The 139320-nt window shown below is 40.0% G+C and overlaps 17 protein-coding genes and 2 long non-coding RNA genes across 28 annotated transcripts in view; 7 read left to right on the top strand and 12 right to left on the bottom strand.

Moving 5' to 3' along the window:
* Positions 1–3318, top strand: part of LOC116916220 (THO complex subunit 2) — a 7091-nt gene extending 3773 nt beyond the window's left edge. Inside the window, 13 exon segments of the mRNA XM_032921438.2 lie at positions 1–157; positions 223–391; positions 394–641; positions 705–857; positions 918–1017; positions 1080–1194; positions 1253–1394; positions 1451–1532; positions 1592–1635; positions 2628–2744; positions 2822–2885; positions 2954–3021; positions 3085–3318. The exon segment at positions 1–157 is cut by the window's left edge and continues 302 nt beyond it. Of these exon segments, the coding sequence (XP_032777329.2) occupies positions 1–157; positions 223–391; positions 394–641; positions 705–857; positions 918–1017; positions 1080–1194; positions 1253–1394; positions 1451–1532; positions 1592–1635; positions 2628–2744; positions 2822–2885; positions 2954–3021; positions 3085–3180 (1555 nt within the window). The 3' untranslated portion in view covers positions 3181–3318.
* Positions 3319–4232: 914 nt separating this feature from the next.
* Positions 4233–6835, bottom strand: LOC116916222 (60S ribosomal protein L23). Of its 2 annotated transcripts, XM_032921441.2 has the most exons (6): positions 6721–6835; positions 6505–6588; positions 6305–6433; positions 4823–6075; positions 4554–4712; positions 4233–4489 (listed from the first exon to the last, which is right to left on the bottom strand). In XM_032921441.2, exons 1-4 carry the CDS (start codon positions 6731–6733, stop codon positions 5879–5881), a joined length of 423 nt encoding a protein of 140 aa, XP_032777332.1. In that variant the 5' UTR covers positions 6734–6835; the 3' UTR covers positions 4233–4489; positions 4554–4712; positions 4823–5878. The 2 variants fall into 2 exon arrangements, with proteins under 2 accessions (XP_032777332.1, XP_045025465.1); XM_045169530.1 differs by lacking the exons at positions 6305–6433; positions 6505–6588; positions 6721–6835 and having other exon boundaries at positions 4823–5870.
* A 33001-nt stretch (positions 6836–39836) lies between these two features.
* LOC116916224 (homeobox protein engrailed-2b) lies at positions 39837–45919 on the top strand. Its single transcript, XM_032921443.2, has 2 exons — positions 39837–40918; positions 44958–45919. Exons 1-2 carry the CDS (start codon positions 40012–40014, stop codon positions 45317–45319), a joined length of 1269 nt encoding a protein of 422 aa, XP_032777334.1. The 5' UTR covers positions 39837–40011; the 3' UTR covers positions 45320–45919.
* Positions 45920–51394: 5475 nt separating this feature from the next.
* LOC116916223 (segmentation polarity homeobox protein engrailed) lies at positions 51395–60475 on the bottom strand. The gene is given in 6 exon segments (XM_032921442.2): positions 51395–52009; positions 54156–54161; positions 58679–58850; positions 59235–59325; positions 59327–59757; positions 59759–60475. Coding segments are annotated over 6 exon segments (1584 nt in total). The 5' UTR covers positions 60299–60475; the 3' UTR covers positions 51395–51665.
* Positions 60476–68151: 7676 nt separating this feature from the next.
* On the bottom strand, positions 68152–70404 carry LOC116916420. The gene is made up of 4 exons (XM_032921667.2): positions 70307–70404; positions 69698–69841; positions 68681–69619; positions 68152–68613 (listed from the first exon to the last, which is right to left on the bottom strand). The coding sequence occupies exons 1-4, from the start codon at positions 70319–70321 to the stop codon at positions 68254–68256; spliced, it is 1458 nt and encodes a 485-aa protein (XP_032777558.1). The 5' UTR covers positions 70322–70404; the 3' UTR covers positions 68152–68253.
* Positions 70405–71039: 635 nt separating this feature from the next.
* On the bottom strand, positions 71040–73945 carry LOC116916417 (U3 small nucleolar RNA-associated protein 14 homolog A). 2 transcript variants are annotated; one of them, XM_045169861.1, is made up of 9 exons: positions 73624–73945; positions 73512–73566; positions 73344–73469; positions 73115–73270; positions 72973–73044; positions 72775–72920; positions 72514–72715; positions 71530–72459; positions 71040–71465 (listed from the first exon to the last, which is right to left on the bottom strand). In XM_045169861.1, the coding sequence occupies exons 1-9, from the start codon at positions 73758–73760 to the stop codon at positions 71106–71108; spliced, it is 2184 nt and encodes a 727-aa protein (XP_045025796.1). In that variant the 5' UTR covers positions 73761–73945; the 3' UTR covers positions 71040–71105. The 2 variants fall into 2 exon arrangements, with proteins under 2 accessions (XP_045025796.1, XP_032777554.2); XM_032921663.2 differs by having other exon boundaries at positions 73344–73566; positions 73624–73943.
* A 175-nt stretch (positions 73946–74120) lies between these two features.
* LOC116916415 (ubiquitin carboxyl-terminal hydrolase 16) lies at positions 74121–76971 on the top strand. Its single transcript, XM_045169863.1, has 6 exons — positions 74121–74275; positions 74347–74514; positions 74578–74911; positions 74977–75154; positions 75214–75738; positions 75854–76971. The coding sequence occupies exons 2-6, from the start codon at positions 74353–74355 to the stop codon at positions 76872–76874; spliced, it is 2220 nt and encodes a 739-aa protein (XP_045025798.1). The 5' UTR covers positions 74121–74275; positions 74347–74352; the 3' UTR covers positions 76875–76971.
* A 1-nt stretch (position 76972) lies between these two features.
* On the bottom strand, positions 76973–80217 carry LOC116916414 (GPI ethanolamine phosphate transferase 2). The gene is given in 11 exon segments (XM_032921660.2): positions 76973–77260; positions 77322–77400; positions 77465–77717; positions 77793–78247; positions 78306–78566; positions 78637–78735; positions 78737–79110; positions 79172–79207; positions 79210–79390; positions 79450–79855; positions 79924–80217. Coding segments are annotated over 11 exon segments (2559 nt in total). The 5' UTR covers positions 80079–80217; the 3' UTR covers positions 76973–77000.
* A 279-nt stretch (positions 80218–80496) lies between these two features.
* LOC116916421 (sine oculis-binding protein homolog) lies at positions 80497–85275 on the bottom strand. Of its 4 annotated transcripts, XM_032921670.2 has the most exons (6): positions 85138–85275; positions 85038–85052; positions 84408–84968; positions 84255–84332; positions 81809–81935; positions 80497–81743 (listed from the first exon to the last, which is right to left on the bottom strand). In XM_032921670.2, exons 4-6 carry the CDS (start codon positions 84276–84278, stop codon positions 80626–80628), a joined length of 1269 nt encoding a protein of 422 aa, XP_032777561.2. In that variant the 5' UTR covers positions 84279–84332; positions 84408–84968; positions 85038–85052; positions 85138–85275; the 3' UTR covers positions 80497–80625. The 4 variants fall into 4 exon arrangements, with proteins under 4 accessions (XP_032777561.2, XP_032777560.2, XP_032777562.2 ...); XM_032921669.2 differs by having other exon boundaries at positions 85038–85179; XM_032921671.2 differs by having other exon boundaries at positions 84408–84639; positions 85038–85176.
* Positions 85276–85620: 345 nt separating this feature from the next.
* Positions 85621–86768, bottom strand: LOC116916425 (ATP-dependent Clp protease proteolytic subunit, mitochondrial). The gene is made up of 5 exons (XM_032921674.2): positions 86607–86768; positions 86407–86550; positions 86254–86345; positions 85997–86189; positions 85621–85939 (listed from the first exon to the last, which is right to left on the bottom strand). The coding sequence occupies exons 1-5, from the start codon at positions 86637–86639 to the stop codon at positions 85688–85690; spliced, it is 714 nt and encodes a 237-aa protein (XP_032777565.2). The 5' UTR covers positions 86640–86768; the 3' UTR covers positions 85621–85687.
* Positions 86769–86808: 40 nt separating this feature from the next.
* On the top strand, positions 86809–88228 carry LOC116916423 (citramalyl-CoA lyase, mitochondrial). Its single transcript, XM_032921673.2, has 5 exons — positions 86809–86984; positions 87067–87195; positions 87261–87645; positions 87702–87814; positions 87894–88228. Exons 1-5 carry the CDS (start codon positions 86946–86948, stop codon positions 88167–88169), a joined length of 942 nt encoding a protein of 313 aa, XP_032777564.2. The 5' UTR covers positions 86809–86945; the 3' UTR covers positions 88170–88228.
* Positions 88191–89861, bottom strand: LOC116916422 (reticulon-4-interacting protein 1, mitochondrial). Its single transcript, XM_032921672.2, is given in 6 exon segments — positions 88191–88390; positions 88475–88748; positions 88809–88921; positions 88982–89272; positions 89274–89407; positions 89469–89861. Coding segments are annotated over 6 exon segments (1182 nt in total). The 5' UTR covers positions 89734–89861; the 3' UTR covers positions 88191–88285.
* A 299-nt stretch (positions 89862–90160) lies between these two features.
* Positions 90161–92354, top strand: LOC116916419 (glutamyl-tRNA(Gln) amidotransferase subunit A, mitochondrial). Its single transcript, XM_032921666.2, is given in 9 exon segments — positions 90161–90401; positions 90473–90665; positions 90731–90907; positions 90971–91146; positions 91227–91382; positions 91529–91581; positions 91642–91764; positions 91766–91866; positions 91936–92354. Coding segments are annotated over 9 exon segments (1506 nt in total). The 5' UTR covers positions 90161–90241; the 3' UTR covers positions 92303–92354.
* Positions 92355–92361: 7 nt separating this feature from the next.
* On the bottom strand, positions 92362–97364 carry LOC116916413 (DNA-directed RNA polymerase III subunit RPC2). Its single transcript, XM_032921659.2, has 19 exons — positions 97048–97364; positions 96775–96981; positions 96460–96708; positions 96229–96396; positions 96002–96159; positions 95832–95940; positions 95478–95777; positions 95249–95414; positions 95145–95179; positions 94861–95023; positions 94648–94801; positions 94077–94588; positions 93831–94012; positions 93671–93771; positions 93456–93607; positions 93215–93396; positions 93035–93148; positions 92806–92969; positions 92362–92724 (listed from the first exon to the last, which is right to left on the bottom strand). Exons 1-19 carry the CDS (start codon positions 97114–97116, stop codon positions 92505–92507), a joined length of 3405 nt encoding a protein of 1134 aa, XP_032777550.1. The 5' UTR covers positions 97117–97364; the 3' UTR covers positions 92362–92504.
* A 798-nt stretch (positions 97365–98162) lies between these two features.
* Positions 98163–100934, bottom strand: LOC123470125. 3 transcript variants are annotated; one of them, XR_006643631.1, is made up of 3 exons: positions 99163–100920; positions 98948–99016; positions 98163–98857 (listed from the first exon to the last, which is right to left on the bottom strand). It is a non-coding gene; the product is annotated as an uncharacterized LOC123470125 (long non-coding RNA). The 3 variants fall into 3 exon arrangements; XR_006643632.1 differs by having other exon boundaries at positions 99200–100920; XR_006643630.1 differs by having other exon boundaries at positions 98948–100934.
* A 1126-nt stretch (positions 100935–102060) lies between these two features.
* Positions 102061–103480, top strand: LOC116916426. The gene is made up of 4 exons (XM_032921675.2): positions 102061–102218; positions 102511–102936; positions 103006–103091; positions 103166–103480. The coding sequence occupies exons 1-4, from the start codon at positions 102201–102203 to the stop codon at positions 103302–103304; spliced, it is 669 nt and encodes a 222-aa protein (XP_032777566.2). The 5' UTR covers positions 102061–102200; the 3' UTR covers positions 103305–103480.
* Positions 103481–103491: 11 nt separating this feature from the next.
* LOC116916418 (eukaryotic translation initiation factor 2 subunit 3) lies at positions 103492–105912 on the bottom strand. The gene is made up of 10 exons (XM_032921664.2): positions 105848–105912; positions 105573–105714; positions 105347–105410; positions 105086–105279; positions 104885–105023; positions 104666–104824; positions 104372–104601; positions 104162–104306; positions 103756–104098; positions 103492–103676 (listed from the first exon to the last, which is right to left on the bottom strand). Exons 1-10 carry the CDS (start codon positions 105895–105897, stop codon positions 103619–103621), a joined length of 1524 nt encoding a protein of 507 aa, XP_032777555.1. The 5' UTR covers positions 105898–105912; the 3' UTR covers positions 103492–103618.
* A 13715-nt stretch (positions 105913–119627) lies between these two features.
* Positions 119628–122491, bottom strand: LOC116916957. 3 transcript variants are annotated; one of them, XR_006643761.1, is made up of 4 exons: positions 120912–122491; positions 120725–120853; positions 120521–120601; positions 119628–120447 (listed from the first exon to the last, which is right to left on the bottom strand). It is a non-coding gene; the product is annotated as an uncharacterized LOC116916957 (long non-coding RNA). The 3 variants fall into 3 exon arrangements; XR_006643760.1 differs by having other exon boundaries at positions 119628–120601; positions 120912–121423; XR_004390957.2 differs by lacking the exon at positions 120521–120601 and having other exon boundaries at positions 119628–120519; positions 120912–121421.
* Positions 122492–125114: 2623 nt separating this feature from the next.
* Positions 125115–130419, top strand: LOC116916946 (toll-like receptor Tollo). Its single transcript, XM_045170066.1, is given in 2 exon segments — positions 125115–129310; positions 129312–130419. Coding segments are annotated over 2 exon segments (4194 nt in total). The 5' UTR covers positions 125115–125617; the 3' UTR covers positions 129813–130419.
* Positions 130420–139320: the final 8901 nt, after the last annotated feature.

Genomic DNA, 139320 nt, shown 5'->3' with positions numbered 1-139320 from the left:
CATGGCAAGATTGACGCAAGAAAAGGACGGCTGGTTTCTTTGTCGAGCTGCCAAATTAGCAAAGACGGAAACAATCACGCAGTTCTTACAACTGTGTCTGTTTCCTCGCTGCGTTTTTACCGCTATCGATGCCTTATTTTGCGCCCGCTTTGTACAGGTATTATTGCATTTTGTTATCTTTACTTTTTTGTTTGCTTCATCTATGTTTTCTTTGCTCTGCAGCTTATGCACAATTTGAAAACTCCCAATTTTTCAACTCTGATTTGCTACGATCGCATTTTTTGTGATATCACATACACAGTGACCTCCTGTACAGAGAACGAAGCAAATCGTTATGGTCGTTTCTTGTGTGCCATGCTTGAGACAGTAATGCATTGGCACTCCAGCAAAAAATATTTGACGAAGAATGTGCCAACTACCCAGGATTCGTCACCAAATTCCGTGTTGGCAATCAGCCCTCTGAAACAAATGATCACGTTGACTTTGAAAACTATCGACACGTCGTTCACAAATGGCATCATAAAATTGCCAAGGCACTGGTTGTTTGTCTTGAATCGAAAGATTACGTCCAAATTCGTAATGCACTGATCGTGCTGATACGCATCTTGCCATTCTTCCCGGTGATTACACCTCTAGGATCGGTAATATCGCTAAAACTTCCCACGTATGATTATAGCATAAAGTAACGATGTGATTATAAATAGGTGATTGATCGGCATGTTGAATCGGTGCGCAATGAGCAAAAGGACAAAAGACAAGATTTGTCAGCAATGGCGATTTCCTACAGCGGGCAGTTGAAGAATAAAAAAGCATCAATGATTCCGGAATACGACTTCCATCTTGTGAACAGGAAACCTGTAAGCTTACAGAAAAAAAAAATCATATTAAAATACATGTCATTTTTCCGGTTTTAAAAGGTTACCAAAACGGCTCCCCAAAGTGCTCATCCACCTGCTGGAACCACAAATGCGGTTACACAACCCGAAAATGGAGTTTCGAAACATGATGGAGTAAATGGTATGATTCGAAACGGTTCGTTTACGTAACATTCAACCTTAACCAACACTTATGCGCCATAGGAGTGGATAAAACGTCGACCAACCCACAGGACACTCCTTCCTCTACCCAAAGCGAATCCCAATCGAGTACCCCTGTGACCGCCGGCATCAACAAGGAGATGAAAAAGGAACTTCGGTAACTCATTTAATTCTTTACTAATTGAATATATATTTAACTTGATTGTGACCGTTAGAGAGACGAATAAAGTGAAAGAAAAAGAAAAGGACAGGCACAAAGATGTGATTGAGAAGAGAGAGGAAACCAGCGACCGAAGCAGAGAGAAGAGGACCAAAGAACGCAAAGAAGATAGAGAAGATAGGCCACATTCGGGCAAGGTAATAAGAGCATGCTCACACGTTATTGATACCATTTTAAACTTTGATGATACTAGGTTGATCGTGAGGATGAATGGACGGAGCGTGACAGAGAAAGTTACAACGGATCTAACGTTGAAGCTACCGATCCCGACCGAGGTATGATGTTTTTAAAATATAAATTTAACCAACAATTTTACGCTAATTGGTTTTTCTAGTAGATACCAAACGCCGGAAGACGGATGCTAATTTAACCACCAAGGTTAGTATCAAGGCGGCCGACCTTGACCTTTGACTTCAGTCTACGTCTTCGTTCTTCTCAAGCTGTCACTCAACGAAAAAAAAAAATCATATATATAAAAAAAAAAAAATCATAAGCTGCGCCCGCACACCGTGTCTGCGACTTCTCCCCTGGCCGAGCGAGTGAGGCCCATTCGCTCACAGTAAACCAATCCGTCCACGTAGCGTGAAATGCGGGACAAGATCAAACCCAGTGTAGGCCACTCAGTCACATTGTCATCACGGAAGACATTCAATCGTAGAAGCTGTCTCGGAATCCCTTAATTTAAAAAAATCATATTTGCCTGTTAATATCCTCGGAATGTCGGTGAATCGTAATGCGCTCCTTCATCCATGGAATAACTCATGTGCTTGTAAGACCGGAAGCCTTGATTTTCGCAAGGATCACACTTAAGTCCGGGTTGCTGTGCAGTCACGTCTGTTACAATTTCGACATCGCGGTGGAGTTGATCTTGTCTAAGCAGTTGCATCTACTGTTGCATACGGATCAACAGCAGCTTCTTCGGCACATATGACACTAACCGAGAACGTCCCATCGCCATCAAGGCAGAGCCAAGCAAACAATGATTTTGTTTTGGATGAAAAAAACTGGTCGACCGATCACCCGACCTGCACGGATATTTGGACTGTGATGTCGAATGCCCTCAGTGTCTTCTTGTGGCGCACATCCCCTCACATGCTCGGTGCTGGGGTAAGTTACGACCCAAATGATATTGGTAGGAGATCGTTGATGGGGACAGCGACAGAGACGAAAATGGAGCTGCTGCGAAAAGGGGAAAGTGTCCCGGATTTGTTGTGCATTCTCGGCGTATCAGGCGTAAGGCAAAAATGTCTTCCTCTCCAATGTGTGAATATGAATATCACCTCGCATGCATTTTACCGTTCATGAAACCCCCTTGTTTCCCAAAGATGCGTACAATTTGGTAGATTTAACACCACTAGTTGTCGTTGCAGAGTCGACCTTCTTCTCCTGAACGGGAACGCCGCCTAGAAAAGGCCGAGCGCAAGGAACGACGTAATGTTCAAGAAACGGAAGAAGAACGTCGTGAAAGAAAAGGCGAACGTAAAAGAGTATGTGTAGTTATTAATAATTGTTTTGTTTATTTTTTATTATTTTTTTTTAAATGTACGATTATTTAATTTGTAAGGATCGACTGCTGGAGGATGCTTTAATGGATGTGAAACGTCGCAAAGAGGATGAACGAGAAAAAGGTATTTCAATTTACATTGTCCATGTTATTTAATTCCCTGTTTCATGATGGTTCTTTGTCATTTGATAGTGCGATCTCCACGACACGGAAACGGAAGTCCCTCGGATGGAAACGGGGACAGAAGAGGACACAACAGGGTATAACAGCAAGTTTTTGTTTTAAAAGTATTTATGTCAGTATAGTTTATTCTTTGTATGTAGGAATCGCCTCTTTCACGCGAAGCTTCGGATCGATCATTTGAACGCGCAGATAGACCAGAACGAGCCCGTCGTTCCACGGACAGTAAACGAAGATGAGAAACGAGAAGTTAAAAACTGAAGCGTCTGCTCATTTTTTTCATTTAAATTCTGTTTTTAGGGAATTGAATTTGTCATGTTAGATTCTTTCTTTATTGATTTCCTTGAGGCCTAGACAATACAATTCATTTCATCGTACTAGTGTGTAAATAAATCCACGTTCGTGGGTCACCTCTTTAATAGAAATTTCTTATTAGTATGGTTACACTTGTTTTAAGTACGAGATTGCAGTTGGAGTGCACTAACTGAACTAACACTAAAACAGCAATAGAAAAAATGATGTAGTATTGATATATAAAGACTTTGAATTCGAATAATTCAAAATTATAAGTCCCACGATCCACGAAATCTAAGTCGATTTTCGTGATCCTGGGCATTTTCTATCTATTAAACCGTAAATATGTTTAGATATTTACAGGTTTTTTAGAAAATAAGAGAGAAATGAACGGAAAAATCGGGCTTATTTTTGTCTGGCTTAAAAATTGTGACTTGGAAGTTGGAATTCAAGGGAACTTGACCTATTCTAACCAAATTTGAACGTTCGCTGGGTCTGAATACAATATTAGTTTTTTTGTGATTCTTGTTTAATTTTGAATTTAATTCATGTATTTTTTTCATGGCCTACTTTAATCACGGCACATCAGCTGGCTATCTCCCCGTTGCCTAAAATGAACTGAAATCGCTCCGCTCATACGATGACGTATCGTAGCCAGAGGGTCGTTGTACCTTTCAAACTATTCCACATTCCACGGGTTCTCTCCACCGATTAAAATTTTCTTAAATTTTGCCTTGCTTTTGACGACGTATGCCCGTATGTACTGTTCCTACCCCCAATTGAAATAGGCCATGATTTTTATAGCTAGATTTGAGTCATATGCTTCGGCCGATTTCTGACCAATGACAAGATACTTCACGATGTGACATTACACAATAAAGGACCAAAGGAGTGAATTGTAATTTTTTTTTCAATTGTTTTGGCAAGTTTGACTGAAGTCATGTTACTTGCCACGAAATTGGACAGAGTGCATAACAGATAACACCGTACACATTGCTCAGGAAACGACGTGACGCCAATTTAGACTTTTATTGTTTAGATTAATATTTACAATTACATATATATGCATAGAGAAACAACGGGAGGGCAAATCTCGATTGGTGAAATCTGTATAGGTTAGATCATTTTTGACATTGTACTTTGCAACGACAATCAAGGTCGGATCATGGCTGGTGTATGTTTTGAAACCGGTGAACAGCTGCAACCCACCTTCACGATTAAGGTTTCAGGTTCAGTCCAAGAAGAATCATCCTCCTGCGCAAAAGTGAGTGTTATATTAGTATTGAACATCATCAGAGTATATGTGGCTTCATACTACCTTCCAAAAAACCACTTCCATTTCGGTCACGAGCTGCGTGCATTTGGATCCCTGTTTTCCGCATTTGTTGCAGTGGAGGCATTCCAGTTCATAAAACATTGATGGGATTCGGTTATCCAGTTTATTCTCTTTGACAGCGAATGGACATACAGTCAATGACTGCAATGTAGCAAAAAAAGAGAAAGGTTAGACTTTTTTAAAGACATTGCTCCAAGATATATAGCACAAATATAACCACGAGCCGGGATGGTAAGGTTTGAAGTACTTACATTGCCAAGTTCCCGAATCCTGTCGACTGAACTCTCTATTTTCGTTGCATTGCTCTTTGTGGCCATATGTGTCTTATGAGGAAAATGGATTTTATTCGAACGGATAATGTTACATCTTGACGGTAAGGGAAGTATACAGATAGAGGAAGCAATTAGTAAAATTACGAAGGAATATAGTCGCCACATTTCGGACTTGCTTCAGTAAAACTAAAATGGTAACTGGATGATTGTCGTGGAAAGATGCTCGTTTTTATAGCAATACCGGAAAACAAATTATCTTCGTAGCTCTACAGGGTCTTTACATCCTAGATTGGTAGGTGGAAAAGCCCCTACCAATTTATATCCCCGTGTACACTCAGTTTCAAACGAAGTTTCCCGTTTCCCCCGCAGGGGTTTTCTTATCACGCAGGAAGCACGGTGATGGCTTCATTTAGCGATGCGTTTTTCTGCTTATTTAAATATATAGATTTTAATTGACGATGGAGTTTCTATAATAATTTACAATTTCCAACAATTCTCATGTCATTAAAATACTTGCCAATTCTTGACAACTTACTGTAAATATTACAAAACGACACTTAAGCTTTTCAAGGGAAGATTTCGGACTTAGCCTAAATTCTCTATTACTTAGTACTGCAATTTTTTTTTCATAACATTCTCACATCCCAATGGACCATGGAGAAAAGAACGCAATGTTCTGTCACACTTCATCCTCTTTCAACCATGAATCCAGAACTTCACCCGGTTTACCTGTATGTCGTAAAGTTCTGTAGCACTTACTCGCAAAGAGCACGCCAAATCGATGCAAAGCACTCCTGTCACCCATTACACATGACAATCTATAGTTTATATCTATAATAAAAATTACAGAGCTCTAAACTCAGATCAAATCTTCTTGATCACTGGAACTGAACATCTAACCATTGTCAAGTGAACTAAACTAAGTTGTTGCTTGTGCCTGAGAAGTGAGTAAAGCATAGCATTTTTTGAGGATGAACTGTATTGCTGCTCATTAAGCCAGATGTTGAAAGGGAGTACAGAGCACAATACTAATGTTCAAGCAATGCTGCTGGAGTTGGAAGCAATCCTAGGCCACAGGTCAGCACACTCCTTTGCAACAGGTCCGGTGATAGCTGACCCTTTCATTTCGCCTTTGTTGTTCACTATCACCCCTGCATTGTCTTCAAAGTATATAAACACTCCATCCTTCCTCCTAAAAGGCTTCCTTTGCCGCACAACCACTGCTTGCATTACTGAAAGATAGTGAAACTAAAATTAGTTCAATTTCCTCTTGATTCAATAATGTTCTACACAAAAAATTGAAGTGTGAATGCCGACAGGTCAAGCAGCTTCATGAGAAAAAGCCCTGAGTTTCAGACATTCTTTATTCTACCCTCTCAAGTTATTGAATAGCAGACAAACCACCACCCATTTTAACTGCACGAGGGTTAACATAATGAAACAAGTTTTCTAGTAAATTACCTTTCTTCCTCAGCTCAGGTTTACCCTTCTTCACTGTGGCAACAAACATGTCTCCAACACCAGCAGCAGGCAAGCGGTTAAGACGACCTTTAACACCATAAACTGCAATGACGTACAGGTTCTTTGCGCCTGATAATTAAACAAAATTAGTATACCAACGAATACTTTAATGAAGAAACATAGAAATGAGTAATAATAACCTGTATTGTCTGCGCAGTTCATGACGGCTCCCACGGGGAGACCGAGAGAGATGCGGAATTTTCCACCCGCGGTACCACCACGTCCTTGTCAAAACGATTCAGAATAATTGCAATTACACATTCTCAACAAACAGATCACATTGAAAATATACACGATAACTAATAAAATCAACGGATGTTTCAGATTAATGTCGATGAATTGACAGAAGAGCATACCTCGCTTAGACATCTTGTTGGCCGAAAATGAAAGAGTCTGGAATTGAGAGTCGACACGAAAAGAAGCAGTCGAAAAGATGGCACAGCGGTGTCAGATGTAATTATTCAGCATTACTTTTCAAAAACATTTTACAAATTACGATTCTTTCACAAATAAGAAATTATGTTTAACAGATTCAGAAATTTTCTCTAGAAAAATATACATATTCAATTTAAAGTAAGTTATCTGAAATATTATTACTTAAATTAATGGAATTGATTGTGTATGCGAAATAACATGTTAATAGGAAAGCTAGATGCCGCTACACGTTAGGTTCTAGACTCATTCTCGCTAGATGGCATTGTCGAAAGATTTTATTCACAAATTCTCTCCTCATAAAGCTTTTGAGTATTCTAGTTCTTCCTTTTTTCCGTTAAGCGGAATGACTTGCAGAGTCGTATTCTTTCATTTCAAAGAAAGGCAATTCCCTAAAAGTTTATTGGACAACTGTAGAAAAATAAAAGAAAAAAAGGCTGTCAGCACCGTAATCTAAGAATAACAAGTACAAATCGTTCCCATCTTGTTTGGGCGTGTGTATTTATTAGTCTCTGCAATACAAAGAAGGATGTCTATTCTAGGTAGGTGGCAATCAGAATGATGAAACTACCAAAAACAGACACAGCAAAGAAGCTACAAAAGGTCATTGCCTAACAGGAAAAAAAATGGGAAGGAAGCGCCCCACTCACAACAAATGGAGAACCATCTGTTTTGTCTCGCACCCATTACACCACTTCCACTTCATCACCTCTATAGGAGGAAATAACAAGCTAGCCACGGCGTTGGCATGCTTTTTCTTTGATTACATTTCGCTTGCTTTCTCTTTCTCTTGTATGTTTCCTCACCACACATTTGTTGCGACAAGGTGTTTATGTACATGAAACTTCTTGTTTCGGAAGTGGCCGACCGCAACCGTATAGCAGCAAGCCGATGAACAAACCCAACGGTTGTAATCATCTGTTGTAGTTGACTGGTTCGTGGTGACAGTCGTGCCAACACAAAGGTCAAATCTGAGCCTATCTATTTCCAGCAGTTCTTTTATATCTGCTGCTTTGCCTCGAATAAGCATCAAAACGCTTTTACAAAAATCGCTTGTGATGCTTTTCACTCTGTTTGATTCCTCCTCTATCGCAATAATAAAAGCGATTGATACAACAAGGCACAAAGTAAATCTGCACCGTGGTTTTCAATCATCACCCACGGCAACTTCCCCCATACACAAAAAGGGATGATAATTTTAAAAAATAAAATTCCAACCTTTAGGCACGTATGAAAACGAGAATCAATTCATGAGCGGCTTTTGTGTGCGCATTCAGATAAAGATCCCGCTTTTTTTTTTTCCTTCTTTCGCATGCGTGACAATAAATCAGTAAGCCGTAGAACGAGGAGGGGACGAGATAGATGTTGTTGTTGTTGATATCAGAGGGGACGGAGAAATTGAAATTCAATGATTTCTGACCTTTGGCTTTTATGCTCGTGTTACCAATGACCAGAGCGGCCGATATGGGCTCTATTTTGGTGGCTTGTGACTATCATTGCCGAATCATCAACGAGATTCGATCGATCAGAGCCCATTCTGGCCAGCCTGTCGGCGCAGCACTCGCCAGATTAAAAACACTTATTTCCTTCGAGTCATTCCCTATTGGACGTCACATGTTTCCAGTGCACCATGTTGAATGATACTTCTTTTATTTTTATATATATATATTTTTTTTTAGGGGGGGCAATAAAAAAATACAGTACAGAGAATTATTTCTTTCTCGCTTAAAAGAGGAACTGTTTAACATTTGAACGGAAACGTTTATCTGTTAGGCCTAAAGTAAGTTTAGATCGGTTTCCTCTAATGACAATTAAAGGTTTTTGTTGAGACAGTCAGTACACTTAACTTTATTTAGTTTCAAGACGGTTTACGAGTCAACTGAACGATTGTGGTCACTGGAAGAGGTGGCGGACCGCAGGCAAGTTTATATATACGTTAAAATGGTTTTTTTTTTATTATTATTATTTTCTTCCGCTTGGTAAATAGCATAACAATACATTATGGCTTAGAGTACTATTTTCCGCGTTGATGTTTATAATAAAATGTGTATTGACTTGTCGAGCTGGCACTTGGACACCGCCACAGCAACATCTTCTTTTGAGGCAGATTTGCATTTTTTGGGGACAGATGGTGGTTCCCGCATCCTGCATCGCCTTTGCCTGTGCTAGTTCTTCTTTCACAAAAACAGCTTATTATACATGTTTTAGAACTTGGATTACAGATAACTAGCATCATTACCCAACGTAAGAATAACCTTTGTCGCAAACAAATTATAAACAAACAAGAATAACTAATTATTCCGGGCGTCTAGTATTCATCGTCACCCCGAATTCTCTTGTCATCATTGCATATAATCTTGTAAAAGTAGAACAAAAACCAAGAACCGGATGTCGGTAATATGAGAGCGATTGAAATGCCTATACATCTGTATAGGGCCTATATAATAGATTTAATCTACCAAAATGTTATACGTTGTATCCGTAACGGCTCTAGAATAAAGCGTACACACACAAGCCAAGAGCTAAATACACATGACCATAGGCTGCCGAGTGATAGGGCGTTGGGGCGAGATGAATCTATTTGTTGGTACTACACACGTCGAAATATAGAGGCGATACAAACCGCCGAGCCAATGAGAAAACGAGTCAAACGGCCAACAAACAGCCGTGCCAACAAGAATAGCTCACGGTGGAAATATAGCCGTGAATCCATCATTTGCATATGTAGGCCTTATACGTCTATCGAGCACTGGCGCATGCACGTCATGACATCACGATGAGGCCATAAGAATGGACGGGGGGGCCCGCCTCGCCCACAGCACGGTTTCAACATCAGCTGCATGCAGCACCATCGAGTCAAATAAATGCAACAACAACAACAACAACAAACCACACACGGCGATGAATCGGCCACAGACAACAAGAAAATAACGAAGCCAGCATGGACGCATCAGCGCAGTGAGGCAAGGGAGAGACAGATGAATGTATTAACATATACGATACGCCTATTGTTGGCTGCTGTGATTACATATTCTGGCGTTTGCGTGATCATCGCCCCCCTTCACATTATTTTCAGAGAACCGAGGGGAGTCGCAGCAGCAGGAGCAGCAAGCGAACTCACGTTGCACGCATCTCTGCCTCTTTTTTTGTTTTGTTTTTTTTTGCTTTTTCTATATCCTCCCCATCTACTTATATAGCAAAGGCCAGGGCATGGGCGCCCTGTTGTTGCATTATGCATCCACTGAGAAAATGAAATAAATACATAGATGGCGTGTGAACATAGCTGATTGGTTCCTGGTCTCTAAATCTCTTGACTGCCACGAGTATTATACCTCCGAGCTATCTGCATAATGCGTCAAATCTTTCAAGAGCTTTATTTTAACAAGTAAACTAAAAAATAAAAAAGCCCTACTCGACAAGAAAATAGTTTTGTACTATATCGGCCATGTAATGTAAGCCAACGATGATCCACTTGTGCGAGCCTCAAAGAAGAAAAAGACGATGCGCACAGTTGATGTATTTATATGAAAACTGCTGTCTGACGCCTACAATAATGTAGCCAGACTTTTAGCAATTTAGGAAAGGAAAAGCGAGTGTATGAGCATTGTGAAAATTCGAAAAGTTCCCTTATTTGTTTGTCCAGCCAATTAGCAGTAAATCAAAAATAAAGTGAAAAGCATGTGAATCGCAAACCGCTAGCTCGAAATAGATTTCGAATAATAACCCCACCTGGTGCCCGCCGGTGCTGTTGGTAATAATATAACGCACCATCGTGTGCATCGGCTTGGCTTGCGTTCTCTTCGTTTCGCTACAGAGCGTCGCGACGCCATATATTATACGGCCTATATATTTTCCCGCTAAATGTTATCAATACAAATTTAGTCAGTATATATATCCGCTGGAATCCATTATACGGGCTTAGATTGTCACGCATCTCACGCGCCAGCTATTCTATAAATGCGCAGCACTTTCACCAACGCGCAAAGTGGTTTTCGGGCTGTTGATCCAATTTTCTCGGAAGGCATAAAGAAGACAACAAGCGCTTATGTCCTCCTTGGTTTTTGTTTTCTTGTTTCGTTTGTTTTGTTTGGTTCTTTTGATTTGATTTGTCTTGTTATTTTTGTATTCACTTCTCTCGATTGCCAGCTGCTGATTATAATTGAAACGCATGCGAGTCGGGCTGACAGCTCGTTTTTCCATCGACTTCGTAAAGGCTCCCTCCCATCGGCCAAGTTTTCTTGCCGTCATCCCATTTTTAGAAACGAGATATACATATACTAAATCGGTATGAAATTGGATGACCCAAGATGGCCCCAGCTGATTGGCTATTGGCCCGCGGGATTTTTTTTCTCCTATCACGCACGCCGTCAGACATTCCTTTTTCGAATTGTATATTATACTGTAAGGGATGAACGTGCACCGGACGGTTTCGACCAGACAAGGTAAGGTATGTGCCTATACCGAGAACAAGTCTATGTACATATTTACGCGTCACGGAATAATAAAAAAAAAAGAGGAAAAGAGAAAGAACACAAATTAATAAAACAAGACGAAAATGGGAAAAGAGGAGAGACGAGTATGATTGGCTGACGAGATGGGCTTATTAAGTCGTGAAGAATAATAAACTCATAAGTTTTACAACGTTCGCTATATAGTGTTCGGTGCTATCTTTCTGTATACCTAGACATGTAGAATATATAAAGATACGAAAATGCAGCGTGATGTGCAGCTGCAAATTGCACAATACAGACAAGGTGTTCCCAACTGCTGCGGGCAGCCGGATTTCAAATTTTTTTTTTTCGGAATTTTTTGGCGTGATATAACAGACGAAAAAACAGCGCCAACGTATCATTGTGTTTCAGTTCAAATTGTTTTCACGAAGGAAATTGACACGCAGTTGATCGCCAAAAGGCAAAAATCAAGTTGATTTAATAGTTAGCTATATTAGTTAGTTATATACACGATATATACGATGGTTATTCAATTTTCTATATAATATACAGTATACAGCATGTTTGAATACGCCGGCTAAAGTTATATTCTAACCCTACTCAATTTTTTATTCGTCCGCATTTGACAGACGACGGATGAGACCCTCCCCATTTTTAAAGAGAAACGTTTTGCTGTACATTACAACCGTCAACGATTTTCAGATTTGGTTACCTCTAAACGAAAAGGTGAAATGCGTCCTCGGCACACGCACAAACAAGTACAATCGGATGGGTTAATAGAAATAAATGAAAGAATATTATTTGGTAAATCTATCCATGAGCTGACGCGTATATCAGCCCGTTCCTATGGCCATCCACAAATGGGGACAGAAGGGAGGGACACACACAAAAAATGTCGCTCTGATACGGTTTGTCATTAGTTGGCATAGACATGTCCCATTTGTACACGTCGGTTTGATCGATAGTCGGACCTGCCGACGCTCGCCGCCGCCGCAATGTTGAAAATGTTTTCTGTGTCACTCGCTCAACTTGTTTTTTTTCCTCGTGCCGGCATAAATGCCGTCTACATGCCAACGAGCATTTTATATATAAAAAAAAAAAAGATTTTTCTTGTATACCCGGTAATTACATGCGCACATGAAACACTCGCGGCATTTCCTTGTTCCGTTTATCATTAAGGAAATCAATTTTTTTTTTCTTCATATTTTGACGCGGTATAAGAAACGATTTTTAGAAGAAGAAAAACACATTAAAAAAACAATGCATTGGGGGTATATATACGGACAAGATATGAAGACGCTGAAGTTGATTGAACTGTCGGGTTTCGTATACGAGAAAAAAATTTTCTCCGAAGAAAAATGGCTGTAGAAGAAAAAGGGGGAAAACAAAATTTCCGAGTTGGTGGTGGGGGGGTTCCGAGACTCTCAAACGAGCCGGAGCAGCACACAAAGAAGACTTGTTTCCTTATATATATTCACTTAAAGGTGTTGTAAGGAGGAAGAAATATCTAAAAAAGAAAGATGGAGGGAAAAGAAAAACGAAGAAAAGTTTCAACATCTTTACAAAAATGTTCGTATAAGGGCGACCTCATTCATTACATGCACTAGAGCTGTCTAAACGCGGGCAAAAGAGCGCGGTCTCCCTTCATCTTGCGAGCCTTGTTTCTTCCTTTTTTTTTAACCTTCGGTTTTTCACCAAAAAAAATTGAGGTGGGCCCACCTACTGCTATGCGCAGTACATCCAAGGCTGGAACCCCCCCTCTCTTTCACAGCACACAGACGGATACATTTAGAGATTTTTTTTTAGTGAGCCGAGTTTGGAATATCTTGATGGGCCACCCACATTGTTGGTCCCTTATTATTGTTTAGGAAGAAAAATATAAGGAAAAGGCTGGAACGCCGAGATGTTGGATGATGATGAGGCGTGTTCCTTGTACATATCTGCCGACGAAACAATCGGGCCCAGACGATCGCTGAAGCTATATATTTTATTCTTGGTCGGACCGACGTAGCCCATGATGATGATGGTGTCCTTCTCTTTCTTCTTCGGATATATCGAGTCACGGAACACCCTGCGGCCCTTTATATTTTTCACGTCTGCCAGATGATCAGCCTCACATATATATACACGAGTCTATATATAATCGAACCGTCTTTTTTCTTTTTCTTAAATCCTTTTTTTCAACAAGTTGATATTAACAAATTTAGATTCTTGTCTGTATAATCAAGGTTTAGCTTAAAGACTTTTTGATATCAGTATTACAGGTGAGCATTTTTGCCAGTCGTTCTGCTTCCTGGAATTTTTTTTGGCTGTGTGCTGATTAAAAAGTTCATCAAGTTCATGGCTCCCGAACATGTATGTATACCAACTCAATTAACTGGGACTGAAAATAAGAATTGTTTAGAAACGATGATGATGATACATTTTTTCTTTGTTTGTGGAGATGGAGATGGGGGGGTTCCTTTTCATTTTGAAAGGGAAGGCAAAGATGGCCGTTGTGCGCTAGATGATTGGTCGAGAGCGCAACTATAGGCTTACGTGTAGCATAAATTAGTTACGGGTTGGGGGAGCCATCAGGGCGCTCTTTTCTCTCTCCCAACCATCATTTCCTAATGATGTTGTAGGGGGCAGCACGTAATTAGGGTGGGTCGGTTGTTTGCTACGAAAAAAATAAATACGTGGAAGGTACACATCGCAGCACGGAGGGTGGAGGGAGAAGCGAAAACAACAAAATAGGGGCATGAAAGGTAAAAAAAAAAAAAAAATCCCGTAATATACAGAATAAATAAATAAATAAAAACACGAGACCTAAAAGGCCGAGCTGAAAAAAAAAAACGTGGACGGAATAATAAAGTAGAGTTCATAAACCAATCATGGAAGAGCTGCCGTTGCTGTCCTGAAAACATAGACAGAGAAAATGAGAGCCACTTATCTCTTTTCGTCTGTATATAGTTTTAGTCTTGCCAGCAACGCAATCATCTATATAGGATTCTAAAATAACTGGCTCGTTTATTTTAATCTTTTTCTTTTTCGAGAATAAAACGAAACGAACAGTCGGTCTTATGTTTTTTCATTCTGACATTACTATTTATATCTCTGTTTTTTTGTTTTGTTTTGTTTTTACCTTTCCTTTTTCGAGTGCTGTTGTCCGCCATCTATCTAATGATCTGAACGAATAGAGAGGACTGTTGTTCTCTCGATGCCGGCTGCCGCGGCCGTGTTATCATCATCAGTGGCAGCAACAAGAAAATAACAAGAAGAATAGATTCAAAAAAGCCTAGGGAAAAGAGTCTTTGCCTTTTCTTGTCGAGCGCTACACTGATGTATAAACGAGACAAAACAAAAAATTTTCTTCGTTTTCTTTCTTTCTTTTTATTTCTGTCTCAATACGCAAATGGAAAATAATCTAACGTTTACATTAGCGCATAGTTCGGGCATTGAAATTTATTTCTTTTACGTATATTATATATACTGTAGTTCCAAGTAATGTACTGTATATAAGAAACGAACAAAAGCTATTGCGCTGCACGGTCATTTATTCTTGCTATCTTGTTCAGACAAAAAAAAAAATAATCATTTCTATTAATCAAGTTTATATTCACAGGGTTCTACGATTATATAGTCGCATAGTTTCGAAACACTTAGACAGTGTGTCTGCAATAAAAACTTTTGGATGGGCCGATTCAAACCACAAGGGCGTAATTTACCAAACAAAACGTCTTTCCATAAAGAAAGTCCTGACTTTTCCTGTTTTTATACATTTCCCAGACAAAGAGGGAGAAAGAAAAATTTGTTCCAACCGTTTCACTTGTTATAACAACTATCGTTTCATTTCGAAAAAAAAAAATAAATACAAAAATGCAGTAATTAAAGTAAATACACTGCCTCCAACGCATTGCGTTCGCTCCTCCAAGGCATCACTATATATAAGAGAATTGCAAATTGGCTGGTCATCATGTCCTTCTCGTTTTACCTTTTACTTGATTTTCCAGCACTGTTCTTTCTATATAACGCAACACAATTGCCTAAGAACTCAAGCTTAATGTAACATTGCGCAACGTGCAATCGAGTTTTCGAAATTGCAAACAGGACATGAATTATAGACTTCAACTTGGCTTTTAAGCATCGATGCAGAAACGATAAGAAATCAGCACACGAGCTGGACAAATGAATACATTGTAACTGAAACTTAAACAACAACAGAGTTTTCTATATGTAGAGAATCCCATATTCTTCCCGAGTATAATCTAGTTCTATAAAAACGTCATCTGCTTTCTTCTTCAGTTTGTTTGTTTTTCGTTAACTCAATTGTTTTGCTGGGTAATTGCTTTCGCAGCAAAGCATATGGTGAAAAACAATGGCAGACAATGAATGAATTTCTGGTTTCAAAAGGGAAAAGTAAAATGTCCGCCAATTGTTGATGATGGAACGTCATGGCGACTATGTCTATAGTTCCAGGCGAAATAAGAAGACGCACACGTAACAGCTTTGGGTTGGAATTGTTGAATGTTTTATTCACCGGTAGGGTGAAAGCCAAAAGACGCTGACAGCCAGCATGCACGTTGTCCGATATAATGTATGCAAGCATTTGCCTATCAAATATTTTGTGATAAAATTGATTCATAAATACGAAGGAAACCGCCCACTGTTCGGCAAATATGTTAAAAAGTATTTATTCAGTGGAGAATTGAGGTTGGAGAAGTCCATCTCGTATTCATTTCACCTGAAGAAACCATTAAAAAACACAAGAAAAATAATAAAAAAGAAAGAAAGAGGCACAGCTGCACCCATAAAAAGGCATCGGTGGGGAGTGCGGCGCGCTTGTTGTGGATGATGATGAGTTCCTCGAGTCGAGAGCTCATTAACATACAACACAACCGTCAGCGATATTCGAAGAAGATATTTCCCGGCCCCATCTTCTTCTTCAAAAGTTCTTTTTGGCTCTCTCTTTCTATTCTCTGTTTTTTTTTCTAAAAACATGAAACATGAATAGATAAGAAGACAAAAAGGATCCCCTCGGATGATAGAGCCGAGTCGTGATGTTCTGACGTGATCATTACACACACTATAGATGGATTGGTTCGTCTGCTGGCTGAAGTTTCGAGATGGCAAGAGTCGAAAGGCAAAGGAGGAGTCTAAAACCCAGAATAGATAATATGCCAACCGGTAAGGGCGAGACGAGCAGGGGGGGTTCCGAAAATGTTAACGTTGGCTACACGCTGTTGCCTTTTCTCTTCAGACTCGTTTCCAATGTGCTTATAAAGATAACGAACTATTACATTCCTTTTGGAAAAATTGCAGTAAATATACTCATTCGTTCTTTTCTATATTCATTCGGTTGATGTAACATCAACCAATCCAACGTTTACACATATATATACGCGGACGTAATATATGCCGAGTACTTTTACGGGCACGAGTCGCTCTTTCTCCACATTCAGATGAATATCATGATAGAACTGGAGAAGTTATTAGCCAATCAACGATTGAATGTTGGTGCGTATAAAAAGCAGCGTGTGTCCGTTGGATTTCAACCATTGTCGTGTATATAAACTCGTTCACAAAAACAAGTTTCAATTCTTCTTTAAACTCGTTAAAGTGAACACATTTTCATATGTAATATATTTCTTTTTAGGCCTGCAGCAACCAATTAGCTGGCAACGGCCTATAGTGAAAAATAACGAGACTGGGCCGCTTCCCAGTGGTCTGAGTAAGCCCAATTACGTAATATACGTACAGTTGTCAATACGCCATCCTTTTTCTTTTTCCTCCATAAACTAGACTTTCAAACGACTCGGGTTTTTTTTTCCCCCTCAATTCTAACAACATGCAAAGGCTGTAATATAGGTAGGACACACTGAGGGGGGTGCCTAACAACAGCGTGGAATGGTGGTTAAAGAAACGAATGGCTAAGGAAGATACAGTGCCGTATATATCAAGCTATATATACGTACAACTGTTCCGTTCAACGACGTGCATGCACGCAACGGGCAGGCACTTCATCGAGACATCGACCAAAGGGCCAGCGACACATGGGCGATAGCAACTCACCTGGTGGCGATTCACGAGCACCCCAACCTGAAGGAAGAGAATAAAGGAAGGGGATTGAAACGAGGATACGAAGAGAGACCTGGCGTTGGAACTTCATGAACAATTTAACAAGGCCCTTTTTTACTTCTCCTGGGCGCTCTTCCCTCAAGGCATTCTGCCGTCAATGTGGGGGGTTCCTATATAGTTGCATATGTACAGGCCCCAATGAGAAAATGGTATCGTCCAGGGCTATCGTTCTCAGCATGTATTTTCCATCGATTGATGCATAGTTTTCACAGAAGAATGCGCCGTGTATTATAGAAACATCGAAGAGAATAAATGAAAAGAAAGTTATAGACGTGATGGTGCTGGTGGTGCAAGAGAGGTGACTTTAAATGGATTGAAATGGCTGGTTTCTCTTCTTCCTTTCATCGTTCTAGTCGACGTAGATGAGCTGTATCATGTGAAACAATTGCCGTTTGTCAACAGCAACTACAAGAGCTCGCTTTGTGTGTATATAGAAAAGGCAACTGGGCGGTCCACTGATGGTGTTTCGATAAAACAACCATGTGATAATGGCCTGTTTTTACAGTGGGGGGAACTATAGGACAGGTGATAACAAAAGGCTCTGTTTATTTCTTCTTTAAAAATGTCACTTGGTCAAACAGTTGCGCGACGGTCAATGTCGTTCTGCTATACACCTATAAATTTACCGTCGAATAATGTCGTCCCCGTGTCTGAGACTCTCTACACCCCAATCGTTGGTGGTTTAATACAAACAAATAATGTGAGAAAAGGAACATTTTCTTATTTTCGATGATAGTATCATAGAATATTCATCTAAATAGATTGAAACGTTTTTATTTGATAAATACGGCAAGTATATACAACCTATTGAATTCAATGGAAATGTTTCTAAACTATAGAAGTTTATACCAGGCCTATAGGATAAAAGTTTCAAGGAAAACGACATCAGTTGGTTAAAATTGTGAAGCATAGATTTTAAAAGGCGCCATAAAATTCAAAGCACAACTGTTTTACAACCCAACTTTTGTAATGAAAACGAGCATAACTGGCCAAAGTCATTACAAATATGAGCAAGGGAAAAGATTGAGGTGGAGTCGTCAACTATCGATCAGCGGAATGATTCGAAAGGGCCCATTAACGACAACCGCATGCACGGAAAGGCAAATCGGGGTCTTGACATGTCAAAAGGTCATCATCAATTGGATAGCACTCGTCGGTTCGTTTATATTCATCACCGCTGTGTGTCATCCTTTCAAAGGTATGCGCATACAAACTATAGGCATTTATATACCTTGTATGGCTATCTACGGTCAAACACCCATGAGCCCTGTATATAGTTTCACCTTTCTTTTTTTCTTCGAGGTCCTATACACATCCAACTGCAAATAGCCACGAAGCGCGCAGAGGGATTATAATTAGTATCAAAAGGCTCAGCAGTGGCCGCCAGTCAAAATGTTGATGGTTTCTCTTTTCCCCCTTTTCCATCATCTTCTTTGTGACCTGATGTTTTGGGTCCTTTTTCTCTTCAAAATCCTGTAGGCCTATATAGACCCTATATACACTGTTTATGTATAAGCCTATATGCATTCCGTACACACATTTATAAAAACAATAATTAGTTCAGGTTTTTCGGTTCACTGCCAGTCTCATACATCTATTTGTCGGATATAGAAAGAAAGAGCAAGACCCGATAAGACACGGTGTGGGTTTGTGTGGGCGGAGTTCTGCCCCTATGTAGTCGATATTGGTGTACATTTTAAGTTGGCCCTTTACCTATATCTACCAGGTGGATCCCTGGAAAATGGCCAGCAACACCGATACGACACGCTGTTGAATGTGACGGGTATTTTGTACACATATAGACAGTGTCACAGTGACATGCTTTACGAAGAAAACTCAAAACATGTATAGGCTATATTGGCATTTCTTTCACAGTTAAATAGGATTTGGTCTATAGACATGCGGCGGTCAGGCAGCAGCAGCGACCTGAAGACAGTTTTCCCAGTGTGGTTTATTTATTTTTTTTCCGAACTGTTTGGGTGGGCCATTGTACAAGTATAACTGGTGCAACCATATAGGCTGTATAATGTGATGGGGTCCACCCCGCAGTCAAAGACTTTTCAACATGTGAGCGCGGGGCGGCATGTTGTGTCATTTTCCTATACACAGATTGGCCCTAGGAATATGGGCCCTTTAATTTGTTGTTTTCTTTGAATTTTCTTCAAGTTTAGTGGCTCTTGTGGTGGCCCTACTGGATGGATTTATGATGATGGTGGTGCGCGGTACCATCCCGAAAAAGACCAACGCACAAAACGAATATACGAACAAGTCAGTGGGAAAAGGTAGAAACAGATAAAATATATAGAGAGAAAAGAGGAAGTCCTTTTTCTTGTAAAAGCTGCTGCTGCTGCTGTTGTTGTTGAAAATGAAAATACCCTCAATAGCAGAGCATTTGCTGCTGTTGGTGACAGTCAGACGGAGGTCCGAAATCGTATAAAAGAAAGCGAGAAAAAGACGGTGCCGAAGTATTATGATCATTTGTTGTATTGAAAAAGTCTGTTTTTGTTGTGTGTACGCCCCAAACAAACTAGAGTGACAATAGTGACACATATACACGCGGCCCTGTGTCGATTCAGCTGTTTTTGAACCGCTACCGCCGCTTCCCTTTTTTCTTTTCACTTGAACACCTTTTTTATTTTTGTATTTTCAGGGCCTCTGTATAGGATAGATTCGTATGATAGGGCTATATAGATCTCTATTGATACGGACTTTGCACCGGCTATACATAACTCGGCTTTGGGGGATCTATATAGTATATACCCGGGGCCCGTCAGCGCATCTACCGACTGACCACACAAACATGTTCCGATGCTGTTGTTATAAACCGGTAATACCTCCCCCACCTGAAATCAAAAGAAGAAGAGAAATAAAATAGAAAATAGAAAAAAAAAAAGTCAGTTTCCTATAGCATTTCTATATGAATAGATGCCTTAAAAGGCAAGTAGTAATATTTACATCGTTACTATAAAGAAAGAAGAAGAATCTGTGCGATATATCACTGACGTGTACAGCCGTGACCCGTCGGTATCCTTTGACTTTTGGCTTGTCTATCTATATAGGTCTACACATATACACAAGTAACGCATCAGCAAAAAGGCACACAACTTCCGTCTATAGAGGCATTCAAAACATTCTTTCGAAAAACATGAATTGCCATTGGTTAAAATGCGAAATCAAAGTTTTCTGGGTGGCGTTTGTTCTTGGCCATTTGTCTGATGTACAATTGTTTGACGTGTTAACTAATTGACTCTCGTTGATCTCTTGCCATGGGCGTTTTGTTTCACAATTGTGATTGTTAAAGTTCTCTGTTCTCTTCACACACACACGCACAAAAACAACAGACAGTTCAGAGCGAGTCACGGAATAACTCGTTAGGGACCACCCATGATGCCATCATAAAAATCGTTGGCTGGCAGCGTTAGATTCAATTCCGTATGACTTGATTTTCCATGGCCGCGAGAGAAAGCAGTTGAAACAAAATTTGCATCACTAGAAGCTTTTTTTTGAGGGGGGGGGGAGAAGAAATAAAGACAGCAACATTTCCATAGATGAAAGTTTCGTTCACTTCGGAGAGAGAGACTAATTGACTTGTAGTTTGGAATTTTCAGCGATGTAAAATAACAAAAGTGGATACATAGTAGTACCTATCCTTGTGTGTATATCTATACATACTTTTCTTTATTTTTTATGATTTTATTTTTTCTGTTTTTCTGTTTTCTTTTTGTTTTGTTTTTTTCATTTTGGGTTCTCTCCGCATCTTTGAATGTTGTGCCATTAAAAGAGCTCTGGGTGCTGTCGGCCCAAAGAAGAAGAAGAAGAAAAAAAAACTAAATAAAAAATAATAGGAGTGGCTGAGAATATAAGAAGGCGAAGAAGGATAAGAGGGGAAAGGTGAAGGGAGACGTTGAAGAAAAAAAAAAAAAGATAGAGCCGTAGGTGCTTGGGCGCTTTTCTCTTCTTCATGCTTCTTCTTCTTCTTGAAACTCCCTCTAAAAATAAAAATAAAATAAAAATGTATAAAAATATGTTTAAAAAGAAAAGAAATAGAAGAAGTTCATGCGGTTGTGAATAACGCATTTCACTCAGCTGGGCCCTCAACTTGGGTGGTCTCTCTTTTCTCTCCTTATAGTTTTCCTTGACTGTATAAATTATCTCATGCACGGAATCCCGGCGCTTTAATTCTTTTTTTTTCTTCTTCTTCTCCTTCTTCTTTTTTAAAATTCTGATGTCTGACTGCCGCTGTTGTGTTTGCTGGTACGATGGTAAAGCTATCCAGTCATCAGGTATTCATAACCCGACTTGGTTCTCTCTCTTTTTCTTTTTATCTCTCTTTCTTTTTTTCCTACCTCCCTCTGTCTCTCCTCCTCTCTGCATCCAATCAACGCTGTTGCATGACTTTATAAAGGGCATCACGATTCTATCAATTCTGTTATTTCTTTTTTTCCTTTTTTCTTTTGAAAGTCTGTCTGTTTCTTCTTTTCCCTTATATTTGACTGGTCTCTTCCCATTTCAGAATGGCTAGCATCTGAATTATTTATGCGTTTTTTCACAAACAACCTTTCTCTGTCGTTCAAATAGACAACAGCATCACGAATAAGTAATCAATCAACTTCGATGAAACCTCACTCTCGTGCAACTCAAAATTCCATTTGAGATGTATATGCATATTATATATATATATATAGCTGTTTACATAGTCACTCTTGTCGCTATATGTCGATGTAAACATTTTCGTCGGGATATTTAGTTTCACGCACGGGCTTGCCGACCGCGTTTTGTTTTTTTCCTTCACGGCGATTTTACAGTTTCATACACAACAACGACGGCTATAGGCATCAGACTTTTCGAATTCAATAAAGTCATTTATTATTGAAATATAGTTGTTGGGGTTCGAAGCTTGCGGTTATATCAAACGGACCATCCAGCGCTCGGCGTTACACACATCGAATCAGAGAAATACTTGCGTTACAATTGTAAATCATTGAGCGGTTCGATTTCGTAGCAGCAGCTGCAACCAGGTCAAAGTGTATTGGCTATACTATATAGTATAATATAGTATCTTATTTGTTTCATTCGAATATAGCCCTTGAAACGTACATTCTAAAGAAATACGTGATGAAATCGATGGCAATTCGTTTCAACATCGGAAACGTCTAGTGACACTGTCGAATGGACGATCGAATTGCTTGAAAAATCCATTGGAAAGGTGCATTTGTTATCGGCCTGTATATTCAAACAGCCCGTGTTTACTCGATCAAATGGATTCAAATGAAAATGCTCAAATTCGATGAGAGAGGGCGTTGTGTATATTTCAATTGTTTTAAAGACAATTCGGATTGCCTTAAAACAAAAAAAAAAACCAAAGATTTCGCGGGCTGGTTCATATTGACCCGAGTATACTATTAGTTCTGCTCAGTGCTGATTGGGCGTTCTTCTTTTTTCTATGGCCGATAGGCTAAACAAGAACCCTGTATATAGGCCGGAGGAAAGCTGCTTCATTGTTAGGCCTTCCTTTCCCTATGTACGCACACGCATACAATTCACAGGCCATGCAGACGGGGCACAAAAGATTAGGGCGGTTTGTTACCTGATTGGTTAACATAACTTTGGCGGCCGCGGAGAGGGGAGGTTTAAGAATAAAAAAAAAAAAAAAAAGGGACATCACAGTTCCCCTACGTACCTCCGCCGGTTATAAATCACTCGCCAGGAGGCACTCTCCAGTGGGTTCCGAAGAGAAGAGGGGGGTTCCGAAAAAAGAAAGAGAGGCACCCCAATATATTGAACTTTTATTCGTTCTTCCCCCCTCACTAGAAAAAAAAAACTCTTAACACACACGGAAAACGAAGAGATATAGAGAAAAAAAAAATTCGGGCTTCCTGCTGTGTCGCCAACATGGACGATGATGGACCTAACCAGCAAACTATCCTGTCTGTGTGTACATCTTCTCTCTTATTTCTTTCTTTTCGAAAAACTCCGTGTGTTCTCTCTTCTATATGAGCTGCTCCAAGCCGCCATCGTCACTGACGACAACGAGCTGAGCGAATAGAATGCCTTTTCTTTTTCTTTCTCTCTTTCCAGCAACGGACGACATCAGTTTTCCCTGAAAAAAAAAGAGGCAGAGAAGAAGAAGAAGAAGAAAATAAAAGCCAACATGAAGGCGTTTAGGGACCACACCTGGAAGTCGTCGTCAAACCTTTGAAGCGCGGATATCAACAAAAGCCTCTTTTGTTCAAGACAACATAAATCGCGTTTAGTAATACATACTTGCGTGTTTTTCGCAGTTGGTATCGATTTGTCGTCTGCAAGACGTTGTGTTGACTGAGGGCATTTGATTTTTCAACGCGGGGCTGTGTATATTATATACGTTCATTGAGCCCCCAGAAATAAAACCAGCGAGTTCTATATGTGATGCGGCATTCTGTTGTAAAGGTGTTGGATTCTCGCTGGCAAATGGTGAGGAACAACTACGAGCAGCATAGAAAACGAGGGCTTTTCAGCTTCTGCGCTCGTTTCCCGTTTTCGATTATACAAACTAGGCCTAGCGCAACGCATTGTGAACGAAAGGAAATAGAAAAACAGGGTCTCTCTCTTTCTTTGTGCTGTTGTTGCAACTCTGAGAATTGTCGATGAGAGTATGGCATTTTCATTTATAATTTCTGAGGCGATTCGAATACTTTTGAATTCACTAAATGTCGAGTTCTAAATTGATAGAACGTTGACGATTGAATTGTGTTTGATCAGAGCGTCACATCGCCATATACGGAGGAACGCATCATTATTGTTCGAGCACAGCAAGTGAACCTGAATGTCAAATTCTGCCAGTTAAGCAGCAAAAACTTATATTTTTGAAAGAGCATTTAACCCGGTGGCCTCGTATAATTGAACGTGCTGACTTTCTATATAGCTCTAATTCGCTTATTATCGTGGGCTCGTAATCACGATGGAGATGATGATGCAAGAACGGAGCGGGACGGCCGCAGCGATCAGTGAATAATTGAGACGAATGTGTCTCCCGCGCATCGCGTTAGAACGCCGCTGCTAAACGTCATCAACTGCGTATACACAACATAAACGTACGTTCGGGACACAATGCCCTTTTTTTTTTGTTCCTAGATAGCATTTTAATGCGTACATCCAACATTATAGACGTGGGAGTCTCTTTTTTTTGGGGTGCTCTTTCACGCTTGGCAACGATGACAATCATGGCTGGCAGCGCTATAATGCATGTTGCGAGTAAATTGCTGATTAGACAGGTAACCTTCTTTTGTGTTTTATGATAATACGTTATCATTAATGCTCGATTCTAGTTGACCTCCTTCCACCGCATACCGATCTCCATATGGAAAGAAAATGAGATCCCACCAGATGGCATTCACGTTTCCCTTTTATTTTTCTTCGGTTCATTCTCTCCGCATTTCCTATAGACTATAGGCCTAGATGGAAAATCATTTTTGAAAGCGGAAGACTTGAGAATAGAAGGCGATTCAGGATCTAGTTTATCGATATTTTGTCTTAAATTATATGGGAATCTCATTTGATCTAGTTATTTATAAACAATCGTCTGTTCTCTTATTGCGTTTTGGCGTTAATTATGTGTCGATTTGTTGGCGAAATGACTTTGAATATAAATAACGCAAAAGCTATAAGTTGCACGTTAAAAAGGCATCGATTATTGTGATCCTCGTCAAATTGCGAATCGAGATCATGCATAGTTTGCTAAATTTAGACTTTAGAAAAAGAAAAGAAAAATTAATGTAGCCTAATATCACCATCACTGGAAATGTCCTTCACATTATACCGAAACAAAGTAACATCAACACAACTTGTTTGCGGCCACCAATCTGAAATGAATCAAGCACACACAGCCAACAAAACATTAAAATTGCGGTATACTTTTTTGTTTTGTTTGTTTCTATTCCTTTTTCCCCGTCGATTTTCGAGGTAGTCATCGTCCATGCAATTGCAACGTATGGAATATAGACTGTACTTACTCCCGCTGCGTTATAGTTTCATAGATATCACGAGACGCCCGAAATGCTTGGGCAGTAAATAAGATACTCCCCACAACTACTGTATATATATACACCTCGCAAACCGAAAAAGGAAAAAAAAAAGAAAAATACATGGCACCAGGTAGCCGTGGGAAAAAGAGCGTTCGTAATCATTTCGGGAGACAACGCAAGGAGACCAATTTTACGTCGAGTGCGTAACACAAGTCATTTAGTGCAATCACCACACATCATACACGTGATTTCTGTACATGTACGAACAATCTAGCCTCAACATTATCACACACATGTAGGCCTTTTCATAATGTGTAAACACCTAAACAAACGTCGAAAATCAAAGAAACCTCACATTTTTAAAGACATTTTGTTTATCTTCCCGAAAAATAGCCTTGAATAGACCACTTCTTGTATTCTGTTTTAGGTTATTCTTAGGTGAAGAGAAGGAGAATTTAGGAGCCCCCTTAAACCCCTTCATTATAAATGCTTAAGCAATTTAGACTATACACAGGAAATCGAGTACACGTATAGCTGTATAGTATTCGTAAATATGCTGCGTATATATAATGACACCTGGTATTTATCTCTATCTTCGCCTCGCTTAAGTGTCTATACGCAACAGGACCTGGGAAGGAACAGAAAAAGGCGATCTTGGCTTTCAAATTGGTTAACAAGTCAGCAACCCTGTGCTGTTATGACCCTCATTCTGTAACGCTATGGCAACGCATTTTGACCATTCTTTTTGTCTCCATAAAATCTAAGAGAGACCAAGAAAAGTAAAAAGAAAGTAGTCGACCTCTACCGTGTTTTCATTTATATCGTTTTTTTCTTTCTGCATGTTTACGGCCAATCCAGGTGATGTGCTGTTGTTATGTACTCGTTTTAATGAGCCAAAAACGATGCTGGCACCAGGAACTCGCCTATATACTATATACTGACCCGCAGGTGATTTTGCTGCTTTTCCACACAGAGAGGGATGCAACGAAGAGGGGGGTTCCTTTTTTATTCAATTTGTCCGCTTTTTTTTAGGCCGGGGCCTAAAAACTTGCCCTTGCTTTAGAAAAAAAAGGTATAAGGTTCAATTGATTTCAATTCAATGTTTTGTGATATATAATTTCGAGAGTATAAGCGTTTCATCTTGTGCAAGAAATTACCAATTTTAATGGAATGCTTTCAACTTGTTATGGACAACAAACGAATAATCGTTGTCCTTTTCTAAATGTGCTTTTATTGCGTGATTGTATCCTTGTCTACGATTTCATTTTGTTCTGAATAACCTTTTGCTTTGTGTGTAGCACAATTGACAGCTACATTTGTTGCATGACGTTTCTCGTGCAAACTCAGACTGTATAAAAAAGATGAAATCATATTAAAGCCGTAAGCGCAATACGCCTGAATGACGTACGCGTTCAACGTTGACGAGTCGATTAGCTAGATAATGGACCTATCTTATTACAGAGTTTAATTGAAAAAAATAAAAATAGGAACAAGTAATAACAATAATATTTGGGGTAATCATTCTTATCGTCTAAGTCACGATAAGCATGACTTGGTCATCAAGCAAACTCAACGTTTCGTTTTGCATATAAACAGTCCAGAAAACTACGACAAAGCCCTACGTATACAAGCGTTTGCAAATCAAAATGAACCGATATCAGTTCTATAACGGGATGCACGATATAACCTTTCAGATGTTGCTGGTAATCAATGATGCGTAGCCTATATTTGTGTGCGTATATATTTGTTCTTTGCACAGCGAGAGGTGTACGCGCGAGCAAAATCTATAGGCGTGGTCTCCACCACCATTTCTGTGTGTGATGTGTGACACGTATAAAGACAGATCCGTGTAAGCCAGTGATCCGAGGGAAATAAAAGGGGGAAGCAAAAATGGTACGCCTAAGCTTCTTATTTGAATACGCAAAGAAGACATGACATCCGAGAGAAAAGGTGTACAGAAGGGACGCTGCTGTTCATTGTCTTGCCTGCTCGACAGCAACCCATACGTCAGACTTGACTTTTGTGCGCATCTATACTCTCTTGGCTCTCATCTTAATCTCTTAATCCCCGTCCTCTGCGAGATGTAGCATTTCAACTGTTCAGTCCTGAAAAGGCAAAAAATGGCAAACTGTCCAATGCCAAAATTTTTAGCAAAGTCTTTTCTTGTTTTGTTTTTGTGTTTGTCCTAAAACTAAAAATTCCCAATTGTCTTTTTTTGACATTGAGCTTTGAGGTCTTGTTCTTCTTTTCTTATGAGAACCCAAAGTACAACAGTTTCGGTACATATCAGACTCGATATTGAATTTTTCTATTCGTATACGTGTGTAGGTGGAACTGAGGCCTCACATTGGATTTTTAAAGTCATTTCTAAAAAAACGGAACATTAAAATTCGCCCAATTTCGTATTGCAGCAAATTGCTTTCAATTCAAGTTCCTCGTTCATACTGAGCTGTCTGAATGAATGTTAATTGAAAGGCGTTCAAGCGCATGATCAGTCTTTGCTAATTAGAGCGTTAGTGACATGTCTCTACTATACGAATCTGTTGGTTTGAAGCTTTTTGTTCACAACGCACGGCCAAACAGCAGAACTCGTTTTCTCTTTGAGGGCACATTTGATCTTTGGCCGTCGTTCCCACTTTTTGGACTATCCTGAAATAATACGAGGCTTGAGCGGCACCCAGAATTTTCAACATTCTTGGCCTCCTATAACGAAAAAAGGTAGACGGGGGAGGAGCAGAGAAAAGGAGAGGACCAAAGATGGCCGTTGAAAACAGGCAAGTCCGCTGTTCTCCCATCAGCACCCAATAACCCGAAGGCACTTCACTCATTCCCAAAAGGTACTATAAACTTTACAAGAAGAGGGGATTTCTTTTTCAAAAAATCCATCACAAGGTATATAATATCTATAAAGCTCTACTCAACGATTGCGCACGGAAATTCAATCAGCACTATTTTTTTTTAAAGGCTGGCTAATTTTATATCTTTATTTTATTAGAGAAACACACCGACAGGAGAAAAAGAAAAACCGCTAGAAAAAAAAAAAACCCTGTGAATTCCCCATCATTATATGCGATTATTAAGAGTTGATGAACAAACTTCTTGTCTGAAAAAAAAATAATAATATTAAAAATTCCATCGCTACGATGGATGCGAGTTGATGCGCGCAAAGTGAAGATCCGTGGGTTGTTTGTGTGTGGTCCCTGAATTTTTTTTTTTTGTTGCCTTCAAGTGGGCGGTGTTTGGCGTGACAACCTCCCGCTAGCAACGCACTCCAGGTTGTCTTCGATTCGAGTCCTAACATGGGCTCTCTCGTTTTTTTCTTCTTTTTTCATTGCACGTTCCTTTCCTATGCTCTTCTATCCATTTCAATTTTCTGTTTATTTTCTTTCCTTTTTTTTCACAGCGTCTTTTCTGCAAAGAGCACAACATCCACCTTCCAACCGATAAATCAGAATTCTCTATAGAAGAGGCGACGGAGAGAAAGAGCCCCACCCGCTGCTCTTTGCCATCTATACAGAGTCAAAAAAGAAGAGCCGTTTAAGCCAATTTGGAATGACAAGTCGCTAATTTCACCATTTTGATGGAAATTCTCTTTCCTTCCTATATTTGAAAAATAAAGGGCGAAAGAAAGAAATGAGCTTGCACACACACCAAATCACCAACGATTGGAAATTGTTCAGTTGATGGGGGGACATTTGTGGCTGTTGGCGCTCTTCAACTCTCATTCTTCAGTTTGCGATGTTGGACCTTTGATGGCTCTCTGCTTTGGTCAGAAAACATGTTCTAGCGTCTAATGGGAATTCTTATACATATCCGCCGAACCTAAACAGCTAGCGCATTTGAATATGCGCGCACTGTCAACCTTCTTTTCAATGACCGCCATTCTATAAAATTAAAAGAGATCCAGAAAAATAAATACTAAACAAACAAAAAATTGAATGTGTATTCAAACTTGAGCTTTTATGATCAATAAGCAAATGGCTTAGACATGTTGGATAATATGGGCGCGCCTGAGATGTAGACACACTCTGAATTCGGCAGGAAAATCACCATCAATCATCGCCCTTTGGTGCGCTTGTTAACCTGTGCGCCGTAGGAGCACCAAAGGCTTGTAGATCATCACATTGAATATGTCTTTGTTTGTTCTCTTTCTAAGTAAATTTGGCTGCCTTCTTTTGTGGCCTTATTCTAAATGGCTTATTATATATTTACAAGAATGTTTCCAAAGCTTTCCGAAGGCCAATTCAAGGAAATGGCTTACGACATGTCGACCGAGGATTGCAGAAAAACATGGGATTTTCGAATACAATTTAGGAAATGCATTCGAGCTCGGCCACACCGGAATGGTGCTGGGCAGCTAAAAACCAAATTCAGGACGTGAGAAATGTTTTAAAACACGATTTCAAAAATATATAATTCGTTGGCTTACCATCCACTATATTACAATTGAAAACACCCACTTTTAATCGGCGAAACAAATCAGTATACACATCAATCTATTACCACGAACCACTTAAACATCGTCGCTGTGTATCGTGATGCACAGCAGTCCCGCCTCCTCACGCGTTTCCCTTCCGAGTGGGAAAAACGCAGTTGGTAAAAAGATTGCCAATAAATTTTAACGACGTCGAAAACTCTTGCTTTAATCGGACGTTAATGTGTAGTGAGGGATGGCATTCTCATGTATGAGTATCATCAGCAATCCAAGGATTCCGCTTATACTTTAAAGTCGGCTGTAAATGAAACATCAAACAAAAGTATCATAAAAAAAAAATGAAATAAAACTTGGTCGCTCGCCTCCATTGCCACGGCCGTCATTATACGATATCCAATGAAAAAAAAAGGAGCAGGTAGAAGTTTGGAATGCTTGGTGCAGCGTATACCGGTATATCTATATATATAGAGTCATTATAGAGTTTAATGGAGATATGGTGCCGATAATGAAGGCAATAAAAAAACCTACAAGGAACAATAACATGGCGGTCCTTTATAGATGTATACTCGTTGGTCGTTCGTTTTAAAAACGATCGGCCTTTCTTTTTAACCCATTTCTTTTTTTTTTTCCTTGACGGCGGAATGTATATGTCGTCCAGCATTTCTTCCGTTTTGAACTCTGAACTGTATATATACTTGTAGACTATATGTATATGGTACTTTCGTTGCCCCCAATTGTCATTATGTAGGCCGTTTTCCAGTACGGAATGCTTTTGGTTTCAAATCCCAATAGGATCGCTGATTGCTTTTATTGACGACGGTCACTATATAGAGTTGGCGGCATTTCTAAAGAATATTGCCAATAAATATGACGGATTTTGGTTTTATTTTCAGGCAAAGTTTTATTTTTTTAAATCGATTTGTTCGACATTCTATCGATGGCCTTTTCTTCCTAAACGTATAATCTATAGTTCAAACAGGGAAATCGCAAATCGGAGAAATGTTTGGCCGTTTTTGCGCACCGCACAGCCGACATGGCAAATAACTTGGAAAAGATAAGTATACGCGCTCAATCATCAGCGCGGGTTAGGGTAATATACTTGCTGGCTATATTTATTATTTTATTACGTTCCGCCAACCTGCGATAAAAAAAAAACTCTTTACAACCATTAAAAGAATTTAAAGTGACTTACACCGCGCTCGTTTCAAATATATAGGAAATAAAGCAAAGTGAACTGCTCAGCCACCAAACATTTTTCTAAAAACCATTACTATATTGTGATCATGTTTCTAAATGACAATTATTGGGAACTATATAAAATCTTAAAAAAAAAAAAAAAAAAACTGAGAGTCTATTAAAAAGAAAAACTAGGGGCACTTATATTGCCGATCGAATGCGTTATGGCCATCTCCGGTTATAAACTGCCAGCACTGTGGCCGCCACCACCCAAATGTGTGGTGGTTGACGCTTGGCTGTGATATAGCGGTAGGCTATTAGCCAAATACAAAAGGGTTGCTATAAAATCTATATATATACATCTATTATTTTCTTTCTGTCTTTATAGTTCTATGACGCAGAGGATAGTTGTAAATATTCACTCTGGTCGATTGTTTACGTGGTCGTATAGACTCGCGGAATTGAAAGAGTCGATGGATCAGCTGTGCATCTTATGGTTCCTTGTATATGCATATGGGCGAAGAGCTCAGCAACATTTTCTCACGGGCTTTTCTTACTGGTGGCCTTTGCCTTTCCCACCGTTAAATGAGAAGAAACTATATAGAGATTGAAACGTCGTCAACCTGTCCGAAACGCCTACCTCCGAATAGGATGTTGCGCCTTTTGTTTTGTGAGTGCTGCCTATATCTGTGCAGCGAGTCTCAGCCTTTTTTTTTTCTTTTCTGAACTGACAACAAGACCAAAAGAGGCTTCCCTTTTTTTTTTTTAGAATCATGTATTGCGGGTCATAAAAATAAAAATGCAGTCGCACAGTTGCGGTCTTCTTCGATACGGTTTGGACATCGGCGGATAAGCAGCACATTTTAGCTTTCTCTGTAAAAAAAAAAAGGAATGCGTAAATTTAGTATGTAAATGCCTAAAATATTTTAATTCAATAGTTTCTTCTGTTTCGCCTATCTTGATATACTGAATTTTTATGGTATAGTATAAGGTAAAATGCTTTTGAGTCATACGTACATAAGAGACAGTTCTTAAATGTAAAACCTTCTGCCGAACAATCGACGTATCGCATACGTTAAAATCTATATGTTTTACTATAAAGGTAGCATGCGAAGTTGAAAACGACAATAAGTCATAGACTGTTTATAAAACAAGTTGTTAAAATAAATAGGAACTTGGTTGAAGGGTTTATTTTCATGCCAATGTAAATATATACGATACAGACAATATATTTAAAGCATGTCGCACATGGTGGGCTGCTGGATGTCAAACATCTTCTTTCTCTTCTATATAGTTTCTGTTGCAAGCGCATATATTCTTATACCAACGAGAGAAAGGTTGTTGATAGCGCAACGTGACTAATTCGCTTAAAATATATGTATATGCTTCATCCAGGTGTCACCACAATTGACTGTGGCCAACGTAACTTTACATAGAAAAAAAGACGGGCCATTTGTGCCGAAGGATCTTCTCTGTTGGCATTGTTTATGGCTGTAACCCAACAATTGGTGTCAATAAAATTGAAGGCTGTTGGGTTGATTGGATAAGAAAGAAACTTCTCCTTTTTTTTTTAGGTTGTAAATAAATGTTCCTCATCGGTTGTCACTTCTATATCTATAAATAAGACGGCGGTTTGTCTGTTTTGCTCTCCTTTTTGGTTGGAGCGAGGCAACATGTGCAATTCAAAAAATATATACTGGGAGAAGCTTCTATATAGTCCAATCATAGAGCGTTGTGGTAATAAGCGCACCTGAAACCGCATCCGCCGTGGCTATTTTTAAACTGGCTTGTATAAGTATATACACCCCATGGAGACGTCTAGCTCATTCGGATGTGGAAGGCGACATTGCCCGATAATCACAAGGCAACCACCAGCCCAATCGACTATATGTCGCGCGTCATTTGACTTGTTTACGAATCTCGATTAGATGTTGGGTTTAAGTATTTGTGGAAACCGATAGTGATCTCCACCTGCCTTGAACACCTTGACTATAACAGAGAATCGAAGACACATGTTGCGGTGCGAATAAATGCCATTCGAATGGTGTTATTTCGATTGTTTGGTTGATGAAACGAGACCATGTAATTTACTATATTAGACACGTTTCCACGTGGTTGGTAAGAGACGAAAGTGTGCAATTGCAAAAGTGACTCAATACTCCGAGCAGCGGCATTTTTATTTCAAGGGTTTTCCATTAGAAAAAGAGAAAGAAGCTACAGCATATTCACGGTCAAATAGATTTCAGCAGTTATGGAGTACTATAGAAGTTCCACGATAATATATTTTCACATACGGTAAAGCATTTTTCGCTTCATAAATGGTTTGTGACAATTGGCAACGGTATATCAATGAAATCGAGGAATCAGCTGAAGACACGAGAACATCGTTTTAGTTTGGTTTTTCCTGTGGTGAAACGGAGTCGACATTAAAATGCTTCAGAATTTCAGTGGTGTAGAAAGAACAAGGCTAAAACCAACGAAAGACACGATGGAATCCCACACTATATACAGCATGATGTAAAAATCTCACAGCCTTTTTGTTTACTTCTTGATGGTTGTCAAACGAAACAGTTAAAAGCAATACCAAGTCACAATGTTTTGGCATATATATACTAGCCCATTTTCGTCTGCATACAGTTTGGTGGGACCAGAGCTGTTTCGTTTGTTCTTATGTACGTTTCCATAGACCCCTATACCTATGTTTACACGTATAGAACGTATTGACCCGTAGGTAACAAGGTACTACATAGAAACAACATAGTGGAACCAACCAGGTTGTAAAACCGTGACCAATATTGACCAGGGGAGTCTTTGTATATCTGTGACACGAGAGAGGCTGAGATTTTATAGAAGGAACTGTCGTTTCCCACAGTGCTGCATCACGTTGGCCAGGAGGTCATATTTTAAAACGATGGCTATCTGTTTTGCGTCGTCGAATTTTTGAAGGCTATACTATTTTTGCAAGATGTGCAACCTAGTTTCCAGTCCCATCATAAAAAGACAAAAAAAAAAAAAACAACAGCCCAATAACGAAATATTTCAAAAAGCTCAGTTGCATTTTCATTGAAAGAAAATCACGTATAGAATGCATAAATTGAATATATATTATATAGACGAATGGTGGCTGCGTTGTGTGTCGTAACACTGGATCCCATGACCCAACAGTTTCAAACTCATATATATATTCTTCCGTCTATATATTCTTTGCGGATGTCACAGCAAGTGGGCAGATGTTCCCACTTGATTTCGACGTTTTATGTACACACAAAAGACATATAAGCATATAGCAACGTATAACAGCATTTTCATTTGCGGTTTGCCATCCGAATGGCTAGTAGCAGCTTCTTTCAACGTGTGTACAGCAGCAGCTGGGTCCTAACCAAATATAAAACATGTTCTCCCTTGTTCTCATTTCACTATTACATATCCAAGAAGAAGAAGAAGAAAAAAAAAAAGAAAAAGGCACACGATCTTAACGATCGGGAACAATTCTCAGCATCAGGCGCGTCGTCGCAAGCTGATTGCTTTTCTGTGTGTTATATCTTGTGTGTTTTTTTTTTGTTTTGTTACGAAGACGTCTGCTTGTCTTGTATATAAGCCAAACTACGGAAATGCTATCTGATCTATAAAAAATTTGATGACGCATTACTGAAAATGTTGAACGTTTTTACCCACGCGCATTTCAGGGAAGAACACCTCATTAAAAACGAATCGTTATATAACTGTATATAGCATTTAAATCTTTAAAGATCATAATCAGTTTGATGCCATAACGATCAGTTTGAAGCGATACTTTGTCCGTGTTTTCTATAACTAATACACACACACAGGCGCGTAATTTGCTGCTGTTCAACTTTATATATACAGAAAATCAGTTTTACCGAAACGCATATAGTGATGTTTAAAAAATGAGGCATTATATGGAGAAGGCGCGTGGCTGTCGTTACTGTCGCCGCTGCCCATCAAAGAGGGGGGGAGTTACGTGAATGAGCAAACTGACACGCATGAAATCTTTGGTCGCACTCGTCAAATCTGTCTGAGAGAGAGAGGCCCCCGAAGGTGACGTTTGAGTATAAAGAGAATAACAAGTCACATGACGGAGAGTTCATCAGAGAGGCATCAACAGCAGCCGCGGAATGCCGGAATCATATATATGCAAGGCAACGCTCGATGGCCAAGACATTTTTTTTTTTGTAAACACTCCCCTCATCTTTCTTTTCCTTCACCCCATAACGGTCCTGTTTCCTTTATATTTTCCCCGTCTTCTTTTTTACATCAACGAATATTTCAAAGATGTTTGATGGGCCATTCAAAACGTTCTCGCTTCCACACAGGAAAAGGACGAGACCCGACGTGTCGCCTTCGAGCACGTGCGTCGTTGACACATGAGTCTCATTTCAAATGCAGCGCTCGTTTACTAAACAGCCACGTAATACGCAGAGTTGCACAAATTTCGTTAGGAAAAAAAAAAGAAGGGGAGAAATCCCCGGCATTAATTTAACGATAACGTCAAGATTCAATAAGAGCAATCAAAAAAGAAAAAAAGAAAAAAGAAAATGTGTTAAAAAAAACAAAAAAACACTGTGTGGGATTAAAAAAAAAAAGTATAGCCATGACTTGGGTTAGAACGTAATTGAAGCGGGCGGGAGTCACGGCTCGAGTCTTCATATTTTAAAGGAAAAAATTTGTGCTGCCTTTGGCAGAAGGCGAAGAGCTAATCAAGGTGCTGTTGAAATAAACCATGTTTCCTCAAATTGAAAGAAATAAGGAAGAACGAAGGGGAACGCCATGCCACAAATAAATTGTATCGTGAGTTTAAACAGGTATATATGAGTTAGAGAGGACGACAGAAATTCAGTTAAAAGACGGACACAAAGAAAAAACAAAAAAAAAAGAAAATCCAAGCGTGAATTGATAACACAACTTCCTGAACTAAATGATTTTTTTTTTTTTGTGGTGCATTTTGTGTGTGTGTGTGTGCTGCTTGCCGTTGTTGTTGTTGTTGTCGTTGAGCGTTTCACGCGGATGGTGATTGCCCCTGTGGCTGAATATTTACGCAGCCGCAACGCTGTGTGGTCGGGGACTGATTGGTTCGTTGACTCTCTTTCTTTAGCCAACACACACGAAGCAGACAAAAACAAGCGCGCAGACAAACAAATAATGTGAGAACCGTGTAATCACGCCGTCTTCCCCTTCTTGTTCTCCCTCAATAAAAATATAAGACCCCAAAAATGGTGACTCCCTTTTGTGGTGGCTCTTGCGCGCTTATAGCTTGTACCACCATCAGACTGGGAAGGCTGCACTAAATAACATTCCACCAATCGGGACTGAACAAAGCATGACCATAAATAGTCTACGTCTGACTATATACATGGAAAAGACAAAGAAAAAAAAAGAGAGAAAGAACAAAAAGAACGAAACCCCGTTATTTGAGTCTCGCGCCCACTTCGATCCCAATTGTTCTGGCCCGTTGTGGTTCTCTTGAGGTAGCTGCTGATTGCACGAGCAGATCACTCGCATGGCTTCCACGATCGCGTGAACAGAATATACCATTTCTTCGTCTTCTTTAATCGCCATAAAAAGAGACTTATAGCGGTCCAACAGACCGAACGTTGTGAGGTAACCAGAGGTAACAAAGCATGTTATTAACTGAGCCATATACAGTTTAACGAGTCCGGTCGCTTATCATCGATTACGGAATGTCAAGCCTATACACAGTCTGTATAATCTGAATTTTACGTCAACTTTTCTTTCCCTCCTCAAAATTCGTCTTTTGTTACAGTTAAACTTTTAGCCCTAAATATATAATGGCATCGACAGCAGTTTTGTTTTCCCCCCTATATTGTTTTCGTTCCTATATATAGTTTAATAGCCATAAATAGCCTTCAACATGTAATAAAAACGCTCAATTCATGCTGGTCATCCAGGGTCTCGAGACTCTGGACACCAATACAAATGACTGTCCATTTGCAACACGTGACAGATGCTGATGCTCGGTTGCAACTATATAGCAACCTCCCGGCATCAAGTATAGCAAGTATAATAGACAACGCGGGAGTTTTATTGCACCTTGATTGCCAAAAATCCTCCAACTATGTTTTTGATGACGTATAGATAATTGTCAAGGTCTGCTTAGATTTTTAGTTTTTTTTTTTTTTATGACCTGAACCTTTTTTTTTGGGGGGGCACTGACTCTATACGAAATCAACAAATTCTGTTGGCGAAACGAGGTTGGAACGAGGCAAAAAAAATATATACATCTACTAAGTAATGGATGTGTATATAGAAAAAAGAAACGGAGAAAGGAAAAAAAAGGAGAATATAAATGGCGAGTCATCAGTATAAGTGCAGGTGAGGCTATTGTTCTGTCTGACCAAGGCACGACAAATGTGAGGCTGAAAACCATGATGGGAGGGGAGGAAAAAAAAACACAGTAGAAGTCAAATGGAGTTTTTTTTTTCTTCTTTTTGATGGGACCCAGGGGTGAAAATACAGTGCTAATCACCGCGATTTGTTCTAGCTACCTTAAGCTTGACGTCGACCAACTTGAGTGCTCAACTCGACAAGTTACAACAGTATAACTCAGGCCCGAATTGAAGCACAAACCTTTAAAAAAAACAAAAAAAAAATACTCTGTTCGTTCGTCTACAACAATATATATCCTCTACGTTGTGGACGTGAGATGTCTGGATATTTTTATCTAAAAAGAGAGGACACGGAGAATCTTTTAGCTTGGGGGAAATATACAAAGAAAAAAAAAACGGGTTTCCTTTCGTTTGTTTTGGCTGCTGTTTTTATATTGATAGGCCAGCAGCAGCTCCCTACTTGTCGCATGCTGAAATAGAATAATGTGCCCACCCATGGAGTTGCCAGTTAAATAATCACCGCTTGTCTGCTAAGAGTATAGACTCGAGGAGCTCGTGTCCATGAAGTCTCCTACCGCTCTCCTCTTGATGCTGACACAAAAGAAAAATATATTAACTAAATTCTCGTTTTCTATTATGTACCGCCATATTACTTGATAATACCAGCAAGTCTATAAGAGCAAAACATGTAATGTTTAATGTCATTCAGGATATAAGCATTTAATATAATTTGTGTGCGGTATACAAGTATAGAACTGAGAAACCCCAAACGAAAAAAACAAAAACAGATCTAAAGAGTTTGCGCAGTATTTGAGTTGTTAACTGAATTGATTGAAATATATGATTATTTCATTTGTTTTTCAGTTAAAGAACTATAGGAGTATCACGTTTATGCCGTCCAACCTATGCCTAATATAGCCTACTGATAGGCTGATAGGCTCTAAATGGTAGCCAGTTAGTGAAATGTTGTTTAAGAAAAAAAAAAGGGCACTTTAGATTTATTTATTTTTTTATTCTATAGGGCATAAACGAAGTCAAAAGGAGCCGCTATATGACGATGATAATATAGAAAAATATGATACCAAGACCGTATATACACAAAAGGATAATGTTTGTTGTGCAAGCATTTCAACCACAAAGGATATATTTAGCTTTGGGAAATAAAAAGAGATCTTACTCAGATTCATCGCAACCGCTATACACAAAAACGCTCTTTTGAAAAGAGCATCGCATAGTCATAGGACATATATAGCACTGAGCGTCTGTCACAACAATTCAATAGCCCACCCCCCTGCTGGCTATACACACCCTTCATACATATAAGCTTATACTATACGTATAAGTATTTTATGAACAAGAGTCAGATGCCATATGCCGACCATGATAGAACTATATCCTTATATAGAGGGGGAAAGTCGAAAATAGGGGGGATGTGATATCAAAAAAAGAGACAAGTTAATGCTGATGTAGAACTGCTGCGCACGGATCTGTCTGTCCTAAATGTATACTCGAGCGACGAGTCGCGCAACAGCTGCCACAATAGTTATATCAGCAGCAAACAATAGCGTGTGAATTGAAGGTTCTGTCACCAACACGAAATCAAACTAGTTAGATCATAGGTCTATATATTTATTTTCGTCACATTCAAATATTGGCCCAACGCGTTTGTTCATAACTCGCTATTTTTCTAGTCTATATATGTACCGAATGATATATAACCAGCAGTACATCAGCTTACAGGTATTATATATAGGCGATCCACCATTGTAACTGTATACATCTTCGTAGGTATAACGAGGGATTTCAATGCGCCAATATGAAAGCTCTTGCCCGGACGGTGAATGTTGGCAACAGCACCAGTGGAAAAATGAGTGTTCGTTATTAGCCGCGTATACAACAAGTGAGTATGAATCGTACACGAGAGCACCGAGAACACACCCTTTATTTATTCCAGCAGGTATATGTATATATATATAAATATAAACCTCGAACTGCTGGCGCCTTGAAAATTGATTTCTCTATTTGATCATTACATTTCGTTTGGTTTTCAGAAATGGCCCTGAAGGCCGGAACTGTAATGAAGATGAAAGAGTCGAAACCGTCGACTTGATGTGCTGCCTTCAATAAATTGCATTTCACAGGCATTTCCAGTCTCTCTTCCCCCTTTGGTTGGTGCGCAAGCGCTAGACCACCCACAGCGTTCTCCAAGATGAGGAACGCCGAAGTCTCGGTTTTTAAAACATTTTTTTCTTTTCTTTTCAAACTCGTATTCTTTATATTCCCTGTTATCAAAGTGATGAAGTCAACGAGGCTGAAGAGATAATTTCTGTGAGGCAGTCAGAGAAGGGAACCATCCCTTCTTTTGGATTGGACGATCGTTGGACCAATCGTGAAAGTAAAAGAGGCGGTCACTTGCTCCTACCGGCTCCGCCTTTCTCCGTTCCAGCACTGCAGCTTTTCTCACAAGTTTGTTCTTAAGCCCCCGCCAGCTACTTGAGTTGTCGTCAGTCGTCGACAGCACTTGCTCCAAAGCACACATATCTCAATCAGGCGCACTAATTGGCTTCGAAACTCAGTTGTCAGTTGTTTTGTTTTCTCGCTTGGTGTGTGTCTAAATTCGTGCGAAATCGACAGCAAAAAAACAAAACAAAAAACAAACAAACAAACAATGGCAGACGTATCGCAGCACCAACTTCTTCTGTCCGAGTGCTACCGAGGCTCCAGCCCACGCAGTGCCTCCACTCCCGGTCCGGCGGCTCCCGACAGCCCGGCCAATTCGGCGTCAGGTCGTTTTTCCGCGTCACCTTCCGTCGCAGCCGCCCTGTTGTCACCATCGATCTCTGGCGCTAATTGTTTCACTCCAAGCTACCACTACTCACCTTACCATCATCACCATCACGCAGTAAGTCAACATCCAGCAGCTTTGGGCCTGATGGGTTCGTTCCTCAGCGTTGGATCGTACGCTCCTTACGCGGCACTTGCTGCCGCAGCGGCCGCAGCCGCTGCCGGTATGGCCGGTCATCTTGCCCCACCGCTAGCCCCTCCACCTTTGCTGCATCCGCTGAGCCGCCTGAGACAATCATCACCGACATCCCAATCAGTTTCCAGAGTTCTGCCCTTCTCAGTCGAGAACATCCTAAAGCCGGAATTCGGTCGCAATCATCCGTCCGCAGAATCGACTTCGACGGAGGCCGCGGATGACCAGGAAACCAGCCAACCTGAGGTCAAACCTTTAAACAGAGAATCGATCAAGAGGACAGCTTCTTCTGCATCCATCACGAGCCCTTCGCTTGGCAACAAACGCGTGAAATCCTCCGTTGCCGTCTCGCCACCGCTGACCAGCAAGAAAACACCTTCCGTTTCAATTAAGGCTGATCCAGCTGATCTCTCCGGACGTACGAGCAGCTGTACCGATTCCTCTTCATTTTCATCCGGCGAGGGCAGCAGCAATGGCAAAGATGGCGAGCAGTCCAGTGGATCCACCGAGCTACCTACCGATCCGACTAAAATGACCGATCCAGCTAAATGGCCTGCATGGATCTTCTGCACCCGTTACTCCGACAGACCATCATCTGGTAAGTTTCTTTCATTTTCATTTCATTTACCACCTATAGTATATCAATCATTTATGGCTGTGTCACCGGGGTATCTGTACTTTAGCACAGTATTAATTAGACTATACGAGCCTAATGTATATAGAATCAACGCATTCCGAACGATGATTTGATGGCAAGGAGCGTCCGATCAGCTTTTTCTTTTACGTTTGTTTTCAAACCCGGCCACGTAATGGCTCTTGGATGTAGCCGAAGGCGACTTTGTATAAGAAATTGGGAAATCTTTGTCAATCTACTCGTGCAGCTCGTCTCATTCCGGGAATTATGCTAGACGATTCTCCAGCACCTACGGAAAACAGTTGACTTTAATATGCGGGGCGAGTCAAGTCATCAGAAAGGCAGTAAGCAACGTTAAACCGTTAGTGACTGAGTTCTATATATGATAACGCCCTCAGTTGGTCGATGGGGTACAGAATACAGTACAAGAAAAGGGACCAAAACAAAAATCGATACATACTTCAGAGTTTGATTGTTTACGGCTTGTTATAGGCCGTGTAGCGTATGGTTCTTTTCGATCAGCAGAGTTTAAATGATTTTCAGCCTTACTAGTAAACTGGTATGTTTGCAACTGATATACACGACGCGGCAAAACACATCCAAATAAAAATAAAGAACACCCACCAACCATAGCATTCTGCACATAAAACATATAGTTATAATCATACATATACTGCTGTGTGTATTGGGGAGGCGCGCCAGGGCAATTGTAGCGTGATTTACGGCTGTTTTATATATCCCGCGACATTCATTGTGCCTGCAGATCCCGGATGGTTTGCTAGAGCTGAAATGTCAGAAGGACACACAAAAAAAAACAAACAAGTGCTGATCAAGTCCTCAAACGTCTTTATAAATGCATTTCAAAAGGAGCTCCTGCTGTTCAATATTTTTGTGTTGGTTGACCCCACTGGCTATATACTCTCTGCGTCATACATAAAGAAAAAAGACATTTGTACATAACACATTTTTTTATTTAAAGGGAAACAGAGAGAAAAAAAAGGGACTTTCTATTTTTTCTGAAATGAAGAGGGAGAGAGGGGACTGGATTGAAAGAAAAAGAAAAGAACGAGAGGTCACCATTGCTGGTTAACTGGTTTTAAAGGTTGGTCTGGTCACCAGTGATAAGGCCTTAATATGTGAGCGCATGGGCGCGCACACGTCGCAACGGCGACAGCCCCATTCATACATATGGTGGTGCGATATCTATGCCACCAACGAAACACTGACTTCATAGAAATGTACGTGATTCTCAACTAAAAACACGTCCCACCAAACTAAAGTGAATTTTAGATGCGTTCAGACTCTTGATTGCAATTGGAATTTGAAAAAGAAAAAGACAATGCAGAGATCATTTTGACAGGGTTGCACTGAAATGCGAAAGATGTGGAGTTTATTACAAGCATATGACACGAATGTCCTTTCCATACGCCCGTGTGCGAACTCAATTGGCGCTTGACCTTTTTTTCTTTTCTTTTTAAAACCGTGATGGTTATCTTTCATGTCTGTTGAGCTGGCGCTTTGGCCATGTTCAGAATAAGAAAAGAAAAATACAGGACAGCATGGGCCATAAAAATGTAGCGAAGAGAGACATATAGAGAAAGAGAGAAGGCAAAAGGCAAAAGAGCTTATCAGTGACCATTTCAGTGATTGAATAAGAAAGACACGACACTGCTTGGAAAATAGACGTGAAGAAGATATAACTTTAAAGCTTTTATTTCTCTCTGCTGCGTGTATTTACATTTTTTGTGCGCGCGTGTTTCTGTCTGTTGTGTGTGCGCCAAGTTGAAGGCGACGCGCTTTCAGAGGAAAAAAAGGAAACAAAAAAAAAAAAAAGCCTCCAAAGATAGCGACCACCCGGGCGACCAACCGACCTGACTCGCCATGTGAGGCTCTATACTCCCTTCTACTTAGCTTTCATTCCCTTTAATTTAATATATATATTTTTTTCCTTCTTTCGTTTCATTTAGATTTTATAATTTACCACGGGTTACAGTTTTTCTCCTTTTAATTGCGTTTTTCCTAATCAACCACACTTCCGTGAGAGATTTCGTCGTCTAATTGGGTTAATTGTGCGCTGAGAACGCTATATTCACACATCCAATTTCAGGGACGTATATATTATAAAAGAAACGACCAATTCATATCAAGCGATTGATTTGTCGGATGTATACTACTCTGGAATCCACTGTTTTTGTTTGAAATGATTTGCATTAATAGCTCGCTTTCGTAATGCATAGCAATCATGAATTGGCTGGCGCAAATGACCGTGATTAGGACTTCACAAAAAATAAAATAAATAAAAAATGATGAAATTTCCAGACGTGCCTGGTCTCTTTCCTCTTTTTTTTAGCGGAGGCGCGTTATTCAAGTGATCCTCTCGAGTTTAAAAAAAAACAGAAACGAAGAGGAAGCAAATTTAGCTAGTCGCCTGAAGCTTTCACTTGATGGATTAACTATGTGATCATATAGGGTTTGAAACAGGGTACACGAGTCAGCCATATAGCGGGGTCTGCATTTCGGAATGGGGGAACCCAGTAAAAAAAAAAGAGCGTGCATCAAACTAGACAGTGATTAAGGTTATTTGTTCATGACAGCAACAGGGAGGGTTCTCTCGCAGGCTGCGTGTGGTTTTCAACTACAAACGTACAGCTGTTCTTATCAACCGTCACATGGAATTTTGCATGGCTGTCGCGCGTATTAAGCAATGCCTTAATTAATTCTTAAATTCCTTCTTTCCGAATAACTGGGCTAAAAACAAATCGTTTTATAGCGACGATATATTTTTGGAATGAATAAATGGCTGCTTCCATTGCGATGGCCGCGTGATGTGTTTGGGTGGTCTGTATTGGACTCGAGCTTCCCTAGGCTTCGTCGATTACACCCAGCAGCAACAAACAAATCTGAATCTGTTGCTGCTGCCTCGTGCAACTCACTGGACAATGGCATCCATCTTCATCCGTATAGTTTTTGAGGGCTGAAAACTATTGTAAAACCTTGCGCGTATATAACTTCATCCACAAAGGTAGATGAAGCAATCATCATGACTCCCTTCAAAAGACAGCCATAATGGCCCACTGTCATCCGCCTCTATAATTTTCTTATCTGGCATTTTCGGCTCAATCTTCTACGTTATTATTCTCTCTTAACAAGGCACGCTGAACCCGGGAGTCATTCCAAAAAAAAAAAAAAAATGTTTCTATGAATTCATGAACACTTTTTTTTCCCTCGTTATTACCGACTGTACGATATATATAGGTAGAGACTTGCATTGTGTAGACGATGATGCAACTCGTTGCTTAGCATTTCATTTTCATTTTAATGCACTTGGCGATTTAAAAAGCAAATGAAGCTGTCTCGCCTTTTTTTTTTTAGTAGACTACGAATAAGCTATAGCGTGAACACAATTTGGCAATCATAATTCGTGGGTAGTGGCATGTTGTCAAGAATCAGAATTTTCTGCTCGCTCATACGTCATCCCATCAAAATGAATACAACTTCGGAGAAGTCAACGTTTGTGTCGGAATTCCTTAGACGATAGATTGCAAAGAAGAATTTGTCTGCTTGGAATGAGATCCTTTTGGATGAAACTGAAGAAGATGAAGATGATTGACGGTTGTACGACGTAACCAATATACCCACAGCTGTATATATACGCTCTTTTCACATCAATCCGTCTTATGAATCAATAACGACTCGTAAGCCATAAACTGAGTCGTGTCGTATCACACTACACAAAATAAAATAGAAAGCCCAACATTCTTCGAATAGCTACAGAATTAAAGATTTTGGCAATCGGATATCTTTCCTATGGCGTCTTAACCTTTTGGGAAAGGCATCAGTAGGTCTACACATATATAGGATTATTTTCAGGTCAATCAACAAGTTTGAGAGTGGATCAGAGCGCCTTTCCTTTAGAAATAGCATAGCGTTATATTGATACGTTTTTAAGATACATATTAAAAAGGGCCAGATTAATCATTTTCCCAATCATTTTCTGTTTCAGGTCCTCGATTGAGACGCACAAAGAAAGACAGGAACGCGGAGGAGAAGCGCCCACGGACAGCTTTTACGTCCGAACAATTAGCCCGTCTTAAAAACGAGTTTACGGAGAATCGTTACCTGAACGAGAAGCGTCGCCAAGAGCTTGCCAATGAGCTGCAATTGCACGAAAACCAGATCAAAATCTGGTTCCAAAACAAACGAGCCAAAATCAAGAAAACAACCGGACAAAAGAATCCGTTGGCACTGCAGCTGATGGCTCAGGGACTCTACAACCATTCCACTGTTCCAGTTGGCGAAGAAGATGAAGACGAAGAATTTTACGCTTCTCATCAGCAGCAACAAAGGGAGCAGCACAGTGAATAAAGACGCGTTCGTGTGTCATCCTTCAATCAAAAATAAACGTCTACACGATTCACTCATCCAATTCGCCAAAGAAGATTTGTATAGCCTCCAATGACAAATGTCTGGCTCTATTCTATCAAAACAATTTCTCCATTTCTACGTACTTCAATTTTGCAACATGATTAGTAATGGAGTTCGATTTCTTCTTGAGGTTCCCAACAACTTTGATTTTTTGAAAAAGCAGTATTTAAAAAGTATTTGTTTGTTTTTTTTCGTGCCATATTGTTTTCAATGTTGAATTTCATCTGCTATCGGTAGACCGACATAGTACATAGACCATAACAAAGCCTATTTTATGATCACATGATGACATGCCCAGTTGGACTTCCCTTCCCTCCTGTTTTGTTCAATTACACAGATTGCAAACGTTTTTTTGTTTTTTTTTTTGTTTTAATATAAATCTCATCTATTGATTCCTATTGTATTTTTTATCTTTGACACTTAAAAAGTTCGCAATATTTTGTCGCGTTGTCCTCGTATGTACTCGGCCATTTCATTTGTGTTGCACTTACGACATGCAGTGCTGTATATCTGTGAATAAATTCTCAGTATTCCCAACTATTTCGCGCTTTTGGTTTTGACTTGACCAATGCAATTGCAGCCGAGAAAAGGGTGCATCGGAAATCGATGTTTTGCTTGCGTTGCATCAACCCAATTATTTTACAGCAGCAAATCAATTTTTGAGCTTTCACTGGCTTTGCTCGTGGTATGGTACACCAACTCCATTTCAGTTGCTACTTATACGCATGAATGCTGCGCTTTGTGGGTTGAGGCCATCTTGATTGCGATATTCAGGCAGCGTTATGACGGTCAAGTTAAAAAAAAATAAACTGCACATGCCCATCTATTTTTTAAAATATCAAATTAAGAAATGTGAATAAAATAGAAGACATCGTGTCCATCATATTTAACATGATACGCCGCAATCGAATATTTCGATCAAGTATTTCCCTTTCACTTTCTTATGGCCTAATTTGAACGGCGTGGAGGACGATTTGAGACGGCAATAACGTTCGACTTTCATGCTTTTCCATCAAGGGTCATTTGAGATTTTTAAAAAATTGAATCGTTATTGTTGTAGCCTACATGTTAGGGGAAGCGAAAAAGACACGCGAATAGCATATTTTGCCTCTGCTGTAGGTATCAATTGAAAGAATAAAGGCTACATGAAAAAGAATATGCCTTCGTGTCCTGTAAAGGGCTTGACTTTTTTTTCTTTTTTACTGCCTGGAATGTCGTACATAGGCATTCAGCAAAAGCGAGGAGCGATTAACGCGTTCTTTCTAGTCGCCTAGGTCCGCCGCCGTAGCTAATCGATTAGGATCAAGTATCGGTCTTGTTGCTTTGCCAGTGTAGGGGGGCTCCTCATAAGAATTTTTTGAATCACCCAAAACCTTGCAGGGATATGTAGACAGAAAAGAGGAGGAGTACGGAGGAGGGCAATGGTTTTTGACAAGAGGGTTTCCGTTGAGGCGTCCAAGCGTAGCTGACATGTTTGCCCCAAAACATATCTGTCACAGCGCATACATTGGGTCTAAATAGGTCCTGTGCTGTGTACGAAATCCATTGAAACATGTCCCCAAACAAATTCGGCGTGTGAGCGCTAGCCACTGGTCTATTCTATTTCATTCTTCTCGCAGCCACAATCAAATTTTAACCAAGCCAAAACTTATACCAGCTATGCAACGGAACGTGTACTAATACAATCAGCTGTTCAATTCGGCCTCTAGTGGCTGGCCCATTTCCCACTAGTTCCGTATACGATGAAATTGTTACGACAAAATTTAGAACCCTGTATGCCCTGAAGAAGCAATTGCGCGTTTTCACGGAGCTTCATAAGCGGACGTCATAATTAGAATGATTGCTGAAAAATATTCATTCGTGTTCTATATTCATCCTCGAGCTCGATTGGATTGAGAAGGCTCATAGCAACGAGGGTGGTCATCATTTCTGATGCAGGAGCATCAACGGCACTATAGAGTCTTTAGCATGTCCAAACGGGCCAAAGTGATGTGTTGATTTATGATGGCCTATAAGAACATATATAGTCGCCCAGTCGCAGTGGTTTGAAATGAAAAAAAAAAAAAACCATGGGAAAACTTACAAAGTTTTTTTTTAGTCTACACATAGTGTTTGGACGTATATGGTCCCCTCGGCTATATATGAGGTAGCCGAGGTACTGTGCCCAAATTGTTCCCGAGACATTCCTCCATGTGTATATGGGTACGGCACAGGACCTTGACTATACAGTCGAATTTGTCTAGAGCTTTTTATTGGGCCTGACCAACACCATGGGAGAAACTCACACACAGAAAGAAGAAAAAAATTGTGCCTTTCATAAATCGCTTATTGCATTCCAGGCCAGCCTCCCTTTTTTTTTTTAAACGCTGGTGTTCCACATTGGAAAGAGTTTATCTTTGTCCATCATCAACCGTTTAACCCTTGACTTCAAAAGAAATGCCTCGAACTCGTAAATTTCCGTTGTTATTAATGATAATTTGATCACCACTTGTCCCCTCTTTATTGGCTATTTCTCAATGCAAAGTTCATCGCCTTCAATCGCACGTTTTGTACGATGGTTTTTTTCAGTTCAACGTTCACAACGCTGAATCAATTTTAAAGGTGTAATGTCAAGGCTTTCAAATGCGCTCGGTTGAACAACATCGATCCACGAATTGACTTGAGAAGGGCTTTACAAAAAAACGAAGAACAAAAACTGTTTGAAAATGTGTTACTTTCATACCTGCAGACCTCCTCCCTCCACAATAAATTGGAAAGAAAAAACAAGTGTAGGAGATGCTTAAGCTTGATTAGCCTGGAACAACAATTGACGAACTATTTTCCCATCAAACAGTGAAGGTGCAGTTGCCGTGGAAGAACAAACGGTGGGTTTTTTTAAACCCTTTTCATGCTTTTTGAAAGAAAAGGGACCATAGTCCCGACTAGACAAATATCGGGGATGGATACACTGCCAGTTGAAAAAAAGCAAAGGGAAAGAAAAAGAAAAAAAAAAGACGGGTGTCAAACAAGGAGATTGGGGGGGAGGGTGGGCTGTGTATATCTCAGTGTGAGCCAGGGCAATGCATATAGCCCAGATGACAAGAAAGTGGTGAGACTTCCAAGGTGGTCTTCACGGTCGGCTGACTCTCACGCTTACCACAATCCTCCCCCCCCCCCTCGACCACCACAAACCACTTGCTCTCCTCCTACCTCTTGGCACTGTCACCCAAGTGTCTCTCCTCAGCCCCTATTCCCACCCTTACCGCAGCCACCCACCTCTTCTCCTATACTTATGAAGAATGGTAGACTAATAGTTGGGGGGAAGAAACCGGTTCGTTTTCTTCTTTCATTTTGCTCGGTTTGCTTTACGTTGTATTTTTTTATTTTATTTTCGATTCAGATGTCTCACCTAGCCTTGATATAATGTTACGTATAAGGGCGCACTCTTTAGATTCAATGGATTCTTCAACATTTACAACTGCAATCAAACAATCCAATTGAAGTTTGGTTTCTACTTCGCAGAAAAAAGCTTCCGTGCCATTCCAAAACAATCAATGAATTTTTTTAAAATCTATTCAATAAAACAAATTCTTATGTAACATTACGAAACAAAGGATCCTATTACGCAGTTAAGCGCAGGTTACCTCGCCGAACGTATCAACATTTTTATTGAATCCACATTTGCTGTCCATCTGGGCGGTGCCTTCATCACCACTCGATACTCTTTCAAGTTGAGAGAGCTCATCAAAATTCTTGACTGACATTCTTTTTTTGTTTTATTTGATTTTCTTCTGTTGTTGTTTACTTTTCAAACCAAGCACCACATAACATAAGTCGAGGGCGGAATGTGTTTTTTTTTTAAATGGCGCTTTTGAGCATCGGCGGCGGGATCTGATCTGTTTTGACGTGACGCACTCCATCGTCTCCTTCGTTGTTTCTCGCCTTTCTTTTTTCTTTTTCTTTTCCCCCGTTTTTACAAATGCATAGCACCCAAGCGACCTCTATTGCCGCTGCGCTTTCGGCCCGCAGGTTGGCTGACTGGTGGCCGCTTGTTGCATTCCAGCGGATCAGAGCGCGAGCCGCTGTCACATTGGTGCGATGGCCTCACTTTGATGCCACAACAAACATGGGGGCATGATCTATCAACTCTTCAAAACTGTGTACACACATCCGTTTTCCACTCGGATTCACTTGCCTTTATTTCACTCATGGATTCATCCGATACACGAGAGATTAGTTTAAAATAAACAGCATATAGCTTTTTGACTTTTGATGAGAGAATTTCTTTGCGTTGCTTATATTGTTGGGACTTTCAAACACTTTGCCACTTTCAATGGCGACGAACATTGTGTGAGAAGCTCAAGAAAAGCGGAAACATCTTTCAACAAACAAACAAAACAAAAAATACGTTTCTCTACCAATCAATGCATTCGAGCAGCGAAAATGCGCTAATGTTATTTGATAGAGTTTTTCGTTCGGTATGAAATTCGTTTGACGCTGGTTGTAGTATGTCAGCCTGCGTTGCCGCACACACTCGCAGACACAACAGTCATGACGGAAATAAACAATTCCTGGCGTGAAATGATCCGGAATCACTTCCCTTTTCTCCATATGCCGAACTGCTATTCACAGAAAAATCTTCTGTTGGGTGCTAATGAGCTTTGACAGGAAGGAGAGGGGGCGTGAGGGACCCTCCTGAAAGATGTTGGCATACCTCCATCGCGCCTCAAAGTATTACCTTACCCACCAAAGTCATCTCCTGAATGAGACAGTCCCCTCTTTCTTTTTCTTTTTTTGCTGTCCTATTATTTTCCAACCAATTTAGTCCCCCCCCCCCACTGTCCGTCGTCAGTGTCTGCCAATGTATCTTGCGGAATGTTGGTTTGCCTCCGCATGATTGCCCATTGATTTCTCTTGAAAAGGTATTTCAGGATTTAGGAAAATCGGTTTTTTGTACATCTGCCAATTGACTGCAAAGGACTTGTTTGAGACTTAGGGTTCTACGATGCGATTGAAGATGTTCTAAATATAGAGATAGGAGATCTTTGAAGATCTTGTGAGACACATAAGGGCGCCGTTTTAACTACGCAAGAAGAAGCGTCTAATTAACGAGCGGCTCATGTGACACTTACAGACTGTGTTGTACTGTATATACATGTGATAGTGGAAACGCAACAACTGATGCGACTCGGCGGCTAAAACAGCGATCAGAGCCAACACGAAGGAACAACAGATATATCTTGAATGTTTTTGAGAAAGAAAAAAAAATCTAGAAAAACATAACTCTGGGAGGAACGCCAAAAAAAAAAATTGGGGAGAGAGGGTGTCATTATTCTTAATATTCATGTTGTTACGTGGCATCCCACAAATTAGGGAACACTGCGGTTAAATAACAGACTGTAGAAACATGTACAGTTTGATAGGCAGGATTCTTTTAACAGAAGATAACCTTTTCCCTTTCAAGAAATGAATCATCAATTAGTGAATAAAAACAAACTTTGTCTGCTAATTTAAAGATTTATTGACTGCTGTTAATAAGGCCAAGACAGTTGGCACTGAAATGCAGAGCTGGCAGTAAAAGTGACAGAAACGACCATCTAGTTGCTATACAGTATAAGCCAACAGATAATGAAGGCTTCCTCGTTCTGTAATATATATATAGGTCTATACTCGTATAGGGACTAAAAGGCAGACGAGCCAAACGTTTAGACCGTTTCTAAAAAGATATTTGCAGCTTTGGTATGCGTGAAACGCCGCGGCTTTCTGCTGGATCCGCGCACAGACGAGTGGCATTTAACACTATGAGTGTGTGACAGATGTCAGAGGAAACCAACGCCTACGGTCTATGCTTGGCTTCACTTTGCCAGCGCTTCTAAAAGCAACATCACCCTTCTAGGTTTTCTTTTATTTAGGCCATTGCTCTTTGCTGAATGCCAGACCTAGACGACAAGAGAGACCTCCGGCGTTGTGACAGAGCATCCGCATATCACGTTAATTACGACCACATATTTACCAACACGTGTAAGTGATACATCATTTTCGTTTTTCAAGTTTTTTTTATTGCGGTTCTTCTATAGTCAAATTAAAATGTACACATAATTTACATAAACACATAAACGTGCCACGACAAAAATACAAAATACAGAACAACAATATTTAAAAAAAAAGGGAGAGATACTGCAGGTGCTAATGATTATTGATGACCGTCATCAGTGGGTTTCTTTACAACAGTCTTTGCTCGTTATCGAAGCCTCTTCTTTTGGATCGTTTGTTCATTGAAGAAACAAAAATCGAAAACGAGGGGCTCTTATTCTTGGTGTTGCATCATCTCGTCATCGTCGTCTTCGTCGTCGTCCATCGCCATTGTTGAGTGATTGTAGAGACCCTGGGCCATCAACTGGAGCGCCAGAGGGTTCTTTTGTCCGGAGGCTTTCTTAATCTTTGCCCTCTTGTTTTGAAACCAAATCTTGATTTGATTCTCGTGTAGTTGCAGCTCACGCGCTAAATCTTGACGCCGCTTCTCGGTTAAGTAGCGGTTCTCCGTGAACTCACTTTTTAACCGGGCCAACTGCTCCGAGGTGAAGGCCGTCCGTGGCCGTTTCTCTTCCGCCTTGCGGTCCTTTTTCGTCCGTATCCGACGTGCCCTAGGACCTATCATACATAAATTTATTCGACCGATTCTTCATCGCAATTGCACCGCATCCAATTGGCAACGACATTTCACACAAAGAAGGGAACGAGAAAACGCATCCATTTCGTACAGTGAAGGGGGATGCCACTCTAGAATACAAATATTGCTTTTCATATCGTTATAGATCAATCCGATGGTGATCATTTAAAACTTGTTGAAAGCGTCAACGTCGATATCAAGAAAGATTTATATCCGAATTTTTAATTTGAAGTAAGGGACCTTTTATGACGCCCCCAACAATGTGTCCCTTTCTACAGGATATTGTGCAACGATAGATTCTCCAAAAAAGAAATCGTTATCGGCGAAAAAAATCCATCATGACGTTTTTATTTTACTTGGAATTTCTACAGCTGCTATTTGTTTCGATTGTTGCGCAGTAAATTTCCATTGCTCAATTATCTTTTTAGTTCAAAGATTCGATTAGTTGGCCAATCCGTAATAGAGTCATAGCCAATTCTGCGAAGGTAAATGCTCCGCTTAAATGGGTGGTGAACGCGACAAGAGGACAGCGGGAAAACTCAACGGGAGACCACGGAGTCGGACCGTTATCTGTTTTTTTTTAAATGTCTGTATCTATCTGCTCGTGTGTTTTACCGCGTCCAAGATGCTGATTGCTCGATCTAGCTCGGTGGAACGGTATATATAGGACTCAATTTCTAAAAACATTGCGTGTATACAGCTTTATTGGATGCCCGGACAAAATGATTAACTCATGGACTAATGAATTCGTTTGGGAATGTAATGGCACTTTGATATCGAAACCCCGCTGTTGGCGTCCTTCTGCTTGTTTAATCTTTTCGTATATGTGTAATGGCCCAATGTCTCTTTTTTCTCTCGCTAATTGCGCAGCCATTTCCTCTTAGCCTGTAATAACTTTATCACGACTGTCTAACGAACTCAAATTACTTTTTCATATCCCCCTGTTGGCCAAGCGTTCTCTTTTCTCAAGGCCACACACAGAGGCAACAAATTCATATGTCTGCATATATATATGTGTAGCGATGCAATCGTGCCCTACCTGAAAGCACACCTCATAGCCATAGCAACAACAACAGTCACAATTGTCCGCTAGCCACAAAACGAGTTTTGCAACCGGCCTCATACAGATCCGTTTACGCTTTTTCTGTAATGCTATACGACACACGAAGTTATAGGTGGCTTTTATATATACACCGCATAGAAAACGGGATAAAATGAGACGTTTGGTTTAAGTATTACAAAACTCCCGTTGTTCAAACTCATTATGCTATTAATTGCCGATGAGTTGCAAATAACCCAACATTCCTACATAATCTTCACTGATATATAGCGAAAATGATGGATGGCATAGTCATCCTTATGCTCCGCGGAGCCGAATCTAATGAAATGCAGTTCAATGGTACTGATCGAATGACAACGCAAAATCGAAAAACAAAAAAGGAATTTAGAGGAAAATGAATTTCTCGAAGTGTGAAAGAAGAAATATTCTCTCTGTGGACTACACAGACGGAAGAAAAAGAGGAAATGACTAGATTAAAGCTGGCCTTGTTGCTTGCGCACAGAATAACTAAATGTATGGAAGACCACCCAACTAGTGCACAACAGTGACGGTGGCGCACAATCAAATAAATACTGTAGAAAAAAAAAATAATATTGTGTAGGAAAAGCAAAGGAAAGAGAGAGGGGAGCAGCTATAGAATTTAACAATTACAGGTGACAGCGTCGTGGGCGCCGTGGCCGCCACGCAGGGCCCAACGCCACGGGGAACATGACAAAGTGACGTTACCGCACCACTGGGGGTAGCTCGACCGCTTCTTTTTCCTTTTCATGTAAACTAAATTACTCCCCCAGAATAGATATTAAAGGGGGGGTGGGGAACTACTGGGAATTTACAGGGAAATTCGCCCAGCGCGTTCTTCCACACCGATAGAAAAGAACAAATTCTGCGTATAGGCGAAATGTTTGAATGCATAGAAATGTTACATAATTCTTTTTTTTTTAAATCAACACACATAGTCACATTTAAAACCTATCACTGTTTTACCTGCAGACTTGAAGGGTTTTTTGGGCATTTTGAACAGGTAAAATGAGCAATCAGAGGATTTGGATGAACTGAAAATCACTTACTTCTTCCTGCAAGGAGAGAGAAAAAAAAGATAATTAATTGGTCGTTCAGGTTCATTTACAATATTTTAAGGTTTTAAGTAATACGACATTAGAATAAATCGAAACATCCTAATTTATCTTATTCTTTTCTGTTGTTTTTTTTCAACAATTATACCATTACCAGATCGAACACGTTTTCCTCAAGTAACAAAAACGAGCTTGCGGTGATTACGACATTCAATACAAAAATTAAATAATGCCATTTTTCTCGCTTGGTATTTTTACGTTATTTTTGGTTGGAAGGAAACTGTACTTTAACGTTTTATAGCCTAACCCCCTAGGACCATACGCACACAATACGGGTGGATGTCTCGACACTGGAATCGTTCTGTACGATCTCCACAGGGAGAGCGGAGTTGAAAACTGGGGAGTTAAATATGTGTGGTATCTTCATGGCTGCCCCCTCGTTCGAATATTTGACATCTTTTGAATGCTGAACGCCTAGCCATTCATTATCGCCATGCTCAACATTTTGTCAGGACAATTTTCTAAGACTTCCTGTCTTTACAAGAAACGTTGATTATAAGAAGTAAAGAAAAAATCTATAAATAAAGCGGCTAAACATAACGTAGACATGAGGCTGTTAGACTCTCAATGGTTAACTTCGTAAAAGGCTGAGGACGGTATTAAAGCGACAAAGTACAGGGTAATTCATGTAATGAAAAACGTTACGGAAAGTTTGGCTTGTTTGATCAATTCTAGTCCAAGAAAATTCTATACGTGCGTTTGCAATTCATTTATCGGTTAAATTCCCACGAAACCAAAAGTGTGGTCTGCTGGCTGTTGCGTTTACATTTCCAAGCCACAAAAGAGACCTACCGCATCGGTGTCAACACAAGAGTACTGTTGCCGTTTGATGCTAAAGCATGACAATGACCGTCTATATAAACTAGTAATGCGATGCAAATGAAACTAGTGCCAAGCGTTGCTTGTAGCTGGGGCTGTATGTATTTCAATAAATAGGAAACTTCAGCAGGAAAATACGTGCTCCGCCGAGCGTGAATTACATCTAAACAACTATCGCTTTTGTGTCAACTGGAGAGCAGTTGGGTGAAAGAGTGGGAGGTCCGACACACAGTAATCACTCAGCGAATAAAAGTGGGAGGCAAACAATTAAAATCTTTGAAGCAAAACACCTGATGGTCTCATTAAGAAACGAACGCACGCGCACGCCAGTTTCTATAAATTAAATCTCTTTAAAACGAAAGACAAACTTAAAAAAAAAACAGGGCTTTCATACAAAACGTGAAGAATGCCAATAATGGCACCTTCCATAGCTGTGGGGCTTTTAGTTGATTCTTTACAAAGGTATACCATCTAGGTAACGCAGTCAACTTTATGGTCCCGTGAACGTTAATTCATCAACCATGAGACAATCGAGTCTCATTCTGTTGCAGCCCTTACAATCATTTATTGTTGAAATGCTGTGTTGTTTTATCAGCAGCTAATGGTCAAACGATTTCCGGTTCTCATTCAAAACTTTCGAGAAGCATTTCGAATGGAGTCACTCAACCTTAGACTTGAACAAATGATTCAAACAGAAGCTAAACTTTTTTGTTTTTTGCTAAAAGATGGGATGGAATGCTTGAATAAAATCTATACGCAGGAGAGACCACCAATCAAGAGCAGTTCTGGCACTTGATCTTTCATTGCCTGTGCATCTAGCATATATATACGTAACTACGCATGGGTTCCGATGCCGAGGACATGAAGTCCTTAAGTAGGCTATAAAGGCGTATAGGTTGGACAAATGATTCGTCTAATAGCCAAAAACAACATCGAACCGGCAAAGATGGATTACGTCATTGATAGAAAGGTATTTCAGACTGTCTTGATCTAGAATTATGTTTTGGTTCGTTTCCACTTTCGAACCGCAGTCGCCCGGGCAAGGTCGAATATTAGCAGATATTTTGGATCTAAATTGAGCTAGGCCCTAATTGATTCTCTCCGACTGGCCTTGGTTGAACGCTATAAAAATGGTTTACAGCAGTTTAATGTTCATGACACCGATTCGTGTGTAGAATCTGGTCAAAATCCTGTTCTATTCTTTATCCTTGCCCGTGACAATAAATTGATTTTATAATACTGTATAAATAGGGTTTTTTTGTTTTTTTTTGTTTTTCATCCGTTGAGAAATGTGTGGAGCGTGTTGAGTATTTAATTGGATGCGACACGGGAGTCCAAGTATAGGTCTCGTCGAGGTTTAGCAGCAGAACACCACCGACGAGTCTTTGTCGGTTCGTATGGCCCCATCTCTTTCTTTTAGCCACCCTCTTTCCGTTCGTCATAGTCTACATAGCACGTTCCTCTCTCCGGGTTACGTCTCTAATGCCTCATAATAAACGCTTCGTCATCTAAAAAAAAAACGCTCTTCATGAATTGTAAAACTGGTAACACCTGGGTCTAGATCATCATTACTAAATGGACGCTTGCGCATGATTTTAGACCTTATCTGGAAAACAATTTTTGATGTAAAGATTGTCTATACGTTCCACCACGTGGCTATCATTAATTACCTGTATCAATTATCTTTTTTCAATAGCACAGTTGTAGATAGGCCTCGCATTTTATTTTTCCTTACCAAATGCTTCTTTTTTATTTTCAGGGCCTTTCAAATCTTTGCCTATCGTTCGGTCTCAAAAAATTCCTATCGTTCCCCTCTGGCATCAAAGTAGACTACAAACAGTGTCTTATATGTATTTTCTTAAATTTATTTATTGATAAAATTCTATATGAATGCCTTGATATTGCCGCAATTGCAATATTGCGTATGAATAACTAATGAGTAATCGCACAAAGACTGAAATAGAAAGGTTTCCCAATTAAGGGAAAATAATGCAATACTTTAAATCCTTTCTACTTATTCCATTGCAATTTGTAATGTTCATGTTGTCGTAATATAAGTTTGCTACAACATTGCAATATCAGATTGTGTTGCAATGAACAGGCACTCCAACTGACGTTAAAAAAAAGCACCTGACTTCCGAATGTATTTAAAAAGGTACTGCAGATGAAAAATTGGCTGCAATAATAGAGATGTACACTTCTAGAAATTCCCTTTTTTTGTATACTGTAACATATCTTGTGTTTGCATTTGAAAAAGCCATGTGTACATATCGTCGTCGCTAAACGCAAAAATCTCTTTCAAGATGAACCGGATTTCACAGCCACTTCTAAAAGTAGCGCCTAGCTATGAAAAGAACACATAACTAGGGAAGCTCACGGCAACAGCTGTTGGCAATAAATCAAGTCTTTTTATCGAAACATGTTACTTGTCAAAATTTCGTTCCATCGGAATTGAATGAAATCTTTTAGGCAAGAGCGCAAGCCCAAGAAAAAAAAAAAAAGGCCAGAAAAAAATGTTTGACGTGGATAAAGTGAAGCAACACGAGTTGAATGAATGAGAATCTTTAAAAAGGTCGATCTTAACGATAATTCAAAGCCCCTACATTCAGTGTATAACACACATGTAACGTACCACACGACCAGCACAAGTCGCGACGTGTAACTAGAACCTCTGTTCTCCCCTCTTGGAGGGTGCTGCTGGTAGATTTAATCATGTTGTCATATTTTGTAGAAGAACCTGGGTCTTGTGAACAATGGGGACATGTGTGGCCAACACCAAATTTCACTAGAACATCATTCAAGTCGTGTCGCCTTTTCTTAAGCTACACCTGATGCTCTACCATGGATATTATAATAGAAATTACTCCAATGGCTGTGTAAATGCAACATAAAGCTAATTGCGCTTACGATGCAGGGTGAACTATTCGAATGACATAAGAGTTTCAAAGCAAAAGTGAAACAAGAGAAAACGGAAACAAGTTTATCTTTATTTTTTCTTATTGTCAGTGAGAACTCGTGTTCCGTGAAGTAACACACATTTAGCCACTAAATTCACGAGCTGTAAAAGTTGAAATAATTCTATAAACTTTGGGGTTGATTAACGGTTCGTAAAAAAAAAAGTTTTACGACACCAGATGACACGACACAATAAATTTGCCATCACGTAATTTTGGGCGGATGTTATGTAAACAGACACTAAAAACCCGAAAAGTTCCTTTTAAAAGAAACATCCTTCGTTTGGGCAAACTTTTTAAAGACCAAACTAGCACCGTCTTCGTTTCACAGAAAAACATATATTTAAGAAATGGAATGAAAATATAGCAGATCAATTGTTCCCCATTTGTGAAATTTGCAAGACCATCACAAACTTTCTGAAGCCTTATGTTATACCTTCCGCATTTGCGGATTAGATTTTTTTGAACCTTAGGCCAACGCTTAACTGATTGATTTTGCCATCAGTTGCGCATTCTAACATAAATTTCTTTATTTGATACGTATATTAACATATAGGATATCCTTATATCTATCGTAAAGATCAAGCCAATTCTATATACGAGAAAAATTTAGGGAACTATCGGTCTATAGTTAATGATTTCTTCTTATAATTGTGTTAGTTAAAACTGTTAAAGGATTGTTACCGGAAGATGGCCGATCGGAGTATCGGGTGCAGTAAACCCATGCTGGCCACAGAGCTTCCTTGTCACCGCCGCTGCCTCCCGAAGATGTTTGCTGTTGATTGGCACTTCCCCCACTAGATCCGCCACCAGACGCAAGTTCGTTGTTGCCGACGGAACAAATCGACCCACCAACCTGATGCGTTCCAACAATGAAACAACTGATTAGGTATTTTACAATACAATAGATACTGAAGTCTATCTATATCTCAAAGCCACTACTCTATACAGCTACATTTAAGGGCTTGTATCGCTTTTTGCATTTTGAAATCACATCAATGTCTAATGCTTTTCTGTATGGCAAATTGAACGCCGCAGTTTATTGGCAATGGATTTCCTATAGCTAGTGATAGCCCCGAGGCTTAATGAGACACTGTTTTAACTTTTCAGCGCTAAAAGGGATCTAATCGGCACATTGATCAAAGCAGGTGTGTCTACAATTGAACGTTTTTGTCTGTTCCAAAACAATGAATTCCTGATTGAATTCCTGATGCAAATCGAAAGAGAATATAGAGCTTACGGAAACGGATCGAACCGGACTAGCAGACGAGTTATCATCGGCGCTACTTGAGTGAAGTGACGGGCTTTGTTGAGACGCTGACTGTTTCTCGGGACACCAGTCCCGCACTTAGTCGATGACCGGGATCCGGAGGCGACGCAGAATTGCGAACGCTCAGATCGATAGCTTTGCTTCCGGTCGGTTGATGGTGTCCCTTATGCAATTGTTGAGTTTTGGCCTTAGCGCTGGCAGCGACAGTTGCCGATGCTAACGCAGTAAGAGGATGAGACGTCGCTTGCCGGTTGTCATGAGATCGGCCGGTGAGCGCTCCGCCAGACGGCGTTGGCTGATGGGGTAACCAGTTCTTGCCATTAGCTCCACCGAGATATTTGTCCGTGCAATTTTCGACTAGATTGAGAGCCGTTGGATGATGCTGCGCTTGATGAGCGAGCAACATGCTATTGAGTTGGTGCGGATGTGTAATGACTTGCGCCACAGAAGCGTGATGAGCCGCCAGTTGGTGTTGATGATAGTCGATGGATGAAGCCGGCAGCGGCCGTGGCTGCCAGGATCATTTGGCGTGCCGCAGCCAGGAACGGCAACTGATGAAAAGCCCCTAAGAAACTACCAGTAGCACTCGCTGAGGAACTCAACTGCTGCTGCTGCTGAATCAGCTGATGGTGGTGCGTATGAAACGCCACGGCCGCGGCCGATTCTGCCGGGTTCATCCGGCCGAACTCCGGATTGAGGATATTGTCAATTGAGAATTTGATTATATTCGCGGCTGATGCAACTGAGTCTTTATCGTCTTCGGAAATTCCATTCATGTCGCGGTTTTCATCTTTGAGACTTTCAGGCGAAGCGAATTCATCGCCCGAGTGTTGATCCGCTGGTGGAGGAGTAGTTCCACCGACACTTAGCTCTTCGTCCGACACCAGGTTATCCGACTGATGATCACTTATGGCATTGTTGGCCTTAAAGTGCCTCAAACTATGATGCCGAATCACTGGGCTTTCGTCAGCCATGGTGATAAGTTGATTGAATTTCACGATGCAACCGCTTTTTAATTGAAAGACATAAAACATACAAACTATACCATGAGCTTTGTTTCAGCCACGATCGTGATGCCTACTTGAATATCGAACAATGAACACTGAATAATGACGTACTGGCGTTCGTGGCGTCCATCAGCACCGTTAACAGTTAGTTACGAATCGGTTTGGATCATGGCAAGAGACTGCCGATCGGATGAACCAAACACTTACCAAGAGCCAATTTTCACAAAGAATAGAGAAGGTGGGACTTGTGTAATGGTTACTTGATGGGTGGGACGGTGGGGCGGTGACTTCCTGCGCCAACTTCGTAAGTCCCGCCCGTTAGTATTCCTGGGCCGACCTGGCCGACTCCGCCCTCACCCCCCCAAAGAAAAATCTTAGTGTTATCAAGAGGAACCCGACTTCAACAGCGGAGAGTTGAACGCATAGAGTAAGACACCCAGAATAGCTCAGCAATGGAGTTATATTCCTCTCTTCTCTGGAACAGTCGCGCTTTTCCCCCCCAAATCTCAACGCACTAGACTTTATCTTGACTATAACCGTCAACGGGACATCTGATTAGTTCTAGACGATTCACTTCATTTTCAAGGCATTCTCTGTTTTCGCTGCGTCCTAGCAGTTTTTGTTTGGTGACGTTGTTATTCTCGCAGGCTTTTTGATCTTCTTGTGGTAACCAAACTCTGTGAGAAGAGGATTTTAGTGTCCGCCTAAAATAAAAACACATCGCTTTCCTGTATTTTTAAGTCTCTTTTCTCCCCAAAGTTTAGTGTAAACGTTTAATTTTGTAACTGAGTAAATAATGTTAATTATTTTCTAACACGTATAAAACAGAAATTAAATAAAAAATCGTATTTTGATAAATTTTTGTGCGATGGTATTCAGACCGTCGGTCTCTTCTCCGCGTGGCTTTCATAGGCTGAGAATAATAATTAGCAATTTTGTTTTTTCCTTTTAAAAGATAGATAATCATACAACTGATGTTACAAAAGTGTAATTTGTAGACTGTGGTTGCATAGTGCATGTTATTTAAGTATAGCCAAAAATAACAAAGAAGAACGGGTTAGGGAATGTTTTTGTTTTGCCGTCGGAAAAAATAAAATAAAAAAAACATCGTACCGCTTTACGTTTTTAGGCTATGGCTAGCTCTATTACAAGCCGAGTGCTTTATCTTTTACTATCAGTACACTAATCTCACAACGAAAATCATCGGTTAAAAAATGATGATCTTTTGGAACGAGTTGCAGAACCACCTGGTTCGACTAGCATCCCCTTTTACTTTGTCTCGCTTTTCGTTATGCTGTGTAATGTATCCTTGTCTAAGCCAAGAGATTGAGTCTGATGTATATGACGAACAAGTCCGTGCCCTAATCGAAACACTAGATTACTGCCATAAGCCAGGGTGTCGCTAACTATAGCGAACGAGGGATCAGGGTGCCTTTCGCCACGCACACCTGCACCTGGGAGAGCCGTTACTTTGGCAATCTGAAACTCTTGCCTTTCATCTCGCCTAGTCAGCGTGTGCGCTAGTTTCCCAACGATGAAAGTTCGTTGCTAAATTTTCAATCATTTTGTTTTAGACGTAACGGGCTATTTATTTTTAACCAGAAAAAAAGCCAGCAGGCCACATGAAATTCGAATTTTTTTTTTTAAAGGTTGGCAACATTCAAACAAAATTCTACCTTTGACATCAAAGGGATCTATGGGGAAATCATGAGCTGATCCCAGTTCTCGCAGACGTATTGTATAACGTGTACTATAAACGCAATATAGCGAGTCAGACTTACTCATTTATACTATATAGCTTTGCATGCAGTAAAAAATGAGAAAACTTTGTGTTTCTGTAATTTCTAGCCCCAGCTGCATCGATCCAATTTCCGTGACTGTCGGTTTGAATTACACACACAAACGAATAGCGCAAAGGCTCTCTGTTTGCGTCTATATGCCGTGTAATCATGTACTTAATGATCTCTGCACACTTTGAGATGCGTGACTCTTGGCGGCCAAACACCTCTCAGAATGCATTCGACTGATGGCATGTTGAACAACACGACGCCTATGCGTCCATTGTAACGAGACGAGTCATAACAATAAGAGAATCAATCACCTTGCTAGACACGAAACACAGCAATATACAAAATATAGTCTACAGCATATATCTATACGTCTACATTGCAGAGAATCTGTTCAGCGCGTTGGCTCCGGCAGCGCCCACTTTGGTAATATCCCCAAGCAAGGTCTTTGCACCCGGACAGCCACCAAATAGCAATCTTTATTATCAAGATGTTAATTTAGTCATACTTTTTTCTCGAGAGTCAAAATGCATGACACGGCATTGTAAATAATGCGCAATCTATTACCCACACGACATGGTTCTCGCTTATTCTTTTAGGCCCTTTATATACGTAGTTCTGCCAACAAACTAAAAATTGTTTATTTAACTTATATAACAGGGTTTTTTTTTTAAATTCTGGATTGAATTTCTTGCTTTAAAATATTAAGTTTCAAGTTTTAAAATTGATAGAGGACGAAGATAGACTGCTATTATAGAAAGCATGACTAGGCTATGTGTTGCCTTCTCATCGATTTGACGATATTGCAAATAAACCGTTCAAATTGCGTTATTTGTACATCACGCTTATATTCATCATTCCTTGCTGATAACTGTAAGCCCATTTAACTTTTTCACGTGTTGTGCGTGTTCTTTGACTTGCGTAATCAATATATTAGACGGAACTATAATATCTTCATTGTTTGAAGCAAGACGAGGAATGTGTAACAACGAGTTTGATGTCTCGTGGATGACCTCAATAGGGTTGAAATGAGAGCTGAAAAAATTGTAACAAGAAGGAAGCATAGCAGCCAGGTAATAGTTTGTATCCAACTTTCGTCGTATCGTTGTAGATATCTATAATTAAGCCAGGCTTGGTTGGACGTTCACAACTACAAGTCCATCGAGCCTTTTATCGACGGAGACCCTTGCGGCGGCTATGAGATTGCCCTATTTTAATTGACCCGCTCCTAGAACACGGGTGCCTTTTTACCTGCGCCCTAATGTGTACTAACCGTTGTGTATATGCATCAAAAAAGAAAAAAAAAAAAGCTAAACAGAATTGAATCCCAGCCCCTTAAGTCAACGGCGGCCATGTTGGAATCGGGTCTCGTCCAATCCAATGCCTCCGTCCACCATGATCAATCCAATCGAAACCACTCAGGTATATTTTCTATACCCAACCCCCCTCTCCTCCCTCGAGCCTTTTTTTTTATATTTCCCCTCAACACAATCAACGAACTGCTGCACACTATTCTTTACTTCTTCCGTTTTGCCAAGGTTGTTTTTATCTCACTGTTGCTGCCGAGCTCAATTAGGTTGAAAGGCAATAATTAAACCGTCTGGCTTGTGTCTTTTATACCGTTGCTGTCGCAGAATCTTCCAATTAAATACATTCTCCGTCAGCGTTTGACTTGTAATAGTGTAACATTTCAAACGAAATGACACGGTCCGCTGATTATTAATCCGGCTAAAGGAATTTACACAAGGGAACGTGAGAACGTGTGTCAAAGTCAGTCAAATTGAACGTTCTCATGTGACCAATGAAGTCTTTGCATAATACTGGTACCTTGAAACTAAAACAAAAAAATTAGAATCCACAGCTAATTGAAATTAAATATATAAGTAGCCTAACAGATAGAGAAAAATTGATACAAAAAAATATACATTTTTAATTCGATCACTGTTGCTTTACAACTGGCGTCCCACAATAATTTCGCGAATTTTTTCCATACTGGATTAAAGACAGCTGAGTCATCAAGTACAAATAAAGATGCGCCCAAGAAAACATCCAAAAGTGACGAACAGGTTTGGCTTTTGGAAAAAGAAAAAAGGTAAATAGCTGGTACCGGAACCGTGAATCAAAATAGCAGATCGCAGTCCTTAGATATACGCATTACTTCAATATGGATAAATAATTTCGTTTGATTTGATTCGTTTCATTGGTACAAAATCAAACGCATGCTCAAAAATAATTTTAGAGAATTTATTTTTGGAACAGTGGAGTATAAAAATTCTAGTCGCGCGACAAGCCTTACGGTTACGTATTATAGAAGATGCCTCAGCTAACTAGGAAATCCACACCCATTTCTTACAGTAGACTTTGTTTTTCACTGTTTCTCTCATCGCGTATCATTCAAATTTCTGAATTAGCCCGCCTGAACGCCATCTCTGGAGCAAGCGCAGCTTAGGACCAAGTTTGTAACTCAACTTTGTCCAAATGTTATTTAGCATCGCTAGATGGAATTCTAGAAACCTCAAGGGAAACCATATTGAAGCCGCTAGGGGGATGATGCCACAGCCATTCCCCGCTTATTGGACTCATATACTCAAAATTGAACGCTGATTTCGAGAAAATTATCCATTTCCATATCAAATCAGTCATTTTTTAAATATAATGAATAATGGTTGCTATAACACGCTAACGCTGTAGCGTGCTGGCACAAATTTTGATGCACTGTTTTTTACGTTTACTGTTGAAAATTCACCTACGACGATCAAAACTAAGTCGATTTTCATGATCCCCGTTCAAAAAATGGATTTTTCCCTAAACCTAGATTTTTGCAAAAAAAAGAAAAAGTGGGAAGGCTTTTAGAAAATTTTGCTTTAAATACATAATTTAGATTCAAAATTGAATGAAAATCACGATAATTAGGTTTATTTTTCTAATGGTCTTATAGTTTTGCATTTAAATGTTAACAACCATAATTTAAGTTGGTGCGCTAACAGAACTGTTTTCTTTAATTTTTAAAACGGCTAGTTTAACGAGAAAACCAATGACTAAATCGAAATCAGCGTTCAATTTCGATTATGCCGTGTGATTTTTGGAGAATTTCAAGAGATGTCGTTTTTGGCCGATTTTGACAAAAATGGGAAGGCTATACCCTTACCACTTTTTCATTTTTGGCCAAATTTCAAATTTTGCTTAAAGTACATGATTTAGATTCAGAATTAAATGAAAATCATGATAATCAGGTTTATTTTTCTACTGGTCTTATATTTTTGCATTTAAATGTTAAAAACCATAAACTAAGTTTGTGCGCTAAGCCGCTAACAGAACTTTTTTCGCTAATTTTTAAAACGAAAAGTTTAATGAGAAAACCAATCAATAAATCGAAATCAGCGTTCAATTTCGATTATGCCGTGTGATTTTTGGAGAATTTCAAGAGATGTCGTTTTTGGCCGATTTTGACAAAAGTGGGAAGGCTATACCCTTCCCACTTTTTCATTTTTGGCCAAATTTCAAATTTTTCTTTAAATAGATGATTTAGATTCAGAATTGAATGAAAACCACGATAATCAGGTTTATTTTTCTACAGGTCTTATAGTTTAGCATTTAAATGTTAAAAACCATAAATTAAGTTGGTGCGCTAACAGAACTGTTATCGTTAATTTTTAAAATGGCTAGTTTAACGAGAAAACCAATGACTAAATCGAAATCAGCGTTCAATTTCGATTATGCTATGTGATTTTTGGAGAATTTCAAGAGTTGTCGTTTTTGGCCGATTTTGACAAAAGTGGGAAGGCTATACCCTTCCCACTTTTTCATTTTTGGCCAAATTTCAAATTTTGCTTAAAATACATGATTTAGATTCAAAATTAAATGAAAATCACGATAATCAGGTTTATTTTTCTACTGGTCTTATAGTTTTGCATTTAAATGTTAAAAACCATAAACTAAGTTGGTGCGCTAACAGCACTGTTTTCGCTAATTTTTAAAACAGCTAGTTTAACGAGAAAACCAATGACTGAATCAAAATCAGCGTTCAATTTCGATTAAGCCATGTGATTTTTGGAGAATTTTCAGAGTTGTCGTTTTTGGCCGATTTTGACAAAAATGGGAAGGCTATACCCTTCCCACTTTTTCATTTTTGGCCAAATTTCAAATTTTGCTTAAAATACATGATTTAGATTCAGAATTGAATGAAAATCACGATAATCAGGTTTATTTGTCTACTGTTCTTATAGTTTTGCATTTAAATGTTAAAAACCATAAATTAAGTTGGTGCGCTAACAGAACTGTTTTCGTTAATTTTTGGAGTTTAATGAGAAAACCAATCAATAAATCGAAATCAGCGTTCAATTTCGATTATGCCGTGTGATTTTTGGAGAATTTCAAGAGATGTCGTTTTTGGCCGATTTTGACAAAAATGGGAAGGCTATAACCCTTACCACTTTTTCATTTTTGGCCAAATTTCAAATTTTGCTTAAAGTACATGATTTAGATTCAGAATTGAATGAAAATCACGATAATCAGGTTTATTTTTCTACAGGTCTTATAGTTTAGCATTTAAATGTTAAAAACCATAAATTAAGTTGGTGCGCTAACAGAACTGTTATCGTTAATTTTTAAAATGGCTAGTTTAACGAGAAAACCAATGACTAAATCGAAATCAGCGTTCAATTTCGATTATGCCATGTGATTTTTGGAGAATTTCAAGAGTTGTCGTTTTTGGCCGATTTTGACAAAAGTGGGAAGGCTATACCCTTCCCACTTTTTCATTTTTGGCCAAATTTCAAATTTTGCTTAAAATACATGATTTAGATTCAAAATTAAATGAAAATCACGATAATCAGGTTTATTTTTCTACTTGTCTTATAGTTTTGCATTTAAATGTTAAAAACCATAAACTAAGTTGGTGCGCTAACAGAACTGTTTTCTTTAATTTTTAAACAGCTAGTTTAATGATAAAACCAATCAATGACTGAATCAAAATCAGCGTTCAATTTCGATTATGCCATGTGATTTTTGGAGAATTTTCAGAGTTGTCGTTTTTGGCCGATTTTGACAAAAATGGGAAGGCTATACCCTTCCCACTTTTTCATTTTTGGCCAAATTTCAAATTTTGCTTAAAATACATGATTTAGATTCAGAATTGAATGAAAATCACGATAATCAGGTTTATTTGTCTACTGTTCTTATAGTTTTGCATTTTAAATGTTAAAAACCATAAATTAAGTTGGTGCGCTAACAGAACTGTTTTCTTTAATTTTTGGAGTTTAATGAGAAAACCAATCAATAAATCGAAATCAGCGTTCAATTTCGATTATGCCGTGTGATTTTTGGAGAATTTTCAGAGATGTCGTTTTTGGCCGATTTTGACAAAAATGGGAAGGCTATACCCTTCCCACTTTTTCATTTTTGGCCAAATTTCAAATTTTTCTTTAAATAGATGATTTAGATTCAGAATTGAATGAAAACCGCGACAATCAGGTTTATTTTTCTACTGGTCTTATAGTTTAGCATTTAAATGTCAGAATTGAATGGAAATCATGGAAAGCAAGTTTATTTTTCAATTGTCCTTATACTTGTTTAAAACTTTACGTAAACAACAAAATAAGTTGGGGTGGTAACAATACTTTATTCTCTTATATTTTAAAATCGGCTAATTTAACGAGGAAACTATTTACTTAATCGAAATTAGCGGTCAGTTTTGATTATACTGTGTGGTTCTTCTCTTCGCGAACAGCGGGAGCCGTTGAGTAGGCCTACTAACAGTCAGGCTTAGAGAGCGGGGCTTCTTTCGTTTTTGTGGGGGAAAACAAGGGTCGCTAGATGGCAGCATAGCTGAGCGAGATAGCGCAGGGAAATAACGCAAGAAAATAACCGTGATATTTGCAGTAGTTTCTCCATCCATTACATCACGCTATCCTTTCATGCGAAAGACATCCTGCTTTTCTTGGCAAACCACAATTGTTACAGCCAAATCTCCATTGCACCGTGAGTCGCTTGTTAGAACTAGAGCATAATTGAATTTCGTTATTTCTACCAAGAATGTCCTAATTAAATGTAAAAAATACAAGCCTTACATTCAGTGAAGAATGATCTCATTGGTTGATAGTACTAATAAGGTGTATTTTGATAAAAGTAATGCTCTCTCTTTCTGCACACTCAGAAGTCCACTGTTAACGAGCTCATCTCATAGGCATTATTAACTCACGCAGGAGGATTCGGGTTCCTAGCCGCTCCTGCAGGTGGACTTAGCAGGCTCAAAGAGTTCCATGTTCGCGACATGCAGTTGGTGCTGCTATGTACTTGACCGCTGGCTAACGTGAACCATAAAGACTCGTCCATGCTGAATTGTGGTGAATTGGCTATCATGGTGTCAACGACTGCTAGAGCGGCGCTCACTTGTGCGTAATAGGGGTCTTCTTCTAATTCCCCAACGTCTATGTAAATCCGCTGAGGTGCCCTCGGTCCCAGATTAGTCTTCTTGATTGTGTGATTCAAAAAATAGAACCCATTGTCGACATTTACCTCAGTCGGCCACCAGAACGAAGAGCTTTTACACCATCCCTGTTATGCAAAATGCAGATTGAATGCTATTATAATAGCTGATTTTAAAATGTTAAATATGCCAAACCATTCCAAACGTGTTGGGTCGGGTCCAAAGAGCATGACAAGCTAGAAGTCCACCCAAAGAGCAGCCGCCAATACCCAAATTGTTTCTAATTTCGAACCGAATGCGGTCGTTGGTCAATAGCTGAACAGCTGGAAGAACTTCGTTTACCACATGGTCGAGGTAGTCCTCGCCAAGTCCTCCAACTTCCACTGGATAACCGCATCCATCGCGGAAATATTCCATGTATTCCTGACCGGATACATTTTGTGGGATGCAACCAGCGCAGTTGTCAGACCAATCACCGTTATAACAATAGTACTGTATGCCAGGAATCGGAGTAAGAAAGTCAATACGGCCCTCGTTATTTGTAGGACCTCCTTGTGTTAGATTCGACAACGAATAGTCATGTGATCCAATGAAGACAACTTCCTCCGCAATGGCCTTTTCAACAAAAATGTCGTCAAAGGAGAAGCGATACAGTTCCATGTATGCAGGGCTCAGGTCCGGTACCACAAATGTCTTGTACGTTTTGTAATGGTTTTCGTTGTAGCTTGGAGGCAAGTAATAACCCCAAATGCGGGAGCCGATGATCTGGTTGACCAATGATTTGACCGTCGTTGCATGTACGGAGCCTGATCTTGTGAAAAAGAATGGGTAAGAGAATTCTTCCCGGACAGGAAAATTGGCCTCCAGTTTTGAAATATGGATATGCGTTCCGTGATTGGGGCCTAGCATGTCCGTCTTGTTGCTGGTCAAAATACGATATTCAAAGCGACCATTGACTGGCAGGACGTTATTATAGATACACTCGGCGCAGCCATAACCGTCGGGCAACCCAGAGAACTTCAAATCGATCGACCAGGTGTCGGTCGTTCCTGGCCTCGTTAACAGTTGTGGATCGTTCCATGCCAATCCAAGTCCGTTACCAACGATAAACAAATCGGTGGACAGGGAGCGATTCTGCGCAAAACGTCAATTTCAATATATCACTCGGTGTCAAAATAATGATTAATATGTTTCGCGAGATAATATACTTACAATTAACTCGGATTCAGGATAGCGGACGACGATTCGGAGCGTCAATCCGGTACGAACGTAAAGCTTTTCAATTTGGCCGTCAGCATAGCGTTGTCCAGGAGAACAGAGACACGCAATGGCAAGAATAACAATCGCCTTGGAAACCTTTGATAGATGACAAAACAAAAAAAGTAAATTTCATCATTTCGTTTAACGTGAGGAGACAGAAAATAAAATACTAGCAAATTGACTCAAGATGAATTGATCAAGATTCTTTCACATGAGGAAATTTTCTACTTTTTAAGCTTACACAGGAAAATGATGTTTTACAGAAAACCACATACATATATTAGTCGATTTGGAAAACTGCGCTGCAAAATAAATTAAAATAAACAAAGAAGATGATAATCCATTTTTTTCCACTTCGTCTGAATCCTGGTTACCAAATACGTTTTGCAGCCTTGTTCCCCAAAATGCTTATACATAAGATAGATAATATGGATGATCATACAGTAAATAATAGTGAAAATATACTGTAGGTCCTTTCAGTAAATTACATAAAAGCATCAATAGCTGAAGTATTCCCTATTGGAAAATAGGTAATCGGGAAGTAGGCATAGAGATTCTTACCGAAAGAGTTCCCATGGTCACGAAGAGAACGACGAACGAAGTAAATGCAGCTCTAGTAACCGAAAGTTTTTCAATCAGTCTCTTATTGAGACGACAATTTATAGTGATAGCCTTTCAAACAGATAATTCATTGCGATATTTTGCCTACCTAAATAAAATCGATGGTGAAACTCCGGATATCTATGATCTGTCAATCAACGAAGTACCATATGGTTAAGAAACCAAATCACCTTGACGGTTCAGCACGTTTCTCCTATGACTTTCCTTGGTTTTTTAAGATTTATACGTTTGACGCAATCGAAGTTGACTCATTTTGACTGTCTGGCTCCATTGCGTTTTATCAGTCGATGTAATAGGATTAAAGATAGATCTTCAAAATCAAAAAAGCCTTTTTTGCTGTCGATTGTCCTACCTTATCTTAAAGCATTAAATTTTTCATAAATCTGTGAAAGGAATGTTTACTTTTTTTTGGTATCGATTTTGTTAGTGGATTGACGTTTCGTACCCGAAGAGAAAGAGGCTTACACGGACAAATAGATAGACATCCTTTGGTCTTCGCCTTCCTAATCGCATAGTGTACGTATTATTCTATGCAAAAGGACGGTAGTACTTGAGCCCATCTGCGACTAACAAATAAACACTGCACACATCCATTAGTAGAATGTAATCACATTTGGAGAGGTAACTCTTACTAACGTGATTAGGTCATTCTCTGTTCCCGAAACATATAGGGTGAAAGTCCAAACAGGATATATTCAACGTCAAGGATGGGAAGCAAAAAGAATCTATCAATAAAGTATTATTTTTTTAAGGAGTTGGTTGCAGGTGTGTCAGTAATCTGCCATTGATTCTTCTGTATCTTGCTTTTCTTAGTTGGTTTGGTGATCAGTGAGGATTTTTTTCTCTTCTGATACTTTCCAGGTGTCGGTTTTTTGCGATTCTCAAGTTCCATTTTATCTTGTGTTTCTTTATTTCGCTTTGCCGCAGAGATGAGTACTTCGTCTGTCATAGGAGCTATTATTGTACCTATCTTGGTTAGGACCTTCGGAGCTGCCAGTTTACGAACAGCTGTTTCTGGAATAAATGTTGACGTCACTGGTGCTCGAATTTTATACTCGAATGAAGCCGCCGAACGGAATGGGAATGGCAAATCATTCACCTGGGATTAAGGATTTTTAAAAAATTATTTTTAGCCCACATAATAGAACTACTTGTACACGTACCTGTTGGCGACGCATGTTTGTGTTTTTGTCTTGATTGATAATGAGGTTTCCTTGGTTGTCATCCCTTCGTTTGGGAGCCGGCGGGGCTTTGATGATGAACTGTCTTTTCTTGCGCCTTGAGAGTTTCAAACCAGACCCGCCCCACTCTCCCCATCCAGGCAAAGTCAAATCAATGTCTTTAGGAGTTGATGCACTAATAACTTGTTTCTTCTCCTCCTTGAACTGCTCAATCACGTCGTCATCGGCAAACGCCTCCGCCAACGTCATCCTCCGTTGTTCATCTTCGTCTTCCTCGTTACCTTCTTCAGTTACAGGAACTGATGAATTTATTATTACTGTGTCTGGCATCGAAATAAATTTGAGAGGATCTATGTCTGTGGCTATCTTGGTTTCTGCTTGAACACTGGCTACTTGTGAATCTATTTTTTGTGTCGGCTGTTTTTTGCTTGTCTTTTTGTAAGTAATTTGTTTCATTTCAACATCTTCAGGAGTTTGCTGGAAATCTTCCATTGTACTTTTGCGAACCAAACCTTCGTCTAGTTCTTCCGAAAATTCTTCCTGAACGTCATAAGATTCAGACGCAACACTTTCATTTTCGGCAGAATCAACTTTCGTCGAATCGTAAATTTTCTCATCAGTTGGATGTGACTGCTTAACCTTACTTGGCTTGCTTGCAGTTTTTTTTACTTCTTTATTCATTTTTTTCTTTATTTCTCTGCCTTTATTAACGTTGTCCCAGAGTTTCCGGTAACCAGATGTTACCTCTGTAGTAGGATGAGATGAATCTGGCAAAGACCCACCCAACCATGGGTTGTCGCTCTTCTCTAGGGGAACAGATGGAATATCCTCTTCAGATTCATCATCAGGCTTCTTAATTTTTCTTGTAACTTCCTTGCCAAGCCGCAGTTGATCTGCTAGTGATTCCCGTGCCTAAAAAAACAAAACAATGTTATTATGTAAAAATTGGGTCAACTTAACGTTTACATTTTGATCGTATTTGGAACGAATGGCTTGCAACTTGGCCCATTTCCCGGCGCCTTTGTGTTTCAATGTCATACGCTCCTCGATGCGTTTTTTATCCAATTGTTCCAGTTTTTCTAATGCCCTCTGTGGATCATGCTCCTTGAGAGAATCGAATTCTTTGACGTGATTTTTCATTTTCTCTTTCTTGAGAAGCCGATGATACCTAAGAATGTTAAGATGGATAAAACCTTGCCCAAATGATGAATGAGAGAAACTGCGTACGTTTTACTCTTGATTTTATTTTGCCGCCTCGCTTTTGCCTCTTGGTATGACTGAAGGGCTCTGCTTTTCGCCAACTCTCTCCGCCTTGCTAAAGCTTCTTTCAGTGACATGGAAGTTAAGGCTTCTTTTTCGGCAGGAGTAAGCTCCTAGATAAATAGAGCTGTAGAAACGAAAATGATGGATATGGAACTATTTTACCTCATTTTCAGCTTGAACATGTCGGTTGCAGCGCAAAAGTTCGCTGATCTGCTGTTCCAGGGGTGTTTTGGGCTAGCAACGTAAAGCATAATTCTACTCAAGTCATTGAGCTACTAGTAAAAAATCTCTTATTTTTTTTTACCTTGAACTTTGCTGTAAAATCAGAAGCTGATTGCATTTTTATGGAGGGTTGGTCCAAAGGGAAGATCAGTTGTTCAGCCACTCGATTGCCTTTCACAATGTCATCCCATTTTGATACTTCATCTTTAACCTTTTCATAACCAGCAGCCCTCTCAACCTGCATAAATATGTATCAAATTTTACACTTAATAGAATAATTTCATTAGAAGAAAAAAATGTTTGCTACACACTCTCAATGCTTGTGGCTTTTCAAGCGGAGCTTTTAATGTAGACGATTTGGATTTGGCCTGCTTCACAGCTTTCTTAAGTGCTCCCAAACGAGGCTTTTCGGCAATCACATTGAGAAGATCATCAACCTTAATTTTATTTGTCTTCGATTTACCAGATCCAACTTGAACTAATGCATGTTCATTGATTCTGGAGACTGGCTCAGTTCTCTGAGTAATCTTCATCCTACAGAAAAGGCCTTTTTGTTAAATGTTGAGGCATAATTCTAATCTATATAATTACTTTTTATTTCCCAATTTTGATATGGCATTCAACAATTTCTCATGTTTTTGTTCATCTCCATCATCACTTGCAGCTTCATCTATGTCAAGAAACTCCTGCTTGTCTTCCACAGGTTGAAGAATTTTCAGTTTGGACATTTTGGCAGAATTGCTAGTAACTAATTTGTGTGACACTTAATTATAATAAAACAACGACTGAATCGCGCAGAAAATCGCGCAAGGAACACGTGGTACTGGTACGTAACACTGAAGACTACTTCGTTGAACGGAAAATCAAAATTATATCGTCTGCTGTCACTATGACGGTTCCCGTAAATAGACTCTATTGGTCAACGTCAGCACTTTATCGCCATCTAGGAATTCTTGCTATGATGGATGGATGATACCAGTCTGCGGTAGTGCGGCCAACTGCCCACTGTCGACATAAACTTAGAAAGTCAGAAACTCTAAAATGTTTCCTTAAGAAATCGTATCACATAAAATAAAACAAGTTACAACCACCTTTTTGTTTAGTCCTTATATTTTAAACAGAACATAAATAGCATGTTGAAAATGTTAAGACGGCCCATTTTGTTTTCACGCCACCAGAGGAAAACATTAGTAGTCTGCTCCGTGGCGGATTTAAGAGTTAAGACTATTTCTTCTAGAGCAAGGTTAGCAAATTTTCGCATGTGATGTATACAGAGCATCAGGAGAAATGAATAACTGTCTAATCTCTGAGTAGGCGGGCATGGCCATGGCGGATTCCGGAGGATTGACCCAGGCTGTGGAATTTTCAAGAAAACCATCTGGTCTTACTGGCAAGTCCCCCAAAAGATCTTCCATGAAAAGAAGTCAAAGCCAATATGACGCCAAAGAACTATCGAAAATTGGATATTTAAGCACTCCTAGTGTAATTTAAGACAACACTATTCATTCCTTCAACATAGATTTTATGACTTTTTTCCATCCATAGATGGAGGCTAAGACAAAGGAAACAAATGGCAAGGAAAATGTCCACGAAAGTTTACCTTCGGTGAAGGGTCTGGCAAACTTGGGTAACACATGTTTTTTCAACTCTGTGATGCAAGTGTTAAGCCAAACACATTGGCTAACACAACTACTGGACATGGAAGTCCGTGATGGCCATGTCATTCAGCTTAAAGGCTCTGATGGAATTTCCTCATGCAAAAGCTCTTGTACAACATCAGAAGAGCTTGATAGTTCCAGTCCTAGCATAGATCCCTCAGAAAGTGAGAATGCAGAGGACTCAATCTTTGCAGAACCAATCAATGTATCCCTTGGTCCAGGTAGTGATAAGTTGGATTTAAGCAATAGAAAATTTTTTTTATCAATGAACATTACTAATGTTTAGGCAAACCCCTTACACTTACATTGGCTTCCTTCTTAAAAGATATGCATTGCCCAGCAATAACTGGAGGAACAGGAAAACGAAGGCAATCTTTGTCAACTGTGACACCTTCTTCTCTCTTCAATCAAGTCTGTAAAAAAAGCCCACAGTTTAGGGGATTCCAGCAGCAGGATGCTCATGAGTAGGTTTATATGTTAGGTAGCTCCTTTTCAATTCCAATCTAATCCAATGTGTTTATAGACTTCTACGTCATCTCCTAGACGGAATTCGGACTGAAGAAATTACCCGACGACGCCACGCAATAATGAGCCATTTTGATTTACCTGTAACTGTTGCAAAAAATCAACAGGCTGAAGTTGATCCCGTACTCAAGCGAAAATTGAAAGTCTATGGCAAGGAATCTGCTCATACCTTCGTTGATCAACTCTTTGGTGGACAGCTCCTCAGTACAGTTATCTGTGAATCTTGCCATCACCAGTACCAAATCCTTGAGCCATTTATGGATCTTAGCTTGCCAGTTTCTGAAGATAAATCGCCCCCTGCCAATCACAAGCGTAAAAACAACGTCGTCGACTCATTGTCGTGCTTAGGCTCATCCACACCAATTACCATTTCGAAACATCAGCGTAAGAAAGAGCGTAAAGCAGAACGCCGAGGCAAAGGAAGAAGGTACAAAACTAAGGAGGAAGAAGAAATGTTTCCACCTAGTACCCAGGATAACGTAGCTTCTCTGGCGGTCGAGGAAGAGAGTTGTGCAAAAGAGGACGCCGATAGCACGAAAACGGACGATACCATTCAGCGTGAAAACGGACGATACCATCAGCGTGAAAACGGACGATACTATTAGCGTGAAAACGGACGATACCATTAGCGTGAAAACGGACGATACCATTAGCGTGAAAACGGACGATACCATTAGCGTGAAAACACAAGAAAAAGAAACCAGTAAAAATGAAGTTTATGACGAAGATGAAAGCATTGCTTCGAGTGGCAGGGAAGACGAGGATGAAGATATCGGCGGTGATGTTGAGGACAACAACGAGGAAGTGAACGAATTGGTATCAAGGATAGAGAAAGTGCGCGTTGATTCAGCAAGTGATGAAGACGATATTGATCAAGTTACGATGGATAGCCCTCCTACTACCCCAACCGCCAAGAAAATTCGCAGCAAGTGGATTGCAAAAAGTCTTTGTAGTTTGGCCGTTCGCTACCATGCCACTAATCAAGAGTGTTCAGTCCAATCGTGCCTTAATCTTTTCACTGCCCCAGAGCTGCTGACTGGCTCGAACAAGTACGGTTGTGAAAATTGTACTAAAAGAAAAGCAGCAGCAGCTATTGCCGAAGGGGCAGATGAAGATACTAAAATACCTACTGTCTATAGCGTGGCTAGCAAACAATTGCTCATTTTCGCGCCACCAGCCTTATTAACACTTCATCTGAAGCGCTTCACCCAAAATGGAATTGCTTTGCGTAAAGCACAGAAACATGTCGATTTTCCGCTCCGACTTGACCTTGCTCCATTCTGTAGCGCCGCAGCTGCGGGCGTTAGCTCGATACCAGCGGATCAAAAAGAAGTTATCTACTCGTTGTACGGAGTGATAGAGCATAGCGGTCGACTCAGTAGTGGACACTATACGGCTTTTGTGAAAGTACGGCCGGTGACGTCTGATCTATTAACCCAGTTTCTTCAGCGTGAGCCTATGCAGACAGAAGATCTCCATCGTCTGCGGGACCAACTTAGTGAGCGGTTGTTGGCTGAACGAGCTACTTCTGGGAGCAATTCTGAATTTCCTTCTGACGGGGTTTGGTACTATTGTAGCGATTCCCATGTCACGGCCGTCAGTGAAGAAAAAGTCCTCAGAAGCCAAGCGTTTCTCCTTTTCTACGAAAGGGTGCTGTAAAGCGCAAAATGATATCTTGATTATTGAAATTTGCCACCAACATGTAAAATTTGTCATGGAATACAAAGTTTCCTCGTGGAAATAATGTTTTGGAACAGTTTTTGTGAATGTTCGTTACTTTTTTTCCTATTGCACCAGAAGGAGAATGGTCAACTGAAATATGCTTAGTGCCCCTTCGTAAAGAAGTTTGGGGGAAAAAACAGTCCAAACAAAAAGATGAAAACGTAGTGAAGTGACGATTAGTGAAAAAATTAACGTAATAAGCATTCTAGAACAAATAAAGCCATACATGTGGGTCTTGCCTTTAGATTCCAAGTTTTGTCTATGGATGTCCAACAGTAATGCTAAAATTGGACCCGAAAAGGTTGCGCAGCTTAACAAGAAACCTTCAAAATGAAAGATAAATAAGTTAAGCACGCAATGAATAAAAAAATGTGTTTACAGTACCGACTGCAAACATGTTGTAATTCGGTAGGCCAACGTAACCAGAAGCGAGGTCAATTCTTGACAAATTATTTCCGTTTCCCTGTAAAAACAATTTTAACACTTATTGCGTTCAACTTTGGTTATTCCGTAAACTTTATCGATACCTCTTGGAAGTACCAAGTCATTCCAATCCAATAATGAGCCAGATTTTTGTAAAAAGGATGAAGCTGTGCAACTAAATGGGGACGGATCAAAGAGTATTGAAGTAGATGCATCCAGGTAAGTATAAGATTGTGAGGTCGTTTCAAAAGTGAAGTGAGAACGATCCAAATTGTAACTAAGGAGGATGAACGTTCCCGTGACGAAATAGCAATAAATATCACTGATATGTAGGTAACGAAAGCCTCTGCAATACCCCTGTAGCTTCCACAAAACAGGAAATAAAATATTTTAACCGACATGTATCAATTTTGAATGTATCCGTTATCTTACGTTGATTGAGGGTAGTAAAATAAGAAAGAGCCCAACGCCGCACGATACGCAAGGGTTGCACAAAGGCCCACGCATGTTGCTATTACCTGCAACAAACTGAGTTTGAGGTTACTGTAGATCCAACAGAAAATCCCTGTTGCTCCTATAACAGAACTTATGGTGAGATAGGTTCGATTAGCAGCAGTGTTCAGCCATTCCTTGACATCTGGTTCATTGATCCATTTATCTCCCGTTTGGTTCCAGCAACGGGAAATGCGCACGAGTCCCATGAATCCTATTAGTGATAGCACACTTTCTCTTCGCCTTGTGCTACCGTACATGAGAAGTAATGCAAAAGTGTTGATAAAATAATAATACGTTTGATGTTCTTCTTCGACGAAGCTGCTCGCGCCCAAACTAAAGGCGTGCAGCAATGATCCGGACAAAAGGAATATCTCAGCGACAGAACCCAGTTTCTATAGACAACCATAATTAACCTTAACAGCACGGATGCAAATATATACTGGAAAATACCTTCAAACGGAACTCTGTACGATTAAAAAGTAAATGGCAATTCGTAACAAACAGGATAAGGATGAGTAAGCTCAATCCTAAGCTATAAACAACTGGAACGTGTCCATTGAGGCATAGGCCACTTTCGTTGTCAATCATCAAACACGTCAAAACATGGCATATAGTAAAAAAAACGCCAGTAACAATGACAAAGGAATAAACGAAGCGTGTAGGTTGCCAGTTCACCAGCCTTTGGCATTCTATAGCTGAAATTAGCAGTAGCTAAAAAGGAAGTGCATAATACAAGTTTTGTATCTGGTTCATGGAGTAAAACGCTGATCTTAGTACTGACCTGGAAGGAAAGGACGATCCCTAAAATCATTGAATAAAGATCAAATTGCGCGAGGTTTTCCACGGAACTATTACTCATTTCTTCTGCAGCTTTCAGAAAGAAGGTCCATGATTTCATTTTCATTTTTCGTTGCGTTGTTCGTTAACCAGTCCTGATAAAGTTTTACAGCCCGCTGATAGACTGGATTTTCAGTATTTCTTTCGAATTGGAGATAAATATTTCGAGCGTTGGCGTAAGCAGCGTAGAGCTTTTGCGTATGCTCAAAATTACCAAGAGCACCAGGAAGAATGGAGCCTAAGTTATTACTTGGTATTGGGACTCCCATTAAAACAGCCATAGTTGGGGCCAAATCAATTTGAAGATGATTTGAAAAATCTGATTTCAAATCAGGTTTACAACCTTCCATCAAAAATGTTAGAGGGATTTCAACTTCAGCCTTGGAAGATCCTCCGTGGCTCCCAGAATCACTCATACCTGGTTGATTAAACAGAATATTTAGAATTCAAAAAAATATTTAGATTATGAACAAGGATACCATGATCACCACACACAATAATTGCTGTATTTTTTCAATGAATTGCTGATGAATTTTTTTAATAACATCATCCATTTCTCTTAATTTTTCTGGAACCAATAGGCTTCTTGGCCCACTAACATGACCAATGTGATCCAATCCCAAATAATGAAGAATCATCACAGACCAGTCAGTTTGGTTCAGTTCAAAATTTAAATGTCTTGTAACATTATTGTCAACCTAAATGAAAATTGATACTTTTACTATTACTGGAGACCATGGGCACAATAATAAGAGACCTCTTTGAAATCATTGACAAAAAAAGATGTTGTTCCTTCACTGCGCACAAATTTTTTGGGGAAAAGTTTCAGCCAAGTATCATCACCATAAAAAACTATTTTATGACCATGTGTTGCTAACTGATCAAGAATGTTGTCTTCATTAATCTGAGGGCTTCCCAAGTTGAAGATGACATCAGCAAAACCAGGCACATTGCCTGTGACTAGAGCCTTTATTCTAGGTAGAGTGACTGTTGGTGTATGAGCCCGAGCAAGATAGGTGCAAGCAAGACCTTTATCATGAAGATCAGAAAGAAAAGGCATGAACTGGATATTATCACCCAAAATGAAATCTGCTCTTAAAGCATCAATCACAATTAAGACTAGTTTTGATAACTTCGGAGTGTAAAGGTGCTTTGGATTCAACCTGAAAAATCCAACAGGATCACATATGAAACCCGTTGTACTTATTATCAGTCTTGTCAAAATACTTACGATAGTCCGTTCAATTCTTGTGGTAAGCTGCTATCCCAATTTGAAGAACTTTTAGTCCTGCTATTATATGGCAGAAATCCAGTCAAAAATATGAAAATGGCGGAAAAATGACAAAACACTATATAAAAAATATGCCAATCTTTTCTTAGTTTCATATTTTAGTAAAGTATGGCAAGTGGTTAAACATTAAACAGAGGATTTTGCGAATGGCGTTTGATTAACATGAAACAGAAAGTTTCAATGTGCCGCGAGAACAGAAATGACAAGTAAATACGATAATGCTATATTTGGCAGCTGTCCTAATACCAATTCTGCTCGGTAGCGACTGCCATCTGCCCAACTTGTGAGTTGCGATTGCGAATTGCAAATTGTGAGTTTGTGAATTGTGACGTGGGAATCCTAGTCATCCCTCGATCCGACTCCGAGTTCCAAGGATTCAAGGTACGTTTTGCGTTTACTGATACTGGTATCCCGTATCCATAAGTGTTTATGATAGATCTGAATAAATGGCAAAGGTACAACAATCGTCCAACGAAGCTAAAGCAATGCCAATATTGCCAACACAAAATAAGATTTTAGACGAAGAATCCTTTATTCGATGAAAAACAATTCCTCAAAACATCGACAAAGTGTACCAAAGACTACGATAAACTAGTAAGGTAATGGTGAGATCGTTTGTGATAGGCATCTGAACATGCTGATTCACGTCAAGATATGTTTTAAATACTTTTCGTGTATGTTTAAAGGGATAGGTATGGGAACGGGAATGGGTAAAGGTACCAAATATGGGATTCGCAAAACAACAAAATTTGGAGGTAATTCCTGTGCCAGAATACTGTTGTTATCCGTTTGTGGTTTCAAATTTGCAGGATCACTGCGCTCTGTTGTCCTTTCATCTTCAATCGGTGATTTAACGTCTGGCGTTAATGGTTTTTCAAGAATTGCTTCGAACGGCGTTTTGTCCGGTTCGATGGCTGGTTTAACTACTTCATCTTTGGGGTTTTCACTGTGCAAATTGGGATTTTTTAATGGTTTAAGCGACCGATTCAAAGCTAAGAATTGTGACTGCAGGATGTAAGATGGGACCATTTGTGGAGGATAAGGAAAAGACGATGGCCAAGCTGTCGATGGTAGAGCCGGCGTTGGCGGTGGAATCATGTTGCGCGAATGTACCGTTGTTTTGTATTGGCGACTGCTTGAGTGGTGCTTCCGATGACTCTTACCTTTCTTGGATAAAGGGGTTTCAGGGATTTCAACTAGATTCGAGTTTCTTTTGATTGACTGGTCGTCCCGCCGTGAAGAGTGCACAAGATTCAGCGGAACTTCACAGCTTTGCTGTTCAGGTTCGGAATCAACTGAAGCTAATTCTGTATCTTCGTTGCATTCAAGTTTAACAGTGAACGGTTTATCGAGTTCGCAGTCAGAAAGCCATAAATCAGGCGTGATTAAGATGCCTGTCGACTGTTCTTTGAGATCGATCGAGGTACCAGGCGAAGTCGCACTTTTTGGGCCAGGTGTTGTGCAACTTCGTACGCCCAATGAGCTAGCTTCGGCGCAAAAAATCCTCATTTTGTATTGGTTACGGCATTTGTCGGTGCAGAACTGCAATTGGCGCTGGCCATCGTGCAAGTCGACGTATGTGACTGTATGTCGGACATGTTTGCACCAGTCACAGACCTTTGCACGTTTGAAAGCTGCCCGTCGACATTGCGAGAAACAAATTTCAGAGCAGAAAATTTTTGCAGGCCCCGATCCTTCAACATGGCCGCGAACACCACCATCTCCAATTTCGCTTTGCCCACACCAGGAGCAATTCCCTTCTGGATTTTTAAACAAATGACCTTTGACATGAAGTCGAGCAAAATCACGATATGCTTATGCGTACCTGGGTGAAGTAAGTTAACAGATGATAGTGTGACTGGAAGATCCGTTGGACTATTGGATGGTTGATTTGTGCTGCTACTACTGTTGCTACCATCCCAGCTTAAAAGTTCACGTCGACTTCTTATACCCTTTAGGATACAACAAGGATCACCAATCATTAAATGTGCAGAAATTCAACTTATTCACGCATATTAATCAATATGATTGTACTAAAATGTCAACACAACTCAGTTGTGATAGACCTAATGATTAGTTGGGTAAAATCTTATGAGGAGTATTGGACTCTCCATGGAAACAAGTAAACTGAGCTGCAAGAAGCATCCAATCACTGTAACCGAATACATATATATGCGGACCATGCGACCGATACGCCTCTAATATCACAAGATTTTCGTTATTTTCTCAACCAAAAAGCCGTCGATAAACCATCAATTCACAGTTGTTTCATGTTTACGCTGTTAGACAACCTGAGGAACCGTCTTCAGGCAACGCCTTCGGTGCGTTAGAGAAGCTTGAAAATTTGTGTTAAACTGATGGCAGCTACCCTTTACTAAGGCAGGCCTCTTAGTGCATGCTCAAATTACGGAGGAGCTTTTCAATATCTTCCAAAAAAGAAATTGAAAAATTGGTCAATCTTCATAAAAACCGAAGTAAGCATCTATTAGGAATAGAAAGTAGCAAATAGACTTTAAAATGGAAAATCATTAGGTCTACTATAGGGCAATTCTTACGCGGACCTAACCTTCATACTTTTACATACGCGAGGCCAGCAAGAAACAAAGAAACGAAATATGAGTAAATATTCCATCAATTCTAAAAAGGTTTCAAGTTGCGTTACACGACCGGTATATAATAAAAACAGCAAGGAAACTAGAGCGCAGCATCCTTACGGATGCCTAGTAAAGTTTCAGTACATACGAAAGACGTCTTAATCAAATTGGTCTCTTTTTCTTTGACGTCTTACATGCAGATACGTTACATAGTCCTTTTTGGCTGTTTGATACAGGAGTCAACCATGGGCATACTATTACAAGTTTCCTTGACCGGACTTGGCTAGGGATCGGATGTTATGGATGCCCGTCAGAACATCAGGTAAACACACCTGCATATTCACGTAAAACTTAAGCTACAGTTTGGCTGAGAACATGCGTAATTTTTTAATTTCGCGAAATTCTTCAGATATTGTTTTTATCAACTAAGCAAATTACTGAGCTAATGACCACCATGATTTTGCACTTGATTAAAATATCTAAATATTATACTATTCACTAGACTGCAAATGCGTTTGTGCACAAGTAAAAATAGAAAAGGTCTAGAATATAGGTGCCGTTCTTCAATTTTTCTACTCCTTCCTTTGTTTAAAATACAAGATATTAAATTCAGGAAATGAATATAGAGTGGACGCAAATATATTTTTAGAAGGAATTGAGCGACCCATGAAAAATTATGCGTATCCGACTAGACAGCACCAGGCTACTCAAGAAATGGTGCCAAGAGGGGCCAAGGACCCTTCCAAGTTTAGAATTGCTCGGTTTTCGTGCTGCATCCTCCTTCTGGTCTGCGCGGTTATAAGAACGGTCAGGTTGAAGGAGAAAGTTTTCCATTGGCAGTGATCTATCCGATCGAATTACCACACATATGTTCAACAACAAACTCGTGCTCGCTAACTGTACCGTCGACCCATAGTGACTTTTAAAAATAGCGCTCGCATGTTTCAGACAACTCACAAATTTCAAACGTCGATTCAAACTATCTTAAAAGACTTCTTTATAATAAAAAAATAGTGGAACTAAGGTATAATGATGTTCAAAAGATTGTGGAGGGAAGTAATACTGGGGTTGGCTTTGCCGAAAACCACCAATCGTTTCCTGGGAAATCGGCGAACTTTCAGATCTTACATAACCCACATTTACACAAACTGCTACGTAGATAAAGCAACGCGATCATACAGTTCATTGTAAGAACAAATAATAAGGACACTTCCGAGAAAGAAATCAAGCTAGTTTAGGAAAACGTAAAAAAAAAGGTAGAAACAAGCTATCACTAGTCTCAAACAGAAACGTAGTAACGCAGTTACAGGTTACTTACAAAAGGTATACCAACATCCTGATATAAAATCGAATCTGTTGCCACTATTGTAGTCGGCAGCCGCTTGCAATTCAATCCGAGGCGATCTGGTGTCATTACATAGCGAATTCGGCCTCTCGTCTTTCACTCGTAACGAGATCTCAGACCTAGAAACCCGAAGAAACTTCTCTACTCCCACACGTTTTGGTCTACCATGGTATATTTACAGAGTTCACCCTTACCTAATGTACTTTTCATTGCTAGCATCTAACGTCATTTCGCCGAAAAACAATCTCAGGGCAAAGTTGTATCTTAAGAAAAACTACAAAAAAAAACGTCCGCTTTGAGTTACTATACGAGAAAAAAAAAGTGTCACTTACCCAGGACGTGTGCGACTGGGCCATTTCTTCTGCTTTGGATTTCGGTTAAGTTTGTGATGTTATAGGAACCAGGACAGGCTGAATGACAAAAAATCCAATAAAAAATCATTTACAATTTTTTCCAACAGTCAAAAGTGTAGTAAGAAATGGTACAAAGATTTTTTCTCCCTTCAAACAGGAGAGGACGTTTCATCTGGCTTGTGTTGGACAACCGCTCCAACGTCACTGACTGACGTCTTCGACGAAAGGATCGGTTCTCTCTTGCGCGGTGTAGTAGTAAACCTATTCGTAGTGGATGTCCTGTAGGGCGCGCGGTAGGATCTGCATCACTGGTACACTAGCTCATCGAATCGAACAATGGTCTAATGTTTGTCGTGAAACCACGCTATAACACGTAATATCATTAATCTAGGTATAATAAAGGGGAGGGATCAACTACTGTGAAAGAAATGAAAATGAACCATTCCAATAACAGAAAGGGAGGGGACTTTGGGATTCTCGGAAAAAAGGGTAGGGCGCTTCAGCTGGGGGGCGGCTGACATGTGTGATTTCATTGTTGTCTTCGAAGGGAAACAAAAAAGTTAAGAGAGAAGGAGGATGGGAGGTTAGGGTAGGCGTGCTGAATTCTTGGAAAAGGATTTCCATCAATTGCCTTTTTGGACTGGAAGTCACCTGTCCTTTGCGTTCGCCAATAACGCTACGGGGTTTTCCTCCCTTCCTCGGTTAAACAAATGGTTCTGATTCTTTCAACACAGCTGCGGTTTATACTTTATCTTGACTTACCTTTGTACCCCCTTCCTTCGACGTTGTTGACACGGCGCATTTTAACGATGTTTAAAAATTACAGCGATACTCTAATAACTACAAAAATCTTGTTACCAACCGTTGCAGTCAATTAATTTCTTCCGATGACTACAAGAAGGAAGGCAAGTTCTCATATTATAACAACATGATGAGGACACGGATGAGACGACTCGTCGTCGCTAGCACTACCCCCGTATTACTTACCATTATATCTCGGATAGGCCTAAAAGGAAAATTAAGAAGGATGCCGACTGTAAACCGGTTCACATGTTTTCAGACACGTATTGATTACATAGAACGCCGCGAGGAAGTTTGATCATTCTTAATTGCAGCGTTTTATAACTAGCGTGGAGCGGCAAAATTTCAGTCTTTGGTTTCACAACAAATATAGTTTGCGTTTTCAGATATCTCTCTATGAAGCAATTAAGCACCATAAAATATATTAGATTTGTTATGAACATGTGAATTTACATGTTAAGCAAAGGGAATTTAACTATTGATTTGATGACTAATTCTAATCTTGACGCAATACAAGAGAAACTATTGGAACAGACGTGACTCACCCATTTCTAAATACATGTATTAACATGTTCTGCCAGAAGAATATCCTTCAGTAACAACTAGCTCGTTCACACCTTCGTTTCAGTTTTCTTTTCATCCTTATTACTTGCAGTTAGGTTCTCATGTTTCGGCGGATGTTCCAAGATTTTATCAATCAATCCGAACTCTTTAGCCTCTACTGGGGACATGAACTTGTCACGCTCCATACTGCTCTCGATTACTGACAACTGCAAACCAGTATGTTTTAAATACAATTGGTTGATCTGTCTTTTCAGTTTCATAATTTCTTCAGCTTGAATTTGAATATCTGTTGCTTGACCCTGCAAATAGTGCTTGTCTAAGATTTAGAAAGACTTTTGAAATATAACTCAAAGCACCTGAACACCGCCAGATGGTTGATGTATCATGATCCGAGAATTTGGCAGAGAATATCTCATTCCTGGGGACCCTGATGCTAATAGAAGGCTGGCCATACTACATGCTTGCCCAACACACCATGTGGCAATTGGTGGTAGAACATACTGCATTGTGTCGTAAATACCCAATCCTGCTGTGACCGAACCTCCTGGACTAAATACAGTAAATATTGACCAAGTGATCTGAAACAAATGCTGAAAAACTCCAACAGTTTTACCTATTTATGTACATGTGAACTGGCTTCTTGTTGCTCTCTGACTGAAGAAATAGTAACTGGGCAACAACCAGACTGGACAAATCATCTGTAATCTAATAAATGATCAAAATATTTATCACATCTACCTGTTGAATAATCAAACATTCAACTCACTGGTCCCATGACACAGATGATTCGTTCCTTCAGCAACCTAGAATAAATGTCATAAGCTCGTTCTCCTCGTCCTGTTTGTTCTATCACGATGGGTACTAATGGATATGTAAGGTGTGCACTTGTATGGAATAAACGGGTACTTCTCTATATAACACGTTGTGAGAATCAGACAGTAAGTTCAATTCAGAAAATATTTCTACCATTGTGCTTTTCATTAACGACTTCGCCAGCATTTTTAAAGCTTAGGATTGGTTTAGTTATTTCGCCTATTGCTGATGTTCGAAAGCCTTTCCAAAATTGTTTTGATGGATATCTAACGTGTTATGAAACATTGAAACGGCTGTGTTTGATTCACACTAGATGGCTTTTCCTAATTGGGAGACATCTAGCGGTGATCGCAATAATTCCTAATGTCAACAACAACAATCAAACTTTACTTAATAAAGTATATAACAAAGCAAGAAAGTTAATATGCTTAAAACAAATGCGTTCAAAAAATTTTATTTCCGATACGGCAATGTTTTTCCAAACCATTAAACATGAGATTAATTACTTATGGAAACGAAAATGCCACAAAGGTGCACTAAAATCCTGCTATTTTTTGTTACCATGGTCTTCTAAGGTACTAATAAAAATTTCATGGTAAAACGAAAATTATAGAAATATACACCTCGTCGTGCGATGATGTATGTTCCTGGGAATGACTGGAAAAAGATCAATAAGATTAGTTCAATGGGAGCAGACAGTTTTATTCTTGATTGTGAAGATGGTGTGGCTTTGAACAGGAAGGTCATTTATTACTGTAGCAAGCATGAAATATTTTTATGTTGCTCACTCTTATTTTATTTTCATAGGATGAAGCTCGAAGTAACATTCAAAAGATATTTCAAGAGAAAATGTTTTCAGTATTGAAATCTGAATTGTCTGTCAGAATAAATTCTATAGAAAGTGGTCTTTGTAAGAAGGATTTGGAAACCATCCTGAAGGGCCCAATTTTCCCATCAACTCTTCATCTCCCCAAAATGGAAACAAAAGTGCAGCTTGATTGGCTTGCCCAAGAATTGGAGTCCCTTCTTGGGAAGAATCATAATATTAAATTGATTGTATTTGTTGAATCAGCCAGAGCTTTACTTGATATGAAAGAATTAATTCAGCATTGTTTCACTCTAATGGATCAAGGGGCACCTTTTAATCTTGAAGCTGCTGTCTTTGGATCCGACGACTTTTGTGCTGACATTGGTAACGACTAAAAAACCGTGATGACTCACTTGAAATTTTAAGTGGTTTTTGATTAGGCGCTACCAGGACACCCGAAGCAAAAGAACTCATTTATTCTCGCCAGCATTTTGTCACGTGTGCCAAAGCCTACCGTTTACAAGCAATTGACTTAGTGTACATAAATTTCAAGGTAAGATGTTTTGAGTACTAGGTTTCATAATGAAAAAGGGACTTATTTGTCGCGTGATTATGTACCTTTTTCCCAGTAGGACATGGATGGTCTATTACGTCAATCAGTGGAAGGCGCTCAAATGGGCTTCACTGGTAAACAAGTGATACACCCGAGTCAAATTGAAATTGTACAGCAAGCATTCAGTCCATCAAAAGAGAAGATCCAATGGGCCCGCGAACTTGTTCAGTCATTCGATCAACACCAGCAGTCTGGCAAAGGCGCTTTTACCTTTCAAGGTAACATGATCGATATGCCCTTGCTTCTTCAAGCTAGAAACATTCTTGAAATGGCAGATCGTCTCGACCAAAATTAGTATAAAATACTAAACTGATTCGTTGGAAAATTGTATATTAAACATTCTAAAGGACTTAACCTTAACTTTCTTTATATGTTCATACTATCACCAACGACAAAGACCAGAACCAACTTCTACATTGTAACGATAATTTTACCGCGCTTATGACCTGCTTTCATTTTCGCATAGGCCTCCGGTAGCTGTTCGTAGGGAAACACACTATCAATCGCTGTCTGAAGCTTTAAAATAAATAAAAATCGTACGTCAATATACATTCACCTACACTAAGTTTAAATAGAACTTTGATTAAAATGTACAAATACCTTTTTATTTTGAGCCAAATCGACCAATTCTGTAAGAGCCGACGAGCTCGGGACGAAGTAAGCCCATCGCAATGTTTTGCCTTCTATTATGGCTGAGGAGTTCGCAGCCAGCAAGTCTAATCCATTTTTCATCATTCCGCCAATCATACCATGTTCGTCGAAATTGCGTAACGTAGGCGGTGATAAAGTCACATACTTAGCATTAGACCACGGTTTCAAAAAACTGTAATTAAAGTTGTGAGTACGACCTGTACAATCTAATATCACGTCAAACCTAAACCAAATACGATTAATGATATTGCAAAATATATGAACAATCTGAATTTGACCTCACCCGCCAAACTGATACAACTCTGATTCTGCTTCAGGGGAGGTATAATCTATTATGAAGTCAGATCCTAGTTCTGTAAGAAAAGGTATCACTTCTGAGGAGCCACTTGCAACAACCTATTTCAGAGCTCAGATTAGAGATATAGGCACATTTCTACTAGCTAAAATAACATCTACTATTGCTCCCCAATTTTTCAAAAGCTGAATGGCTATTGAGCCAACTCCTCCTGCTGCTCCGGTCACCAACACCCTTTTACCTTTTGAGCCAATACATAACTCAGCTGTAATACTAAGTGCTGACCATGCTGTGAGGCCTGCATAAGGAATTGATGCTGCTTCCTCCATTGTTAAATTTTCTGGCTTTTGTTTCATGTTACTTGCTGAAGTTACAAGATACTCAGCATGTGATCCTGCTAGGGGAGGTGGAATAAATCCCATAACTTCATCACCAGGCTGAAGGTTTTTCACAGTCTCCACCAACTGCTTGAACAACACCAGCAAAGTCTCTTCCAAGAGTTAAAGGAAGATGAGTTTTTGTAATCTGGCTGATCCTACTAGGTTTTAGATAGCTGTAATTTTCAAAAAGTTGCTGACCATATCCCTCTATAAATATATTTAACACTGATGAAACCCAAGTTTAGTAATATTTTTATTTTTGGCATACCTGACATCATTACATCAAGGGAATTGATAGATGCTGCCTTGATTTTGACCAAGACTTCATTTGGTTGTGTTATTGGGGGTACCTCCACAGTACTTACCAATTTCAAGGATTCAAGTCCTTTATAACCATAAAGTTGCCAAGCTGACATGGTACCAGGTAGGTTTGGGAGTTCATTTGGTCTCACAAACGAACTAAATTTCCTAATAGTTGATTTTAAAGACATCACTTCAAAACCCAAAATGGTTCGAGAAGCTAAAGAGCTCATTTTAACATGGAAGAGAATCAACGTTTTTCTTTCGCTATTCCATAACAAACGCACGTGAATCTGAATAGAAAACAAAACAGAACCAATAGGCCTAGTCGTTGAATTTATTCTGCACAGAAACGAGAAACTACACAGACACACTAGACTTAGGAAGCCTAACGGAAATTGATTAAACTACAATTTATTTTCTTCATATTTCGTATACAAACGAAAATGTTATAAAACTATTTTATCATCTATCGTTTTGAAAATAAATTAAGATAAACATTGATTTAGAACAGAGTATTTCAGATAATAACAACGTTTATCTTGTCTTAATGACAGATTGAGACTTGGCAGTTGGCACTTGGCAGCACTTGCCACATGAACTTACAAGCCGTAAGCAAGGGCATCTATCCATCTAGCGGTCCGAAGCAAATTCAAAATTTGGCTGAGTCGTCTGCTGGGTGCAGAAAGCAGGCAAAATAGTTTAAGCACGAGAAAATAAATAAATAAAACATCTCCCAAAATGTTGCAGCAATTAAAAAATGGGGGATGCTCGGTGCAAGAACTGTATGTACAGTGTCTGAATCGTGTCCAAATGATCAAAAGCCTGAATGCCTACATAACAGTAACAAATAAAATCAGTCAAATACAGCTAGAAGAATCTGCTCAGAGATATCTGAAAGGTAGAATATAATAGAAAATAACGAATTCCCGGATTGATGTATTTCGAGCTATTGATCAACAATGATTTTAGGGATACCCAGACCCATTGAAGGGATTCCAATAGCTGTCAAAGATAATTTTTGTACCAAGAACATAAAAACTACATGTGCCTCAAGAATGTTGGAAAACTTTATTCCTACCTACAATGCTACTGTTGTTCAAAGACTACTTGATTCCGGAGCTATATTAATGGGGAAGACAAACATGGATGAATTTGGAATGGGGTTGGAAAACTTGTTTATTATTTTCTAATAAAATTTCTTGAAATTAAATAATAAATGTGTTCTAGATCAGGAACAACAGAAAGCATCTTTGGACCTACCAGAAATATATGGGGATCTCATGTCATCCAGAAAGTGAATACCAATTTTAAAGAATCTTTCAGTTCTCCACCAGATGACTTTTTTATTGCTGGTGGTAGCTCAGGTGGTAGTGCTGTTGCAGTTGCTTCTGGGTCATGCACAGTGTGAGCAAACTGACAATTTTAAAATGTGATTGTAAAGATTATACATTGGCAAACTGTACTCAGTGCTCTAGGATCAGATACAGGAGGTTCTGTTCGTAACCCCGCAAGCTATTGTGGTGTCGTGGGATTCAAACCAAGTTATGGCTCCCTTTCCAGATACGGCCTGATTCCTTTGGTAAATTCCATGGACGTTCCGGGAATTCTAGCGCGGACCGTGGGCGATTGTCGATCAGCTTTTGGTATGTTCTGCAAATGCCTTTGCCAATTAAACTTGGCGATCTTAAACACTTTCACAGACTCACTATTTTTACAAAATTAGACATTATAAAAGGTTGGGATCCCAAAGATTCCACTACACTTCAGCGCCCCTTGAATAAGAGTAAACTGAAAAGAACTTCTGCTAAACTTAGTAAATTGTGCGTGGGGATCCCGAAGGAGTTTCATTGCCCTGGATTATCTTCTGAAGTCTCTGACGGTAAATTTGCTGAAAAACACCAAGTCTTCTCTAGTCATTCTTGTGTATAATCAGTAATATTTAATATTTGCTGTGTGCTATCGAATTCTGTTCGACATTTCTCCTGCTTTTCGATTGATATCGAATAAATCATCTTTATCATACAGCTTGGAGGGATGTCATGGACCTATTGGAAAACTGCGGGATTCGAGTTGTCCAAGTAAGCTAAAACCAGAGTGTTTTTATTCTCTGAACGGATTATGCCCAGTTTACTTACTAGGTATCTCTTCCTCACACATCGTATTCAATTGCCTGCTATTCTGTGCTAAACCCTTGTGAAGTGGCGTCAAATATGGCACGTTACGACGGATTGCGATATGGCTATCGTGCGACCGGTAAAAACCTTGAATAGCACGGAGAGCCTTTACGCGGCCACCCGATCACAGGCTTTGAATCAAATTGTGCGTGGGCGAATTTTGGCCGGAAACTATTTTTTGTTAAAAGAGTTAGTAGTTTTTATTTTTCTTTACGTGCCATTGTGATGTTTTTACCTTCGTCCTTTCTCTTTGAATAGGAACTATGACAAGTACTTTGTTCAGGCCCTGAAGCTCCGCAGATTGATATACGAAGATTACGTTAAATTATGGAGTACGGGTGTCGATTTATTATTGACGCCCGTAACTTTGTCGGATGCACCTTTGTTTTCGGAATTCAACCAAAAGGATTCTCGCGCCCAATCTGCAGACCAGGACTACTGCACGCAACCTGCAAACATGGCTGGAATACCAGCCTTGAGTCTGCCCGTTAGAATGTCGAAGCGAAATTTACCGCTAAGTATTCAACTGATGGCGCCTCATTTTGACGATGAAACGCTGCTAGATGTGGCTGAACTCGTCGAAAAAGAGCTCAATTTTCCCCAACCGACTTTTAAAGAGGCATGAGATAATTTTTTCTTCCTAGATTTTAAATACATACAAGAAAGGCATAAATGGACACTTTGTTTCTTTTTTTTTACAACTTTCTTCATGTTCTTAACCTTTCTGCTCGCAAGTAAAAATCCATGCAAAGGACCTTTAAAATCATACAATATTATAGTAAAATTTGACCGAGGTAACGTTCAACAGAGTCTGAGATATCACATAATCAGTCAAAATATTTATCCAATTTAAGACGTGGAGCTATGTTCATGGCCTGAAGTTCTTGGAATAGCAGTTTGCACGCATACGGAATACGGATGGAAGAAACCGATCCGCTTGATTTGCAATAATGACACCATCCAAAATACCCCATCAGGCCACATTGATTGCACACATCGACATCAAATGCGTCACTGGATATCATTAGCCGCTCCAAAATCAACATGCTTTAAATTAATAGAAAATCTTTAGCTACTAGAATAACTTAAAGAAGTTTCAGTCACTTGAATCTACAAATTATATCGAACCTTGAGCCATATGCAATCAGACAGTCCCTTTCCATCTCACCGAGACGTAAGCCACCATCGCGCGCTCGACCTTCTGTTGGCTGTCGCGTAAGAACAGCTCTTGGTCCACGTGATCGTGCGTGCATCTTGTCCATCACCATGTGCTTCAACTTTTGATAGTACACCTAGATCAGGCAAGCATCCACATTTAAAATGCATAGCGGAGAAATCATTTATGTCGCCTAATTACCGGCCCGAAATAAATATAGGCAGTAAGCTGTTCGCCCGTTGTGCCGGACGTCATACACTCTTTGCCTTGGTAGTTGAATCCGTGTTTAATCAACTCCTCACTAACATCTTGGACCTAGAAAATAATTATTAAATTAAAGAATAGTGTCTTAAAGAACTTAAATCAATAGCTAAATGTTACCTTGGACCCTCCGAACGCTGTGCCATAATGAAACTTTCCCTCTAACACACCGGCTTTTCCAGCTAGTAGTTCGATCAGCTTACCGACAGTCATACGAGATGGAAATCCATGGGGATTCATAATGACATCGGGGCAAATTCCTAGTTCCGTAAACGGTAGATCTTCTTGTTCAGCAATGAGCGCTGCAAATATAGGGAAAGCTTAACAGTGACATGGAAGAACAATACACGAAGAAAATTACCAGTGACTCCTTTCTGACCATGGCGACTGCTAAATTTGTCTCCGATTTCAGGACGCCGGGTTTGTCGTAACTGGATTTTGATTATGTGTGCCTCTTCAGCGTTGGATGAGAACATAACTTTTTCCACGTATGATGGAATTGCACCCTTATAACTGAAAGCAATAACTGACAATTAAAAATACGCCTTGGTGATGCTAAAACATTAATGAGAGTACGTGATGGGAACGTCACGATATTCGGGCAGGGGGACGGCTGCTGGTGCTCCTGGCGTAACAGCGACCACAGGGGCAGTTGGCATTGCTTTGTTAATTAATATCTGACAAAATTTAAAATATTATTTATGGATTAGAATTCGACGAATTTTCGGTTAAGTACCTGTTTAGGTTGAACCGGTTGACCAACGCTTGCAAAGCCATCGGCGTCTAGAATTTCGTGTTTCCAAATAGGTTTTTTCGTTATTGCATCAATCATGGGACCATTTACGCGGTCAGAGCTCTGGTTGTTGTATCGCTTCAAAGCACATTTGGCGTTCTTGTAAACGAGACAGCGCCCATAACCTAAAGCATAAAAGTAAATGTAGATCAATAGAAGAAAATAACTTTTTTATACGGACAATATTACCTCTATCAAGGGAGGCTTTATTTAAAACGGTGGCGTCTTCAATATCGAAACCAGAATAGCTCATGACTGCTACCATTGCGTTTTGTCCGGCAGGAAGGTTCTCAAAATTTATTAGTTCAATTGTTCGCGTCTTTACCATTGGTTTGTGTGGATAAACCAAGTTATAAAGAAGCGTATCAATCCGATTACGTTGGTTACAAGCAATAGTTCCCATCGCCTGTTTACCCATAGCACACTGATATGTGTTTCGGGGACTTTGGTTGTGATGGGGATATGGGATTAACCCAGCACAGACGCCTAGCAAGGTGAATGGTTCGATTTCCAGGTGGGTGGACTCGTCAGTGATATCGGACTCGTAAACTGCAATGTTGCTGTCATTTTCCTCATTGACATCCAAGTACTCAATCAATCCATCGTAAATAAAATCTTCGAATGTGCGAAAGCTATCCGCCAGCTCTTGCATATGTTTTTCGGTTACGGCTGGTTTTCCTTTCCGTACTATTATGTAAGGCCTAAAAGCATAAGTTTAATTTAGAATAGTGCAGTTCAAAGATTAAATCAGGACACTGACCGGCACAAACGACCACCATCACAACTGATGTAAACGGAACGAGTTTGAAAGTGCGGGTAAATGGAAACGAATGCATTGATGTAGCCATGACGCCTCGCCAATTTAAAGTAGCGGATCAGGCGCTGGTAGTTTTTAACGAGTCCGAGAATGTTACCTACAATTCACTTTTAAATTAGAATGTTAACGCAAAAGGAAAAGGAAAAGAGCAGAAACCATTAAGAAAGACTGTGTAAACGTTCGGGTCGCTGATTTCCTCGCCACTAAACAGATTGATATCTTCCACCCCCATATTCTGTGCAATCCGGATGATTGGTTCTTCTTCTGCTTCGGTCGTGATGTGAGTCATCAGTGCCAAATTTTTTACGAGACCACATCCCTATTAAGTACAAAAAAAAAAAAAAAACATAAAACAAAACAACAACAAAGAACTAAAATTGATTATTGGCTTCTGGAAAGTTAGGCGTGGTGAAAGATAAAGGAAAATGAAAACATTTTACCTCGCCTTCTGGTGTGTCTGACGGACAAAGCATACCTGAAAATTTATTACAAATAAAATAAAATAAAATAAAGCAAAGTATTAAGGAAAAATACAGCTTCTTACCCCACTGCGAAGGCTGTAGAGAGCGGGGCCCCGATACCTTGCGTGTTTTTTCAAATTGAGAATTGACGCGAGTCATCATTCCAAGTCCGGAAATATACGACAAGCGACAGAGCATTTGCGTGACACCTTGCCTATCCATCCGGAAGCGTTTGATAGTCCAGTTTCCCTAAGAAAACCGGAATGTTTTACTTCCCCCAAAAAAAAAACTTCATGTAGCCACGATTTTTACCGTAGAAATAGCATTTTCTAACCCCATGGTGATGTGATCTGTTCGAATATGTTTGATAACATCGAACTGGGCCGCTTTAATCTTTGGAATATTCTTATCAGCAATTTGTTTCAACTCGAAATTCATCCGCTTGAACAAATCCTCGAACAGAAGCGACAGTAGCGATCCCGCTAATTCTAAACGCTTGTTACCATAATAATCACGATCATCAACGGAGCTTGGATCATTTTCAGCTTGTATGACCCGTCGAATCATCAAAGCTAGATACATAGCTTTCGCTTTGAAATTGAAGTTTTCCACCTATAACATGGAATTAAAGGAAAGGCCCAAGTTGTATGAACAACACGAATTTACCGGAACATGGGCAAGTATAGTTGTGGCAAGTGTTTCTCTAGCCTCTTCTGTGGCTGTCTTCTTTGGCCCTCCGAAGAAACGTTTTTGGCGCAATTTGTTGCCCAAATGTCTGATTTTAAAAAACGAATTGAGATTTTACTTATTGCCCGAATCACTCCTCATAACTGTACCGTAAGGCCTGCTGTTGAGTGAAAATGGAGGCGCGTACGCACTCTTCCAGGGAAGGTGCAAAAGATGTCATCACACGGTCATCCGTACCGATCATTTGTACTATTTCTTGGTCTGACACGATGCCCATTGCTTTAAACACTACGGCGACTGGTATATCCTTCAAGTTGATCCCAATGAATAAATTAAATATTGCCTAGTTTGAGTAATATTAACATAACATCCTTACATCTTGGAAACTATTTTGTTTCAAGTAGTATTTGCCTTTGTTTACAACGACGTTTGTACGAGTCTTTGTTCCGTGTGTGCTACTGGTGACTTGACAGGACATATTGCCTTTTCTGTCCTCTTCGACAATCATGCGATTTTTTGACATTTGTTCCTGAATTAAAATCACCTAGGAAACAAAGTTCCTTTAATAAATGCAACTTTGCAACTTTGAAGCAATATGGCTACATACTTTTTCATTCCCACGAACAATAAAATAGCCCCCACAGTCATAAGGGCATTCATTCTTTTTGGCCATCTCAGCAGGTGAAATACCAGCCAATGCACAATTTGAGCTCCTAAGCATAATAGGCATCCTTCCAATTGGAATTCCATTCCGTACAATTCTCTGTTGTCCTCTGGTGTATTCAATGTCCACAGTAACTGGTGCAGAGTATGTCATATCTCGCAATCTGCATTCATGTGGTGTTGTCAATCGAGACTAGGTATAGCAAAAAATATTCTATGAAATCCATAGTCATTATTGCATAAAACTAAGGAAATTTACATGATTCATATCTTCTATTGAATCTGGCTTTCCCACATGTATATCCAAATACTTTATGTAGAATGTTTGGTCTGCATGGCTTACAACTTTTTCATTGGCTTTGACAATCTTCTTAATATCAGTGTTGATAAAGTAGTTGTAGGAATCAATATGTTGTTTTACCAGCCCCTTTGTTTTGAGAAATGCTGGTACCAACTTCCATTTTTCCTAAATTCAAAAATTATTGAAGGAACATTGTTCATAGTTTCACAATGAAAAGTTTTTTTTTATTACCTCGACAGCTTTAATTGGCTGCAACAATTTCTCTAAATCCACGTACATATCTTTTTTCGCTTCCCCCATTCTTCAACGCGTTTGTAAAATTTTAAAATCCTACCACTGAGTTCGAGTGCTAACTTGTTTGATTGTAAACGACACAAACAGTCAAACTGCGTATTTTTATCCGTATTATTGCTTTAAAATGATAAAAATCGATTAAAAATAATTCTTTCCTAATAAAACGTGTGTGTACTGGAACACACGTGAAGCAGAGCTGTACAGTGTACAGTACACCGCAGACCTGCATAAAGACATGATGCGGCTGCTTTAATTCCAAGCAGACGAAAACTTAACAGTTGAATTACAGCGCCATTACTATATGCTGGCTCTGTGCTGCCACCTATACACTGGATAGCTACTGCATGAGATGTTCAGTAGGATAGAAATGGAAATTCGTCTATGTATCAGACGATATTCATCGACCTGAAAGGACTGAAAAAATTTATAATTGTTTAAACTGAGACAAGTTTAACTGCATTAGTTAGTATACCCTCGACAGCAAATTCAATGTCTCCAGTTGGAATTCATCAATTCTCCGGGAAAATCTTGGACAAAAATGTTTGTTTTCAAGCATTGAAATTAACAGATCAGCTTGTACTGTGGATTGGCATGGAAAGTGAACCAGCCTTCAAAGATTTTGCGCTAGCAATGAGCACTTCTTATGAAAAATCACCTACTACTGTCAAGATATTAGGCGATGCATCATCTCTTACATCTTCTACACTTGCTAGTCGCCTATCCAAGAGATGTAAAAAACCTGTTTTTGTTAGCTTCAACATTTCAGAAAGCAACCAAGAATTATTTACCAAGATTGAAGAACGATTGTTGGAAGAAATCATGATATCCCCAGAATTTTTCTGATTATCCAACTCTATGCTTAACAATAAAGAACCATGCCATTTAGACACCTGTGATTGTCATACTATTATTTTGTATCAGGGGCTGTTATGAATAATTGCACAAAAAACAACAACACACCAAGATCACTCCGGTAGTCCAGCTGGAAGGAACATTGCAGTTGTGAATAGCAAATGACTTGATAACATTGATGAGAGGAAAGAAAACTTTAATATTTTTGGAAAGATGATCTTGTATTTGGTTCGACATAGCTGTACACTAACAGTATTTTCAGAATATTGCCGGAATCTTTCTTTGTTTACAAGTGTTCCATTAAAAATGTTTTATGTTTCACTCCGTTGTTTTGTCGGAACAAGGAAAATGGAAACAGCAAAACACAGACAATTTGGCACCAGCCAACACGACAACGTTCTTTAATCTGGTCGTTCGTCCTCCACGAATTGTTGTACAGTGACGGAGCACGGTTAACGTGGGTGCATGGAACTTTTTCAACAGCAACTTCCCGTGCAAAACGTACAGCATAAGCTTTTGTTTCATACTCCATTTCACTAAATTTTTACGATTGCCTTTTTTTGGACGGAAAATAAGAATATGGCCCACATCAAGTATTTACCTCCTGATAAATGTAAACAATTGCGTAATCTTAGCGACGACCGCAAGTGCGTCTAGATATTTGTAAAACGGCTGCAAGGAAAACAATCTTTGAGCAACAAAAAACGTTCTGAGGAGCGTTTTAATGGCGGCACAAAAAAAATAGAACAAACCAAAAAAGAACAGCTAAACGGGCAAAGCCGATTATCTGACCGATCGACCATTTCTAGGTAAGTCGGCCATGAATCACTCAAACTTGGCCATCTGCTTTCTGCATATGTGTACTGTTACACAACGCCACTTGTTCAAGTTAACTCTTAAAGGGTCCCGCAAAACCAAACACAAAAAAGTGCAAATATAATAGTTCAGAATGAAAGGAAAAAAAAATAAAGGGTTTGGCTCTCACCTGAATGTTGGATTTTTCTGGAAAACCCAAGTTTAACGGCACGTAAACTATTTTGTTATAAGCTCCAAACTGCCAATTGAAAAGCGGAAAAAGAAAAAGGGATATTAAGGTCCAATTGAGAAGTTATGGATCAGCAGCCGAAATTGGACGGGTGAACTGGATCGTATAAATTGATAAGCGAGAAGATGAATATTCGCGTCGGCCTAGATAGTTACCAACTGACACAAAGTAAAAGGACGGGTGAAAATTCACCGTTAATAACCCGGGCGGCGATTTGTCCACCTGTTATTCTGCCTGAGTTTGTGCTCGAGGGTTGTATGATATCCCAAGCCAGGTGTACACTTGACTAACAGACACTTGATGAGACCTCGTTTCCGGGTTGCACTTTTTTTTTTTACTTCAAAATGTCCAGACACTTTTAGTTCATTAGGCCATATCAATGGTTGCATGTACGCATAATGCACGTTTTCACGTTTGCGGTGATATTGCAATGTTATGTTACGCACTAGCCGTCGAGTGTCGAATTCTGGATTCTGTATTCCAATAAAGTAGTTCAATGACTTGGCAGGTGGTTTCGTGAAATTCGACATTGAGATTTGAGAAGGATGGAGCCTATTTGCTTGGAAGGAACGTCAATGTACAAATAAAGCCACATTGGCGATCCGTCCATAATGTCTCACCTCATAAGAGTTGAGAAAAATGAAATGAGAAATGGTTAGAGAAAACACGCTTTACCGAACATCTGATCCTAAACGTTAGTGAATAAAGTTTCTTTCTAACAGACTGTAATCAAACGTTCACACAAAAAGTCCAATTTTTGGTTGTTATTTGAGCGTGACGTCTTTAAAAGTCGTTTGTTTCGATTGATTTCTCTTCTGAACAAAAACTACCGTTCTTCGTGATAGGAGAAAACCCGAAGGACACTTTGATACAGTTGAACGGCTCCTTATCGGAAAGATTCTCACATAGTTAGTTTCAAATGCTCGATTACAATGCACGCAGACCAGCAGATTGAAAGGAAATCAAATGAATGCGAATGATCATTGGCAACTGGATACGCTCTGCTTTGTCAGACGTAATACCTGTGCTCAAATCTGTTGGTCTCATGCATTGCCCTTACGTTCAAAGTGAAAGAACGTAGAAAGAAAGAAAGCTTGTGCTAGAAGACGGATGTCCAACAAACCGAAAACAAAGGAGGAAATATTTTTCTTCCATTGACTTTGCCGAGGAGGAAAAAATATCCCAACACATTCTGTATCCCTTTATGTGTCCTAAATGGTGTCACACGCTTCAACAACGAATCAGGTCGCACTAGCTTTTCGGTCCCCGAAGGATCACCGATTCACTATCGGGCCTCATCACACCTTAAGATAAAGATCAGCAAGATATTTGATGAGTTTCGTCATCAAATTGCTTGACGACGCATAACAACAAGCGACAGTTTTAAAAATGATAAATATTGTTAGTGGGACGCTTATTATTTACCGGTAATTGCAGTGGCAGCAGGAAGAAGGCCAGAATGGATGACGTGCTAGGGAAAACAAGGTCGAATTGCTCCCGCAAGCGCCCTTAATTGGATCTTCTTCCTGGAGACACACACGTCCAAGATTAATCAAAAAGTTGTAAAAAAGAAAAAGACAGAAAGAGAAGAGGAAGGAAAGAAAAACGACTTTCTCCAATAAGACTGCAGGGTGGTATATAGCCGCAGAGCCCGTCCCGCTTTTCTTCGGTCCAGCTGACGATACTGCTGACCGCTGCTGACGCACATGTACATGTTCCATCAACAGCCAATCGCCACTGAAACCACTTGGTTTCCAGAATTCTTTCGACGGTGAAAGATGGCATCTGCTAATCTTTTGAGGCTGCCTCTGCATGACGTGGATTCGTTGCACTAGTGAAAGTCGCTGACTGTTTACTGTAACGGCAATCGCTTTTAACTCGTTTGATGATAATGCAATGTGCAGTGCACATATGCTGTACCTGGCTTAAGGGGCAAGCCAAAGGCTTTATGTTTGTTGATGATATTGGGTCGTTTCTTCTGCTTACAGTTCCAGTACCCTTAAATGCGTAAAGTATAAAGGAAATCTGGGAAAAGTAAAAGTTTAAATGTTATTATGGTTAAATGCCAACATGAAAGAACACATGGACTACCAGGTGCACATTAGCCAGGTAGCCTGGATCGCTTATATCTGGTCAGACGGTAGCATACATTTGATTTGGGGTAAGGCAATTTAATAAACTACTGGTGGCACAACTTGAGGAAGAGATAGAAAGAAATCAGTCTAGTGAACTACCCTGGAAAAAATTAGTCGAACTTGGATGTAGCAGCTGCTACTGCTGATGTTAAACCTTCATCCAATAGATGCTATTACATTATAAAGAGAAAGTCAGGAAAGATTTTATTTTTCTCTCATCTAAAATTAGCCCAATGTTTTCTACAATAGAAATCGTTTCAATTGATAGGCCGTTTCAGTAGCAGAAACCTCCCACGCGCTATCTTCGATAAACGATGCAAATTTTGCGGGGGGATTTTCCATTCTTTTGTTAGTTAAATGATTATTGCGAGTGAAATGAAGAAAAGCCCCCTACGGAGACTTGTCAACGGCCTTAAAAGGATTCCACAGTTTTCTCCGCACTTTATTAGGGCATCGTTTTGTTAAATGAAGCGAGTAAATGCAGTTGGAGTATACAGGCATTGCATTACCAAATGTTGTCCATCCTATTTTACAAACGGGCTGTACTTTCTCTTCGACGATGTGATTACACGCGTTCTTCTAGCCCAAGGAAAAATAATTAAAACGAGCGAAGAAAGAGAACACAGCAGACACCGATCTCTAGTTTTTAGGAAGCATTTCTATTTTTTTCATTCTCTTACTGATCGTTTTACTGTATGCCCCAGTCTTTGTTCTCATAGATGTGCGTGTATGTGTCGGTTGACCATAAGAGATTCCTGACCACTGGACCGTCACCAGGTAGCCAGATGGAGGAAGAAAATAGAGGAAGAAAAAAGAAAAAGAAAAAGAAGAAGCGAAGAAAGAAAAACGAAAAATAAAAACACCTTTGGCGGCCGTGACGTCTAGAGTGAAAACCAAAGGATGGTCTAGTGAGGGTGGGGGCGGAGTTATGAAGGAATGGATGTATAAATGTGCCTGCACGGTGGATCCAATATCATTCTCAACAGCATTCTCAAAGCGAGTGTAGTGTACTCCATTTCAGCCAATTTCATCTACCAGTTCTTACCATTTCTAGGAATATGAAGGTTTCAATTGTGGTAAATATTTCAATTTTGTACCTGTACTTCTGTCTAGCAAAAATGAAAGGGATCAATTGTTTTAAGTGTTGCTCTGAAAATGTTTTGAAGAAAAAAAAGAAGAAATGATTATTACATTTAGGTCAATAGATGAAACACATGTTTCTTATTTAGAACATGCCGTATGTGAACTCCAACAAGGAATAATTACCTTTTTTTTTTACGGTGCGAAACTAGGCCGTTCTGCAGTTTAGTCTGTCATGTGCAATAAAACTAACGGACTTGGTTTCTGTTTTTTAATACTAACTTGCAGATTGCACTGTTGTGCCTGGTGGGTTTGTCTGTAAGTTTCCCGGCTGAGTCCAGTGGATCTTTCCCTGAAAGACGCAACCTGCGTAGGAAGAACGCGGTCACCGCAGCTCAACCGTTCCGCAACCGCCAATCTGAACCTCTTCAGCCCGAATACCTTTCCGCCAAACCCAAACAAACCAGCGAATACACGCCTTTAGGTCCAGATGCCCAGGACCGTGAGTCTTCCCCCCAACAGAACTTTGCCAGACCAGGTTTCCAGCAGAAACGCAAACCTATCAGCCCCATTAGACCCGTGGCCGAGAAGTACGTCGCCGAAGCCAGCAACGCCTACGATAACAACGGATACGATGCAGGCACCTACGACGACGGACATCTTAAATTCGAACAAGGAGTGCAAAACAACGCTGCTTCCTACAACAGTGATCAGGTCTGTTACCTGCTGGCAACATCTTTATAGAACGTGGAAACTAAACTGTAATATACGCCTTTATTACAGGGGGTGAAAGACGGTCGCGTTCAATTCTCCATCGCAGGTCAACAGGGACCCAACAGCTACCGTTTCGGTTACGACACTGGCAAAGGGTAGGTGCTTGAAGAAAATTAAATTCCCAAATAAAAAGGAAAATATTTACCTCAATTTGATTTTGCTTTTCTAGAGCTGACCGCACTTTCCGCATTGAGGAACGTGACAACTCCGGTGTTATTCACGGACGTTATGGATACTACGATCCATCTGGAAAATTCCGCGTCGTCAACTACAAAGCTCACCCTGAGTCCGGATTCGCTATTGTTTGAATAGTTGTTCCAGAGTATTCCAGGCTGGAGGGTAACTGAGACTGATTCCATGAACATCTGCCGAGCTTCTTGATGTTATTCACTTAATATAACGTTTGTTGGCTTGGTGTAGCTGGGCTACGCCAGTCGAATTTTGTTTTCGAATACATCCATCTCTTGATGAGATTTAAAAACTACTTTCAGAAAATCAAATTTTTCGGGACGTGTATTAAACACGGATCCTCAGTGGTCAAATATCCCATTATTCCTTCAAATAATAATTGAAAAAAAAATAAAGTTGCTGGCGAGTTGGTGGGGATTTCGCTTTTTCTGTTTCATTTTTTCTCGGCTGCGATGGTAACTCCACGACGGATCTGACCCCATCCAATCAACCTTAGTGCAAAAAAAAAAAAATATATAATAATTACAGAGTTAGGACGCGGTTAACCTAAATCACAGGCAAGACAATCACCTCCAATGTTTCTCGACACGGCGGCTAAGAGCAATTTTCTCTCCTACATCAGTACAAACAGGATTCGTCAAGCTAATTTTGGCCAAATCGGCCTTCACAGCCAAAACACGACCACCAGTTGATAAAGAACCAATGTTGACCATCAGAACTTCGTTTTTAGAAAGTTTTTGGACCTTAGCGCCTTTCTTATCTCCTTCAGTCCTAACACCCAGCAAGCGACGAAGTAAGAAATAGGATATCTCAAGCTCGGTAAAGATCTCTGGCAGGGCATTGATAGACCCAAGAACTTGTCCGACCATTCGATCGGCTCGACTCAACGTTGGGTCAATCATAGTACCAACACCTGGAAAGAGAAATTATATGACAACTAATCAAATAATTAACTGTATGAAGCCATATAACTGACCAATCAACCCTCCGGGAACGGCGTACATTAATTCATTTTGCTCAGCGTATAAAGAAACAATTCGGGAAAAGATGGGATTGCACGTCAATTTTCCCTCGGAATCTTTCGATACCAGGCCCGGCCGCACTTCAATTTCTTGTCCCACCTTCACGACAGTGGGTTTTGATACATCAAGTGATATTCTTTCATTGCTAAATTTTTGTGGTTTACCTTGAGAACTCCCTTCAAAATACTGCCTCCAGCTACTCCTCCTTTAAGGTCGTCTACTTCGCAACCAGGTTTATTGACATCGAACGAACGGATAATAATCAGTCGGGGTTCCGCAGTAAAATCGCGCAACGGAATGGGAATCTTGTTAACGACGTACTCGCAGATCACCTCTATGTTGTATTTAAGCTGAGCCGAGATTGGGATAACGGGAGCGCCTTCGGCCACGGTGCCTACGAAATAAAATCTCTGATGTCACGGTTCAAATACCGTTTAAACTACAACCGGTTACCATACCTTGAACGAACTTAAGAATTTGTTCATACTGATCCTTGGCTTGGCTCTCCTTTACCAAGTCAATTTTGTTTTGGAGGATCAAAATGTGCTTGAGCTTCATAATTTCAATAGCAGCTAAGTGCTCTGAAGTTTGGGGCTGCGGGCAGGATTCATTTCCAGCTAAAGTAAGTTCCTTTGATTAGACAGTTGAGAAGAATGGATTGACAATCAAGCAATCACCTATGAGAAGAAGAGCCGCGTCCATGACGGCAGCACCGTTCAACATGGTGGCCATGAGAATGTCGTGGCCAGGGCAATCCACAAAGGACACATGTCTTACTAACTTGAATTTCCCTAGCGGCCCCATGAAAGAGTCATCCTGGCAAAAGTTACTTTTCAGATTACTGGCAAATGACTGAATAGCATATCATCAAGTAATACCTTTGAAGAACTTCCTGACATGTAACAAAGAGGCCTTAGGCATTTTTCATTGTCACATTTGAAGATCTTGGCGTTGGCATAACCCAATTTGATGGTGATATTACGTTCCAACTCATTTTTGAAGCGCACAGTCTGTACACCTGACAAGGCCTTGACCACTGTTGATTTTCCATGGGCTACATGACCAATTGTGCCTGGATGAAAAAGTATGACATTTTAGGGTAGGGAGCTTATTTTACAGATTTGAAATGCTTTTCTTACCAATATTGATGGTGGCCTGTCGACTAATGACTTCTGGAGAAAGTGCATTTAATTTGGAAACATCCTATAATTGAAAAAGTAGTTATTAGCATAAAAGTGAAAACACACATTTGCTGATGCAACCACAACACCCGAAGCCGGGTAACCAATCATCAAACAGCGATCGTTCGCCGGTCACTTTTGGTGTTTCCCAATCAAACAGAACATAACATTTTCCTTTTCTTACTAATTTAGATAGATCCTGTTTCGCCAAATGAGGCTGTCCAGTAGTCACAGTCGGAAATTCTTCAGCCGTCGACATTTTTAACGTGGAAGCTGAAAGGTAGAGGAATAGCAGACGGGAACGGTGCGTTCGTAAAGCTTCGTTACTGAAGGTTGTTGCCAGTTTCATAAATGAGACCGAAAATCCAAAAGGATTTTGTTTTTAAAATGCATTGCGAATAAACAATTAAACATTAGTTGGTACCAGTTATATAGATAAGAAAATAGTAGCTAAATCACCCGTAAATATATGGGTTTTCCTTCTTCTTGTCGTTCTTCATTGAATGCATTTCGTTTTTCGAACTGAAAATCTGTAATTAGCCGGCAAGCTAACAGAACTGAAATGGTTCACAAAATGAATACTAGATGGCGTGTGAGGTTCTTTTTCCATCTATTTATTCCAATCTCAGGACTTTTGAACGATCCGCTACGGCTGATTTTGTTTGCCTTGGCTGTCCTTCAATAGAAGAAATAAACGCTCGATGATGTGTTTGCTTCAATCTTCCTTTACATCAGCTTCTTCGGTAGCACCACATTGACGGGTTGTTTTTATATTGTCATTTTAAATCACGATTGACGTGACAAAAGAAGACGAGAAAAGAGCACTGCCGTTCCCACTTCAACTTGCCACATAAAAAACGCGGACATAAAATCACGATTCGGGAACGTTTTCATGACAGTGAATACAAGGGATCAAAGGCATAAACGCACACACAACTACATAAAAACAAACATACACTGGAAAAGAAACACAAGGGAAAGGGGAAAAAGAAAAACATTTGAATTTAGTCCAAATCCCTTTTGCATATTTGATCAGGTGTATGGTCATCACTGACAGGTTGGTATACATTTATTTAGAAAGAAAAAAAAAGGAGGGGGGATCAGGTGGATGCCGGAGAATTGATGGAAGCAACCGTCAACTTATGCCCATCTGTTTGTGTGTTTTAGGAGGGAAGAAAGAAAAAAAAAAAAAAAACCAATGGAAAACCAATAGATCCGTATAAGGTGAACATGCCAATCAACATAGGAAATATAGGCTAACAGAAGAGAGTAGTCGAGAGAGGAAGACAAGATTCATGGAACCTTTCTCCTACATAATACATTACCCTGCGGCTCTCCACGAAATGACATTGATTTACAAGCGGGATCTGGAAAAAAAAAATCCGTCCCTTCGAAAAATAAAGAAAAAAAATAAAGCATTTCGTTTAATAAGAAAATTAATGTTTGCGCTGGCTATGGCATGCGTCGATTAAACATGAAGCCGATTTCTTTTTTCCTCTTCGACATCCTGAAACTTTTGCGCCGTAAGTTATCAATTAACTCTATATATTGCTCCCGTAAATCTTGTTAACTTATCCTTCATAAAACTAAACATATTTTCTTTTTACTGCTCCTGACGTTTTCGTTTGCATTTGATTTCCTTCCATCGCAGGTGTCTCCCTAATTTGTTGCACCATATTCCATACAAGCAAATTGGTCGATTGATTTCAAAAGTTTGAAGGCTCCCATTAGAAACTCTACCCACCCCCCACCCCTCAGCAAATACAAGTCAATTGATCAAAGCCTCTTCGGTTCCCCACAAAATTGACAATTTCCTTTTATCATAGCTTATAATTTAGAAAAATACGTGATAATGGGGACATGCCGATACTTGAGACGTTCAATTTTGCTGATGGGCTGAATAAGATCACTTTAAAAAATCAGGATAAAAATGGTCCAGTTTCTAAGCGAAAGGACCGACCATAGCAAAAATGAATTCAAATCTTCTTCTTCTATTGTAATCGTTTCAATCATTATGCATACAAAGAGTACCGACGCACTTGGTCTTCTTTCTATTCTCGCTCTTGTATTTAATCTGCTGAGTCGTAGAAATATATTCATACACACAGTTGTCACCATCAATTCGATCGTGAATTGAGTCAATAGATTCAAGTGCTGCACGGGGTGTCCGACCAAGTGAAGAAAATCAGAAGTAGGAGGGGGGGGGGATACATCCCTTTTTATTTATTTTTTTCCTTCCCCATGTGTAGATGGACGCCCTGGCGGCTTGCTTTGATCAATCGGCGCGACACTCCGAATCAAAAGAGAAGAATGTGTCGCCTCCCTTTTTTTTTTTTTTTTACAACCCTCCCCAACGTGTCGATTGAATAAGTCGAAAAGTGGAGAGACATCACACACAACTAACTGGGGAAGAAAGTTGTACACATATACAAAGCAGCTCTAGCTCACTATAGAGAGAGAGAAAGCAGCCGATTGTGCGTGTATACGATGTTGCATCACGACCCGTGTTGGATCCGCGGTGGGGTGGGTGCGGATGGATTTATCCATCAAGTGATCAGCTGATGGATGTAGAGAGGAAGTAGAAGAAAAGAAGAAAGAAGGAAAAAGAAGAAGCTTGGAGTGTGCAGCCGACGATGTGATTCAATCGGTCGATCCTCTCTGAATATATCCCAAATCCCTCCCTATATCTACTCTTGTGCCACATCCCCGCCCCCACCTTCTCTTTCAAAGTGCAAAGACGATTGAGAAGAAGAAGAAGCTGATGGAACGTGGCGATAGGCTATTGAATCGCTTTTTTTTTTCCTCCCTCCTTTTGCCTGTGTAGCCCTCCCAGCACATCCTCTTCAATCCATCGATTCATTATTTATTTCTTCGTTCTTTTTTTTTCTTTCTTTTTTGTCCATGGCCTCCTCTTTTGTATATTCTCTCTATCTCTTTATTTGACTTGATTCGACAGCTGTGTACTACCGTATAGGCGCAGTGTGATGCGTCCCCGTATTGACACTCCCCTCTCTCGGTGGCGTTGCGGATCAGTTCATTTTCACGATTCCGAAATCGATATCGTGTTTTGTTTTTTTCCCCCTCTTTTTATAGTTTTTCAGAGTGTGCTCTTGCTGGTGCCTCATTTTTCTATCAACATTCAACGCGTTAAAAGCTGGGAATGTTGTTGACGTGTGTGTCCATTGAAACACGGAAGCCGAATGCTTTTTTTTTATAAGGTTGTTGTGTACACATTTGCGGGTAAAGATATGGCTGAAATCAACAAGGAAAATTGATTGATTCGAATAAAAGATCTGACGGGCAATGGCTAAAGCTTGAAAGAAAAAAAGAAAAAAAAAAATGAAAAGTTTCGATGCGATCCATCAAGTCGTAACGTACAGCGATGACTACTATATGCTGATGCCTATCGCTGCCGAGTTTGGGGCTCGTGCCGCACGAAAACGGGTTTATTTCAGTCCGGGGTCGATTGTAAAATCCATAAAGAAAATTGACTTTGCTCGGCGTCCGTACACGGCAACGTCATATAGAGTGACGCACAATTAAAATGATTTCCTTCGCTACGTGTTATGTTTAAATGTCAATAACGCGAATCAATGGAATTAAAATGTTGACTTTCATGTTGTTTTCTTTAGAGGGGTAAACACACTGTTTAAGAAATACAAGGCAGATATGCATATAGAATATTATAGAGAAGAGTGCACAGCTGGTCCAGATTCTGAGGGAAGACGTGGGGCAAAAAGAGAGAACCTTCTTTATATATGTCCCGGCAGCACTTAGTCAGATGACTTGAGGCACACATGAATTCAACAGAAAGAGAGAGAGAGAGTCGATGTATACAGCCTATGTGTGTGTACAGTGTGTGTGTGTGTGTGTGAATAAATATATGCATTCCGGATGAAAGTTCCCGAACGCTTGCAGCACGTTCCTTCCCATTTGGCTGTTTATTCCCTTTTTTTTTTAAATCGTGAGAAGAAGTTATTTTGATGAGGTAATAGCCCCACACACACACACACACAAAAAGACCAACGCTTTATCCAAAGGGGAAAAGAAAACTTTTCGTTTGTGTGGATAAAGTGTCTATGACGCGCCGTTCAGCCGCTCGTTCCAAAACTTTTATCACCGATCTCTGGGAACTATTATCCATTTCAAAGTAATGTTGATGCTTTTTAATAGTCTTTCTCTATACAGCAATATCATAGACATTTGTTGAATTTTGCATGCAAATTCTCGTTTGGCTGGTTGAATTGTGTAAGCCAGGCTTATGTACATCGCATTGTTTCAAAATTCAGCCATTTATCGTGTACGCTAAAATTAAAACATTTGACATTCGTGAGCATCACTCAGTTAATAGAGACATTTCTCTTTACATCTTTTCTTCATTGTACTAGTTTAGAAAAAAAAACGCAATATAAACTTGAGGTATCACGTTTATAACAAAGCCACTAGATTGATGATAAGTTCAAAAAAGGTTACGTATTTGTTATACTCTTCGATAAGTGGTCGGTAGACTACGAGCCTTTCACGTACCAACTGTAGGCGACGTGTAACGAGGCTAATCACGTCATATCGAACGGTAGCTGGGGAAGAAGAAAAAAAGGAGGAGGGAGGTGGGCGTAATAACAAGACTCCTTCAGGTCTCCCAGTACACATAACAGGTATACTTTATTCTGTTTTAACAATAGCCTTTAGTCATTACGGGAGATCAAACCGCGCTTTTTCTTTACGTCATCGAACCAACTTTTTCATCTTCAGTTTAACTTTCGAATTTTTTTTTCATGCGCATTTTGATTATCAAGTAGATTGGGCCCACATGAAATCTTTGCTGCTTTTTAATTAGGACACGTGACTAGCGACACGTGACTCTTTTTCGAGTGGCGAAACATTCGATTCTTATTTATTTATTTTTTTACTCTTGCGCACTTTTTAATCCAACCACTTCAACAACCTCTAACCCCCCCCCGCCCCCAGACACACGCAACGACTTATATTCTTCCTTTAGCTGATTCAAAATCAGAGGTTTGAATTGTCGTATCTACCCTTGTTAAATATATACCCCGTCAGTTATACAAATTATATGCGCATGGCCAGCGTCAAACTGGGGCCAGCCGAAGGGGTGGCCTCTTGAAAAACAAAGGGCCGTCGTTATGTTTAGTGCGTTTCCACTTTTTTCTCCCCTCAACCCCCCAAAAAAAAATATATCCTTATTTTATAGTTTGCCCGTCCGGCATTGACGACATGGGGACATTTATTTACATTTTTAAATAAGAGAAGAAAACAAAAGAAAACGAGACATTTTCGTGAGCCTTTGAAGCTCCTCTTTCGATCGAAGGAGGGAAACATTTTTTTTTTTTCCCTTTGCGGATTGAACATCAGATTCCAGCACGTTCTTTTTGTTTGTGTTTCTTCTTTTGATGGGATTTTTTTTCTTCCCTTTCAAAAGTCTATTACATTTATTTTAATACCCTTTTATTTTCCAGAACGTGTATCCGTTCTTTATTTTGCGTTTGAATTTATTTGCTGTTGGCCGGTGGATATAGACTTGATATAGTGACGTGTTGTGTACAACGTTGTGTAAAAAGGAGATGTAACGACTTTAAAAAAAAAAAAAGGACGGGGGATTGCATGACGATGGGACAGCATCATTGAGGCGGTACGACAATTTGATAGCAAAAAAACAAAATTTGTTTATTTTCCAACAGGACAATATAAAGGTAGAGGTCAGTCAAATTCGATTGAAACAAATCTGATGCTGATAGACGGCCAGTTGAATAGACTTATTTTTTATTCTTTTGCAATTCTTTTTCTTTCACTGGATTGTATACTGGGAATAGAGATGATGACTGGTCAGCTTGCACGCTATTTGGCCATCGTGCAAGGGCTAAAGAAACACAACTTTTTCGCTATAAATACAGTGGCAGTGTGTGTAATCTAGAGCCGCTGACGACGGCTGACGTGTTCGGACGTCGATCCTTTCAGACTGCGCGATCATTTTTTGCGTTGATATCCGATCCGCGCAGCGTATACACAATAAGCGATTGAGACTTTACTGTTTTTTTTTTTTTTTATTGTGTTAAACTAGTTGCGTAATATAATCATTTATTATCATTTATCAACGATGCTATGGGTGAAGTAGAATCATTAAAATTCATTTTCGATAGAAACGAGAATTTTCTATCGTCTCTATTGCGTAATAGAGACAGACATAAGGACTTGTGTTATTAGCGCTACGGATCGAGGCTATCCATCCGGAAGAACTATTTTTTCTTTCCTCTTTCTATAGACCCTGGCAATATATTATTCCATAGTCTTTTTTATTTTTAAGGATTTAGTGTACATGCCTGGTTCATCCGCCCCATCCATCGTTGGTGGGGAGGGGGGATCAACTCTCAAGTGCTGTGTTTCTATATATCCTCCCTCCCCATCCCTCGTCGCTTGTACGGTACAAGATGGACGACAAAAGCATCCGCACGCTACCCTTTGCGGAAGAACGAACGGCGGTACACGCAATATGAAAAAGAAGTGAAATTTCCCGTGCCCAGGTTCTCACGACGTAGTGCAGTTACGTGATGTATAGAGCGGACTTTTTGTTCGCTTGTACGCGCTACGGTTTGAATTTCGGATATTGACGACTAGCGCACGCTAAACCACGTCTGTTAGACTAATAACTCTGTCGTTAAAGGCGTTCTTCGTCTGTTTGAACACACATTTCTTTTCTTCTTTTTTTATTATTATTTGGAACGCAAGCGTTTTGCGTCATCTAGTGGAATAATGTGATGACAAATGGATGGGTTTCCTAAACGCTTGGCTGTCCTTGTCGGTCGGAAGAAAAAAAATTATTAACTTTGAATTACAAATGATGATGGGAACGTCTGACTTGTCAGTGCATTACGAAGTTTCTACATTTCAAAAAAGTAATTAAAAAATGTGTAAGGATCGAAAATGTAGACGAGCGTTTGAAACACTAATTGACACTTCGAATGAGTCTCTCAAAACATATTCGGAGGCTTATGTCTTTCGTCGCTTTTCATAACCTCCCGCACAGACATCACATAACCCGGTTACGATACATTTTAAACAAAGCAATCTTTACAAAAACGACTTACTTCAACTTTGATAAAAAATTGTTAGTTTGCACACACGCACGTACCAAAATCCCGACAATGTGGACTACACACAATGACCCAGATTGGCTATATACAATTGCTGTTATTACTTCTGTATTTACCAGAGCTCGATGGTTTGGGGGCTTTGGGGCTTCAGTCATATCACAGCAAACAACAACAAACCCAGAGAATATAATATACACGTATATATACATATATACACCACAACAGAGCAGCAATTCCGTACATCTGCACGGACACATACGCACAGTATATATATATTGTTAGCAGCTTTTTTTCAAGTGGGGGAGACATGAAGAGGGATGCCCCCTCCTTGTCTGTGCACTTGGTGGAAACATGGAAAATGGAGAACACACAGAGAGAGAGAGAGAGAGAACGCATTAATAGCTAGTGATGCAATCATGCGTTCACATTGAAGTGGGAACATTGGACGTGGAAAGCCGGTGCGGCTAGTAGTACAGAAAGAGGCATTGTGTCTTCGTGAAAGAAGGTTGTGTTTAACTATCGTCCGTGTGCTTCTAAATCAAATACAAAAATGAATGTTGGATATAGACATAACGGCTATTTGCTGGAACACTACGTCTGTTTAGTATATATATATATACTAATTGGACAGAGTGCCATTATAGAATCATTTTTTCGGTATGTTTGTGGGAGCTCGTTTACAAGAAGACTTGAATCAATAGAGAAATTTATTTAATTGGTTGTGAGAAAATGAGATTTGTTGTTGAGCGTAATGCGAAGAAATGCATGGAATTCAAGAATAATTTAAAAGCGAGTTCAATTCCAATTTTTATTTTTCAAAGAAAAAAGAAAAAACAACAATGAAAACAAAGTCAAACAGTTTTTGGGTTTTGAGTGATGGTAATGGATGTCGGATGAAGTGAGGAGGGGATAAAGAATAATACAGTACGAAAAAAAAAAAGAATAAATGTATAGACATGGAAAAAAGGAGGGAAAAGATGATGATATTGTATAATGTAGCGTGGTTTGGTATAGCCGCGGATGAGTGGAAGCGGAAGGAATGACGTCATTTTTCCCCATCTAGTTGTCACAATTTAATCCTAAATAACTGCCGCTACCCAAGCTCTCCAATTTCGTGAATGTCAGCCTCGAGGTTGAGCCTTTTTTTTTCCCGCGAGCTCCAAACATCGTCTAATCTTCCAGCTCTTTTATTTTTTTTTGTTAGATTTTACTTTTTTTTTCGCTTGGAGTCGGGATCTCTCTCAAGTTGGGCCAAGCTATCCAATCAACTGACAAGGATCTAGTGGTCGTTTTGTAGAGACTATAGCGGGACAAAAAAAAGAAAAAGAAAAGAGCATCGACCATCATGATTCCGCATCGCTATTTCATGTCTTTTTATACATTCGGTCGCGTGCTGTCACGCTGTAGGTTAACCTACTTTTTTGGGGGATCGCCATCTTCTTAAATAGCTCAAACTAAAAAGAAGAAGATCTTGATGTCTGGCGTAAGGAAATCAAGGGATAAAAAATAAAGTGAAAATGGACTTTGATCCGTGCAGTTTTCAAATGCTGGCAAGCAATTGAACTGGAGCGTGAGAGATCGCCCAATGTAGCGCATATCTAGCTGCCAAATGAGCGATATAGTGCTGCCTCTGAAAAAAAAAGAAATCACTTGAAAAAATCAAGTCAAGCGAAAAGTTACTATCCAACAGTTCCGCATTTATGGAGCACGGCTAGAAAGAAAAAAAAAAGTGACATCCATACAAACGACATCTACACACTTGTATAGATAGAGAGATATCTATAGCCTATAATATAGTAAGGGGGGGGGGATATAACGACAGCCATTAAAGAAGAATTGCTATAGAGGGTAGACATCAAAAGCCATCGGATGTAATTTCTTTTCTTTTTTCATCCCAGTTTTTTATTTTATTTTTTTAAAGGGACGTGTGTGTTTGTATCGGACAAAAGAGAACGGCTTTCACGTGGCATTGCAATGAACGCCCTGATGAAAAAACAAAAAGGCTAATTCACATTTGCTAAAAAAAAAAAATGGGGGGATTTATTGGCCTCCAAAATGTTCCAGAACGATGAAGACGGACACTGGCTGTCGTGTGTTAAACATTTGGGTCAGAGTCTTCCTGTTTATCTAATAAATGTGGTTTAGTTTTATAGGATACGAAAATAAAAAGGCGGGTAATCTATGCAAGTAGTGTTATTCTTTATGGGCCATCCGAAAATATTAGGAATTCGAAAGATGACTGTGCTGGCCACACCCTTTCTTGATCTGTCAACTTGTGACATCATTTTATGTCTCGTGGCTTTTTTTTTTTTCTTCTTCTTTTTAGAGAGGGGAGAGAAGATTGGATGGCATACTTGAGGGGTGGGATTAATGGTGTACTTTATGATTGGATTAAATTATACCTCACATAAAAGCGTGTATATATAGATCTACTGGTGCTGTGTGTTGTATATGTGTGCGCAGTTTATGCGAGATCGGATATGTGCCGGACATGTCGGATATAGAACAAAAAAAAGGAAATACTTAATGCATGTTTTTCTTATTTGTTTGTCGTCGATATGTTACGATGATACGCTAGGAGGGACATTGTACAAGTTCCAGCATTTTCTCCGCTACACTGAGAAACCCTGCGACAGATCATATCGATATACACGTGTCCTTTCAAAACGAGGATATATGTTTTGCCATGTTTTTTTGTTTTGTTTTTGTTTTTCGTCGGTCTAGACAAAAGTGTGTTGTCTTCTTTAGTGATGTATATATTGCGTATAGATACCGTATATATATATATGTTTGCCAGTTACCGGACGGAAACCGCCATCCTCATCTGTGTGTATATACCATGGGCGAAAAATGGTTAGCCCCCAAAAGAAAAAAAAAAAAGAAGAAGTGTTTACGCCGGAAGGACTTGTTTTTGGCGGATGTGACCCCGCTATGTATATTTAATCCGCATCGCTTGAAAAAGAGAGCAGCCTTCAGGCTATATATCCGCACAGAAGGGGTCTATTGTATATAGCAATGTTTTTCTCTATCTGTAGTAGTAGTATGGGATACGTTTGCCTATATAGATATATCCAGGAAATGGATCTCAATCCGGAGAGAGAATTTCTCGACTTCCCTTTGCGTCAGAAAACTTTGGGGGGGAAAAAACAAAAACAAGATGAACTAAAAATATAAAAAAATATATATTTTTTTTTTAGTTTATGTTTTTGGAATGCTATCGAGAACTTGGAAAATAAACGATTGAGGGATGAACTATGAAGAGAGGAGGCGATATGAAAGATCCACACTGGTGAATTATCGATTTCTGTGTTTTCTTTTATTTATTCACCCTCAGTCCTTTTGCTTGTTTCTGTCGTTTGCTACTACATCTCTCCGACCTATTCCTTTTTGACTTGTCATTCCAGCTCTAGCTGCTCACTCTCTCTGACGTCTTGAGTTGCTATGCAAACAACAAAAGTCTAGACGTCCGAGGGAAAGGATCAAAAGTTGTCCAAAAATGTCCCTTTTTTGATTTGATCCCATCCATTTCTTTTTAAATACTATTCTCTGAAAATAATATGTATAGACTCTGATTTCTAATGATGCAGGAATTTATTAAAAAAAAAAAAAAAAAGGACACGAAAAGATGTTGCGTTTGCATAATATTGGGATAGGCATCATTTGTTTGTCCGAACAAACACACATCAGACTGAAGTTTGATATAACGTTTGGCAATGTACCGTTACGCGAGTTCCAACATTTCACGGAACATGGCAACGAATTCCCTTGACTGATGCACAACAACTACACGGCGCATCGAATAAATAAATATACATATACAAGTGTAACAGGATATATCGAACGGGACAGCTCCCGGAAAGTTTCCCAAGTTTGAAAAGCGTTCGAAAACAGTTGCGTATATTGACTGTCAGATCGGGAAGAAGAGAAGAAAAACTTTTTTTCTCTTTCTCGGAAATCACGTGTGTGTGTGTGTGTGTGTGTGTGCCTTATAGGGCAAGCGCAATTCTTGCGTCTATACTTGTGCTGTGTGCGTTGAGAAATGTGTCCAGAGAGCCACACAATCGCTCGTTCACGAATGCACGAAAATCGAACAAAAAGACATTTGAATAATTGTGAGTCACAATTCCACGAATATTCTCGCCGTTACAGTTGCGTTTGGGTGCTTCAACTTTGAGATTTGATTGTGTAGCGTTCGCAAACGCCTCGGGGCATCTATGCGCGTTTTCAACAACAGCCAACTTACGGACGAGCTTTTAAAAATTCTTTCGAATTATAAAAATGCGGGCGAGGTAGTTATACAAATCTATGATAGTCATTTGTTTTTGAAAGAAATGAATATGTCGGCCATTAGCGCATAGTCGGCTGTACAAGCATCAACGTATTTAATAGCAGCTGGCGTACGATGGGAAACAGAAGTCCGCGGTAGCGTCTTTGGGCTCTTACGTCTGTCTGTCTGTGTGTGTGTGTGTGTGTGTGTGGGGCGTGGAAAACTAATTAGACTGATTAGAACCAAAGTGATGACTGAGCTGGAGCAATATAACAAGACGCGTGATGCTCACGACTGAAAGGGGAACTTGGAAGAAAGGGATATAGAAATGTGTGGGATAAACGTCTATAAGATGGTAGGAAAAAGACGTACATAAAACAAAACGAAAAAAAAAAACGATGATATGAACGTTCTTTTTTTCAATTAGCGACTAAAACATAAAGACGAAAGAAGAGATTATTTGTCCCGGCACCCGAAATTGTATCGAATGACTTTGTTTTTTCTCTCTCTCTCTCCCTCACTTAGGGATCGATATCCACTTTGGGAAAACCTATAAGAGACGGTGCGGAATTCGGAACTGATCCAATAGAACAGCAGCAATAACTGGGCAACGGTCATCGTTTGGTTGAAGACATGCTTAAAAAAAAAAATGACTGTTATTCAATCACATGGTTGGAATGAAAGCTGACCGGTTTTCGTGAACTTGATCAATAATCGAAGGGAACGAGTCACGGTCCACGTTCCCGCGCTCTCCATCATTTTATTTCTTTTGCTGATTACACGAAAAGTTATTAACAATTAAAAAAAAAAAAAAAAACGGAACAATAGGGGACACGAAGCAAAATAATGATGAGGAAAAAAAAATACTTTTTTGCGTCTTAAAAAAGATTTTGCCTATTCTGATTGGCTATACTTGACTCTTGGTGTCATCCAGTCGTCCACGCTAAGTGTGTTCGTATACTGGATGAACTTGCGACGTCTTCAAGTTTGTCCTATACAGCAATATGAGCGTGTATATACGTCCCCGTTTGATGACAAGCATCGCGATTATTTGTGTTTCATTTGTCGTCTGGCACAATAGAAAAAAAGAGAGAGACACATGAAAAGAAATAATATTCAACGAAAGATAAATATCATCAAAAGTCTCTTTTCATATTCATCATTTTTTTTTTTAAAGAAATTTCTTTTGATTCGCCTTGTTTTTATTTGGCATAGACCTGGTGTGTGTGTGTGTGTGTCACGCCGACGTTCATCAAGAGAGGCCGCTGGTCGTTTGATCAGTAACGAACCACTCGACTTGTCCGTTTCCCATCTTTTTTTCTTTTAAATCTTATTCTTTTAGCTCCTTCAGCTTGGCCGCCTTGGCGTGTCATCTTTTATTCGTCCCCTCCTTCTCTTTTGTCTGCGTTCTCTTCTTTCAGATCCTCACTCGTTCGTAATTAACGTAGAGAACCCAATCGGGACACGTCCCTTTGCTCACGGTTTTTTGCGGGGAAAGTCGGTTGTCGCTTAGAACCATCAGTCTTTAAAAAACAAAAACAAAAAAGAGAGAATCCGAAAAACTAGATTAATCAACTTGATTTCCATTAAGGAGAGAGGATAACTTTGTTATAGTGGATGTGTTTGTTAAGTAAAAGAATAAGTAGGAAAAAAAAATACAAAAAACGATTTGTTATCGAAAGAAATGGGAGCAACTTCTTATTGTCGACTGCATCTGTCGCATATGTAAAGAGAAGGATATCACGAGGGACGAAAAGAAAACAAACGAACGACGGGTAATGGAGGAGGGACACCGGAGCTGCGACTGGAACGTGCACACATAGTCTACCGATCCATTATTTACTACCCTTTTCTCCCCCCCCACAGTGTGCTGACCGCATTTTATTCGTAAAATAGAATTAACGTTTACATTGAAATGTGTGGGCGCGCAAAGCTCGAGGATTATTCAAAACACGTTCGTTAAATATCTTCTTCCGGAATTCCTTATTTGACAAGGTGTGAAAAGTGAAACAAGAATAGAACAGCGTGAAATGCGAAATGAGAGAAAAAAAAAGGGCAAATGTGGTGTAATTTAGTCATTTTATTCAATCTTCATTTTGTGGTCGTTCTATTTTCTTGAATGAATAACCAAGAAAAGCAGTGGGGGATGATTTTGTCACGCAAGTCTTGTTAGATTTAGGCGTATATATTTACTGAATCAAATAGAAAATAAAAAAAAATGTTGGTCTTTGCCAGCCTTGAAGGCACGATTCCGCTCGAGTGGCCCGACGTATAATGGACCGTGACGTGGTGAGCGTGACTTGGATGTGGAAAAGAAAAGAACCTACCAAAAGGATGAGAAACATTTCTACAGCAACGAGTGAGCAAAGAAGCTCCTTATATATACTTTTATTTTTCACAGTCAACGTCTCTTGGTTGTCCAACTCATTTTTCGTCTCTTGATTTTGTTGTTGTTCTTGTCTCGACCAATCTTCTTTCCCCGCGCTTGATGGCCGTGTTTGGTGCATATTCCTTCATTTCTTGTTTTTTTTTTTTTTTGTTTTTTTACATGCGTATTCAAATTTGGTTATCATTTTCTCCCCATCGCATTATTGAGAAAATATTCGATCCGGCCAGGTATATCAACTACACCCTGAAAAACTTGTCGTCTATTAATGCCTATTATTATTTTTTTTTTTCGTTTTATTATGATGGAGCAATTAAATTTGTTCGGTTCACACCATCTCTTTTTTTTCTTTCTAGTATCAAATTTCGATTTATGATGAAAAAAAAAAAGAAGAAACTTTAGTTTTAATTGATTTGACAGGTGGTAAACCGAGACAGAATTCAGTCAAGCGATTATGCCAGCTCTTGTAGGCGTAAATCCAGTAGCTACTGTTCAATTATTGCATTTGATAGAGTATACAATTTGACACAATAAAAAATCGATGATTCAGGGAATTTCAACATACTTCCTTTTTCTCGAGAAAATGTCTCTTTAAAAGAAAATAGGATTGGTCTTTTAAGGTTGATTTTTGTTTTTACTTTTCTTTTTTGTTTTTTCTTTTCTCTTTAATATTTTCCGTATAGAGCTGTTCAATGTTTACGGTTGATGGCGCACCACTGGTGATGGATGATGCATACCTGATTAGCATAACCCCCCCAACAACGTCCCATCCACACACACACACACAGCAAAAAGAAAAAAAAAAAGAGATATTTATTTACATCAATATATATCGGCGTGCCTATATACTCTTCCATGTTGTTGTGTCTATTGACGTTGACGTATCGGGCCAGCGGACATGGATTCAATGACGAGATGGATGGCAGCCAATGATTCGGCTTCTTAAAAAAAAAAGACACACGGGGCGACCTCATTAAAAAAACAGCGGTTGCTTCCGAGACTCCATTGGCGTATAAAAGTCGTCATCATCGAAGAAAGAAAAAAAATGTTGTGGCCTCATCAATCAGGGCAAAGATAGGCACAGAAGGGATAACACAAATAAAAATCTTGAAGGGCGGAAAATAATAAAAAGCCGAAATTCTTTATTTTTTAATTCACCACCGAAGAAACCGCCACCGCCAACCGCCGCCATTGGTTTTCTTTTTTTTTCTTCTTCCCCTTCGTGTTTGGACTGTGAAATAAAACGTCCGTATAAAGAGATATGCCAACAATTTTTTCTAAAGTGTCCGAATTTTTTCTGTTTTTGTTGAAACAATTGGTAATCGTGTGTTTAATGATTAAACTGGAACTCCGAATCGAATCTGTCATACTTTCCAAACGATAGAAGAAAATGTGATTTAACTTTTATCTCCAAAGAAAATTGGTTGTTTTCTTTTCGTCAAGGTAACGATCTGCGTATATGGTCAAGAGAGGTGACGACGTGATGAAGTCAAACAACAATTCATCATCACAGGCAAAAAAAACACTGAACTTTATTTTTTTCTAACCAGAAGCTACGAAAAACAAAGAGTTACCTGTTTTTTTTTTTTTTTTTTAGCTGCAAGCTTTATTCATTAGATTGTTTGTCCGGCCGAGAGAGCTGCCAAAAGTATTACAGACGGTTGGGCAGGTGAACAAGAAAATGGCGCCCAAAGGCTATCAACCTTGATGAATACAAAAAAGCAAAATGGCGTGGCCGTTTGTTGGAGATTTTCGCCTCACCTATTGTAATTATTGTAGTGGGCAATACTTTCATTTATTTCTGTCAATACATCTTGATTTTTCTTGCTTGTTTATTCAAAGAAATGCCTCTAAGCGACGTAACGACAGTCGAACAAAACATCACGAACAAGAAAGTGTTTCAGTTTTGTCTCACATTTTCGTTGCAGTTTCTTTGAAATGGTAAAATGAGTAGTGTTCGGCCTTGCGAGCCAAAATCAGTTCAAGTAACACATCACGACGGCGACGCACACGAAATTCGAGAACGGCCTAATCGGTAATCAAAGCAGATAGTACTGGGACGATAGTTGCTGTTTACTGTGCCAAGTCTACTTTTTTCTTTTCCATTTGATTTCATTTTTTTTTTTATATTTTAAAACTCGAATTACCGTACATCAATGTGATTGTATTACACAGTTAAGTCTGTTAGTACCCTTTGCTGAGTCAAACAGAATTATTAAACAAATGAAATGGAAACATAAAAGATTATGGAGCAATGTCACAACCTTGTACTTCACCATTTTCGATTTTTTGCCTCTTCGAAAAACCTTTTGGCTTTTTGTCTGTTGCACATTGACTTAGTAACCAAGGTTAAATTAGAGCTCATGTTTTTCATTGGCCACCGGATGGCACACGTTCAGAGAATTTTGGGGAGGATGGACAAGAAAACAACGAGAGAGAAAAATTAGCCTTGGGAGCATTGTTAACTTGTTGCAAAAAAAGAAAATGTGTTTGAAAAAATAAGGGACTGGACTAGTTAATCCTCACTTCCGGCGACATATTTTTCTTTTCTTCTTTGCCCGATACTAAAAGGGAAAGGGAAAACAAATGTTTGTCTTGTGAAAAAGAGAAAAAAGAAAAATTGCGCAGTTGTCAGAGAAAAAGAAAAAAAAATGGTGTCCATTTTCTCGCCCGGGGCGTGCATGCACGACTGCTGTTTCTACTAAACGAGAAGGAAATTTTGCTGAGTTTTCGTAAATGAGATCCTGATGGTTAAACAAGTGTGTAACGAGAGACTCACGAGAATGACGTCATCCCCTATCTCAACAACTTTACTTTTGTTCGACTAAGTTCGAGATTCACGGCCTCCATTTCGGTACGTAATTATAATATAGGTCTAATAGATTATGAGTTGAATAGGTATTACGAGATTTTGAAAAACGATACAGTCCTCGACATGTTTCGTGTATCTAATGATTCAGACATGTCTCAATTGTAAATCGAATTAGTATGGAACTCTGGAAATAATTGGACGAGAAAAAAAAGACGAATATCTGTCGGATTTTTCCAAGGTTTCAATTTAAGAAAAAAAAAAGTAAATGTTGTGAGAGTTAAGAAACAAAAGAAAAACAAAAAAAATGAGGATTAGTTGATAATGGGAAATTCTTGTTTACATAGTTAGGGAATGGAATATAAGAAAACCGGTTCATACTTGTGCACACCTCGTTGCTCCCGGATAGCAGACTATAATCTCGAATAACGAGCTTGACAATTCGACATGTCCAAAAACGAAAGTGTTGAGACCCTAACGAGAAGTGAATTCATCTGTAAAAGACAGGACGAAAAAAAGCCCCACACGTGCAACTTTGGATTTATTTTAACTCTGCAATTAAAAAACACTTTTTTGAGCTTACGATTTATGTAACTTAGGTCGTTAGCCTAATTAAAGATTATCTACAGTTAAATACTTTGGCCAGTTAAGAAGGTATTACACACAAGTTATTATAGGTATCTGGCGCGTGTGTGTGTGTGTGTGGCTCTTTTGATTTTTAATTGGACTCTTTCCTTTCCGCCATGTCGCCCGGAATTCCGTTCCGGCATCCATGTCCGCATGACGTATTATCTTCTCTTTACCGTATGGCCCTTTTTTTTTTTTTTGTGAGTTCGTTAACTATGGTCACATTCACTTTGTTCTGTTTCTCTACAGCAACTTTTCTTTTTGTGTGACGCCATCAAATCCTTTAAGCGTTAACCATATTGGTGTTCAGAGAGAATATGCAGTTCGAAGCTTTTGAACTTGTTTAGAACTTGGCTTTCTAATGTCAACTAACTGCTGTGTAAGTACGTAGTTGATGTGTGCAGGTCACAAGAGTTGGCCTTTCATGGACGCCTTCATTAGCTAATGGCCGTAACGATGAGCAGCGGGGCAACTGTCATTCTGCCTCGGACATCCGCCGGAATCGGTATATTTTTTTCAAGTTCTACTTTGGCTTTTTTTTTTGTTACTTACGTTTTATTCAATGTGTTACTCTCTTTCTTTGTAGGTGACATCTAGCGACATGATGAAATTGCCATTATTTTCCACTGACTTGTGTAATTCAAACAGAATGAGGTCCGATGCGGGTTCGATGGATAGGAAGCAATAGTTCCAGTCAGACGACAGCTTCCCGCAAAATTGGGTGGAGGTCCGGAATCGTGCTCTGCTTTCATCATTTTTTTTGCCCCCCCTCCCCCTTTGCTATTTATATCCGGTTGACTGAATTTTTTTTTCTTTTTTCGTGTGATTCAATTCACGACACAATTGTGCCTTTATTCATATTTTTCAGTTCGACGTCTGTCCCTTGTTTATTGGTGTTTCGTCCTCGCCCAAATGAAAAAGTCATCCAGCTGTCGAGAGGATGCGACAAGTCTCGCAATGCGCACAAGAGGTAGGAAAGCGGAAGAGAAAAAACGAATCAATCCGCACGACCAGACGCGAATTGTTTTTCGATTTCTCAAAGGCATTCCTCCAGAAAAAGGGACAATAACATTCCGCTGTCCTCTTTTTTTTCCTCCTGAAAACAAAGCGTATGTTATGAATAAATAACAAGACAAGCAAATCAATAAATATTTTCCTTTTTTTAACATTTTTTTTTAGAAGCTGTCGGACTACCGGACGTGACGACGAATAACATTTCAGATGAAAAAAACAAAGAAAAAGGTGGATAGTCTGATGCACAACTAATCTGACAAGTTTTAATCGGCTTTTTATTTGAGTGTAGGAGTTAAAAGAAAAGAAACAAAACAAAGATGATGGGATCATTGAATTGGACGCCCTGTAGGTTCGAGTTGTATCCTTTTCCGTTTTTGATGTCTCTCGGGTGATCAGATAAAAAAAGAAGAAAATAGCTTTTAAAAGGCCGTCCATCTTACGTAACGGATTGGGATAGTTGATTAGCGTCAGAGCGCGTGCCTACCAAGAAAAAAAGTAAACAAAATAGATGTCAAAATAGGCAGCACAAGTCCATTTCCCTAGTCACCTCTGACAAGGACAAGATTTTTATTTTTTAAACCAAATTTTTTACGGATTATTTCTTTTTAAACAAAAATCCTTCACGAAATAGAAAAACATTGGCCAATAATCTCTTTCCGGCGAATAGGTTTTTGTGTGTATGTGCATAAGTAACAGCACTGTTATCTCATTATTATGATTTCTTTTTTTTTTTTATTCAATTGACGCTGTGTCCTTGGTATATGTACACAGGGTATAACTCTGCTCACTAGAGGGTTGTGTTGTTTTCTGATTAATTCCATTGGGCTGCTGGCTCGTGCCGGATTATAACGATCCGTTGATGACGACATGACGGACAATTCAGTCCTACGATGAGCTTCCCTATTTCCAAGTAAATTTTTTTTTTTCCCTCAGTGAAAATGGCGTAATCGCCAAACTTAAGCCGATGAGTGTGCGAGTCACTCCGGCTGTTGTTGCAGACACCCTCGCGACTTTCAGATGTGCAATAATATCCGCTCACACAGATTTCCGGTTGTCTTTTATTTATAGTACAAATTTTTTTTTGTATTTTTCTGTTGTTGTTGTTTTGAATTCTTTTTTTTTGTGGCATAACATTTTTCGTTAGAATTTTTTATTTTAGTTATTTTAAGATTTTGGCTACAATGGACACTAGATGTCGTTGGCGGGAGTTAAAATTGAAATTTCATCCAGCCACCCTACCCACCCTATACCATCACAGTAAGAAAAGAAGAGGAATGTGCTCTTTTCTACTTGTTAAAAAAAAATCAATTCTTTTAGTTTTCTATTTGATTTAGGGTAGAATAAGGGAGTTCCGTGGTATGTGGTAGGGAGGGGGGGCTTTTTTTTTGTGCCTCAGTTTTTTAAGAAAAAGGGAGGGGGGGTGTTTTAAAGTCTTTTTCTTTCTAAAATATTTTTTTTTTGTCCACAGCCGTTTTTTTTTTTCTTTTTCTTCGTGACTTAACTCCGCCCACAACCACACAGCTGGTCCCCCTTCCATACCCACCCCGACCTTGGGTGTCCCTCTGGCGGACCCGTGTGAACAAGAGTCTAGTTCAACTGCAAACGCTTAGACAGTTCAGTCGTGGCCAGTCCTCTCCTCGAAACGGACGTGCCTATTTTTCTAGAAACAAAATCCTATTTTACCTTCTGTTGTATTTTACAAGTCCTCTTTTTGCGTTTTCTCGCAGAGTTCTCTATTTCCAAGAAAAAAACAAAAACTTGAAACATTGTGAAATCTTAAAGTGAAATCCACCGATTATTTGTTGCTTAGCAGCAACTCAACAGTGCAAACCTGTCCAAACATGTTTTGGTGACCAACCATCCAAGAAAAAAAAAAAACACATTTTTGTTTCCCCTTTGAAAACTTTTGAACATTTTCTTTTTTTCTCCCCCGTGTTTTTTGTTGTGTGTATGTCTGCGTTTCTTCGTGTGTGTCGTGTGTGCAAGTGAACGCACGTAGAGAAGAACATCAACGAAAATGTCGAATCCAAAAGTGTCTTCGATTATGGCCGTTGTTTTGGTGACTGTCGCTCTGGTCAACTGTTCGTCGGTGCCGAGTTGCCAATGGCAACAGCCAGCAGCCGATGAAAGCAATGACGAATCTTCGCTTCGCTGTCAATTGCGGACGCTCCAGCCGGCTGAATGGGAATCTCAGCTGGCCCGAGTTTCTCATCCGGAGCGGGCCACTTCGCTACGGATCGAATGCAGCGACGTTCTCTTTTTTGAATCGGCTCTGGAGCGAGACATTCTCAAACGATTGCCGCGCCTCAGGCAGTTGAGCGTCTCTTCGTGTAAAGTGCGAGCCATCCAGCCCGGCTCGTTGGCCAGTCTTCCCGAACTCAAACGGCTCTCCATCCGCACCCACAACACTGACTGGCCCGCCATGGCTCTCACCCTCACTGACCAATCGTTGGCCGGCATGCGAGAATTGAGATATCTCGATTTGAGCGACAATAGCCTCATTTCAACACCAGACGGCCTGTTTTGCTCGCTGGCCAGCCTGTCTGGATTGAACCTGTCTTCCAACCGGCTCCACGATGTCGCTTCGCTCGGATTCAATTCCGCCGATGAAGAGTGTCTTCAAGAACTCACTGAACTCGATCTGAGCTGGAACGGCATTGCCGAACTTCATCCGCTTGCGCTGCGAGCCCTTCGCAAACTCCATTCGCTTTCCATGCAGCACAACGGACTGACTCATTTGGCTGACCAGTCGCTCGCTGGATTGGAATCGCTGCGCATGTTGAACTTATCCAGCAACGAACTGTCTGTTTTGCCACCGGATCTCTTCCGCGATTGTCACGATCTTCGCGAACTGGATCTCCATCAAAACAGTTTGTCTGTTTTGCCGCTGGGCAGTTTCGCCGGACTCAGTCAACTCCAGGTGCTCGACTTGTCTCGTAACTCTTTGGGTCCCATCCATCGCGACACGTTTGCCGGACTTTTACGTCTGGTCGTTTTGAATTTGGGCCACAACGCCCTCACACGCATCGATTCGACCATGTTCCGCGACTTGGCCAGCCTTCAAGTCCTCCGTTTGGATTCGAATTTGATCGAATCGGTCGATGCGGATGCGTTTTTGCCGCTGTTCAACTTGCACACGCTGGATCTGTCCAACAACAGGATCAGCATCATTAGCGATCGGTTGCTGGGCGGACTTTTTGTCCTCAGTTCTCTGTCTGTCGGTTCGAATCGCATCCATTCCATCAGCGAGAACGCCTTCCGCAATTGCAGCGGTCTCCGCGATCTGGACCTTTCCGGTAACAGTTTGCAATCCATTCCGGAAGCTGTTGGTCAATTGTCGCTGCTCAAGTCACTCGACTTGTCTTCCAATCGCATCACCCGGGCCGTCAATTTGTCTTCCACTTGGCAGCAACTCTACAGCCTCAACCTGGCCGACAATCACATCCGCACGGTCAGCAAGGAAGCTTTTGCTGGATTGGGTAATTTGGTTGCTCTCAATTTGGCCGGCAATCAGCTGGAACAGTTGGAAGCCGGGACATTTGATCGCACTTCGGGCCTCCAAGTCTTGCGGCTGGACGGCAACAGCCTTACCGACGTCAACGGTCTATTCGCCGGCCTGCACAATCTTCGCTGGCTGAACGTGTCGGCCAATCGAATCCAGCTCTTTGACTACTCCTTCTTGCCGGCCAACGTCGAATGGCTGGACATTCATCAGAACGCTCTGGCTGAATTGGGCAATTACTTCCAAATCCAGCTGGCCAATTTGCAAGCCATCGATGCCAGTTTCAACCAACTGTCGGACTTGACGTCCGACAGCGTGCCGGACAGTGTTGTCCAGCTCTTTGTCAACGACAACAAGATATCCAGCATCGCCGCCAACACTTTTCTGAAGAAGGCCAATCTCTCGCGAGTGGATCTCAACTCGAACAAACTTCAAACACTCGATCCAGCTGCTCTGTGGCTCAGTCCAGTGCCGGCCGATCGAGACTTGCCCGAAATTTCTCTCGGGGACAATCCGTGGGAATGCGATTGCGGATTGGAGTGGCTTCCGCTTCTGGTCCAGCCGAGCAGCGCATCACGTCAGCAGCCGCGCCTGGTCGATGCGGCCGACATCACGTGCCGTTTGAGCTTCCGTCGTGACAGCCGGAACGAGACGGCTGGTGAATCGTCGCTCGTACCTCTGGTGGATGTCCGTCCGGAAGAGTTTCTCTGCTCCTACCAAACTCACTGCTTTGCCCTGTGCCATTGCTGCGACTTTGACGCGTGCGATTGCGAGATGACGTGCCCTTCCGGATGCAATTGCTATCACGATCCGACGTGGTCGTCCAACATCGTCGATTGCTCTGCTTCCGCCGGTCCGCTCAACGATTTGCCGGAAGGCATCCCCATGGATGCCACTCAGCTCTACCTGGACGGCAACAACTTGACTGAATTGTCCAGCCACGCCTTTATCGGTCGCAAGAATCTACGCACGCTCTACCTCAATGGAAGCCGGATTCAGACGTTGCGCAATCGCACGTTTCACGGACTCGGCGCGCTCCAGGTGCTCCAGCTGGCCGACAATGAACTGGAAGAGATTCGCGGATCCGAGTTCGAACCGCTGGATCATCTGAGGGAACTTTACTTGCAAAACAACAAGCTCCGTTTCATTTCCGACACGGCCTTTGTCCACCTCCGCTCTCTGCAAGTCCTCCGGCTGGATGGCAACCGACTGCTGACGTTCCCCTTGTGGCGGTTGGGCGTCAACCCGCATCTCAATCAACTGTCTTTGGGTTTGAACCCGTGGAGTTGCGAGTGTCGCTTCTTGGCCGACTTCCAGCAATGGCTGGCCGCCCATCCGCAGCAGCTGGTCGATCCGGATTCACTTCATTGTCTGATGGGCGACCAGCAGTTGATTGGCTTCGACGAGTTTAATCGCAGCTGCTCGGCAAATCCTTCCATCAGCGTCGTGACACGTTTCAGCGGCGCTTCCGTCATGGATTACGTTCCCGTCATGGCTGCCGGAATTTGCCTCTTTTTGCTGGGCGTCGTTGCCGTCGTCTTGGTGCTCATCTACCGCCAGTCGGTTCGCATTTGGATCTTTTCTCGCTATCGAATCCGCCTCTGCGATTCGAAAGCGGAAGAATTGGACGCTTGCGTTTCGTCTTCCGGCCGCAAGGAGTCGATGTTTGACGCTTTTGTCAGTTACAGCCTGAAAGACGAGCAGTTCGTGTCGCAGGTGTTGGCAGCGGAATTGGAACACTCGGCCGAAGCTGGATCCTCTTTCCGTCTCTGCCTTCAGCACAGAGATTTCCCCACTCATTCCGCAAGCGGCAATGGCAGCAACAATTCGGCTGGAGATCCGCTCGCTTTGGGATTGGCTGCCAGTCGCCGCATCGTCTTGGTCATTTCTCAGTCGTTCATCGAATCCGAGTGGACCCGACCCGAAGTGCGCACTGCCTTGACTGGATTCTTGCGTCGTCCGCGGGCCCATTTGGTGGCTGTTCTCCTCACTCCGTGGGCCGACGATCAATCCGATCCGGAATTGAGTCTCCTCCTCCGTTCTTCCGTTCTCATCCGTTGGGGCGAACGCAATTTCTGGCCCAAGATCCGCTACTACTTGCCGGATCCTACCCCTCGTCAGCATTACATCCGCAACATCCACTCGTCCGGCAACGGCTTGTGGTACCAGACCAACAGTCCGGCTACCACCAACACGCTGTTGAGCTCGAAAGCGGACGCTGCCTCATCCGCTTCCGATGGACGCCATGATGGACAAACAAGCCAACAACAAATCGGAACTGTACTGGGAAGTGGCCAACGGACACGGTCAGAACATCCCACGCCGCTACACGTCCACTCCGCACACGGCCGCTTACGCCTGCCGCAACGGCCATCACGATCCGAACGGTGACGAAATGTCGTCCGTCTACTCCGGACAGTGCTACTCTCGACTGGAGCACAGCTACATGTCTATCGATCACGGACACGAGCACATTTACAGCAGCGTTCAAGATCCAGCGGAATTGCATCACCATCATCAACACCATCCGCATCAGCAACACGCGCAGCAACGCCCAGACTGTTGGTCTTATCAATATCCGCCTTTGCATCAGCATCCGGAAGCTGCTCAACAACATCTGGTGATCCATCACGGAGTTCCTCGGCCGCCCTCGCAGCAGCCGGATTTTCACTTCTCGAACCATCAACAACAGCCGCAACGTTTTGTTTAAAGATAAAAACAAAAATTTTTATTGCAAAAAAAAAGACAAAAAAATTCCTATACATCTTTAAGAATCCGGAATAATTGCGGATTGTTTTTTATTGTAACATTTTGTGCATATTATCAAAAAAAAAAAAAAATTAAGGAAAACTTCTTTCCTTGTGTATAACTCCTCCATGTAGACGGTTTTCAAAATGACGACTTGGAACGAAAAAAAAAAAAACGGGAGTGGTTTGATTTGTATAGTCTTCCTAGTCACGTGATCTGCCCTTTTCCCCACGTCTTTTTTTCCCCCTAATTTTTGATTAAAGGCGCTCATTATCATCATCTTGTGTCCTCTTTCGTTTTTGATTTTGTCTATTATTATTATTTTTAAAAAATCTAATTGGACTATATGCCATGAAATTGAAGATATACAGCAACAAGAAGAAAATTCAACATTTTTGTTTATCCGTGTGTGTATGTGTGTGTGTATACAAAGAAATGATTGTGCCGCTGTGTGCTAAGAAGGAAACGTGTATTTGTGTCGGGATCGGAAAGACATACATTTTTTTATATATTATATATATATATATATATTATATCGCGATGCAATACAATGCCTTTTCTCAGTTGAATTTTGTGTTTAGATTTTTTTTTTTTCTAGTGTTTCATTTGATTATAATCGTCGATCGGAAGTGGGCCCAAACGAGATTTATTTCCCGTCTGTGTATAAGCACGTCAACCTTTTTCTTTCTTTTTTTTTTTTTTTTTGCCTAAATGGCATGACGGGGCGTTAAGATGCGGCTGAAAAGTTGGGAAACCTTTGACAGCATTAAACAGTGTGCTAGGACACGCATGCAGATTTTCAACCAACCTTCTTCTCTTTTTTTTTTTTTTAAATGGATTACCGGAACCCCCGTCTATGTCCATAATAGCCTTTTCAAAACTTTTTGGCATCGATCACGCACTCTTTTTTCACAATTGAATTAAAGGGGATCACATCAGATATATAGTCGGTAGGAAACGTGAGCTCATTTTTTGATCGTTGTTTTCAAGTCCGTCAAGAAATACTAAGAGCTTTAAGACAACTATGTGCATACGTTATTAGGTATTACAAATGATGAACGCATTGGGCACCCAATTGATTTGTCATCAGCTTTCAAATGAAAGAAGGAAATGTTTTATTCGGGGACGATTCTTGGAAAGATGTAACAACAATGAGATATAACGTGCGTAGTTCAATTCCTTTTTCTTTCGCCTTTATATACGACCAACTGATGTGCCAATCAATGAATTGTTATCCATTTGCCAGTCTATACCTTTTGTTTTCTGTATTGGAAATCGTTTGTGATGCAAAATGATTACAACGAAATCAGCTGATTTCGTTTTGGGGGCATTTTTCGACACGCTAGGATCTCCGATGACGACGTTTATAAATGAGGCAAAAAGTGCTGTGCATTTTCACTTGTTCGATTGCGCAATTGCGTATGCAAGTTAAGACGATTGATCCGTCTGCAGCGACGGAAACCGGAGCTTCGTTATAACAAGACTAACAAGTCAGCGAGTACAAGTGTCTGATTCATTCTGAAAATATTGCGCACTTTTATTTCTCATTCACGTTTGCCCAGCCAATCTCTAAACATTTAAAAGGGCTCCCCTCTATTTCTCGCTTGGCTGATTTTTCCAACAATCTTTCCAATACGAAACATAAAACAAACCGGAAACTGAGAAGACCCTGTCATCACCATTGACAGATTGTTAAGCTTTTTCTAGGTGTTGAATTTATTATTTAAAAATACATTTATTGGCACGACTTGGCAATGGAAACATCACGCAATTGCGGTTAGACGACAAGGTGATTGCCCTGCGGATAGAAAACATAACCGCACACACAAAAAAAAGGTGGATACAAGATACTGTTAAGTTCCCGTTCTTTTTTTTTTTGCTGGACCGCAGGGCACGTCGCTAAATGGCCGTTTCTTTCTTTTTGCGGCTCGAAAAAAAAAAAAAACACACAAAAAAAAAGGTAGACTAGTTTCAAAGAGGCGGGACAAAACTTGGGGAAAGTGGTGGATGATGGGCGGAAGTCGTTCGTTCTAATCTAAGCGTGCTACCTGGCTAACTATATAACCTACCGAAAAGAGTTATGGGTGGGAGGTGATGACGGACGAGGAAAACTTTTTTTTTTTAAGGAAAACAAGGGGTTCTTTTCGTGATGCAATAATAATAAGTATAACGACGCTTCGTTGGACATTGGGTCACTTCCCGGACACACACACACACACACCTGTTTGAGATGTGAGGGGGGTATTGATGCGCGCGTGTATCACCTTCGGCTTTTTTCTTTTAAAGGCTATTTTTCTATTTTAAAACAAGAATTTATTTTTTACGATTGGGATTCAATAACGAGGATGCCCATCTTCTAGAGGGATTTTTTTTTTTCACACCTGGTGCCGAAGCTCGCGCGCCAACTCGCCCTTCAGGTGTGGATAATAATCACCGACATGTTTCCCTCTTGCATCGCAGCCGCTGTATAGTGTGGAATGGATTGGACGCGCGCGCGGTTGGCAGCTTTTCTTATTACATTCCTATCTATTTTTCATAACACGTATCGATGTTTAGATCGAAACGATGCGGAGGAGCTTTGAAAAAAATAATAATCCAAAAATCAGGTGTTATCGATCGCGCCATCTTCGTGTGCCCAGGTGTGATAATAAAAATTTTTTTTTAAAAAGAAAAGGTGATGGCCAATTTTTTGTTTTTTGAAAAGTTTGCACCGACACGCTAAAGAAGTATAAATGTTCGGATGTTAAAGCCCTAAAGGATAATCTTTTCTTATTTTTTGTTCTACTGATTGCCTCCATCCGGCCAAGAAAAATACACGTTTCTTTCCTGATGGTTTGGGAACGTGACACCTGCCGATTATTCTAGATTTCCTTCTCTGCTTCAACTGTCACACACAATTGGACGTCATTATGTTCGTTTTATATTTTTGACGAGGGGTGAATTTTAAACGAGGCGGCCATGAAAGTCGTCATCGGTCAAACTGGAGAGAAAATGAATTTCTTGAATTTCTTGTTTGGCTTGTGTATATACGTCGTGCTGCAACATATTTTCCCATTGGAAAGTGGAATGGCCTCTTTTATATATAGGAAGAAAACAGAAGAGTCTTTGCAAAGAAGTTCCAAAATGGAGGGCTATATTTCCATATACGCTTTGATGTGTTGAGACATACACAACAACCCAGAAAAACAAGAAAGATTTTTATTTTCAACTGGAACACAGAAAAACAGTTGACAGTAGCAGCTCCAAGTAGCTTCAAACTGGTGGAACGAATTTCTGTTTATCCTATCAACATATATAGTCTTTATTTTTTATTTTTTTTTCAGCCTCTAGGAACAAAAAAAAAAAAAATGTCTTACAATTTCCAAAGTCAGAAAGGAAACGTGGCGGCGGCCGTGTCCACTCTCTGTCTGGTGCGGCTTTTATACTTTGGGAGAAAAAGGGAGTCATAAAAACCGGCACTTGTCGGCGGACCCAAACATTTTTTTTTTGAACGTGTGTTGCGACGGCCTGGAAAATGAACATTTTTCTATGAAAATGTGTTTTTTTTCTTTTTAACTTCCCATGTATTGTCCATTTCAATATTTTGTTTTGCCGACTTTTTACATCCATTGCGGGTGCGCGTCCATTTTGAGGAAACTAATCGACAAGCCAAATGGAAACTGAAAATAAAATCGTTGGTTATTATCGATACTCCTTTAAAAAAGAATGATGTCCTGTGTTAGATGACAATCATAACAATAAAGTTAAAAAAAAAAAATGAAATTTGAAGACTTGAAAAATTTATTATTATGTAACACACTGTTGCATTAAAAGCCTCCCCTGGCAGTCGGTTTAAAAAAAAAATAATATTAATCTGAAGGAAGTATATTTTTTGATCCTCTTTCTATACCATCCACGTGTACCATATCGGATTTCCTGTGCTGCCCATTATATTTTTTAAGGGGAGCCAAATGTTCGAGCTTTACATGCAATGCGGTAACAGCAGCTCTCACTATTTCAAACACACACAAAAATGGTTCGCATATTTACAGAGGGGGTTGATGATGATGCCTTCTGGTGGTGACACAACAACTTTCCCTTATGTCGCCCAAGTGGAGGGTGTGCTTTGATGCGGCCATCTCCCACCTGTCCGTGACATCCATTGAATTTTCATGTGTGTGTGTGCTGTAGAACTTCATATTTTCAAGGATGGCCATCAAAAGCAAATTCTACTTGATGTTACAACCAGATGATACACAGCCGCAAGAAAGAAAAGCCATCCGCATGTGGACGATATCATCCGTGTTTTGTACACGGAGCACGTATAACATAGCCCATCATTTTAACCCGTTGTTGCTATATTGTAATGCGCCGTGCCATTTCAAATAGTTTGTTGTGACCGCGTGGCGGGCACATACGAAATGATGGAGAAAACTCATCGAGTTGCCGGCATCCAAAACGGACATCACCAATCCAACAAAGGTAATGTAGGAATACATAAATACGTACTATATATCCGTGTTTTCTTTTAACTGTTATGCCATAAAGAAGAAGGAAAAAAAAAATCCCTTTTTCGTTGAACTCTTCCAAAATGGACGTTTCTCTTTAACGGTTTTTTCTTCCTCTCTTCTTCATGATTTTCACTATTATTGAAAAATATATACTGTATCCTTTTTTATTATTATTATAAAAGAAAAGTATGCGCCATGTCGTTTATTGTAATCGGACACTATTCCAGGTGGTGGTGGTGTACAGTGGCCAATGATTTCCAGTAGGGGGATGCTTTTAGCAGTTATAAAGAGGTCAATGGCGAGGAAAAATAGAAAGAAAAAAAGGGGGGGGGGGCTGATTTTTTTCTTCTTCTTTTTACACCACTTAAAAGCCAAAAGTGGTTGAACAGACATTAAACGTTCGATTGACCCTCTATGACCTTTTTCTTTATGTCCTATTTTTCTGTATCACTTTGATGTGGTATTTTTAACCCGATATTCAGCCATGCATATCCCTTTTTTTTTTTTTTATTGAGGTGGACAATAAACGAATCCCCCTTCTCTTTTTGGGGGTGGGGGGAGAGGGGATCGGCTATTATCATATTCTGCTTCTTGTTGTAAAAAAGAAAGAGGAAGAAGTAAAACGGGTCCAACATTCCGTGTCACAATAAGTCACGCTCTTCTATTGCCATTATTGATAGCCGAATGCATTCCAAGTGAAAATGGTTTTAAAATCGACTGAAATGTTGGAATTGCTTTGACCAAAAATGCCGCTGTAAAAAACAGAATCCCTTGGCGACCCTTGCCAATTCTGGTGAAACAATTAAATTCTACGCGCGAGCTTGAAAATGATTATTTTAAAATCCACCTATACAGCGAATGTATATATGCGATATTAATAATGCGCTAAGGGAATGATTTTATAAAGTGATTCATCGGATGGTCGTGGCGGTAGATGTTCATATAGCGTCACATGAAGCAGCGGATGCTCGAAAAAAAAGAGGGGAATAAAAAAAACTATTTATTATTTTTTTTTACGATCATTAAATATTATATAAGAATTTATATATTTTTTTTTCGACACCCTCACAATTTCTATATAGGCGATATATTGCCGCCGCAGCCGCTGTTTGACGATCGTTTGGCATTTTGTCGCTCAATATCGAACGTCTATTGAAAATAGGGAAAAGTTCATATGAAAGAACGCGGACAAAGAAATCAAAGTTATCACCCCCCCCTCAAAAAAAATGTATTTATATTCTCGAGATATTTGTTAAAATGAAGATCGCGGGAAAGAGCGGGGGGAAACAACTTATTTTATAGAAAATAAAATAAAATGGGAGGACATTGGTCTCCGATATGAAGGTACTCCCATCGTGACTGGGCGGAATGTGTTTCCATCAAGTTGATTGCTCTATTCAAAAAAAAATAATAAAACTGTATCTCTCACCGAAAAAAAAAAAAACCGTTAAAGTGAACATTCCCCCCCCCTTCAAATCCATAAGAGCTTAGTCTTAATCGTTTTGTGCACGGGATTGACGTCTTGGACACGGACCCTGCGTGTCCGTACTCGGGTCCCGTTTTTTTTTTATTTTCGAAATAAAAAGAGAGGGGGGGGGGGATTAAATAAGTCAATTTTCTAACCCTTTTATTTTGTAATAGCGCAATATAGCCCTCGGGGCTCAAAAGAAAACGACAATATCTGATGGTTTTTTTTAAAATAATTTATTTATTACAACGCACCTCGTCCATGAAAAATGTTTTTTCCTTTTTTCTGTTGAACAATTGCCGCCAGTTGACGATGAGGGGAGGTCGTTTATTTGTCGGCAAGTATTCGAAATTGGACTGAGAAGAAAATGTTTTGATCCGTTGGCCGCGATTTTAGCGGCTCCGTGTCAAATGTAAAACGACATGTCGGGCGGTCCGCTTCTACGCATTCGCCGCCAGGTCGCACCAAACGAGACCCTTGAGAAAAAGACGTGCTCATCAGCCGAAGGAGCAACTTCTGTTTCCAGCAGCAATATACGCATTAAGGGCTTTATTTAGGGTTGTCTAGTTTCTGTAGGGACGACGACGACCAATTTTCATGGCACAAAAAAAAAATGAAAAGCAGTTCCCAATTTTGCTTTAGTTCGACTGGTTGGTGTAGACAATTGTCTTTGGCCGTCTTAATAGCCTTAATAGATATACGGGTCTTGAGGATAGAACAGTAGCTTTATATAGTTGTCCGTCTATTTGCATCAAAATGGCAGACTCGTATTGGTAATGGCTTGATGGCATTTTTTAAATGTGTATATACAACCGTCTCGCCGTTTCGCATTAGCCCTTAAAAAATTAGCCAGTTTATTCCGCATTTTTATTTAAAACGTTTCAAAATTGTTTGGGACAGACAATTCCGGACTTGAGTCTTGTGTGTGCGTTCGAAGAAAACTGGCAATTGAATTTAGTGGAATGTGTCCCGGCTCGCGCCAAAATACAATGTCCGTTTTCCTGGAACGTTTTCTTTTTAGAGTTGTTCAAGAACGCGCGACCAGCTGGACCATTTCAACACAACTAGAATGCATGGCGTGTTTATTAAATTGTCGATTCGATTCGGCTAAGCTTTAATTTCTTTTCCTCTTCCCATTCGATCCGCTTCCCTTTTTTTTTTTTTCCTGGAGTCTCTTGAAAAACACATTTCATTTTTCTTCCAGCAAAAGAAAATAAAACATTTCAGTTTATTTAGATGTATTGTGTGCACTGTCAGACACAAACACGTTGACTGGCCTTTTTGATTTTGACTTCCCACACGCAAAAGCTGAGCGTATCATTTCAATGTTGTTGAAACTTGTGGAATTTTTGAATTCTTTTCGCGCGCTGATAGGCCGTGACGAATTGCATCGCAGCGCTCTACTGCATCTTGTTTCAATTGAAAACTCTCTCAAAATAAATTCCAAGTCAATTTTGTAAAAGTCATTGAACTATTTGATTACCACTGGGAACTAATAACAGATTCTTATATATTGAATCATCTCTATATAGCCTATATGTACTGATACATACTATACTCTTCAAATATAAAGATGCGACGTATTTAGCGTTACAACTACTGTCACCATGAATGCAAATATTAGGAAAAAAAGTAAGGGGGTGACCAATGCTGACACATTGATAGCCCCATATTTACGGCTTCTCCACAACCGACCCCGCCCTTAACGTTATAACTACAGTCGGGATATATAGGCCTGCAGTATGTTACGTTTTTATTTGAATGCTAGTCCCCCCCTTTTCTCTCTTTTCTAGTATATATTTGTACAAAAGTTTCCAAGCCACCATATGTCGACAGCAGCAAGGAGATACCCAGCACCCCTGTCGTTGGACGATGTTCCATGCGCATTCGAAAAACAGTAGACGCATCAGCCGAAAAACAGTCAATAAACAGGCTAACTACTATACAGCCCTACTCTATTCATGATGGCCAGCCTAAATAAAAAAAGTTGTTTGAAAAATAAAACAAAAAAAAAAATAGAGGGAGGACATGTGTTTGAATCGTGCCGCCTTTTTCGCCCCTTCCATTGTGCGCGGGGCACAAAAACAAGAGAAACACGTAGAATCGATAGACGTTTCGACTATAGAATTGATGTACATTTCTTCGTGAAAAGCAAGACATTCGGAAAACGAGTATGGAAACATCAAAGAAATGAGGTATGCGCATCAAAGTTTATAATTAGACGAGCATATGTGTGTGGAGATAGGACCCTCCCACCGATCCGTTTTGGTTTGCTTCAAAGTAGTCCAAAATAGGGTTGATGCTGGACATGCTATATAGCTATGTACGCATATGAGAGCAATGTAATAATGAATCTTGTTCTTGACTCTTTGTATACATAACGTGAGCGATATGAGAAGCAATCGGATGAAACAGCCATGCAGAAAAGTATCTATACTATAAGAAACAAAAGTTCGGTGGATCAAGAAACTACTGTCTCTCTCTCTTTAGTCCTCTCGTATATATAAGTTATATGTACATATAATCCCAGGGATTATATATACGAGCAAGAGAGACGTCCAGTTAAGTCGTCCAACTGGGCAAAATAATCAAAAGGAAAAGCTTTGATATTTATAGTTGAACAGCGATGAATCGACACTTTCCAGCTCATATTCCGCGTATATATATATACAGAAACTACGGACAAACTGTTCCAATCGGCCGGTAATATAGACCCTAGAGACGGACAGAAAAAAAAAATATTTATTTAAAAAAAAGACGTGGTCGTGACACACAGCCAAAGAATAGACAATAAGGGGAGACGCAGAGCTCGTTGGCTTTCGGTTTATAACAAGCAGACGGGCACACACAGCCGTACGTGTACACGTGAACAAGAGACAAAAAAAAAAGTTGGAAGAGAAGTTGATGGCCTCCCTCCCTTTTTTTTTTGTTGCTGTTCCACGGATCTGGTAGAGTTGCTACACAAGAGAATGGCACAGAAAGAAGAGGCAGCACAATTGCCATGTCACTTTTTTGATGGGGAGAAAATCGTGCGGGATTAATCAACGTCAGGATATTTCGGCCGAACGGCCCAAGAGTTTCATTGCGACTCTTGTGCGCAAAAGCCCAACAGGGACACACACATGTGACGAGCTTGTTATACAGAAGAAGGAGGACCAAGATGCTATATAGACTTTGTGTTGACGAAAGACTTAATCTCTCTCTCTCTCTCCTTCACGGCCGAAGGGAACGCGCGCTACCCCCTCCAAATGAAATGCCTTTTGGTGTGTGTGTGTGGTTTAAACCGTTAGTTAATATTAGTTAAATGTAGAAGAAAATGACAGAGATCCTTCTAGTTGACTGGCCTTCCTCCCTCCCAATTTTTGTACAACAATTGCAAGTTGTAGACTCAATTTTTTTGTTTATCAGCTACAGTCCAGCATCAGGTCCAGCGGGGGATGTCGGCGGACTTCATCGACAAGATTATTCTTCATCGGCCGTTTGTCTCCTCAGTTAACGACCTCTTATTGTCT

The sequence above is a fragment of the Daphnia magna genome, linkage group LG2 (assembly GCF_020631705.1).
Source record: "Daphnia magna isolate NIES linkage group LG2, ASM2063170v1.1, whole genome shotgun sequence".
Taxonomy (NCBI): domain Eukaryota; kingdom Metazoa; phylum Arthropoda; class Branchiopoda; order Diplostraca; family Daphniidae; genus Daphnia; species Daphnia magna.
This window is presented reverse-complemented; position numbering and strand designations above follow the sequence as displayed.

Coding starts and splice junctions, on each gene's coding strand:
- LOC116916222 (XM_045169530.1), bottom strand. CDS start 5,008: ATGTGGCGACTATATTCCTTCGTAATTTTACTAATTGCTTCCTCTATC. Junction 4,713..4,822: donor GGATTCGGGAACTTGGCAAT/GTAAGTACTTCA, acceptor GCTACATTGCAG/TCATTGACTGTATGTCCATT. Junction 4,490..4,553: donor TGGAAGTGGTTTTTTGGAAG/GTAGTATGAAGC, acceptor ACTTTTGCGCAG/GAGGATGATTCTTCTTGGAC.
- LOC116916224 (XM_032921443.2), top strand. CDS start 40,012: ATGGCAGACGTATCGCAGCACCAACTTCTTCTGTCCGAGTGCTACCGA. Junction 40,919..44,957: donor CTCCGACAGACCATCATCTG/GTAAGTTTCTTT, acceptor TTTCTGTTTCAG/GTCCTCGATTGAGACGCACA.
- LOC116916420 (XM_032921667.2), bottom strand. Junction 69,620..69,697: donor ATCCTGAATCCGAGTTAATT/GTAAGTATATTA, acceptor CGTTTTGCGCAG/AATCGCTCCCTGTCCACCGA. Junction 68,614..68,680: donor GACCCAACACGTTTGGAATG/GTTTGGCATATT, acceptor TTTGCATAACAG/GGATGGTGTAAAAGCTCTTC.
- LOC116916417 (XM_032921663.2), bottom strand. CDS start 73,760: ATGTCCAAACTGAAAATTCTTCAACCTGTGGAAGACAAGCAGGAGTTT. Junction 73,045..73,114: donor ATTTTACAGCAAAGTTCAAG/GTAAAAAAAAAT, acceptor TTACGTTGCTAG/CCCAAAACACCCCTGGAACA. Junction 72,921..72,972: donor ATGTTCAAGCTGAAAATGAG/GTAAAATAGTTC, acceptor CTATTTATCTAG/GAGCTTACTCCTGCCGAAAA.
- LOC116916415 (XM_045169863.1), top strand. CDS start 74,353: ATGGCCATGGCGGATTCCGGAGGATTGACCCAGGCTGTGGAATTTTCA. Junction 74,912..74,976: donor CAATGTATCCCTTGGTCCAG/GTAGTGATAAGT, acceptor ACTAATGTTTAG/GCAAACCCCTTACACTTACA. Junction 75,739..75,853: donor GAGAGTTGTGCAAAAGAGGA/CGCCGATAGCAC, acceptor TAGCGTGAAAAC/GGACGATACCATTAGCGTGA.
- LOC116916421 (XM_032921670.2), bottom strand. CDS start 84,278: ATGGCCCAGTCGCACACGTCCTGG. Junction 81,936..84,254: donor CCCAGTCGCACACGTCCTGG/GTAAGTGACACT, acceptor TGTATCCTAAAG/GGTATAAGAAGTCGACGTGA. Junction 81,744..81,808: donor TGTTAACTTACTTCACCCAG/GTACGCATAAGC, acceptor TTAAAAATCCAG/AAGGGAATTGCTCCTGGTGT.
- LOC116916425 (XM_032921674.2), bottom strand. CDS start 86,639: ATGCTGGCGAAGTCGTTAATGAAAAGCACAATG. Junction 86,346..86,406: donor TCATCTGTGTCATGGGACCA/GTGAGTTGAATG, acceptor ATCATTTATTAG/ATTACAGATGATTTGTCCAG. Junction 85,940..85,996: donor AACCATCTGGCGGTGTTCAG/GTGCTTTGAGTT, acceptor CACTATTTGCAG/GGTCAAGCAACAGATATTCA.
- LOC116916423 (XM_032921673.2), top strand. CDS start 86,946: ATGAGATTAATTACTTATGGAAACGAAAATGCCACAAAG. Junction 87,196..87,260: donor GTGTGGCTTTGAACAGGAAG/GTCATTTATTAC, acceptor TTATTTTCATAG/GATGAAGCTCGAAGTAACAT. Junction 87,815..87,893: donor TAGTGTACATAAATTTCAAG/GTAAGATGTTTT, acceptor TTTTCCCAGTAG/GACATGGATGGTCTATTACG.
- LOC116916413 (XM_032921659.2), bottom strand. CDS start 97,116: ATGGGGGAAGCGAAAAAAGATATGTACGTGGATTTAGAGAAATTGTTG. Junction 95,778..95,831: donor CTATACTTGCCCATGTTCCG/GTAAATTCGTGT, acceptor TCCATGTTATAG/GTGGAAAACTTCAATTTCAA. Junction 95,024..95,144: donor CAGACACACCAGAAGGCGAG/GTAAAATGTTTT, acceptor TGTACTTAATAG/GGATGTGGTCTCGTAAAAAA.
- LOC116916426 (XM_032921675.2), top strand. Junction 102,937..103,005: donor CTTCCTACAACAGTGATCAG/GTCTGTTACCTG, acceptor CCTTTATTACAG/GGGGTGAAAGACGGTCGCGT. Junction 103,092..103,165: donor GGTTACGACACTGGCAAAGG/GTAGGTGCTTGA, acceptor TTGCTTTTCTAG/AGCTGACCGCACTTTCCGCA.
- LOC116916418 (XM_032921664.2), bottom strand. CDS start 105,897: ATGCATTCAATGAAGAACGACAAGAAGAAGGAAAACCCATATATTTAC. Junction 105,715..105,847: donor GAAAACCCATATATTTACGG/GTGATTTAGCTA, acceptor AACAACCTTCAG/TAACGAAGCTTTACGAACGC. Junction 105,024..105,085: donor TGTCAGGAAGTTCTTCAAAG/GTATTACTTGAT, acceptor AACTTTTGCCAG/GATGACTCTTTCATGGGGCC.